This window comes from Hesperophylax consimilis, chromosome 11 (assembly GCF_061612785.1).
Source record: "Hesperophylax consimilis isolate HC1 chromosome 11, BYU_Hcon_1.0, whole genome shotgun sequence".
Lineage (NCBI taxonomy): Eukaryota > Metazoa > Arthropoda > Insecta > Trichoptera > Limnephilidae > Hesperophylax > Hesperophylax consimilis.
In genome coordinates, this window is record NC_142846.1 from 1,966,248 (window position 1) to 2,073,870 (window position 107,623).

The 107,623-nt window shown below is 36.2% G+C and overlaps 3 protein-coding genes across 7 annotated transcripts; 1 reads left to right on the forward strand and 2 right to left on the reverse strand.

The window, feature by feature from the left end:
• Positions 1 to 10,791: 10,791 nt before the first annotated feature.
• Positions 10,792 to 58,641, reverse strand: LOC149419628 (nuclear exosome regulator NRDE2). Of its 2 annotated transcripts, none has more exons than XM_089637196.1 (15): positions 58,526 to 58,641; positions 40,474 to 40,810; positions 36,531 to 36,837; positions 36,152 to 36,368; positions 35,123 to 35,284; positions 32,746 to 32,924; positions 25,504 to 25,697; positions 22,572 to 22,795; positions 21,830 to 21,950; positions 20,444 to 20,659; positions 18,919 to 19,072; positions 16,287 to 16,510; positions 15,173 to 15,474; positions 14,550 to 14,755; positions 10,792 to 12,101 (listed from the first exon to the last, which is right to left on the reverse strand). In XM_089637196.1, exons 1-15 carry the CDS (start codon positions 58,539 to 58,541, stop codon positions 11,985 to 11,987), a joined length of 2,976 nt encoding a protein of 991 aa, XP_089493322.1. In that variant the 5' UTR covers positions 58,542 to 58,641; the 3' UTR covers positions 10,792 to 11,984. The 2 variants fall into 2 exon arrangements, with proteins under 2 accessions (XP_089493322.1, XP_089493321.1); XM_089637195.1 differs by lacking the exon at positions 58,526 to 58,641 and adding an exon at positions 42,230 to 42,410.
• Positions 42,559 to 73,064, forward strand: LOC149419629 (regucalcin-like). Of its 4 annotated transcripts, XM_089637191.1 has the most exons (7): positions 42,559 to 42,696; positions 42,834 to 43,156; positions 44,454 to 44,636; positions 67,008 to 67,164; positions 70,604 to 70,816; positions 71,437 to 71,649; positions 72,632 to 73,064. In XM_089637191.1, exons 1-7 carry the CDS (start codon positions 42,606 to 42,608, stop codon positions 72,964 to 72,966), a joined length of 1,515 nt encoding a protein of 504 aa, XP_089493317.1. In that variant the 5' UTR covers positions 42,559 to 42,605; the 3' UTR covers positions 72,967 to 73,064. The 4 variants fall into 4 exon arrangements, with proteins under 4 accessions (XP_089493317.1, XP_089493316.1, XP_089493318.1 ...); XM_089637190.1 differs by lacking the exons at positions 67,008 to 67,164; positions 70,604 to 70,816; positions 71,437 to 71,649; positions 72,632 to 73,064 and adding exons at positions 51,627 to 54,124; positions 54,786 to 54,919; XM_089637192.1 differs by lacking the exons at positions 42,559 to 42,696; positions 42,834 to 43,156; positions 44,454 to 44,636 and adding an exon at positions 62,350 to 62,518.
• A 4,805-nt stretch (positions 73,065 to 77,869) lies between these two features.
• LOC149419630 (deubiquitinase otu-like) lies at positions 77,870 to 103,247 on the reverse strand. The gene is made up of 12 exons (XM_089637511.1): positions 103,150 to 103,247; positions 102,805 to 103,039; positions 100,834 to 100,931; positions 98,968 to 99,122; positions 97,429 to 97,842; positions 96,837 to 97,112; positions 95,842 to 96,131; positions 92,528 to 92,695; positions 91,376 to 91,445; positions 89,341 to 89,496; positions 81,438 to 81,655; positions 77,870 to 81,298 (listed from the first exon to the last, which is right to left on the reverse strand). The coding sequence occupies exons 1-12, from the start codon at positions 103,182 to 103,184 to the stop codon at positions 80,654 to 80,656; spliced, it is 2,760 nt and encodes a 919-aa protein (XP_089493637.1). The 5' UTR covers positions 103,185 to 103,247; the 3' UTR covers positions 77,870 to 80,653.
• Positions 103,248 to 107,623: the final 4,376 nt, after the last annotated feature.

The following is a 107,623-nucleotide window of genomic DNA, read 5'->3' on the forward strand; positions in this document are numbered from 1 at the left end:
CATGGCTCCATGTTCAGTATTTTTTGTAATGGTATCACTCAATTGCCAGGGCTCCTACCAGGGAGCAACTTGACAAATGTAAATTATCTCTCATAGCGAGGTTGAGGACCGACTGATATTTGGGGCTTATGAAAAAAAGATGAGTGGAGATAGTAGGAAGAATGTTGATAAAAAGCATTTAAAATGAAAAATGCATTGAGAAAAGCATTTAAAATGCAAAATGCAAAATGGTTTTTAGAAAAGCATTTAAAATGCAAAATGGAAAATACCCATTTTGCATTTTGCATTTCCATTTGAAATGGATTTATTTGAAATAAAGCACATCTCTGCACAAGCCAACATCAACTGAACTGAAAGCCAACATGAATGGGTGTTCCGCTCGTGTCCATCGAGTTTCACACACTTGAACCAGGGATCAATACTGTTAACTCCTTAGATCAGGCTCATTAATAATAAATTTATATTGGTAGATTAAATTCATGCGTGTGTAATTTTGTCATGTAACTAGTATTTATTTACTGGCAGGAAACATCTTTACTCTTTACCATTGTCACATTATTGTAACGAATATATTTGCAGCTGCGCATTTCCAGCGTGCTGACGCAGACCTCCAAGGAATGTGATGTCACTGTGAAGTCATACTTTGATTTAAAAGAAAACAATCGCAAAATAATATGCTCAAAATACAGCAGTTCCCCGGGAGTTTGTAAGGTACCTTGAATATTACAAAATATATATTATCAAGAAAAAGCCTCCTAGTTGGTCGCTGACCATCAGTTATGCGATGATGATAGTTGAAAGGTTCCGGTTAAATGCCAATTGGTCTGTTTCCGCTTTTGTACAAATTGTGACCAGCAGAAGAGGTGTTACTATCATGTTGTTAAGCTTGAGAGCATATAACAATTTGATAGGAAGCTGAAAGGCACCTAGAATCGGCATTTAACTGGGACAAATGTCAAAAAAACAAAACGGCGCTCAATGGCCATTTGATGGCAATGTTACATTTGAATAAATGAGCCTTAGGGGGTATTTCACTATCTCTGATTATGTTCTGACTAAGCATTAATCCGCGGATCAGTCATTTTTTCGTTTTCACTATATCTGAATAACGCTAACGCTCGGGTTAAAGTTCGATTTGACTAATCAGTGCTCGAACCTCACGTTAGGCGCTATTCCTCGAATCAAAGATGGCGTCAAAACATTCCGAGTTTGACAGCTGAGAAGTGAGTCGAATTTTGTTGAATGAATTTGAATGCTTGTATGATCCATCCTGAATTATTTGATTGTGTTCAAAATAAGAAACAATGTATTGATTCGACACGAATCTATCTAAAATGACCTGATAATCAACATAACATAACCAAAAAAATGCACACTTCGCGGTGTGCGGACTGTGACGCATGACAGCCGTGGCAGTAGATGGAGTAACTGCAAACATTTTGCGATGTTGCCAGACTATTTCGAGTGTTATCTATCCGGAAGCTCCAAACAATGGTGAAACGGTCGCCGTTGAATAACGAAGTTATTCTGATCTTTAAAGCCAGCCAACGGATAGCTAGTCAGATATTTAGCCCGACATAGTGAAATACCCCCTTAGAGTGTTGGACAGCATTCTTTTTTATTGTTACCTTTATGACAATGTCTCTTCTGCGTAACAGAAAGATTACGGAGCCCCCCTGATAGACGGAAACACCCTGGTGGGCATCATGAGCTATAGCAAGTCGAAGTGTGGGGATCCCGCCATATACCAGGCTGTTCATGAAGACAACGAGTTCCTCAAGTGTGCCCGCACATGCCAAAAGTAAGTCTTATTTTTTCTACTATTTTTATTTTTAATAAAGCCAATACGGTTTAAGGATAGTTCCCACGGCCACTCTGGCCATAGATCCATTGGGCTATCTCCCATTTCACTTCATTCATTTTAACACTAACCCGGTCCCTTTGATAAAGTTCACCAGGTTCAGGTTGTCATTGGATAGTTGGCCGTCTCCTGGCCCCGCAATGTGTCTTCCCAGGTATCTGAGCCTTGTTCCCAACAGAGCGGGACATTGGCACCGTAGGTGAATTGGAGTCTCTTCATCCTCTTCACATTTACTGCATCTATTGGTGTTTTCTAATCTCAACAACTGCATGTGTCTTCTGAGATGACAGTCAGCAAGCAGTGTCTAGTTAGCAGTCCTACCAGTTCCCTCAGTGAGCTTTTATCCATATTGAGTAATTTCCTGTAGAATAAATAATACATAGTAAATATATTTTTACCAGAATCACAATATTCATAATCGAAAAATTGCTTGAAACCAGTTCCCATCTCTACATCAAAAGGTGGTGTGTTTTAACCATGTCCCAACTCTACATCAAAAGGTGGTATTTTTAACCATGTCCCATCTCTACATCAAAAGGTGGTATTTTTAACCATGTCCCATCTCTACATCAAAAGGTGGTGTGTTTTAACCATGTCCCATCTCTACATCAAAAGGTGGTGTGTTTTAGGCTGGCCGCATACATACGTTTTCCGTATTCGATTTACGAATTCGTTTTCCGTATTCGGAATTCCGTGAGACTAGCGCAAACGTTCGTTTTTCTTCATTCGGAATGTATAAACGTCAGAACCAGTGTTGCCAACAAGGGCGATATATCGCCATTTAGGCTACTCAGAGCGAGAATCGGCGCCGAAAAAATCTAAAAGGCGACTGGTCGCCAAGCTACTTCAAAAACATCAATTTTAAACATGTCCCGAAATTCTCTAGCCACCCCCCCCCCCATGAAATTTATTTTTCTGGGGACAAATTTTATATTTTCTTGAAATTCTCTAGCCACCCTCCCCATGAATTTTTTTTATTTTCTTGGGACAAATTTTATTTTTTTGAAATTCTCTAGCCACCCCCCACACGAAATTTTTTTATTTTCACGTAAAAACATCAATTTTAAACATGTCCCACCTAACAGCAAATTCGGCTACTTTACGCTACCTTATGTATGAGAAACGGCGCTATTAGGTCAAGATCCGTTGGCAACACTGAATTACGAATGGAAATTTCCGTACGTTTGCGTCGGCACAAACAAACTGTATGCAATAGCTGCGTTCCACATGACGTCATTAGGTTTTTTCCATTAGTTTTCTCCAAACGCGCCGGCTGGAATTCGGAACGTGCGTAAGGAATTTGTTCCGTTCGGAACTAAAACGAACGTGTGCGGCAGTTAATGTATTTTCTACTGATTCCGTGCATTCGGATGTCCGAATACGGAAAACGAATTCGGAAATCGAATACGAAAAACGTATGTATGCGGCCAGCCTTAACCATGTCCCAACTCTACATCAAAAGGTGGTATTTTTAACCATGTCCCATCTCTACATAAAAGGTGGTGTGTTTTAACCATGTCCCAACTCTACATCAAAAGGTGGTATTTTTAACCATGTCCCATCTCTACATCAAAAGGTGGTGTGTTTTAACCATGTCCCATCTCTACATCAAAAGGTGGTGTGTTTTAACCATGTCCCATCTCTACGTTAAAAGGTGGTATGTTTTAACTATGTCCCATCTTTACATTCAACGTCAAAGTCTTATTTCGTAATTAAAGATTACATTTATGGTGTCTTAACGAGTTAACGTTATGTATTTTTGCAATATACAGTGTGTATTTCCGTAAATTTGAACCAACATTGAAAAAATCACTATATTTCTGATATAGAATCTGTTCTATTCAGAGACTATATTTATTTATTAACCCCTTAGGCCTCTGGAATATTGAAAATTATATTTCTTAAAGGTGCTGTCAGAAAGACGGAAAATTTATGTGTATTTCCGCTTCGCAACAAAATCCAAATAAAGTATCCGAAACAAAAAAAGTTTTTTGTAAGGTGATGAAATAGGCGTTCAAATTTTATTGATAGAAATAAATATAAAAAGTTTAAAAAATGGCAGACCACTTTTTTCGTCTAAACACAGAACTAAAATTATTGATAATGATAAAAAATAAATATTTTTATAAACAAATGTATTAGAAACATTATTGCTACCTCTCTTTTTTAGACAAATGTATTAGAAACATTATTGCTACCTCTCTTTTTTAGGCAAATGTATTACAAACATTATTGCTACCTCTCTTTTTTGTAATTTTTTATTTTTTATTTTTAATGTATTAGAAACATTATTGCTACCTCTCTTTTTTAGGCAAATGTATTACAAACATTATTGCTACCTCTCTTTTTTGTAATTTTTTATTTTTTATTTTTAATGTATTAGAAACATTATTGCTACCTCTCTTTTTTTAGACAAATGTATTAGAAACATTATTGCCACCTCTCTTTTTTAGACAAATGTATTAGAAATATTATTGCTACCTCTCTTTTTTGTAATTTTTTATTTTAATGTATTCGAAACATTATTGCTACCTCTCTTTTTTAGACAAATGTATTAGAAACATTATTGCTACCTCTCTTTTTAGACAAATGTATTAGAAACATTATTGCTACCTCTCTTTTTTAGGCAAATGTATTAGAAACATTATTGCTACCTCTATCTTGTGTTTTATATAAAAATAATTAATAAAATATTCACAAAGCTTCACAATCATGATACTTTAAAAAGGTAGCTGCAAAAAAATATGGGAAAATTAGCTGCAAGATTATTGTTAATTCTGAATTTGAAATATGAAGTTTAATAACTAGGTCCCAATGGTCGAGTGGTTAAGACACTGTACCGGTAAGACGAGAGATTCTGGGTTCGTTTCCTAGTTGTGACCGTTATCTTTTTATTTTGTGCGTCTTGTTCTGTTTCATGTTTTGTACAGATTTGTTAGTATTATGTTCTTCTATAATGATATATTATGTAGGTTGAATCATTATTCTTCTTTTTTCCACACCAGAGAGTTCTGCGAGCACTGTCAAAATGTAATGTCCGTCAGCGACGTGCCGAAGAGTGTGTACGAGCACGTGGCGGAGCGCTCTGCACCGAATAAGATGCGGAGCGGGAACGACGACCTGGAGGACTGCCCCGACCAAGCCAATGACGCTTCTTCCACAACCACATCCAGATCCCTAACGACTTCTTATCGCAACCACGCCACCAATCCACAAGTGCTTTTGATCATGATCACTTGTACAACGATTTTTTTCTTAGTCAACTAATGTTTGGAAAATGAGTACCAAGTATTTAACACACTAGCTACGGAGATGTTTGTTAAAAAACTGCCACTTGCGGCGGGCGAAAATAGATCGCAATCCCACTACAGGATGTATGTCAGGAAACTTCAAACTGTGGAGCTTATATCAATAAAACAAAAATAGTAATAAAAAAATATTTAATATTTAATAATGACTCAGGGGTAATAATAAGTTTACTTATTACAATAATATAATAGGATAAAATATGATAGGAAAAAATAGAACACGTTCTAAAACTAATTAAATTTAAACATATTTTTTCTTGGTGTGGTATGTTTGGAAACATTTACCAACATGAAGCGGAATTTTGCATTGTTTACACATGAACGCACTTGGCTTCCGTATTTTGAGCTTCGCACAAACTCTACAATTGCGTCTTACTAAGTTTTTAGTTTTCTCACTCGTTATTTTTACCAATTCGTGGTTTTTCAAAATGCCAGACAGTCTATCATGTGGATCAAAAAAAGGAGTTCTCGCCGTGACACAAGTAGGTGTACTTATTTGTGTGGCTGCTGCGGAAGAACTATCTTCAAGCCAGGTCTCTGCAACTTGTAACAAAAAGTCGCGGAAGCAAAGTTTATTAGGTACGTTAAGTTTTTTAAAAATTTGGAAATCATTGAAAATTCCACAATGAAGGGTCCACTTTAAAGATTTTCTGTATATTGGATTGTTGGTCTGCAAGATCAACACCAAATTATTGTAATCTACAATGCATTTTGGTTTTTTGATGGGCAACTATATTAGGTACGGTGACAGCAATTGGATTATTGTGGAATCTAACGTAGCACTTATACCTGAATATAATTTAAAATTACAGATATATCCACTCTTTGATTCACAAATCATCCTATTCAGGATTCCATATTTTACAATTTTCATGGGATTGTACACGCGACATTTCAGACGACCTCTCCACGGAATCATCCCTTCGTCTAGAGATAGATTTTGATTTGGCGTATACACTTCCTGGAATTTCTTCGTGAAGTAGTCGATTACAGTTTGAATTTTGATCAGACGGTTTGTGCTAGCGGTCGGGATTTCTTCATTATTAGAAAAATGGTGATTTCGTAAAATTTGTCGAAATCTATCGCGGCTCATTGTCTTTCGGAAATATGGGGTCTCTATCCGAGGATTTGTGGACCAATAATCGCCCATGGTATTTTTTCGGACTAGCGCCATTATAAGAACTAAGCCAAACCATTTTTTTAATTCTTGAATCGTTACATCTTTCCATTTTAGGGCGTGAGCTGATGTCGCATAGTTGTGATGATTTCTTTCATGGTATATGTTTGTTTCATTGGTTATTTTGTCGAACAAATCATCTCCTATAAATAGCGATGTAACATCCCCTAGACTTGATCGATTTTCAGGGAAAACTTTTAGACCCGGTACACCTTCGAAATCAGGCAAATTCTTAGGAGGATCAAATTCTGACCAATCCAGGGTTATATCAGGGATGTCTTCTGAAGATTCTTCAGAGGATGATATGCGCATGACACGCGGTCTTGAACTTCTACGTAAAACTGTAAACTTCGTGAAGGTCATTGATTTCTTCTTCAGCGTCATTGGGTATGTCTGAAAGATAGTCTTCAAAATGTTCTTCGACGAAAGTATCCTCTCTATCGTCCATTTTAGGTTTATAAAAAAAAAATCGTAATCCCAAAAGGCGTAAAATCAAATCACGAAAGTAAAAAAAAAATTTAAATACACATTTAATTATTCCACGATGATGCTCTCGAATGAACTCGAAAAAATACAAATGTAATTGTAAATGTCTTCTTCTTCTTCTTCTTCGATGGCACTACAGCCCATATCGAGCTTTGGCCTCCTGTAACAGTCGCCTCCAACTCCTCCTGTCCTCAGCGGCTGACTTCCAGTTTGTCACCTGGAGAAGCTGTTCTGCATCCCCTCTTACCTCATCTTCCCACCTCAGTCTGGGTCTTCCCACTTTTCTCTTTCCACCTGGGTGACCAGTCGGAATTCTTTTTGGGACGCGTGTATCCGGCATTCTCTGTACATGCCCAGCCCATCTCAGCCTGAGGAGTCTCATGTGTGCAGAGATGCTAGGGGCCTTATATATATCGTACAATTCTATATTGTGCCGGATACGCCACTGTTCGCCCTCTTTCACGGGTCCACATATTCTTCTCAGCACCTTTCTTTCAAAAGTATCCAGCATTTCAGCCATCTTTACCGTCAGTGTCAGCGCCTCACATCCATGTGCCAATACAGTTCTTACAATGGTCTTATATATGGTTATTTTGGTTTTTCTGTGGACACTACGTGACTTAAACACTGGCAGCAAAGAGAAGTATGTTTTGTTGGCTGCTGTGATTCTCCTTCTGATTTCTGCTGGATCCTTATTGTATATTGTAATTGTAAATGTCTAACGTCTCGAAATAAAATCACATAAGTCCACAAATCACAATAATAAAAAAAGTCATATACGCATTTTATAATGTTTAAAATTAATATTCCATAATAACAACACAGTTTAACAAGCACTGAAATCACAACAGCTGCGAATAAAAATTGATATAAGGGCTTCCCTACTTGAGTTTATTTCGTCATAAGTATCAGCTAACGACTAAAGTAAAGGTCAATGATCTACATATTTCATTTCATTTTTTGACGAGGAAGAAAAAATACCACCTATTTATTGTCTTTGTTTAAAATTAATTTCCAATATTTCATTGAAATTAATGATGACTTTTAGCAATGTTTTGAACCAGAAAAGAATCCATAATGCTGTGTTTAAAATAGCGACACCTAACCGATACACAGCAAAGCCAATATAACAGAAGAAATTACAAGTTAAGACGTGTTTTTTGTATGTGAAGTTGAAGGTCGTAGAAATGCACAAAAATGTGCACCCCGCCGCAATGTGAGGTTTCTGAAACGCACAAATATGTGCACACCGTAAGCAACGTGTTAATCTTTACTTCAAAAAACTTCAACAAACTTCACGGATCTCAAATGCAACATCTACGTAGTTAGGTAAACGGGCATGGTTCTTCAATAAGACATTTTTTTATGTTTATAGTTTAATTTATTATAGTGAGAATCTAGCCAGAAAAGTCAATTGATTATTATACATAATTATTTTCATTCCACACGGGATCATCTTTGGGGATGTCTGAAGGCTCCTTTTGAGGAGAGGAAGGAGTGAACATGGATCTTGGAGAAAGCCATGTTGTAGGAGGGAGGAAACACAGAGGCCGGCAAATCGTTCCACAGTCGAGCTGTTGAACTTTAAAACGACACAAATGTCAACTGTGTGAAATATAACAAATTTTAACTGCGAGCAGATGTTGGGAGTGAGTTCCTAGGAGCATCTTCCATTTAAATACCGGCAGATCATTATATTACATTGGTAGCATTCCCATCTGTGGCATAAATATTGCAATAATTATTGATCACTTTAGCACCGGTTCACAGCCAGGAATCTCGCCAAACTCGTACGTGACATTTGAACGTAGCTGACATTGGCCACATGAAGATGTGAAATGAGCTGCCAAGCTTTCGTGTTTCCTCCCTCCTTCCTTTTGTTAAACAAATCCTCTGCAATGCATTCCTATAAATGATATGGGAAACCTTAAGACTTCTGTGTGGAGATAATTTTATAAAATATATATTTCTAAAAAACAAGCTAATAAGTAACAAATTTGTCATTTGGTCTGCCACCTAATAAAAACTGTAAAACATTATTATTCTCCGTAAAAGCAAATACTTTCCATAAAGCTGGGACCCCACCTGATCTATTCTACGATCTATTTCATAGAACAAACCGTTCTATAGTGACGTGGAAAGTAATTGTCGTGCGTTCACACTATGTAGTTGTATGTATTTCTATTCTACAGGGTTTTCTAATAAGAGGTGTTATTTTGAATAGCCCGCTATTTCGGTAGATGTTACTTTTGAAGCTGTCATTTTTTGACATTTGACAAGTAGAAACTACGCCAATAAAAATGGAACGATACACGCTTCAACAACGCATTGAAATTATTAAAATTCACTTGAGTGAATCAAATGCAAATCATCTTGAGTGATGAGGCCCATTTCCACCTCGGTGGCTTCGTCAACAAGCAAAATTGTCGCATCTGGGGCTCGGAAACCCAAGAGTTATTGTTGAAAAGCCTCTCTATTCTCAACGTGTGACTGTTTAATGCGGTTTATGGTCCGGCAGAGTCATTGGACCTTACTTTTTCGAAAATGAGGCTGGAGCAACAGTTACGGTGAATGGATTGCGCTATCGAGAGATGATTAATGATTTTTTATGGCCGGAATTGGATGGTATTGATCTGGACAATGTTTACTTTCAACAAGACGGCGCTACGTGCCACACAAGCAACGAAACCATTGATCTTTTACGATTGAATATAAAAATAACACCTCTTATTGGAAAACTCTGTATTTCAGTGATGTGGAATACTCCTTTTTTATTTGACATAACCATAGATATTACTATACTGTGCGGCGTGTGGTATATGCTGTTTAGACGATTCTATTCTAGGGTCGATTCTATATAGAAAAAAACGAAAGTTGAAAATGATTCAGCATTTATTTATATTTCTATCGGGCGTTCTATGGCACAGAAAGCCTTTTCTTACTAATCTATTTCATAGATCATAGAATAGACGAGGCGGGAATGCGCCACAACATATTGTTACATATATACTTAAAACCAAGCTTTCAGAAGTTGATGAAAAGAAGATTGTTAATATTATGTCATTATTTTAGAACTTGTTAAAACTTTTATAATTGTTTTAATGCACAGATTATTTTTAATTGACCCCTCAGGCTTCTGGCATATTCTGTCAGAAGGTCAAAGTATTTCCTATTTGCAATAAAATCCAAACAAATGGAATATTTCTGAATGTATCAGAAAACTAAAAACTGTTTTTGAAAGGTTATGAAATACACTTTCAAATTTAATTTTTAGAAATAAACAAATAATTATTGAAATAATAAAATTTTGAATGAATACATAATTTTATTTTTTAAATGACTCACTTTACGTTTTATGTAACTAAAATTTCTGATTAACGAAAAAATATTTTAAAAAAAACACATTTTATTTGAAAAATAATATAATACAAATGTCTTCTTACTTTTTTGTAATTTCATAAAAAAAATAATTAGTAAAAAATTTGCAAAGTTTCATAAATTTTGTTCGGAATTGCGATCGAAACCTTTGGTTTCATAAAGGTATTCATTTTAATTCTTCTGTGATTAATTTTTAGATTTGAATATAAAGCGTGGTGTTTTCTCTTTCTAGCACTGTTTAGGTCATATTTCTCACTATGACGGTAAAGGAGATATAATGATTTCTATGAGACCTAATACAAACTGTTCTCAAAAGCGAACAAATTATCTTGAGGGGTTAATGTGTACATATTTTGTTTAGTGACAATAAATTAATGTTCTGTATTGAATACAAAAAAAAATAAAATATAAAACAGCTATTTTCATAATATTACTAAGACTTTATTGGCTATATTATAAAGACATTACATACAGACAATTTAAACATATCTAATAAAGTTATTTATAGTACTCAATAACCAGTCAAACAATGAAACTATGCCTTAAACGATGGCTTCCTAAATTTATATAAACAATTTATTTTTTTTATATAAAACCTACAAATATGGGATAAACAATGAAATCTAGTTGGATTAATTTGGTTTAAACCACAGTAAGCAGTTTATATGTTGAGGTATTATTTTTGAATGAGAGTGGGCGAATCCAAAACGAACACCCAGAAACCTCCATCGCTCAAGGCATTTTTTTTTGTATTGATTTTGGATTGATCTACAATCGACAACAAAAAGCTCAAGGAAGGAATTACATCCAATTTCAAAAGTCAATTTAACATCTTCTAACGTGTTGGACTGGCTATACAAAAACAATTGTTTTTTCCCACACCTCGCACAACATCAGAGTGGTAGATACTCTCAGTATCCCCTTGGTGAAAGACCACCATTCAGAATGGGGAACTTGCTTTAAATTGAAGACCTTGGAGAAAAAAACCTCAAAGAATAATATTTTTCCAAAAAGATTTTATTTCATTTTTCAGTTGTTTGTCTGTGGCTCCATGCAACGTTTGTTTTAAATATTTCTAAAAAAAAATCGTATGTCCTTCAAATTGACTGTGAGAAGTTTTTGTTTGAAAACAGCAACTCGGCGCAATTTTTCATTAGTTCACTTCTTTCACTCACTGTTTGATGTTTGTTAATTATTGTTATTTTTATTCCACCTTTCATACTAAATTCTCCATATTTTGAAGAAAAAAGCAGCAAAATTACAAATCTTTTGTAAAAACAGCACATTAATGTCACATTGACTTTTCATATTAATATTTAATTATACATACATTCTTAATTAATTATATTTTCTAAACCTATTCAGTGCGTAAAGTGTGAATCTATGATTCATTATTTTTAAAATACAAAAAAACGAACAGTAGAACCGTTCCACGGTATTCAATTACAATACTTTCCTGAAAAATAATCCATTTGTAACATTTGAGTTTTTCTCCCCAAGGTCTTCAATTGCTTTAAGCGTGTTTAGTGACGAGATCTGAATATCCTGATACCTCCCAACCAGCTTCTTATCCGTCTCCATTCTGTCCCCACTCCCTTCAGCTACAGAACATACCCCAATTGGGGATGACGTAGTAACACTGACTCTAGACAGTTGGATCTCTTGCGGTATTCACATTAGAGAAAAACAGCATTAACATATGTCGAATATGACAAATGGTGTCCCAACGGATAATGAATGTAAATGTAAATACTTTATGTATAGTAAGATATGTTTAAAGTGGCTGCAGCTCTTCAGGCATGGCGTGAAGCCGGATCTGTTTCTCCACCATAAGGTCCACCAGATCAGCAAACTCGGGGGGGATTTGAATGCAGCCCAGTCTATAGATGCCCTGCAAACATACATTATTTATTGCAAATTAGTATATTTAATATTGTCTATGTTTAAGTTTTGTATGAGCCAATGGTTGAGCCTTTGCCCGGAATAATACAGCGTATGAGCCAATGATTGAGCCTTTGTTCGGAATAATACAGCGTATGAGCCAATGATTGAGCCTTTGTTCGGAATAATACAGCGTATAAACCAATGATTGAGCCTTTGTTCGGAATAATACAGCGTATGAGCCAATGATTGAGCCTTTGTTCGGAATAATACAGCGTATGAGCCAATGATCGAGTCCTTGCCCGGAATAATACAGCGTATGAGCCAATGATTGAGCCCTTGCCCGAAATAATACAGCGTATGAGCGAATGATTGAGCCTTTGTTCGGAATAATACAGCGTATGAGCCAATGATTGAGCCCTTGCCGGGAATATTCCAGCGTATGAGCCAATGATTGATTCCTTGCCTGGAATAATACAGCGTATGAGCCAATGATTGAGCCCTTGCCTGAAATAATAAAGCGTATGAGCCAATGATTGAGTCCTTGCCCGGAAAAATACAGCGTATGAGCCAATGATTGAGCTCTGGGCCGAAATAATATAGCGTATGAGCCAATGATTGAGCCTTTGTTCGGAATAATATAGCGTATGTACTGGACGGGAGTCCGCACAAGACTGTAGATTTAGGCGCCGGGTCCAAACCGTGTCTTCAACCGATGAGAATGCTCCTTTACGGCCGATGATGATGATAGTAGTAATATTTGATGAAATCTGCCTCCCGCACCCAGGCTTGGTGAATGTTGGGCACTGGGTGTGCTGTCGTCTCTGCTCGCTTCTGGCGTTGGCGGTTTTCCAGAGGAGGGCCGGCTTGTCTTGAGGAGGTAACACCAGAAGATCTTGGAGCAGAAGACTTGGCGAGGTGAGGCAGATGTTGGGCAGGAGTCACTTGTAGATAAATAAAACGCTTGGTTTCGGTGGTAAAGATGAACTGATTTATTTTTAATTATGTGGCTGCTTATATTCAATTAGCATGACTCGCGCCCGACTTTGGGCTGGGAGCCCAAAAGTGGTGGGGGATTGTAAAATGTCGCATATTCATTTTGCCGGCAGCACAGTCGAAGGTAGTCGCTTAAATTTGCGAGTTAGAAAACATTTTGAACGCTTACATGAATAACAATTACATAGTTTAAATGCATAGTAGTTATAAGAATGTGTATCTTGACAACTAGATTTTTTGTTTGTCAAGATACGATAAAAAATAAGAAATGTTTGTAAATAAATGTGTAAAAATGATCTTAAAGCGATCAAATTTGTAAAACATTTTTAAGTTGGTATTTTTCCCAGGTCCCCCGTAACATAGCACTCAGAAAGAGATAAGATTCACTATGCTACGAGGTTCCTGGATTTTTGTACACGCAAAAAAGGTAAAAAATATTGTTCAAAAAATGGTTATACATATGTGTGAAAAACAGCTTTTTTAATATCTCCTCAGCGGTAGTATATTGAAAATAGTGTTTATTTGACTACCGCCGAGGGGATGAACAAGTAAAATATAAACATTTGCAATATTTAAAAATTGATTTTTCCTAGTAAATTTTACATAGAAAAAATGTTGGACATCGATCCACGCGGCAGGTGAGCGGGCGGTACGGTATCGATGCCGTTCGGGGTTAAAGTTTTCAAGCCGCCTGGGCCGAAAATTGGACAAAATGACCAGTGGCGGGGAGTGATGATTTCGCCAGTGGCGTGGGGTAGGCACATTTTATAAATGTAAAACAGATTTTATAAAATTAAATAATGTGGTCAACTACGTCCGTTACAGCGTATGAGCCATTGATTGAGCCCTTGCCCGGAATAATACAGCGTATGAGCCAATGATTGAACCTTTGTTCAGAATAATACAGCGTATGAGCCAATGATTGAGCCTTTGCCCGGAATAATACAGCGTATGAGATAATGATTGAGCCCTTGCCCGGAATAATTTTGCAAACAACAAAACTATGAATGTTCAGTTATGGGTATGTTATTATGCATCTTTTTAGGTAGGGACAACGGTAATGAACAAATATTCTGACCTGTGGCAGCATTTTAAAGATATTGGTTTGTGAAAGAATGTTGTACTTGCTACATACATATTCACATCCATTTCATATTCTCCAAAAAGTAATATATCAGGAATACACTAGTGCAGACCCGTTAAAAATCGCACATAGTCTCAATTCTCCATAAATCAGTTCCAATTTTGAAAACGGCAATTAAAATAATTTTCTGTTAAAAATATTATATTGTAGGTAAATTGCTTGTCAAAATTCTTCAAACAAACGGTACCAACTCCGAAAATGAAGACACTTAAATTAAATTCAAAGCAAAAGTTTTTGAGTTCATCGAACCATAGTTACAGACAAACGTAGTTAGAACTGAAATGAGTATTTTTAACAGTAATATGATAGTTCAGTCACCTTATCCCAGGGGCACTCATCCAGTGCCTGGTAGAGCACCTTCTTGGGTGCGTCCAGCGAGGTCTGTGCGTGCACCGCCACAAAGACGAGGAACAGCTTCCAGAGCAGGGCGGTCCGCGTCAAGCCGGGACGGCGGCTGAGCAGCTGCAGCAAGCGCAGCAGGCGGTGCGCGTGGCCCGGCTGCCAGGAATCTTCGTGGCTCGGAACTACACATGATAAATAAGTGATAAAAGTATAGCCAATGCTGACGACAGACTAAAACATCTGTGGACTTAAATAAACTAGATTCGATAAACAGTAAAATATCAAACGATTATTCGTCTAAGAAGGCCCTTCGTACACAGAAATACTTACAAGTTACGCGATTGTGATGCAACCATATATCGCCTATTGACGTGCTAACCTTTAATGCTGGTTTCCGTACCCAGCGCTACCCGAATAATACTAAACTTGATCATTGGGGTTAAAATGATGTCAAGTGACTCTAATGATGAAGACAGTATTCTTCTTTATTATAAGCGTAAAAAACGATCTAACAGAAGATTCACAGAATCACGGTGAAATATGCAGAAAATGCCTTAATAAAAAAAATGTTAAGTTAAAGAATGAAATTAATAAATTACCTTCTTTCTGATAAAGATGCACAAAGTTCCTCAGCAGAAAAGCAATGGCCAGAACTTGCGAGGGTTTGTCCGTGTCGGTGAGCAGTTTGACCAGTCGCATCCGTCCGATGGGGCCACCCTGGCACCAGGTGTCGCTGCACCTCCAGCACACGGAGCCACTGCAGGGGAACTCCTCCACAGCCTGTTCCAGGATCCTCTGCTCTGCCAGCGGGTTCTCCACGTTGCCCTCGGGAGATATCCTGATGTTGGATTGGACCACGGAAACGAACCACTCCAGCATGATTTCTCGTAGCCACAGTTGTCTGAAATAAACAGAATCATCTCACTTAGTATTAATACAAAGCAGAAAACTAGTGTGTCGAAGCAGCATATTAGTAAAAATAATATGTTTATGTATAAATTTCCGACTTTATGTCCGGGTTAAATCTTCCCCATAGGAAAAACTAAACCCTTCCACATACTTTTCCACAAATGATCATCTAGTCAATTCACATTATGCAAGTGCATTATATAAGCAAAATAAATACAGAACAATACAAGAACAACACGTCAACTCACCAGAGATCAAATGAGAAAACCATTCACCGACTCCAGATATTTTCATATCAGAGGGTTCGGCTCGGTAGAACTCCTAACAGGGCCTATAAATCCTACTGGTCCCTCAACATAAATATTTAAAAAATCTTTCGTAATCCTACATGTATTTAAAATGACTGAATTTTACATTTTTATAAATAAATTTTTTGATAGATCTAATACGCCTAAATTTTTAATGAGAGAGCTAGGTATAATGCCAGTAGCCGAAATAAATAAAATAAATACGTTTTTTATTTTTATTATAGTTGTATTTCTACAATTTATAAGAAAAAACTATTGGTAAGCTACAAAAACATTGAAAAAAATTTCCTTCAATTTTTAAATCAGAATATAAATATGTTTAATAGCATATGTCCGTTATTATAATCTGCTTTCAAAAATAATATTTCATTTTGGACTGAGTTCATAAATAGCGAATCTATTTTAAAATTTACGTCAAACGGGAAAAATCTTTTGAAGTAACTTGACGACAAAATATCAAAAGACTCTAGGGGTTAAGTAATAATAGATTATCCACCTTTTAGAGTCCAGGGCCTTATTCTCGACCTTCTCCACATAGGTGGCCACATTGAGTTTCTTGTAGAACTTGTTCAATGCGAGGTTGTCCTGGGTGAGATAGAGCAGCCAGCCGTGGCAGCAGATCCAGTCGGGCGTGGCGTCAGGCACCATGTGCTCCCAGAGCAACATCTCGCGATCAAAGCTGCTCACGGCAAGGAGCAAGGTGTCGGTGTGATCGGTGAACTGAAATTGCAATTCAAATGAAAATGGGTGACTTCTACAACAAGATCTTGTATTGAACTGCTCGGCTGTGGTATGATTTGACGGCATCTGTGTATCTTTCCTCCAAAAACAGGTTCGCCTCTTCCTTTCCTCAAAAATAACCTTCCACATAGCATTCCCAAAGATGAAGTAAGCCCTGAATGATATTGTTAGCTGAATAAACATGGCTAAAGTCTTTTTGCGGCCTAAATTCATTTGCTAATAAATTCGCCAAATGGTGGGCAATACTGAATACACTGCCTGTCTCATGAAGCGATTCCAACATACAAAAGAATTAGACTAACTGATCCCAACACAGTGTTATGAGTTGCCCATATCCTCCATTAATCAAGTATCCCTACGACTAAAAATCATAGAGGATACACCATCACGCCGATCACGCAGCAATATAGTTTAAAACATGCCTTGGTCACGTGCAATCAGAAGGATCACCTTATATGGTGATCGACGGAAGTAAAACAAGTGCTAATGCAAAAATCGTGCCCATAAAAGAAATGATTAACTACAGAAGAGGGGCAGAGACAATACGGAGATGGAGAACTCCTCACTTCAGCAAGGAGAGCCGTGGACTTCAGTTGTGGTACTCGGGAGACGACCCATTAGTTATTACCCACAAGGCCGAATGCAGATTTACTCTGGAGGCTGGAACCAAGCTTGAAAAGAAACTCAAAAGTTCCAAATCGCTGCACAGCAGTAAGCGCTTTTAAATATATGGTACCTCGAACAAAAGTAATGAAATAGATCCAGTAACTTCCAGCGAACAATTGTTCCATACAATGTTTGTTTCAAGTGTTTTCATTTTGATGGTTCCTTGAGAGATGGCTAGAACTCACGATCCCCAAAATATTAATAAATCAGGTTAAAGTATTAAATTTAATATTGTAAATTATAAATTTTTTAACCAATAGGAGACATAGCATGGTAGCATGCTTACCATCGCCGAACTACATCCAAACTGCACAGACTCTGAAAGCGGTGGAGCCAATGAAAGTTATGCATTTGGTGTGTAGGTAGAAACAAAGGCAAAGGGCACCACTTTGCGTAGGTGCGATTTCATCAAACTCAAGAAGTCAATGTCATTAAAATCACTTGGTAGCGACCAGTGGCTGCCTATCACCTGGATGGAGGAATTTCCCAAGATCGCTGACGAAGCAATCGAGTTAAACAGAGGGCGACGGAGTTTAAACTAGATCCTGTGACACAATATTGGAGTTCAACGGATGTCAAAACTCGTCAGCAGTAGTGGGATGAGGAAATGTGTTTGACATAATTTTAGCTCATTCAGTAGGTAACTAATTGATATTATTCAGTCAATAAATACACTCTATGTCATGGATGTACTATTATTTCTCTATGCCTCGGAAAGGCTACTGACGTCAGCATAACTCTTCGGCATGGTCTGACTCCAACACTAATAATGATTCCTGGCACAATTTTTTTTTTTTTTTTTTTTTATATTAACCCCACACAGGAGGCCCTGAAGAAAATAATTTCCCTCAAGGCCTATGTCATCTTTGGGGATGCTGTGTGGAGGGTCTTTTTGTGGAGAGGAAGGAGTGAACATGGGTCTTGAAGAGTCCCATGTTGTAGGAGGGAGGAAACACAGAGGCCGGCAGTTCGTTCCACAGCCGAGCTGTTGAACTTAAGAACGAATCGTAGAAGCGACCCGTTCTCGTGTGACAAATGTCAACCGTGTACAAATGTTGTTTGTTAAGATTGGGGAATCTATCAAACGGACCGCCCGTTTTTGCACAGAGTCAAGGGTTTTTTTCAGGTATTTAGGGGCTCCGGACCAGAGATGACTGCCAAATTCGACAGTAGGCGCACTTGCGATTTGTACAGGGTCAGCAGTTGTGTACTATTAAAGTATCTGCGGGCCCTGTACAGTACGCCCAGCTTCTGAGAGGCCAGCTTTACTCTGGCTTCGATGAAGCCCCCATACCTGAGCTGGTCACTTATAGTTACACCAAGCATATCAATGGAAGGCCTGTTCGGAAGATTGCTTCCGTTGAAGGAGACTAGATTATCATTTAGATCCCTTTTAGACGTAATCAGACAGGATTGGGTCTTGAGATTATTTTACCCCAGGAGGAAATACTCTCGAGATAACCGTCCATTCTCTGCTTCAAAGCCCTCCGAGCCGTTGGAGTTTGTGTGCCCTTTGGGGGCTTGTCAAACAAAAAGCCATCATGAACTGTACTGTCATCCGCGTAACAATGAATCGGTGCATATGTCAAAAGGTCATTGAAGTGCAACAAAAACAAAGTCGGAGACAGAACCGATCCCTGTGGGACGCCAGCATTTATAGAGTGCCTTAAAAATGTAAATTGTAAATTGCCTTGTTTCTATTATTTAAGGATCCAACGTACCATCTGAAGAGCTTCCTCAATGGCTTGATCACTGCAGGCGGTCAACAGGTCTTTGGGCAACGGGCGGCAGGAGGCCAGGGCAATTAGCACATTGATGGACATCATGATGCTCTTGGGGTCATGGGAGCCGGCTAGGAGCATTTCAATGTACGCCCTGCAAACAAAATACATAATGATTACGACGTTTTATACATTTATATCTAGTATGTATTATTGTGACAATCATACTACGGTTTCAGGCTATAAATCTGTTAAATAGATTACACAGCATTGGTAACTTTTGTGCTATGTTAGCTGATGTTTTGAATATGCCTCTGTTGAAGTATAAAGCTGTACTAATTAAACATTTTAGCAGTGCATCTTTTAACGAGGTCTCTGCATAACAGGTTTTTTGTTTCTTCTTCATTTCTTTCATTAACTTTGTACTTATGTATATTCTTTTTTCTTTCGTCTTGTTTATTTATATAATCTAAAAAAATATATTTTCTTTCATCTTTCTCTGACTGTCAATAACTATCATGTATGTAAATAGCATGTGTGCCATCAATTCTGAATAAATAAATAATTTATACAATACACCACTCAAAAAAGCAACAAAACCGCTTTACCTGGGAATATAATTGTTACATTCCTGTAATCCAAAAACCTACATTGTTCCCGTGCCCTTCTCACCACCCGCGCGTGCCTCAGTTTGACAGCCGCTGCGCAGAATTCAAATTACCTCCTTTTGTACCATGAAGCTTTTAAGCCCCCCCCAGTCTGGGGAGTCATTGGGGGAGACTAAAACAATATTAGGCCGCTTCTCTACACCCCCTTCCTTAACCCTCCCCACAATGTAACCCAAACGCGTGGCAATATAATATGTACTTCTTCAGGTTATACACTGAAGGTACAGACAGAGAAAACTGTTTTTATGTGTTTGAATGTGGTACTGCACTGCTTTCATTTGATGTGAGGCATCGTTTGATGAACGTTGGGAGATCGAATAGAGTTCAATCTGACTATTCAAATCTAGACACTAACATAGCTAAAGCCATTCAATTCTGAATGATGGGGTCTCATCTAGACGACAATGAGAGTAGATCGGTAGGTAGCTAAATGGACGAATGCATGCAGACACATGCAGGCGTCATGGGTTCGATACTCTGCTAACTAAGTTCTCCATCATTGCACAAGCAAAATTGTCACACTATAATGATGGGAGTAGGAGGAATTCAAATATTGTAAGGTTATTTGTAACTTGGGAATGTCGGCTTTTTAAAAAATATTCACAATTTTACACTCTGTCCAGGAATGGCGGACATTTGAATCCATCTCTTCCACTGTGTTGCAAGGCGGTGGGTCGAGAAAGTCTGGCTGGAGAGATCAAAGGGTCTCCTTCAACCGGCCTCTCGCTATCTGGCCCACCAAGCGGCCTATGACAGAGGTGTTGGTTATCCGATGGATTGTTCCCGGGACGGTGGTACGCACACCCGCTGCCCAAAATGATTATCGTGATTGAAAGACGATAAAAAAAATAGTATACCTGGATAAATGAACTCGTGAAACACTTCTGTCACACGGCGTAGCTCTCAGAGCTGTTTCCATGACGGCGATTCCTCGGGCTCGCCCAAACACCTGTGCTTCAAAGGCGGCAAACTCTGCGTACAGCAACACGTCATCGCGGTGGGACTTCAGCATGTCCTTCACGGCTTTCCTCACCACCGCGCACGCCGCCTTCTGATCATTTATGTCCTTCCATCTGCAAACATTGTAAAGCATGTGTGATGACAAATATTCCTACATACTCCTGCGTAATGCGTAAAATTATTATTGATAGGTCCATAGGTCCTGAGGGAATTCATCTTTTCCTTTTATAAATACTTTCAGCTTTACAAATCTGGTCTTTGTTAGTAACAAAAAAATTGATGATCAGTGTCTTCTTCGATAATTCACATCTGAACAGTTCTTGTTCAACACCGATTCTCGGCCCATTACAGCTTTTAATCAAATTGTCTCCATCCGTCAAGCATATCGGGCATGTTCAGCTGATCACAATTTGTTCAAAAGCTAAAACATCATTCAAGTTGATCATCAAATGTGATGGAGTAAACACTGCAACCTTTTTTTACAACTCCACTATTTAAATTTTTAAGGAAAAGAAGGAGAGGATGTTCTGATAAGGAAAATGGGTGGGTAACATATGTTCTTACATTCCTCCACCCAATTACCTGTTACCCAACTACCTGTCCCTGTCTGACATTGTGGAGTACCTACATACCTAAACCAGTATGTTAAGAAAACCTGTGCAGTGTACACGTTAAGTGTTCCCTCAGTGTGTTTAATTTGAGTCTATTATGGAAGCTTGTGCAATGATCACTGCAGTGTCCCTCAAGGCCATAATATCAATTTGCAACAAGACGTGTGATGTCGAGCATATTTAAAGAAAGCAGGTAAGGTCAAATACCGATAATTGAGTTACAGCGATTTAAAACAAATTGAAGTAATTAGCACGGGACCTTTATTTTCTCCCCGAGACAGCGTAGCACCAGCGCAAACAATCCCACCAGAAATGTGTTTCCGAACGTTCCAGATTGTTTCCGAACATTCCAGACTATTCTCGAACATTCCAGAATGTTCCGGGATGTTCTGGAATGTTGTGGAATGCTCTCGAATACTCTAAAAAGTTCTAGAAATTCCTGAAGGGCGAAACTTCCAGCCTGCCCAAAAGCACGCCCTAAAAAACGGAAAGCAGGGGAAAGTCAGAGTCTCTTTCCAATTCTAACTGTTAACCGCAGCAACCCCAATAGTTGTGTCAAATATTGATTACAGTCAACAATAAAAACACAAATTGATTTGTGACTCCAGATTACATTACAAAGTATTTCATATATGAAAGTATAAAAATGATAAATATGAAAGAAGAACTAACCTATTAGCAGTTAATATACAGCGCTGTAATCTAATCCACCAAATGAGAATAGCCGTCGCCTCCTGACCGGAGACCATTTTAGCCGAATGCATCATCAAATTGGTGATCAACTTGTAATAAGCTGAAAACAACCACAAATAAAAAATTATAACATAATAATTAATTCAACAATTCACAGTACAAGTACACTTATTACAAAAATCTAAAGCTATGTTCACACAGCGTTTCGTCTTTTAATCACGATTCATCACAAAAGATTATGATGCCCACACGGTATTTCCTTTCAGATCAGATTGTGATTATATGCAATTCATCAAAAACTATTGTGACTTTGTCTTCTATTGAAAAATGATCTTCTATTAAAAAAACGACTTGTCAAAAAAAGGTTGTTGACAAAACCGAATGTTGCGTTGTTGTTGACAGATTCATCATTTTTCACAATTAGTAATGCCGTAGGCGAGCGTAAACTCGCTCGTAAAATTTCTTAAGCCACTTAAAAACAAAAACGATTTGTTATAAATCACAATATTAAAAAAGAGACGAATTGTAGTCATGTGAATTGGCCGTAACCCATATTTGATTCAGAAAATACTTGGTGTACTGCAATGTACGGCAGATCCAAATTTCCAGCTACTCCACATTCACACTTTCTTTGACAGTGTAGACATAATGTCTTTTCACCACTCTTACAAAACATCATCAACATAATTATTACATAAATAAATAATGTTTTGATACTCACATCCCGTAGCTTCGAAGAAGTTAGGTTCCTCGCTAAAATCCTTGATTATAGTGGCGAGGATTTTGATCTGAATGGGGTCGATGGCTCCGACGCCACTGATGATGGAGTAGATGAAGGGCAAGCAGGACTCTATGGAGTCGTGCTCCCAGTCTATGGGGGCCTCATTGGGGGTCAGGGCCGTCAGCATGGTGTGCCTCATGGGGAGAAGGGGCACCTTGTACAATCTGGAAATAAACAATGAGATTGATGAGTTGAATTGTTTAAAATACCACACATCAAGACTTTGAAACTACATACAGTCGCTGGTATGAATGACTCCTTGTTTCACCGAGTCATCGCAGGCTGCAAGTCTACTAAGTAAAGACAGCAAGTCTCCAGTAAGAAAGGGTTCCAGAAAAAGCTAAATTGAGTCGAAAAGAATTCAAAGGCTTGGCCAGATCCTACACCATCGTAACTTGAATTTTTTTTAATACAAAATATTTCGGGGAAATTATTTTTGAAAATGGGGAATATTACAAGAATTTTCTTCTAAATGGTGAATTCCCTGACTAACGTTGTCTCTTACCATGAATTAGAGCACGCTGATAACAGAACATTTTGAATTTATGGAAAATAGCGAAAAGTACCGAAGTTCAAGTTCACTTTCAAAGCTTATAACTTCGATTTTTGGAAAAACTAATTTAAGTATTAAAATTATTAACTATAATATAATACACTCTCATCAAAATAATCAGGAGACAACCTCATTTAGAATAATTTTCTTAATCTACGAGGGTGGGTCAATAAGTCCTTGGAAAAGCCGACAGGTGGCGCGACTAGTACTGTAAGCGGTTTGTTTTCATGCAGCGGCACTACCGATTCAGTATGCTGCGAAGTTTCAAGCAGATTGGTCGGGTTGTTGTGTGTTTCTCGTACATTTAAAAAAAAAAAATTTGCTTGTTTACAAAAATGGAGAAAATTGAGTTTAGAGCTGTTATTAAACATTTTAATATAAAAGGGTTAACAGCAAAGGAAATAAAAAATGAGTTCGATTTAGTTCACGGCACATCTGCTCCTTCACTTGCAACTATTTATAACTGGTTAAATGAATTTAAACGTGGTCGTACATCAACAAAGGATGAACCACGCTCAGGACGTCCTGTAGAGGTGACTACACCAGAAATAATCAATAAAATCCACGATATGGTGTTAAGTGACCGAAGATTAAAGTTGAGTGAAATAATTGAGGTTACAGGGATCTCAAAAGGTAGCGTCATTTCTATTTTACATGACAAATTGGGCATGAAAAAAATTTCTGAAAGATGGGTGCCGCGTTTGCTCACAGTCGACAATAAACGCAATAGGGTGGTGGCCTCTAAAGCCCTGTTGTCGCTCATGCAACGCAATCCGGATGAATTTTTTCGTCGCTTTGTGACTGTAGATGAAACATGGATACACCACTATACTCCCGAGACGAAAGAACAGTCAAAGCAGTGGATTGCGAAAGGCGAACCATGTCCAAAGAAGGCGAAAACCGTAAAATCAGCTGGTAAGGTTATGGCTACTGTATTTTGGGATGCACGTGGAATTATTTTCGTTGACTATTTGGAAAAAGGAAAAACAATAACAGGGGATTATTATGCATCTTTATTGGACCAGCTAAAAAACAAAATTGAAGAAAAACGGCCTCATTTAAACAGGAAAAAAATCCTCTTTCATCAGGACAATGCCCGTGTTCACACATGTTTACGATCAATGGCTAAAATTGAAGAATTGAAGTTCGAATTGGTCGACCACCCACCGTATTCGCCAGATTTAGCCCCCAGTGACTTTTTCCTTTTCCCAAACTTAAAAAAATGGCTAAGTGGACAACGTTTTTTTTCAAATGAAGAAGTCATCGATCGGACAAATGCTTATTTTGAGGACCTTCCGAAAACTTATTTTTCTGACGGTTTAAAAAAAATTGAGAAACGTCTAACCAAGTGTATTAAGCTCCAAGGAGATTATGTTGAGAAATAAAAAAAAAATACAAACTGTTTTAATGCTTTTTTCTAAGGACTTATTGACCCACCCTCGTATCTTCTATCTATACAGGATGTATCGGCAAGTACCCGACAAACTTTAACCACCTATTCCTTAGCACATTTGGAGTAAAAAATGTTATGGGCACTTTGCCGTCCGGTAACATTTTTTTTTCAATTAAAAACAAAAAAAATTTAAAAATTCCACACTACATCACTGTCATTGGCATTGCTTCTCGTGTTCAACAGCTGTTATTAGCAAGTATGTCAAAAAGCGTCTTCGTCTTTCGTACACACTAAATAATAATAGTTAAAAATGAGACGAATGCCGTGCCATTTCGTTGTGATTGAAATACGCGCCAATGTAGGTACATACGTACATTATTCAACAAAACTCAAATAAAATATTCCCAGATGGGTTTTCAAACTTTGACAAAGGATAACACAGTGGTGACATGTGGTGAAAATATGAATAAATTTTTTATTACAAAAAAATGTTACCGAACAGCAAAGTGGCTATAACATTTTTACTCCATATATGTTCAGGAATCGCTGGTTAAAATTTGTCGGGTACGTGCCGATACACCCTGTAAATATAAATATAAATAAAAATATTAATGTTTGTTTGTTCAAAATCTTAAATCTTAACCGATTACTTTGAAATTGTGACACAACGCTGCATTCAAATACAAGTGTGTTTTTATATACCTATATTATATGGATGTCACCTGTGACAGGTAAAAACAGCGCAATCTGTCAGACGTAAAAGCAAAATGTGCTATTGTTTCTCTCTCTGCACAGACAGACTAAGCCGCAGCAACGTGTGGCGGGGTACAGATAGTAATAAATATAAATAAATTATGCATTAATGTTTTCATTTTGAGTTATTTTATTATTATTTTATTATTTTTTGATAATAATAATATTTTAACCTCAAAATATTAACCACCAGCGTGAACTGGTGCGTCTGCTGGGTGACTGGTTTGATGAAGTCGGCCAGGTCTGTGGTGAAGACTATCCTTTGTGGGTCGTCTGCCTCCGACTCCATGGGGAACCAGTGCTCTCGGCTGCGGAGGGTCTCAACTCTCGCCCACACGGAATGGAGGGGAAGACCGCTGGAAATCAACTGGAAATAAAACGTAATAAATATTTGGACGTCTCTCAAGTCATCAAGGTCCACACGCCAACATCATTCCTGGACAGTCTTTGGTCCCAGCAATAGTGTTAGATGCAATTTACTAGTGCGCCAACTACTGCACGCAAAGGTTGTGTCCGCCGCGATGTTGCCAGCATTGCGTGTGTAGGTAGGGAGTTGAGTATGCGGCACCCAAAATAACTTGGACTCTGACTACAAATTATGGTGCTGCCTAAGGGGCCGAAAACCAGCAGGTCTCCCGGCCAAGGGGAAACACTAAATATCGGGGAATAATTAATTCCCACCATACGAAAGAAGAAGAAAAACAATAATTATGGACACATCTTCGATATATTATTTGGAAATGCCTGTAACTAATTAACCGTATGAGTGCCAAAAAAATTCATACAGTTGCTTGTAAAACGCCAATTCTTTGAATTTTCAAGGATTTCTTAGATTTTTTCGGTGTTTTATTAAAGAATATTGGTTTAGAATCACGCGGAGGAGGATCCCGAAGTCCAGGCGTTTCGAAAAAATGAGAATTTTACGTACAGACGTACGCGCGAATCAGAACACGAATGACGCAATCGACGGAAATCGACGATCGGCAATCTTCGTTAAAACACGAATCAACGAAAATCGACGATTGGCACCCAAACGGTTAATACACTTTATATAATAGTATAACATTAAAATTTCCACTCTTAACCTTCCAGCGGGCGCGTTGAGAAATTTCTCTTGAGAGGGCGCTTGTCGTAAATTTTACGTCATCGAGTTTTCTCCATGTAAGTGGTGTTTTCTTTGTACAAATGTTAGGGAATTTCTTTAAGGATATGAAAAATGATAATAGGCAGTACTTAAAAAAAAAATATTTGACTTTATTTAAAAAAAACGAAGCAACACTCTGAACATGTTAATATTTCAAAACAAAATAATTTATCGACCTATTTAGTCAGAATCAATATTCTCATCCTTACAATTGTTACAAACCACCTCAACTGAAGAATGGTTCTTGCATGTAGAGGACTGGCAACGGCAACACTTCATTGATGCGGAGGATCTTTTCTTATCCACTGCACATAACCGACAAACACTGCGTTTTGGAAAGCTTCTGTTTTCTTCTTCTGTCATCGGTTCAACTGCCCTACCGTAATTCACTTTGAGAAAAGCATTTATATCTTGCGATAAACGTTTGACATTTGATTTGAATCTAGCATAGCTCGAAGCTCGATGCTTACGACTAAGTGGTAAGAGTGGGGGAAGCGATAAGGCGCGTCTGTCGTAAAATTTACGACAGCGCGCCCGCTGGAAGGTTAAAAGAACCAAAAATGATAATTCATTAAAAATGCTTATGTCACTGTAATGTTAATTTGTATACATGATATTTTTACTAACTATGTATCACATTAAGGGTACTGTAATCAGGGGCGACTTTGATCATCAAGGATATCTGCATGATTCTCGCTACCACTCAAAAATTATTTGCTCTTTTTTTCGGGCAACGTGGATACAATGATGCTTCAAAAATAAGTGTCAAATTAGTTGATAGACAAATTGAAATGATGATTGAACTTGTTAAGTTGTTTTTTTTAGATATTTTCAGACAGAGAAAAATGTGTCATTTATATTGTAAAGTATGAGGGGGCATAATTAAGTTTGCGGAATGGGTAGGTAGGTGATTAGTGGGGGTGTCGCTGAATTAGGTACTAATTGAGCAACTCATTATTAGTATAAATACCGGGTTCTATCGTAATTAGGTCATTAGTCTTTGAGCTATCGTCGACCAAACAAGTCAATCAAGGGGAGAAATGTGAATATGGAGAAAATCGAGTTCCGCGCTGTTATAAAATTCAAGTTTTCAAGTTCAAATTTGAAAATCAGTTCAGATCATACTGGAAGAGATTTCATCCATTTACGGGAACTCTTGTCCAAGTAAAACTATGGTTTACAAGTGACATACCCTCTATAAGCAAGGCAGGGAGTCGCTTGAAGACGACACACGGCCGGAAGGCCTATCGAGGTGACCACTCCGGAAATTATTCAAAAAGTCGAAATATTAATAATAGAAGATGCCCGACTAAAGAAGAAACAGCTCGCAGAAATGGTTGGAGTATCAGATACAACCATATTTAAAATTCTTCACGACCATCTTGGCAAGATTAAAGTCAGCGCAAGATGGGTGCTGAGAATGCTCAGGCCGCCTCAAAAACAACAGCGCGTGGAGTGTTCTCGTGCATTTTTGGACCTCTGCAGGGAATACGAAGATGGAGTGTTGGCTCAAATTGTTACTGGTAATGAAACTTGGGTTCATCATTATGAACCTCAGACATGTGATTTAGACTCTATGCAGTGGCACAAGGAAGGCACACCACCACCCAACAAGTTTAAGGTGTCACAATCCTTTTTTTTTTTGACTCCCCGAGTACATTTTATATTTCGATAGTTTTAATATCCGCAATAAAATGGCATAAAATTTTCCGACACAAATGATTTTATAAAAAAATATATTTTCTTTCAGAGTTGAAAATTGATAAAGTCATCCCCATTTTACAGCGCTTCAACACAATCAAAAGATTGGCTAGAAAAAAATATGGTATGGTCATGCCGCTGAAATCTTTGTTGTAACCTCTATCTTTCTCCTAAACAGTGCACATAACCAGTTGAACGGTGGCTACCCATATTTAGATCTTATCGCTCTAGGCCAGAGGTCGGCAAAGTGCGGCTCCGGAGCCGCATGCGGCTCTTTAGCCTCTTAAGTGCGGCTCCCGCGCAAAAGTTCAGGGAAAGGCGCGCAAGACGCGCCGATGGTATCGGCGGGTGACGACTGTGGGGTGCGCGGTGCGAGGGAGACTCTTCTCGCGTTTCAATAAGTCTGGTTGGCGTTGGAAAGCAGTCACCTCGCCAGTCGCGTTTGTCGTGCACGTGTTACAAGGGTTTTTTTCCATCCGTCTGCACATTCTACAGGTATTTACATAATTAATTTAATATTTATTTGATATATGTATATGATAATCATTTATATTATAATGTTATTTATTTAGTATTGGTGTCGGAAAAAAAGTATTATAATATGATAGTTATTTAGTATTGGTGACGGAAAAAAATATTTTTGGGATTTTTTTATAGGTCCCCTATTTCACATGGCTACCAAAAAGAAGCAAAGAAAAACGGAAGATGAAAACCGTGAATTTAGAGTTGAGTGGACCGAGACTTTTGCGTTTATTCAAAACTTAGATGGCCTTCCGACATGTCTTATTTGTAAGGAAAAATTGGCGCATAACAAGAAGTGAAATTTATAGAGACATTTAAAAATAAACACACTTCATTTAGCAATAAATATCCTGTCGGTAATGCAAGGAAGAAAGCAGTTGAGGAACTCCAGAAGACTCAAGAGACATTAACTTCTGTATTCAACAACTGAATGCAATCTTTCAGTAATGTTAATATGGCAAGTTTTGTTGTTAGTCGAGAGTTTGCTAAGAGAGGGAAACCGTACACAGACGGCGAACACATTAAAAGTTGTTTTGTAAAAGCATCCGAAGAACTATTTCGGGATTTTAAGAACAAGTCAGAAATTTAAAAAAAAATTAAAGAGTTACCGTTGTCTGCCAAAACAATGAAAGATAGAATACTTAAAATGTCTTCGAATATAACCATCCAGCAAATCGAAGATCTTAAATTGGTTTAGACTTTATCAATAGTAGTTGACGAGTCTTGTGACATAAATGATACAGCGCAAGTTTCGATTTTCGTAAGATTTATTTCTCACACAGGTCCTAAAGAAGAACTTTTAGGATTATTGCCACTCAAAGGTCAGACGCGTGGAGAGGATATCGCAAACGCTGTAATTGGATGTATGGATAAATATCAAATTTCTCTCGAAAAAATTGTGTCGATTTCAACAGACGGGGCCAAAAGTACGACCGGCCACAGAAAGGGGTTTGTTGCTCTTTTGAAAGAAAAAAATAATCACGAGATACTTGCTTACCATTGCATCATTCATCAAGAAGCGCTTTGTGCGCAGACATTTCCAAAAGAAATTTGTAAAGTTATGGAATTGGTGATTACGATTGTTAACCCTTTTCCTGCCCGAAAGTAAAGACAAGGTAGATACTCCCACGCCAAGGATTTTTAGAATATTTTACATCGCCTCATTATTTATTATCCTCAGCACTTAGAGATACTAAATTATTACCAAAACAAAAAAAACTTGTTTACGTTACACTTTATAAAAGTCTAAGCAAGATATCTTTATGAATTGATGCATTATTTGACGAATAAAAACTATCTATGAAACATCAACAAACTTCGACCCGCCGCCATTATCAAATCAGTAATCTCACCAACACATACAGACATACTATAGTAATATCAGTATTCACGTCTCCGAAGCGGGACCTCTGCAACGGCTCACCATTAAATTTCTCACGATACAATTGTGATAATATTTTTGTTTTAAACTTCATTATTTATTAAACTTTTATTTACAGTTTCTTATCGTATTATTTATGTTAATAGTTTTTATTCGAATGGTAGACTTTAAAACAAGAATGAATACACAATGCCACATTACACTGGGAACACATATCGAGCCATTTTTCTGCGGCTTTGTTTAAGTTTTGTATTTGCACAAACATGGCAGGCTCTGTATGGCTTGGATTGTTTTGATGTTTACAACCTCTTTTGAAAGCAGACGTAATGGTGTGTCATGATGAGACGAATGAGGAGTTGAGTAGAGTTGAGTTTTTTGTGGTGTTTTGCGATTACTTGTCTTATCACACATAACTGATAATCGGGGAAGCTCATACCTGAATTTTTTATTGTGTTGTGTACAGTAAAAGAATTTAACAGATATAAAATCGAGACAATATTCTCTTATTTGGTCATCAGACAAGTCGCGTCGAGCCATGATGGAGGGTTACACAAAAAAAAATATTAGGAAAAACGACAAATTAACACAATAATTAGTTTCTAAACACAGATAATTAAAATAAAATGTATATTATTACTTTTTCACTCGAAAGGCGGATATAACAACTTATTTCATTTAAAAAAACAAAACATGTTGATTACCACAAAACTTATTTGCACTAAAAATATGACCACTTAATAAAAACAATTTGTTAAAATAATAACGTTAGAACCACGATTCGTTGCAGATTCTAAGTATTCGCGAACCGTCGAGATAAGAAGGAACCACGTGATACACTAACACAACTACGCGCGCGCGGGGAATTCAAACACTGAGAGGGGAAATATTGTAGTCTCCAGTTTGACGAGGTCTTTCATAATATAAACAAAATCATTTGTCACATCTGTGTAGAGATGTCGCTAGATAAAGGTTCAAATTATTTTTTAAGCCTGAGTTTTGCGCCATCTATACAGAAAGTTCCGAGATATCGCAAGATAAAATTAAAATCACGAATGATTGCGCGCGGCAGCGAGGGCCCGGAATCTTGAATCAAACATAGATGCGCACGGCAGCCTCCGGGTTAACTCCATTTTAGCTAAAGCTCTTAATCATAGCCAATTCAAAGAATTTTTAGTTGAAATGGAGAGTGAGTACGGTGATCTTCTGATTCATAACAAGGTACGTTGGTTATCAAGAGGGAACGTTTTAAAGCGTTTCGAATTGCTGTTTCCAGAAATCAAAGCATTTCTCCTTGAGAAGGGTGTTAACTATCCAGAACTAACAGACGATAAGTGGATTCAAAACTTTTATTTCATGGTAGACGTTACGTGTCATCTAAATAAACTTAATCATAAACTACAAGGGAAAGGAAATACAATTTTTTCGATGTTAGAAGAAGTCGTTTCATTTGAAAACAAATTATCCCTCTTTGCTGAAGATTTTGCAAGGGAAACATTGTTTCACTTTCCGAGTCTGCTGAAGCATCGCCAAGAAAATAATTCTTTCATTGACAAGCACTACTAAATATGGAGCTCTAAATTTGAACGTCTTTGTGTTGATTTATAAATACTGGAGAAGAAAAAATGTGAGCTTAGTTCACAACACAAGTGGTCTACCTTGAAACACCTAGAGAAGGAAGACATGATCATATTCAACGCTTGGAATAGTATTCCCAACTCTTATGACCAGCTGAAAAAACTCGCTTTTTCTGTACTATCCCTTTTCGGTTCTACATATTCATGCGAACAATCTTTTCAAGCATGAAGTTTATCATGAGTAAACTGAGAAGTCGTCTTATTGATGATAACCTGGAATCGTGCCTAAAATTAGAACAACAACCTGCAAACCTGATTACTCAAACTTTCAAAGGAGATGCAAGGGCATGGTTCGCATTAAGTACTTATTATGATTGTCATTGTCATGGTTTAATATATATTATTTTCAATCTGTTTTTTTAATTTTTCTTTGTACAATATTTTACGTTACTTAAATCTTACAAAACTGATCAATCAGTTTGATTGTAAGAAATTTTTCATTTTTCCTGTTTATTTGTTTGAAATAAAATAATTATATCTCAACTTAATATTTGAATAGGTAATACATCATAATTACGTAATAGTGTAATACTTAATATTAAAATACTTAACTGATTATTATAATGCTTTTATAATTGGCTCTTATTTTTTTTTAAATCGTTGTAATGTACATATTTGGCTCTTTGGCAAATAAGTTTGCCGACCTCTGCTCTAGGCCAGCGATGGCTGCCTAAATTTAGTTAGACGATTTTTCGAATTTATTACCTGGACACAGCTCAATTATGGAATCTACAAATAATATGAGATAAACGATGAAATTATAGGTGGATTCATTAGCTTTAAACCACAGTAAGCAGTTTATATGTTTCCATATTAGTAAATATAGGAGGCATGATTTTTTTGAATGAGTGCGGCAGAATCCAAAACCGAATGCCCGGAAATCTCAATTGCTATTAATGTTTTGAAAAATGACACTAATTTTATAAAATCGTAAATGTATATATACACAACCGATGGCTCGAGTGGGTATACAAGCTAGTATGAATGTATTAAGACTGGGTGTGGCAGGGTGATGTTACCATATTACATTTACCTTAGTTTCTTCAGTAATCAAAGTTTCTTCATCAATCTTTGGCAGAATAGCGTCGAAGTTGTGAGATTCCTCAGATCTGGTGGCGGCGAGATTCATCTCCATGTTCATCTTCACCAGCATCCACAGCTGCTCCCACATGCCCGCTTGGCGCAGGAACAAGCCCAGACGATACGTCACATCTGCAATACAACAAAACAGACATTGTTGTAACTTCAAGTTTATCTGGCAACTCTTTAAATAAAAACTCCAGGGTTCACAAAGCACTTATTCAGTGATAGATACGTTGAGCACGTATGGCTTTACTTGCAGACGGTGGGAATGATTCTAGGCCCTCGATCTTGGGGTTGCAATTCTAGTTAACTAGTTCCCGCGCTCGTTCATGCTCGATGGTTTTACGCTCATTCGAACATTGTTAATCTTTTGTTTCTATATGCGATGTTTGAAAGAAATTTATGATTTGACTGAGCATCTTGATGGTACTTCTATGGCATCTTGTGTAAAGCTGCTCGAGTGTGTGGATGCATCGACGAGTATGGTTCCAAGTCACAGACATATGAATATATAGACTAGAAATTAAAGGTGGGGGGTAAAATCAACTGTTGAAGAACGAAGGGGGTAAAGCTGACTGTGATTCGTCAATAAATCAATCTGACAGTATATAGGCATCTCGCATTATAATATCACCATTTAGTTCTTAAAAGTAAAATCTGCTTTTGAATGAATAGACATTTTTACATGGGAGCGCAAATTACTCGCCACGTTATGAACAAATTTGCGAAGTTCAAATTCGGCAAAAAAAAATTTCTTCTATTTTCAGAGTCGAATATTTTGTTTACGTATTTAGTTAAGACACTTTTATAAGTGTTCATAATTTACTTCCCAGTAACAACGATGCGCACACTTGAGAATCGCTTCATTCGACCAGATGTATCTCGATGTGATAGTATATGTTTCTACAACTGATTCATATTATACGATGTGAATAAGCTTAAAATGATGCTTACATATGGAATGTAATACGACAATTGGGTTTATTCTCTTTTTCACATCTATTTTTACAAGTTTTCATAACACAAGCCACTATTTTGCCGTGTTATTTCATAAAATGCCTCGACCATAGCTCGACGCTAGTTCGAACAAGAATGATGACGTCACATTCTCAAGATTCACGGGAAGCCATACGCGAGCCCAGCCGGCTCCAATGGAACCGGTATGGGGAGTGGGAAATAATACGCTTTTAATCACTTAGGGCAGGTCTACTAATATTCATATGTCTATGTTCCAAGTCAACATGTTCGATCTAGTCAAACCGTCGATCATTAAGCATAAGTACATAGCATAAGTCTCAGTCCCTGTATTATCAACAACTATGTTTGTTACCAGAGCCATATACTTCTTAAACTACTATCTAGGATATCACAGATGACCTACAATAATAACCTAACATCGTTGTAGTTCGTGGCATTCGGAAACTCTTAGTTCAAGCATGAATCTGGTGAATCACATAGACAACTCCAAAAAAAACGTTTTTATTAGTTCCTTTATTTTGGCAGCTAAAGGGTTAAAATTACTTTTAAAACACATTAAACAGCTGATATTAACCCCCAGCGACCAACTTTTTTCAAATTTGACCTAAAAAATTGCAACTTTGGACTCGAAAACGAAAGTTCAAATAAATTGTATATTTTTCTGGTTTATGGACTTTACTGGAAACGCTTGGAGCGTATTTTAACTTTTTTTATTTTGAATCACAAAACATGCTTTTTATAATATCAACGTTGACAATAACAATTTATTGATAACGGGCCCGACCCTTGTACAGATAAACACTGTTTACTGTAATAAATTTCTGAAGGAAAGAACACCTTTTCACTGGGAACAGTCCCTTTATAGGTTAAAATACTAAAACATTGACACTATTGACAGATTCGGACATACACAATGAAAAAGAAGCAACTGTTTATCGACATGGTTAGAAGAATGTTAGTGCAGATTCACACCATTTCTAATAATCAATTATTCAAACAATCCATAGATGGCGACTGTATCCAGAATTATTAAGAACTTATCATTTACAAAATTAAACATAAATATATACAGCAAAATCCAAATGTGATGTAGATGCACCGGTTTCCCGCTTGTACTACGAGTTCCGGACACCGTGTATAATAACTTAACCTCATATTTGTGGCCGCAGCATTGCCTTTGAGAAAAATATTAAATTGAATACCAGCGACATGCACAATTGAATGTGCAACTCATAAACATAGCAAAGTTGTTCTGTGCTAAAACAGGCAGTATGAAAATTGTCCTTAGGATAGCAAAATACCTAATGAGAACCAGATGGTCGGCATGTGTGTATATTTGTGTAACTTACCAACATGTGACTTCTGATAGTCGCCCCCCTGCACCTTGACCAGCCCCTTGATGGCGGCTGCGTACATCTCCTTGACGGAGGACACGGAGCACAGGGCCATAGAGCACTGCACCGCGTCCACGTACCAGAACCACACACGCGTCAGTAACGCGGTGCTCAACTCTGAAACAAAACAACAACAAACATTGTATGATTTAAGAATAAGACTCAAAACCTGGACATTAGAAGATCTTCATCAAATGGAAGAAACATTTCCAATCCAATATCTTCATCATGAACATACGGAATAAGATGAAAACTCATGACTGGTTTGAGTGCAGTCCCGCTGAGTACTTTTAGGCTACAGTCTGCAGGGGTTCTAATGATAGTCATCCTGCTATTCTCATTATCATGATGCTGCATCCCAGGGTTGGATTTAGCCTCCTCCATGAAAACATGCCACTAGCTGGGGACCTTTCGCCTCAGTCCTGTGCTATTTTAGTATCTTTTTATTATTTTCTACGTGACATCTCACAAAAGCGCAGCTGACTGTATAGCATAAAGGCAGGGGGACTATGTCGCCACCCGGTTGGGCAGCATTGTGAGGCGGGTTAAGGAAGGGGTTGTAGGAAGTGATTTATTAATGCAGGCCCAGATTATATGAAGAAGGAAAAACAGATGCCGGTAGCTCGTTCCACATACGAGCCGACTTACAAGAACGAGTTGAAGAAACGGCCCATTTTCTTGAAGCCAACATCAACTGTGAATGGGTGTTTCGCTCATGTCCGTCGAGTTTCACGAATGTGCACCGAGAATCAATGCTGCTAGATCCTTGGAGCAGGCTCCATTGAAATGCCTGTAGAACAGACTCAGCATGCCTTCATTGCATTTATCCATTAGAGATTTAAATCAGATGGACTGCCCTACTTTGCACAGAGTCAAGTAGATTTATCAAGTTTGTTTTTATCTTGCTCCAATCCAGATTTTGGTACTCTTCACGATGGTGGCATGCTCAAACCGCTGTACATGTATAATATTTAATGGGTATACCTGGCATCAGCACCAAGCTCTTCAACATTGCCAGGTACTGGTCGTTGGGCATACTCTGCTCCGACAGGGCCACCTTGCGGCTCAGCAGCACCATGCTGTTGTAGTTCTTCTCCAGCGCCTTGTCCAGGATGGACAGCTGCTTCTCGTGGCATTGGCTCTTGGCTACTGTAGCACTGCTCACGCGACCGTTGCAAATGTCAAAAGCCATTCTGTCCTCCTAGAATAATAACCGGAAAAACAAAATTCTTATGTGGGAACTTTATAAGTGGGTTTCACTGTTTTGACGATTATTTACATTAATTTCCCTCAGGGACTATGTTATCTTTGGGGATGCTGTGTGGAGGATCTATTTGAATATTAGTAATAGTGGGCAACATACCTGGAGCTTGACATACTTCAGCCACATCTCCGCATCGTACGGATTGCTGCGCAGGTACTTGTTGAAGTGCGCCGTCTGCTGGACGAGGTCCTCCTCGATGCGGGCGTCGGCCCAGGCGATCCCGCTGTCGGAGATGTCGATGTATTCCTCCTTCTTGGAGCGGCTCTGTTTCTTCTTCTTCCCCTCCCCCGCGCAGGCTGTGTTGCCCTCCAGCGGCATATTATAGTAGCGCTTGGCTTTGTTTAGGGGCTTCTTGAATGGACGTTTTCTGGTGATGTCGCCTAGTACCATGCGGAGATGTTCATATCTGAAATAGGAGGATTATTATAATATAAATTTACAAGCATAGCGCAAATTCACCCCCTGTGTCATTAACAATAACGGTGTTTGTGCAAATCTGTATTGTGATATCTTGAACTCGATCCCAAAACCTGTAATGGGAGATCTCCGTCCGAATATGTTGCTCAGTGTATAGCTTGGAGCCACTTGCATACATATATACCTGTTCATATTCTGGATGTGACCCTGGGCAGTTCAGGCCATGGAGTGGAAATAAAACCGCCGAAAAATTAACATTGCATAACGCTCTATCGCTGCATTGCATCATTAAACTTAACGCACCCCTAATTATTGAAAATATAATCACAAAGAGAGATACGATCCAATTATTGTAACAGTGCTCCTGTCGCAGCTGATCGATCTCGGACGCAAACATACACGACTACGATGAGTGATCCTATTGTTTCATGTTGTATAATAATAATAGTTGGATAATTTTTATAGTGCCGTTTTTTTAGTCCGTACGCTCTATCTAATTTTATTATTTAACAAACAGATACCGAAAACATACTTACCTGGCAGGTCACTCCAGATAAACACATTTTTATTTTTAAAATTATGACTTTGCATTATAGTAAAAACACTGGACATTAGATGAATCCTATAATTTCTATACCCGCTATATCCGATTTTTTTGACAAAATGATCTGAGTATGACATCTTGTTCACATTTTTGGGAGCAACAAGAGGAGCCTAAAATTGAGTTTCAAAACCCTCCTTATCGCGACCAAAAACCATGTTAAAACTGCGAGTGAGAAACCAAATCAGCTATATCATACAGAAAGTTATTATCAAAACGCGCTATATCGGATTCAACCAATCACAGCAGTTATTTTTCCAAAATACAATATGGCCGCCGCTCTGACGCCACGCTCGTGTGTCAAAATGATCTACGCGTGTGTTTCTAAACCCGCCATGTCGGCTCAGTTGACTTTCAAAAGCCTCTTTATCACAAAGTGAGTATCAAAATCCGCTTTATCCATTTTATTTACCGAAATTACTTAATTATTGCTAGACATATATAGAAAAATAAATGCTTTTCGAAATTTTATTACTCCAATTCATTATATAAAAAATTGTAATGCAATTACTTATGTACGCTAGAGATGTGACAGTTTTTTGAGGTTTTCTCCAAATCAATGAAAGTTGAAATAGCGGGTATAGAAATTATACGACTCATATGATTTTACATTTATTTTTCTAGGAAGAAAAAGGTATGATGGGTGGGTAGGAATTTGGGGGTCAGTGGTTCCAGGAGTGGCGAATGTATGAATCTACCCTCCCACCGCGGTGCAAGGCGATGGGTCGAGAGAGTCCTGCTGGAGAGGTCAAATGGTCTTCCTCAGCTAGTCTCTCCCGATCACGCACAAGTGGACTGATGAAACTGCCGTTGAGACCGGGAACTACGTAGGGCGACCTGAGGCAGAGGTGTTAATTATCCAATATATGGTTCCCGGGGCGGCGGTACTCACACCCGCCTCCCAAAGTTTGAGCTTTTGATCAAATTATGGTCAACTGACAAGCATAATAACATGCTTGATTTGATTACATGTAGAAACAGACTGAAAATCAGCATTGAACAGGGACTGTTTCCTTTCAGAGGTAGGCAGAGAGAATCGACTGCCAAACTACTCGGTCTTGGTACACATTCCTCACTTCATCCACATTCATACATTGTCTAACAGATACTCTTCTGTTATTCTGACTCTTATTCTCCATTCTGGCGGGTATTTTTTGCGCTGGTGCTACACTGTCTCCGGCGAAAATAATGGTCCCGCGGGAATTTATTTAATTTGATAAAATCGCTATATCTTCGAAAATAGTAATATTTTTTTAAAAAATTAGTAAATCAGCATACCCAAGCTATAATTTGAAATGCAACTCAATTAACCTTGTAATATGTTTAATACGGTCCGCCTATCGGTATTAGCCCATACGTGCTTTCTTTAAATACTCCCGACATCTCTCGCTCGCTTGCACATAGGAGTTGAGTGGGGCGGAACCGAGATAGAGATTCGAATCGGGTTTCACGGTCATAAAAACCCTCATTCCAGGAAATGGATTATGTTATCTAAATAATATATTATCCTTTTGTTGAAATACCGATGTAAACGAAAGGCACGAAGATAAATATAAAAAGAAGACTTGCATTACGATTCGATAATTATGTACATATAGGTGAGACCTTTACAAACAGATTGGTATATAATATTCATATAAAAACATTGAATAATTTCTGCCATTGAAATGAGGCCGGCGCAAAAGGTAGAACTACCCTTCCTGGCCTTAAGCATCAATCGACCAAACGGGTAGAACTACCTTTCCAGGCCGAAGCGTGTTAACATGGCCCGACTCAAATACCTGGTTCACTTGATTGTGCCATGTCTTCCTCGGGCATCCCCGACATCTTATACCATTCACATTTGCGTCATATTCTCCGTAAACTCTTTTCTTCATTCCCTTGTTCTACATGCCCAAACCATCTAAGCTTCCATTTCTTAATCTTACTCATTACGCTTACATCAGCCTTGCATCCCTTACGAATCTCCACATTTCTCACACAATCGTACATGGTTTTACCACACATACGCCTAAGGGATCTCATTTCTACAGCATTCAGTCTACTTACGTCGTTCCTATGCCTCACTTCTTCGTTCAAAAGTCAAACATTAAAAATCGCACTGATCGCTGCTCAAGTTTGAAACACCCCAGCCTCAATGCATAAGATCAAATTTTACTTACTATACTTTTTAAATGCTTCGATTCAACTTAATTACAACAAGAAACAACTATTTCAGTTATCAGAAATATAAAATAGTGCAATTTAAATAGCTATTTAGTTCAAACAAAATTAATATTTTACGTCTTTAGTTTGGCCATCTTGAATGTTGGTAGAACTGTAACCAACAAATTAATAGTAAAACAGGTCTTTAGTTAGGCGGCCATCTTGAATGTTGGTAGAACTGTAACCAAGAAATTAAGGCGATGCCATACGTAGTAATGCAAAATCATGTGTTTTTGGTTTGAAAATTTGGTCGCCTAGAAATGTTTCAGATGCTTTAATTAAATACTGCGAGTAGAATACATCTTGGCCTTTGAAACAATCGAGTATTTTTTATATAAGTCTTTTTATAAGCCCAGAAAAAAATAATGTATAGGCCTATGAAAACTGCTTTAAAGTTCAAAATCTCATACTTACGCACCCATTTTCGGTTATGATTTTATTGTATAATGTGGCAAATTAAGTTATTTATAAAATGATCGGAAAAAAATTAAATATTTATTCCTGAACATCCACAAAATTAAATAAAAGACACTTTTTGGCCACGTTTTTTTCTTGCATAAATCAAAACAGGCGGATGGTGTTAAGCGGGAATTTAAACCTTATCGCCATCTACGTAAGGGGTGGTATTGATAACGGCTCGATTTAAAATATTACACGACGTAGTGCATCGCCTCAATAGTAAAACAGGTTTTTAGTTAGGCGACCATCTTGAATGTTGGTAGAACTGTAACCAAGAAATTAATAGTAAAATAGGTCTTTAGTTTGACGGTCAACTTGAGAACCTATTTTGTAAATTACAATACTTAAAAAAGAACTCACTGTGGTCTGGCGGGATTATACAGTGTAGACACTCTCAAATTCCCGTAGTCTATTTTGGTATCCTCGTAATAATCAGCATTGTGATCTATCTTGGAGTGATACATGTACTTGTCTTTGTCCTCCAGCTTCAGTCTCTTGTCCTTCCTCTTGCCTTTTCCCCTCTTCCGCTTAAAGGGCGGGGTGGGGGTGTCTCTCTCCGTGTTGCTGGACGAGTCTAGAGTCCCTTGACTCTTTATCTCCACTATCTCTTCATCGGGGTCCAGCAGTTTCTCTTCGCTCGACGGGGAGATGGCGCAGTCCTCAATGTCATGTTCCGAGGTTATCAATTTTTCGTCATCTAAAACAGGGATGATATATACTGGAGACATTCATAACATTAATTACTATTTAAATAAATAATCGAAATTTTCACTTTGTTTCACAACAAACTCAACAAAAACCATCATTTTAACCAATTCAAAGTAAACAACATTAAATTTGAGCTCTACAATCGAAAGATTGATACATATAAAGTAATTTTAAGACAAAAAACACAAACAAAACAGCAAAACAAAAATGTTAAAAGTATGTTTTGGATTGGATTCTAAAAATTAACAAAAATTACTAATTTTTGGCTGTAAATCGAAATTGAATCAAGATTTTAAAAAGACTTGAAAAGCAAAACTCCTACAAACACCAAGATGGAGTAAATATTTACCTAACGGCCGCACCTTTCATAGACGCAGATTATGAAAATTACACTTTTTTTCAACTTAATTACTACAAGAAACAACTATTTACATCGGGAGAGATGATAAAAGATATATTAAATATCCATTTTATTCTAAATTCAAAATTTCTTCTATTAAAGTATCCCTTTGCCGCCATTTTGGATTTTTTTTGTGTAGTATGTATTTTAGTTTGTGAAAGTTTTGTTCAATTTAAATCTCATCCCACGGGTCGGTAAAGAATCGACTAAAACCGAGTGGGGTACACCGAGAGCCCACTGATCCAGACATTTGTATTGGGGCCGAGAGGGAGCGATGCGATGTACTTCCCGTATACAGATAGCGGTACCAGGTTGCAGCGGGCACTCCATATTTATTGCGACTTAATTAACAATCGTTAACGGCCGTCTCTTCAATCTCTTATCAATTTATATAAATATATTAAATTTCCTGTTACAATAGTGCCCGTGAGTCAATTTGACGATGAAAAAAAAATGACATACAGCGTTAAAGGCGATAAATGCGAAAAAGAAAGTCTGCAATACCGACAGTTTTCTTAGCTACAAGCTACAACACTTATCCGCCGGTGCAGAAATCACGCAACATACATCGCGTAACATTTCTCTCATCTTCACAGCACTCGATTTTTGTCGATTCCTTACCGACCTGTACGACGATCTTAATGAACCCAAACTAAGCACATAACCTATTTTGTACATGTAAATAGTTGTTTCTTACAATAACTGTTGAAACGAAGCGTAATCTGTTCCTAAAATTGCGGCGGTGGGGTAAATAATTACCGAAGATGCAATTAAATATATATTTTGTATGTAACCCTTGTTGTAAAGTAGCTTATTTTAAATTGAAAAATATATTATTGTTTTGTTATTATATTTTTTTATTATATTATATGTTATTATACGATGTCCTATAGACCTGTCATTATATAATCAATACATAAAATAGTGTTAGAAGGGTAATTTTTATAATATTCGTTCAAAGATACAAAAAAATGTTTAAATTGAAATGTCATAATAACTACACTGTACCTTCTTGTATTGGATAATCGCTCCCTTTTACAGAAGGGTCTGCGTAAGCAGGAAATAAAGCCATGATTTAACTGACTACACTTTATTAATATTATATTTTAAAACCATACAAGTCATAAAAAGCCGGCAAATTGAGATTATAACCAAAACAACACCGCGGCAAGAATCGCACCAAAATATTTTGAACCACAAACAATAATTTTGACACTTCAGTAAAATAATGTTACCACTAAAAATAAATTTTAAAAAGCCTGAAATGAAAAGACAAAATATAAAATATCTGGGTACAATTTCTTCTCATATGGTAGCATTTGTTTTCATCTGTCAAATTTCGATCTGACGTTTTATAAACACAAGTGACACATGGCTTGTAATCATGAACTTAAATGAGGTTAAATTTACTTCTGATATAATCAAAACCGATGTAACTGCTTTAAAAGTGTTGAAAAATGGCATTTTATTAATAGGTATTTATTGATTAACCAATCTATTGTAGAATTATATTTTTCTTTCAAAGATTTTAACCGTCAGCTTTGTGTGAATTTATTATTGGCTTTTTCTTATTGTTATGTTTTAGTAAATTGACTGATTCTTATTGTTATAGGTATCGGCCATGTAGCATATTTGTACAAACTATCAAACCAAAAATTCGTGCTGAAAATTAGCGTATTTTCGGGGCAAAAAATTCATGGATTCCTTCCGGCTAATTACAGCAATGCGGTGGTTATTTTTGGCGGCAAACAAGCTAAAATATACGATCTTCACATTGAATCGTCACCTGATGACCAGAATAATGTATGCCCTGAAAGCAAAGTGAATTTTACAGCCATTAATAATGACCTGAAGTTTGCAGATTGGATTGTAAATTTAATATGGATTCAGCGTGAAAAGAAAATTGCCGTTTTAACAGCCCATAACGTCATACAGGTTAGTTGTGAATTTTCTACCCAAGTTATTTCATTGTATCAAATCAATTTCAAGGTTAACTTAAAAGAAAAATTCAAAGTCTCTTTAAAAAAGAACCCTTGATTTCAACGTAAGTATCTAATCGAGACAACTATTTATGTCGGGAGTTTAAGGAACAATGCACAAAATAGGTTGTTAGTTTGGGTTAATTTATGTGCATTTCCTAACCTTCAAACTTTACTTTGATTGAGAAAAACTTGAATGCATCTTTTACCATCTCCAACCACATACATAGTTATTTCTTGTAGTAATTAAATTGAAACCAAGTGCTATTTATAATTTTTTGCGTATTAAGCATCCAGCGGAATTCGACAAGTTTATCCAGTAAATATTTATGTTATAACAGTTACCTCACAATATTACCGACTTGAACTTTTATTTTTTAAATTCTTAATGGTATTATAGACAACCCTGATTTACTAAGACTAATTACCTTCCATAAACCAACTAGAAATATTCAATCAAAAATTATTTTTGATTGCAACAGCAATATCAGGACTGAGTAATTTAGGTACTCTCTAATACCTAGATTGCACGCAGTTGGCAATACATTCTCTAAAATAGCAGATGTAAATGAATTGAAATGAATTGAAACGTTGCTCCAAATGGCTTTAGCCGTGTTTAGTGACTAGATCTGAATAGCCAGGTACTTCCCCACCTTCCTCTTTCCCTTCCCCACTTACCTTCAGCCTCACAACATCCCCCAATTGGGGATGCCATAGTCTCACTGGCTCCAGACGGGAGCAGTTGGGACTCTTGTGAGGTATTCACTATAAAAAAAATAAAAAAAAAGATGTGTTCAACTGTATGGAATTTAGTTACAAGAAGGCTATAATAACATACCTTTTAAATAAATATTACTGTTAGCTGTTATTATTCTTTATGTGTTCTCTTTTAGAATTTCTTTGACAAATTCTACTTCTTTGATAATATTTCACTAGATTATTACATATATCACACATTTGTCAAAACCCATATGGGTGTATAACCTAAATAAATAAATATTTCAATTCCTTCTACTGTCATGTTGTTTGAGCAATGATGAAGAATTTTACTAGCAGAGGATTAAACCTGTGATCTCCTATTTTATGATAGTTGCTTACTGCTGAGGAATTGAACGCACTAAGCCTGGGACCGTAGGACAGTCAGTCACCGACCGGTGGAATTGGTGTTGACTGAATTTGGGGTTGAAATTGTCAATCTAACACCATTTTGTATCATCAGCTTTTACCTATCTTCTACAATTTGTTCGGTATAGATATGGGACCTAGTATCCAACTCTCTGTCATCCCGCCACTGCGAGGAGAAGTGTATCCTGTACTCCGGACTCCTCACCGAAATAGAGGACCAGTTGCTGGCCTTCGCAGGCACTGCTTTCTCACAGATTGTCATCTGGAGTACTCACGGGGAGCAAGTGCTACATAGAATATCAGGACATAAGGTATACTAACGCTTTTAACTTTTTCTCTGAATGGTCTCCATAAAAGAAAGTATGTATCAAATTTTTAACCTACTTTGGAGAATTGTGATTATCGCCAATTTTAATGGGTTGTTGGCTAAATGATTCTGTTGTTCTCCAATCCGCAGAAGTGATTACTCTCGGTGTGTAAAAATGAGAATTCGAATATTTTCAAATTAGTTTTCATTACAATAGTTTTATGAACAAAACAGATTGCGTACGTTAGAGGAGATTTAGGGCTAAACCGGCCGCTAGACCACTGGAGAGAGAATGAAATATTTGCCGCGCGAGGTATCGCGCGCAGGTTCACGGTGATACCAGTCTCACATGAATGTAGGTAAAAGTAATGTTGTTATTATTTTCGGGAAATATAAACTCCCTTTAATTTACCCTACACTACTTTTAATATACAGTATTCTCTCTAACCATTATAATTCACCGTTGTTGGCACAAAATCAAGTTCTATAATTCGCCGGTATACATATGACAAATTCAGTAGTCTACTGCATGCCTAGATTCGAGCGCCAAGCTTTGTATACACCATACATATTACTATGCGTTATCTTTTTTTTTTTTTTTTATGTGACACCTCACAAGAGTGTCCCTGCCTGTGCAGTGTACAGATAGGGGAACTATGTCACCACCCGGTTGGGCGGCGTTGTGAGGCGGAATATGGTAGGGGCTGTAGGAAAGGATTTGTTAATGCGGGCCTTGAAGAGGCTCGGATTATAGGAGGGAGGAAAAACAGATGCCGGTAGCTCGTTCCACACACGAGCCGACTTACACAAAAACGAGTCGTAAAAACGGCCCGTTCTCATGAAGCCAACGTCAACCGTGAACGGGTGTTCAGTTCGTGTCCGTCGAGTTTCGCGCATGTGCACCGGTGTATCCGGAATCAATGCTGCTAGCTCCTTGGAGCAGGCTCCATTGAAATACCTGTAGAACAGACACAGCATGCCTACATTGCATCTATGCATTAGAGAAGGCAATCGGTCTGTTAACAACGGATTGTCAATCAGACGGATCGCTCTCCTTTGCACAGATTCAAGCAGGTTTATTAAGTATTTTGGGGCACCAGCCCAAAGGTGGCTCCCAAATTCAATAGTTGGGCGGACTTGAGACTTGTACAGGTTCAGCAGCTGGTCACTGTTGAAGAATCTCCTAGCCCTGTACAAGACGCCCAACTTTTTGGAGGCCTGATTTACTCGGGCTTCTATGGATCCCCGATACTTGAGCTGGTCTGATACAGTAACTCCAAGCATTTCAATCGAGTCTTTATTGGGGAGAGCGCTCCCATCAAATTGCACCAGACAGTCATTGATCTCCCTCTTTACCGAAATCAGACACGCTTGGGTTTTTGAGACGTTGAAACTGACCAAGTTGGCCTTACCCCAGGCACGAACCATCTCGATGTGGTGGTCAATTTTTTGCTTCAAAACTTCCCGAGCTGTTCGGACATCATAGGTGGAAGGCTGTCAAAAAGATAACCCTCGTGAGCGGTGCTGTCATCAGCGTAGCAGTGAATTGGTGCACATTCAACGAGATCGTTGATGATGATCTTACCCTTACACACTCAATTACTATACCGCCATCTAGCTTACTAGAGCTGATCATTTTACCAGTCACCAGGGTTTTTTTTTTTTTTTTTTTTTAATTCCTTTATTTTTCCCAATTTTTACATTAATTACATACAATATTATATAAATCAATAAGAATAATGGGAACCCACTAAGGCGCAGCCTGTGCGTGGCTAATATATTTAAGTTATAATTTTATTGTACCTAGAAATAAACAAATTATGGGCATATAAAATAAAAACAAGATTACATTTTGTATTAGCGTTTTGTATAAAAAGTGTTTATAATAGTGTATAGTGAAGTTATAAGTGTTTAGTGTAATATATGGTGAATATTTTATGAGAAACATAAATTGATACAAATTAAATAAAAAAAAGTTTCAACTGCTGTATCGAAAAGCCATAATTTTAATTCTTTTAAATATTGAGGAAGTTTAGAAATCACTTGAATATTTTTCGGTAAAAGATTGAAAGTACGAGGTCCAATGAAACTGCAGTGTGTTTGCATTTGTTTTGTGTTCGTTTGGGGAGTATAAAATACATTATTATTTCTAATGTTGGTTCTGTTTTCATTTATTTCGAATTTATTTTTGTTTTTAAATATGTATTTCATAGTTTGCAGAATAAATAATTTACGGAGACAGAATAGTTTAGATTCTTTGTATAACTCATCCGTTGAAAATGTTCTTTTCCGACTATACATAACTTTGATGATATAATTTTGAATTTTTTGTAAAGGTTTGATATGTGCATTAAGCGCACCGCCCCATCCTATTATTCCGTATATGAGTGAAGATCGCACCAAAGAAAAATAAATAATTTTCAGTTTTTCAACATTGAGCACTTCTTTTAGTCTGTAAAATGTGTATGTAAGATATCTTAATTTACAGACGGTATTATTAATTTGTGACTGCCAATTTAATTTTGTATCAATAACAATACCTAAATATTTAATCTTTTCAACTTTTCCGAGTTCAAAGCAAGATGAGCATATTTCTTGATTACAGTTAAAGTTATGTATTCGAATTTTAAGGTTATTAGGGGGTATATTTTTACTATTTTTAGAAAAGGTTAGGTAAAATGTTTTATTATAGTTTAAGAAGAGTCTATTACATTTTAGCCATGATGAGACATATGTAATACATTTTGTTGCCTTCAAAAAAGTTTCAGGCCAGGATTTTCCATTCACTATTATTACTGTATCATCTGCGTAAGATACAATTTTACCAGGGATTATAACATCACATAAATCGTTTATGTATATTAGAAAGAGAATTGGGCCAAGCACAGTTCCCTGTGGTACTCCATTTTTTATTCCTGTTTCAGTACTATAAAAATCCCCTATTTTTGTTTTTTGTTTTCTGTCTTTGAGATAGCTAGTAAGAATTTTTAGTGTATCATTTTTTAAACCTATTTGATTCATTTTTTTTATAAGTAGATTGTGATTTACCGTATCAAAAGCTTTTCTTAAGTCTAGGAATATAGCTAAACTCTTTTTATTTTGATCTACAGATGTGTATAATTTTTTAGTCAGATCGAATATTGCATCTTCAGTGCTTAGTTTTGTTCTGAAGCCATATTGATTTTGGGACAGAATTTTGTTTTGTTCTAGGTAATTCATTATTCTATTTTGATACATTTTTCAAATATTTTTGAGAGGTTTGAGACCAAGGAAATAGGTCTGTAATTGTCTAATATGTGCGATTCTCCTGATTTGTGAATTGGTATTATGATAGAGGTTTTTAATTGTTCGGGAAAATGTCCCTCTTTTAAGGATATATTAAAAATATGTAGCAATGGAGTTAAAATGTAATGTTTTATTTTTTTAGTGTGTTACCTGATAAACCATCAATTCCTGTAGAATTTGTTGATTTTAGACCGTCAATGTGTTTATCAATTTCATCTGTTGTGATGGGTGAAAAATATTCTAAGGAGTTAATTAAATCGTTAGTTGAGTCTAAGTGTGAAGATGAGTCTACGGGTATTGTATTATCAATTTTACTAGAAGATTCAAGTACTTGATCTACCACATTTGTAAAAAAGTTGTTAAAGTTTTCTGCAATAGTCGATTTGTCAGTTATAATATTTTCATTTATTATAATCTCATTGACATCGGTTGATACTTTTTTTTTTTGTTCGTGATTTCGTTAATAATATTCCACGTTTTTTTGGTATCATTTTTTGCACTATCAATTTTTTCACAATAATACTTCTTTTTGCAATTTCTTATTAACCTATTTAGTAAATTTCTATACATTAAATATTTCGTTTTCATGAAAGGCATAATTCTTGTGTTATTTTTTTGACAGGCTTTTTGATAATTTAACATCTCTTTGTATAATTTATCTCTTTGTTTAATAGAGACTATTAGTCCTACAGTGATCCAAGGCTTAATTTTTTTATAATTTCTCTTAGCGATGACAATTTTATTTGTACTCTTCGAAATATAAGCTTCTAGAGTTTTATAAAATAATTCTAATGCTGAATTTGGGTTAGCTATTGATAGTATGTTGTCCCATTTTTCTGAATGAAGTAAATTGTTTAATGTGACGTAATTAATTTCATTTATTTCAACAGTGTTAGAGTATTCTTTTGAATTTGTGGTTAAGATGTTGTGTCCGTAGAATGTTGGGTAGTGGTCAGTAATGTTTGTTTTTAGAGTTGAAGATTTAGTTATAACGTGTTTGTGTGTTTTGATAAATATGTGATCTAGAGTCGTGGAATTATTTAGATTTTCTCTTGTTGGTGAGTTTATGTATGAATGATATCCTGCATATGACAAACAATCTAAGTATTCATTTATCCATTTTGTTCTTTTGTTGTTTTCATTAATGTTTATATTAATATCACCAGTTAATATTGCAAAGTTAAAGTTATTTCTGTTAGTCATTTTTATAAGTGAATTAAGTTCATTATTGAATAGAGATTCATTTAAAGAAGGTGATCTATAGATAGCTAATAGCAAATAAGTACAATTACTATGGGTAAATGTTAATTTGATTGCGTTAGCTGTTTTAAAGTCTAGAATTTCGAAGGCAGGTTTTTTAAGACAATTTTTTATAAATAAAGTGATTCCATCGTGACCAGTATGTTTACATTCGGATGAAATAGTTATATATCCTGGCAAGTTATAGGGAATTACTTCTTTCATTTGCGTTTCTGTTAAAATGACAATACTAGGAGAAAAATCAAGACTATCGAGAAGAATACAAAGTTCATCAAAGTGCCTTCTTAAGCTTCTAATATTCATATTAAGAATTGAAAAGTTAACGTCTTTAAAGTGATTATTTAGTTCACTTGTGTTTTGACAAATATAATTTTCATACAAAAAATTTTCATCAGACATTTTGATAGAATATAAGTTATTTTCACGTGCTAGATGTTAGATGGTCCTTTATTCTGAAGGTATGTCATTCGGCTGCCTTATATGGATGATTGGAGCTGTTTCATCTTTTCTCATCATAACGTTACTGTTTTTCGCCCAGATGAATTTGTAGCCGAGTCTTGTGGATTTCGCCAGAAACAGGAGGTGTTTATTTAGTTGTGTTAATTGTTCGTTTATGAAAATTTTGTTATCTTCCGGAAAATTTATATTTTTAGTGTACAAGACACCGTATTTTTTTTTTTGGTCGATGATTTTGTCCTTTGTTTCTTTGTTTTGGAATGATACAACTAAGGCTGGGTATTTGTTTAAAGGGTTTCTGTTTCTGATACGATATATATTTGTTATTTTTGATGATTCCATTTCGCATTTGATGGTTTCCATAATATTATTGACTATTTTTGGTAAGTTTTCATTTTCTTTAAAAGGAATACCTTGTATCTCAATGTTATTTTGTTTGTGTAATTGTTCCAGTTTGTTTATTTGCTGTTTTATTTCGTTGTTTTCTGATTGCAGTTGTTTGATCAGTGTATCTTTCTTTTTATTATTTTCTTCATATTCATCAATTTTATTGCAACAAAATTCTACAGATTTCTTAAGATCTCTTAGTTCATTTTTAATTTGTTCTCTAAAAGATTTCATCAATTGTTCCGATAAATCTTCAAACTTGTTTTCCATGAATTTAAATATTTTATTTGTGTTGTAATCATCATCAGAGTCGCTAGATGGTGTTTTTTTGGTGTTTTTTTTTGCTTGCTCATTTTAATGTATTTGATGAAATTCACTAGATGGCGTTACACTTATATTATTATAGTTTTTGATTATTATTATTTTTTTTAATTTAAAAAAAAGTTGTTTTAAGCAGGGAGCGAACTCAGCTCCTCCGCGACAATAGTGAGCGACGCTAAAGTTGCTATCCTCTACGCCACGGCCTGTTAATCCACAACCGTGATAATATTGGTACTAATATGTGATATTAGCCTGACAGTACAGTATTTGGTTTGCACTAAATAACAATTGCGACAACACTTTCACTGAAGCACTACACAGATTTAAAATCACTTCAGGATACTGATCAGCGGGCGTTGTAATACGAGTAAACAATAAAAAGTTCGCCACTGTTCCACAGTTATATATTCACCAATATTTTTGGATTATTTCGGGTTTATTACTCTTGTTTTAGGATATTACCATTAGTCCTCTGTGTTTCAGCAACTGTCGCATGTCTTTCAGTTCCTTTCATTCTGCCACGTTTTTTATTTGAATAAGTTTACAAAACGGAGTCTTCTTGCAAGCGTAAACATAACACTTTAAACTTCTAACCCCTCAGGCCTCTGGCATATTGACCATTCTATTTCTTAAAGATGCTGTCAGAAAGTCGGAGATTTTATGTGTTTTTTTCGCTTTTCAATAAAAGAGATATTTCTGAACATATACGAAAACTAAAAACTGTTTTTGAAAGGTGATGAAATATGCTTTCAAATTTTGCTATTGGAAATAAACGTATTACTTTTGAAATTAAACATAAGAAAGTTTTAAAATGGCTCTCTTTTCGTTTTTTCATCTAAACGCTAAACTAAAATTACTGATAACGAAAAAAAATAAATTTATTACACAACTATATTATACATTATTGCCATCTCACTTCTCATGTAAAAATAATTCATAAAAAATTCCAAAGTTTCTTAAATTTTTCTCAAATTGCTGTCGGAACCTTTGGTTTTAAACAGGTATACAATTTATTTCTTCTGTGGTTAACTTCTAGATTTTAATATAAAGCGTCTTTTTTTCTCTTTTCATCATATTCCTAACTGTGACAGTAAGGGATACGCAATGATTTCTATTAGATCATATGAGCTGTTCAGAAAAGTGAACAAATTGACTTTATAGGCAATAGCTGGAAGGGTTACACTTTATGAAATGCATTTGCACTTCAACCCATTACTTTCTTCGTAGCAGATTAATGAGAGAGTAATGTAATTAATTTCCTTAATTTTTTCTTGTTTTGTTTCAGGGTGTAATATTTTCTATATCTTACAGCAAAGATAAAAATATAATTATTACTACATCTGACGATAGATCCGTCCGAATTTGGAATATTGTTTCAAAAGAAAGCATTCAACCAGAGACATTGGAATATTGGCAGAGTTCTACTATCGAGTCGCAAGCAATCCTGTTTGGTCACACTGCCAGAGTCATTCGCAGCATTATCCTCGATCAGACTATCATTTCAATAGGCGAAGATGCTCTTATGTGCGCATGGGATTTCAATGGAACTTTGTTAAATAAGAAGAAAGTTATTCAAGGAGGAGGCTTGTGGTGTTTGGATCACAACAATGAGCAAAACGTCATTGTCACTGGCGGAAGTAACTCTGGAGTTATCTTACACGAAGGATTCTGCAATTCTCCCGCACCTAAATCCAGTTCTCTTAACTTTCCCTATAACAGAATATCTGCCAAGAAAGTTGTTCTGACGGCTCGTGGTAACATCGTCTGTATCACAGAACAAGGCTATGTTATGTATTACGATTTTGAAATCGAAGAATGGAGCGTCAAACATGAAATATCTTACGCTAAATCATATTTGTGTATGGCCGTCTCACTCTGTAGACAATTCATTGCGCTTGCTGGAATAGACGGTCAGATTGATATTTTCGCTGAGAATTGTAAATTTGATCCGAATCTTAAACATTTTTTAAGTCAAAAAGTCATAGAAGGTAAAATTTTATCAGTTCACTGGGTGGTTGATAGATGCTTGGTTGTTTGTGATGCTAATGGTGAAGTCACTCTGTGGGGTTCTCAGAATGAGGCGTGCGCTAATATTGCTAGATTTACTTTGCCAATATGTAAAGAAAGATGGCTGACTGCGGCTGCTTTGGAACCAAATCACAAAAAGTATTTATTAGCGGGTGACCGTTGTGGCAATTTTCATTTCTTCCAAAAGGGGAACCTCAATCCCGTTGAAACTCTGTCTAAAATTCACGGGAGAATGGGAATCAACTCCATAGAATTTCTCAATGGTAAGATTATGACAACAGAAAGAGATGGATCAATAAAATGTTTTGCTTTAGTAGAAAGTAATGATTCACCTAAACTACAATATTTGCACCAAATAAAATTACCATTTGTTTGGGTTGAGCACTTTGTTGACAGACAGAAAAACATTATTTGCGGCTTTCAGCAGGCCAATCTCGTTGTTTGGGACATCAAAGAACAAAGTAATGTTCTCAGTGTGAATTGCGGCGGTGGCCATCGCTCGTGGGACCTGACGAGGAGTTGGCAAGACTTTGAAAACAAAACACAGAACATCTTCAGATTTGTCTTCATCAAAAACTCCACAGTTCAAGTTGTTCAAAGCAAATATCAGGAGATGGCTTTTAAAAGCATCGTTCAAGGATTTCACTCTAAAGAAATAAACGATGTTAAAATTTTAATGCCTTCAGACAATACAGGAGATAAGTTTTATATAATATCTGCCGGGGAAGACACATCTGTTCAGATAGCATCTTGCAAAACTGAAAAAGATAACCTTATTTACGAAAATATAATTGACCTGACTAATCATTTATCTAGTATAAGATGTATGTGTTTATCACCGATTAATGCCAAGCTATGTGATTTGGGAAGCCGAGAATATATTCTCTATAGTGCCGGGGGACGTGCCCAGATTTGTGCGTCCAAAATAATTCTACGCAAAGTTGAAAACAATGATCAAATTGAATGTCAAGAACTCGGAAGTTATATGCTAAAAGGAACTGACTTTGAAAGGAAGAAGAAGGAAGGCGGGTGGTCCAAACTTCCTAAAGATGTCGACGCGGAGACGAGATTCATGAGTCTGGATTACATTATTCTGGAGAATAATAAAGTACCGGACGGATTATTTGGCAATATTCTTTTAGCTGGTTGTTCTGATGGCTTGCTAAGAGTTTACAAAACTAATGTCAATCAAAATAAATGTGAATTTATTTTATGGTCCAGTTTAGAACATCACAATAGATGCATTTTAAAGGTGAAATGTTTCAACATCAAGAATCACTGCATAGTTTTAACACTAGCGGTTAATGGAACCGTGGCATTTTGGGATTTCACCAAGTGTGTTAAATGTTGCGAAGAAACATCAAAGATTATCAAACCATTCAAAGAATTAAAGATTCATAAAGCCGGTATAAATAGCGTGGATATCAATTTATTGGATGATGACCAAATAATTCTAGCTACTGGTGGAGATGACAACGCTTTGAACTTAAACATTCTGAAAATAAAGATAGATGAAAATGCACTTGAAGTTGATAAATTATGTGAATGGACGTGCGATAAATATCACTGCAGTCAAATTACAGGGCTGAAACTTTTCAATGACAATATTATTATCAGCGTTTCCATCGACCAGAGAGTCACACTAATAAAATGGTCATGTAACAATACTAAAGATGAGCTAACATGTCAATTCATTGCTCAATACTATACTACAGTTCCTGATCTGCAGGGATTTGAAGCCATCAAAAGTGACAGGTACAAAGATACAATATTTTAGCTTGGCTAAATGTTACGTACATTACAATCTATTTTTTCTTGTTTTATGAAAATACACTTTTTGCAAGTTATGCTAATATTAAGACATTATTAAATATGAATAATTAGTTTTGTCTGTATACAAACTCAATTCTTTCAAGAAAGGCATACAAATACAATATTGTATCTGTGACTCAATCCAGTATTCATTTCTTGAAAGAATTGAGTTTTTATGCAGACAAGACTATTAATTCATATTTATTTTGCGTACGTACGGAGTTAAACGTTAAAAGATTACTTACAAAAAGTGTATTTTTGTAAAATAATTAAATATATGCCATTTATGAATGTGTAGATTACAGTGTACGTTATGTTTACACTTAGTTGAGTTCATTTTCAGTACATTACTGGAATATGTATACATTGATCATAATCTTGATGGCTTCTTTATTTTGATTGATGATTGACAATTATTTGATAACGCCAAAAGCTGTTTAAATTAACATTTTTTTAAATCGTTATATAACTAGGTATGCAATCAAAACAATAACAACTGATAATCTTTGAAATGGTTATCTTTTTTCAGATTCTTATTTAAGTACATAAAAATTTTTTCACAATATTGGGGTTCAGTTTTTAATTGATTTTTTTTTGTTTCCAGAAAAAAAATATCCCTCTGCCTGTTTGGGAAAGGAATCGAAATTTTAACAGTGGACTTATAGCAGTTGTTCGACTGGAGAATTTATTATAGTTTAAAAGTATGAACTTCATTCAACCTTATATTTATAAAATACATTGTCCATTTAACAGTTAAATAATAATGTTTTATTCAATGACGTTACAATACATGGAGATGCTCTGTAATGCTCTCAAAGTGGCAAGTAAAAGAAACGTCAATGGTCGTGCTTTGGATTTCGTAGTTTTAGTACTAATATGTCACCTAAGATTGTGTGCTACCTCGAAGTAAATTGCATAAAAAGTGCCAAAATGGCGTGTGTGATGAAAAAGTTAAAACCAAGGAATAACATTTCATTTTGTAAGTACTTGCAAATTGCTTATTACTATCGATAATTATCAATAATACAATTATTTCAATTGTTTCCTACCCGAAGATTTTATGTGTCATTAGTGAAAATGCAAGGTCGACTAGAGTAACAGACCTGGACGCAGCCAAATTACACGGTCAGTGCTGTCGCTTAGTAAACTTCACTGATCTAATCACTGTGCTTATTTATATGCTTGCGGTAAAGCAACATTCAAATCAGCAGTAACAACGAGTATCAACAACACTCGCAGCCATTCGCATACTGTCGTTGCTCTATTATGGCCTGGCACTGACTTGATCACGTGACACCTCAAAATCTGTCAAGTGCTCAAGCTTGTACTCTAATCGGCCTTGAGAAAATGAGATAGCAAATGTAGCATCACATAAGTATAATAAGGACAACCTGCTTGTGGTAGGTCGTCTCATACAGCATTCCGTGTTCGTCTTATATAAGCGAGCAAACCTATCTTGTCATCTTAGTCACACCCGTGATATAGAATATAGTATTTGATGCAACTTTTAAATGCAAAAGCTGCCCGGTCCTATTTTTTATTTCGTTATATATTCTTTGAATGTCTATCTTTGTCATTCATGAATAAGGTTTGAATTGAGAATTTACTCCAATCATAAAAGTGTTTCTTACTTGTCACATTTCTCTTTAATTTCGTAAGGCAATACCAAGTCTAGATGTATTGTCATTGGTTTTATTTATTAGTTTTTCCCCTTTCGTGACATAAGAAAATTTAATGACTACTCATTGTGTCAATTTTAACCTTCTTATATATAATTGTATATATTTTATCAGGGATGGATTAACCTTTTCTCTGGATAGGGCCTTGCACAAACTAGGGGTCATAAAACAAAATTAAATATAACAGAAAATTATTTCCACGAAAAGATTGTATAATATGACGTAGCAAAGACAATTACTTACACATGCTATGCCAAATTACAAAAGACTGTAATAATAATATTTGGCTGATTTGTATAGCCCCTTTTTTTGTGAAAAATCACCTCAAGGCGCTATGTAAGTACGCATCCATCGAAGCCACTCTACAAATGATCCCAAAAAATTACCTACTGATTTCAAAGAGTCGCAAGATGATATTGTTAATTCTGAATTTGAAATGTGATATCGACAAATATGACGCTTAATAAATACGTCTCAATGGTCGAGTGGTTTAAGACGCCTGTCCCGGTAAGGCAAGAGATCTTAGGTTCAATTCCTAGTTGTGACTGTTATCGTTTTATTTTTCTGTGTCTTGTTCTGTTTCATGTTTCATTTAGATTTATTTGTATTCTTTTTTCACCATAGTCGTTAAGTCAAGAATCATGTAAAAGTATATAATCAAATGATTACGATAAACTTTAAGCAAAACATTATCACATTGCTAACCTCTGTCGACAAACATGCTCATTTCTGAAAACAGCTGATAAAATTACATATCTAGGAATAATCATTGATAAAAACCTAAAATGGAAAGATCACATCTGCCATAAAATAAAGAAAATTAGGAAATTAATTTATATATTTTTACGAATCAGAAATTTCTTATCAATGAAAAATCTATACTCAATATATTATGTATTAGTACAGTCTGTTCTACAATATGCCATTATCAGTTGGGGAGCAGGTTACAAAACTAGCCTGACCCCCATAGAAATTGTTCAAAGAGTCATAATAAAAATAAAACTAAAAAAACCTCCAGACTCCCCCACTGAACGCGTATTCGAAGAATTCAAAGTTCCTACATTTAAGGACGGGTTGTTTCGGAAGATTTGAACAATTCATCAAATTTCAACGTTCATTTCCGGGTTCTGTGAAAATCCTATTCAAGTTCTGTTATTATATCATTATAGGCTAGTTGTTTGACAAAACTGAAATTAAAACAGACCTTTAAAAAACCTCTCACAGAACTTGAAAATGAACATTGAAATTTGATGAATTGTTCAAATTCTCCGAAACAACCCGTCCTTAAACACTTATTTATGAAAAATTCAATTATTCAAATTATTAAAGAAAAAGATAAATACTCATTCATAACTGAAAATCGAACCAGACTTAAATATATATTTGCATGCCCTAAACTACACACTTCTTTTGCCCAGCACTATTATACCCACCAAGGAAAACATTTCTTTAATAAATTACCAGAAGAAATTAAAAGCATTAATGATAAAAAACAAATATTGAACTATATAAAAAAATATTTTAGGAAAATCGTTAAAAAAAAACTGATTCCCCTAGTTTCACTTGAAAATCTCACAAATTATCCTACTATACTCTACTTATCCTCCATAATATATATTTTTTCTTCCTTCCAAATACAATAATTTGTATGGATTTTAATTTTGTAATTTTTTTTACTTTGTAACCTAGTTATATTATTTTTTCGCAAATGTACACTCCTCTTCCATCCACAAGCAAATGCTTTTAATGGAAGTGTAGTATAAATTAAAACAGTATGACTTTTAAACCTTGTATATTTATTGTAAAAAACACAAATATTAAAAAAATAAAATAAAATAAAAATTACATCGGGCAGCGGGCTACGTGACAACTACGGTCTTTCTAGTGCTAAATACGCCTCTGTGTATAATATTATGAAAGACAGAAATGTTTCACAAGTCAATTATTTGTACATTATGAAATATTTTTAACTTAAATAATGGGGTGACAGCTTAAGCATAAACTTTCTAAAATGTGGCTCATACTTCAAGCAATATCCGCTTTGAGTGTTCAGACGGTAAATAAACTATTATGTATTATTCATTATGTTTTGATTTATATGTGCGCTCTCTAGCCATAAACATAAGAGTTTGCAGTGATACAAAACCTCCTGTATTTCTTTCGAGGTAAGGCCAGTTCGTAATTTTTAAAATATTATGTATTCATAATTCAAATAAGATTTTCTGAAAAATCTGTCAGTGTCAATTCTGTTCAATAATAATAATTTTAAAAAACCTTTTTACTAATCACTTATTTTCATGCGCATAAACTCCTTGCTCTTTTAATTTACAAGCATTCAAATTTACACAGTTCTTTTGTTATTAAATTTAATCTGCTGAAATACAATATATTTATTTCACATTATACGTTACATTGTTACGAGTATTATTTATTTATCTACGAATTATGGCTCTGACTTGTTCATTAGTAAAATGCCCTTGTAAATCATGTAGACGTGATGTAAGTATTTTTATATTGGTAAAGTTGTTGAATTCCGCTGCATGCTTGTCCAAAAAAAAACAACACACGATTTCAACTTAAATATCTAATGGACACAAGTATTGCAAAAAATAGGTTTTTGGTTGTTAGTTTGGGTTATTTTAATAATTTATGCGTATTTACTAACCTTCAAACTTAAGCATTTTTATAGTTATGACAGTGGATAATAATCAATAAATGTGTTGTGCCTGTAATAATGAATACCGTATTCTGACAAGTAAACATGGGAAATTTTGAACTTTGATCAATTGGAAATTTGATGCATTTTTTTTCCATTTCCCTCAAAGTAAATAGTTGTCTCTTGTAGTAATTAAGTTGAAACGAAGTGTTATATTTAAATAATTGTAACTGCGTATTAAGAAGAAAGCGGAAAACGGTAATTTTACCACGAATACAACAAAGCCGTTTTCTTTTGTTAATGACTGAGCAGACGGTCTATGACATTTTGTAGTGAAGATACATTTTTTATTTTACCATTTGAGGAACTTTGTGTGGCTAAAAGTGACACTAAATAACTTTTTTATATAATTTGTGACGGAAAATTTTATATCCTTTTTATTGCACATGTTTAAAGTATCGAAATAATGGTTTTTTTTAATGTATGTGTTTTGGGAGTCAAACATTTCAAAACATGGTGATCAAATTCAAAACATGGTAATCAAACTCAAAACATGGTAATCAAACTCAAAACATGGTGATCAAATTCAAATATGGTAATCAAACTCAAAACATGGTGATCAAATTCACAACATGGTGATCAAATTCAAAACATGGTGATCGAATTCAAAACATGGTGATAAAACTCAAAACATGGTAATCAAACTCAAAACATGGTGATCAATTTCAAAACATGGTGATCACATTCAAAACATGGTGATCAAATTCATAACATCGTGATCAAATTCACAACATAGTGATCAAATTCAAAACATGGTGATCGAATTCAAAACATGGTGATAAAACTCAAAACATGGTAATCAAACTCAAAACATGGTGATCAATTTCAAAACATGGTGATCACATTCAAAACATGGTGATCAAATTCAAAACATGGTAATCAAACTCAAAACATGGTGATCAAATTCAAAACATGGTGATCAAACTCAAAACATGGTGATCAAATTCACAACATGGTGATCAAACTCAAAACATGGTAATCAAACTCAAAACATGGTGATCAAATTCATAACACGGTGATCAAATTCACAACATAGTGATCAAATTCAAAACATGGTGATCGAATTCAAAACATGGTAATCAAACTCAAAACATGGTGATCAAATTCAAAACATGGTAATCAAACTCAAAACATGGTGATCAAATTCACAACATGGTGATCAAACTCAAAACATGGTAATCAAACTCAAAACATGGTGATCAAATTCACAAAATGGTGATCAAATTCATAACATGGTGATCAAATTCACAACATAGTGATCAAATTCAAAGCATGGTGATCGAATTCAAAACATGGTGATAAAACTCAAAACATGGTAATCAAACTCAAAACATGGTGATCAATTTCAAAGCATGGTGATCACATTCAAAACATGGTGATCAAATTCATAACATGGTGATAAAATTCACAACATAGTGATCAAATTCAAAACATGGTGATCGAATTCAAAACATGGTGATAAAACTCAAAACATGGTGATCAATTTCAAAACATGGTGATCACATTCAAAACATGGTGATCAAATTCAAAACATGGTGATCGAATTCGAAACATGTTGATCAAATTCATGCCCTTGAAACAGCTGTAACAATAATAAATAAAAAAACTAAAATACTTGCAGAACTTAATAATAACATTAATAAATCTGATTAGCATTAAATTTTTTAAAAAGAGAACACTTTTGTGCTTTTGCTGATTTTACATATTTATTACAATCAATAATACATTATTTTCACAGAATTAGCTTATCAGAATCACAATACAGAATAGTTGTTTAAAAAACATGCTAGTAACTGGATAGGTGCACTTATGGTTTCATTATCAAAAACATGAAAACTATTTCAGCGTAGCAACAAAGCAAAAAATTTTAAATCAGTTTATCTGTTGTTAAGCTGTCAGCTAGGGTTCAATTCTTGGATATCGTCTTTGAAATTTCAGTATCGTATGAGCCAATAATTTCAAAATATGTTATATTGGCGCTTTCGGTTAATCAGTGCAAGCCGCATTGATTGGTGCTTTTAAACTTTGAAATTGACCAATAGACTACTTGTACTCGGTTAAAATCAATACTGCGAATGAACCGTTCCCAATATATAAACAAGCAAGAGAACGATTAGGACTTATGATATTAGACGATATTAGACACCGACGATATATTTTCAAGCACAGGGTGCTTTGGTCAAACACAAAATTAGTCTTAATTAATCACATTATTAAGGTTTTTTTGCCATAAAGAGAGCCAAGATCGTGAAAAAATATATTCTGGGGTTACTGCCAAAAGTTGGTGAATTACAAAAATATATTGTGGGGTTACTGCCAAAACTGGTGACTTACAAAAGTATATCGTGGGGTTACTGCCAAAAGTTGGTATCTTACAAAAACATATCGTGGGGTTACTGCCAAAAGTTGGTAACTTACAAAAATATAATGTTGGGTTACTGCCAAAAGTTGGTAACTTACAAAAACATATTGTGGGATTACTGCCAAAAGTTGGTAACTTAAAAAAAAATATTGTGGGGTTACTGCCAAAAGTTGGTAACTTACAAAAACATATTGTGGGGTTACTGCTAAAAGTTGGTAACTTACAAAAACATATTGTGGGGTTACTGCCAAAAGTTGGTAACTTACAAAACCATATTGTGGGGTTACTTCCAAAAGTTGGTAACTTACAAAACCATATTGTGGGATTACTGCCAAAAGTTGGTAACTTACAAAAACATATTGTGGGGTTACTGCCAAAAGTTGGTGACGTCAACTTAATTACTAAAAGAAACAACGATTTACGTCGGGAAAGATGCATTTTATTTTTATGCAATCAAAGTTCAAAATTTACCTCATAAATTGATCCCTCTGCCGCCATTTCGTACTTTTTTGTATGGAGTGACACTTGCGAAAGTTTTGTTTCAATCAATACATAAATTACCTAACTAACCCAAACTAAGAACCTAAAAGCCTATTCTGTGCATGTAAAGAGATGTTTCTCTAAATAAGTACCTACCATAATAAGTATTTTTTTTTTTTCTTGATCAGCGCCGTTTTTGTGCAAAATCACCTCAAGGGTGCTGTACAAAAATATAATACATTTCTACAATGATCTATGCTATTACTAACTATATATGGAGATTATATACAGTACAATACTTACCTGGTAGGTCACTTGAGATTAACACTTAATTAACATTATCTAATTGTTTATTAGCGAAATTTAGATACATGATTTAGGACATACATAATTGGAAAATTGGAGATAATTGGACTTTCTCTCAGGAATGGTATCTTTAATTTAAGGGTATGACAGCTTAAAAAGGTAAGTTTTTAGTTTAGACCTGAATTCTGTTTGACTTGTTATGGATCTTAGTTCTGGAGGGAGTTTATTCCAAGCCTTCGGCCCAGCTACTCCGAAAGCGCGATCACCAAACTTAGTATTGGGCTAGCTCTTAGGTTCCATCAGTCTGCCTACAGCTGTGTTCTTAATTATTCACAAATCCTAAGATTATAATACCCTGTGATTTTTCAAGAGTTATATAATAAAAAGCAAAACACTCCAGTGACATTTTTAAACAATCATTTATTATCATAATATGTAATTGTAATTATTAATGTTTATCGGTTCAATTTCATAATATGATATGTGTTTCCATTTTCCTGTAGAATATTATCATTTGGTAATGAGAGCACTCTCAGATAAAGCAAAACTCCCTTCCAGCTTATCAACAGATGAAATATAAATAAAAGCACTTTGCTCTGACATGAACATACAATTATTAGTGGCAATTGAGAGGAGTACTTTACTGGCAGTTTAATCCATCACTTAAGCATTGTTTATCTCTTTTATAGCTGAGTGTTCATACACTATATCTCTGAGATACTCAGTTTGGACTTATAAGAGTCAGGTTTTTAAGTTATCTATCATTGTCTGTATCGAGATCTCCAATTACAAACGTGAGTAAATTGTTATTGTTTGGTGTTCAACAGAATTCAATTAATTTTCAATTTCAAATAAATATGTATTCGCTTGCTGTTCAAATGCAAAAAATAATACTTAAATTACTTTATCGTAAATCATAACACATTTATTATGTATGTACAGGTAAATCATTTTAAAGATTCCCTTGCTTGTGCAGTTAAGTGGTGTATCAAAAAAAAAATTGAATTGTCATATTTACATTTTTAACGCTTGATGTTTGGATGCAAATACAATTTTTTTATTTTTTATTTTACATATAAAATATAAAGTACAGGGATATTGCTTAAATGTACACCAGTGGCGGTCGGTGACCTTTTGTAGAAGGGATGCTGGACATCAAATGTTTATACTCGTACTTACTACGTACTTGATATCAAATATGCACATCTAGACGCTAGTCCACGAACAAGATGCAATTAGGTACCGTCTAAAATTATCTCCATAAATTTATTAAGCTCCATAACTCAATATTTCCAGTATACACAATAAGTTTTTTTTCCGCAAATGGCCGAGACACAAAACTTTTCCGCATTAATGATTCAATTATACAACCACACAATTCAATATTATCATGTACAGCGTAAAAACACGTTAGCGAAGTATCCATCTTATTTTGCGTATTCATTGTTATTTATTTAAATCGCAGGTTAATAATATTCAATAAGAATTCAACTTCAGTATTCAAGCTCAAAGCAAACTGTCAAAGCAGCGGGTGCATACAACCCAATGGATTATTAAGAGGAAGCTACAAGCCAAAAATGTGTATATTCTTGGTGTACCTTATATCGTAGGTAATAGGCATTAAAATTGCTTGACAAAAGGAGTCTAGAAACGTTTGATTTCCAGCAAAAAACTGGTTTTTATTTATTTTGTAAATAATTTTTAAGAAAGCAAAAAAGTTAATCAAGTGAAACTGTCAAGAAACAAATAATCTTAGCTATAACACTGTATTTTTTTAAAGTTGTTTCCTTTATGCATTCATACATTTCTAGTGAAAAAATATTGTTTTTAGTAGTTTGCATTTATATTTTTGATTGAGTAATTTATTTTTTTATTTGTACTCTAGTCAAGCGAAGCGATAGGAAAACTTTTAATTTATCTAAAGCATATTTTTTGGTATTCATAATGTACACCAATTCGTTATAAAGATTAATCAAAATAGTGATTTGGCATTAAGCTTCGCCTTAATAGAGTATACGATTCTGTGCATTATACATATTGCAGCGCATATCGTCACAACACCATCACTTGACCCATAATAAAAACCGAAAACCATATTTTTAGGTGTGAGGTCTGTATAGTATTGATAGGTCTGTATGTATGGCGGGCAATATGGAGTTATAAAAAACACTTATAGCGCAATCTGTCGTCCCCTTAATGTGGAGATCATAAAATGTAAATATATTTAACTCAATTCCTCTGGTATATTCTGTCAGACGGTCAGAGTATTTCCGGTCTGCAATAAAATCTAAATAACTGGAATATTTTTAAATGCATCGGAAAACTAAAAACTGTTTTTGAAAGGTGATAAAATACGCTTTCTAATTTAATTATTAACACATTATTTTTTAAATATTAAAATTTTGAATGCAAACATAAAAAATTTTTAAAAATGGCTTACCTTACGTTTTTTCTAACTAAAATTACTGATAACGAAAAAAGAAAAAAACACACACACAGTTTATTAGACGAATGTATTAAAAATTTTATTGTCACCTCACTATTTTGTATTTCTTATAAAAATAATTAGTAAAAATTCATTATTTCTATTTTTACATTCACCTACTTTTTTTTATATGAATACCGCATAAGAGTCCTAACTACTGTTCCCAACCATCTGGAGCCAGTTAGACTATGGCATCCACAATTGGGGTATGTTGTGAGGCTGAAAGTTGTGGGGAGGGGAAGAGGAAGGTGTGGGAGTACCTGCCTATTCAGCTCGGGTCACCAAACACGACTAAAGCCATTTCAAGCAATTTTTCAATTCTAAATGGTGGTCTTACACCAGGGCGATACTGAGAGAATCTTCCACTCTGGAACATGCCGCAAGTATACTATATATTATTATAAATTAGTAAATTGTAAAATAACACAAAATAATCAAATAAAATTTACCTGCGCTCGCCAAGATTTGAACCTGCGACCATCGGCTTTCTAATCGAGAGCTTTAACTCTCAACCACGAAGGTCGTAAAAAACTGATGCTTTGTGAAAATATTTCTTTATAAATGTAATAATTGATAAACATCGTTACGCACCCAGTATCCTTTGGGCATTTGCAATGTAAAAGGGACTTCAATCAGTGTGCTCAAATATATTCGAATGTGACCCCTTTAAAATGATTAGCTGTATTTATTTACTTTGTTTCATTAGAATCTTGTGAATAATGCTGCTAATTTTTATGTTTGATGGAACAAATAAAAATAACTTTACAGTCATCATAAAAAAATTTGATCAAAATTTATGAACTAGCAATTTCCTAACACCTAAGAAAGTGATAAAGTTTTATTTACTGTGTATGTACATAATGTATTGTATTCTATTTACCTTATGCATGTTTGATTGTGGATAAAACCACAGGCATTCCTTCGGGTTTTTACTTATCAAAGGTTTTTTCAGGTATTTACTTATCACCTTTTTTCAATTTCAGTTACACATAATGTAGATTTGTGTTAATCTTTCATATCAAAGTGAAATTTCGACAAACTTCCTGTTAAATGTTTTTTATCAATAGATGGATATCAGTGGTTTTACCCATTGATATCTTATTGGCTATTATAGCAAAACTAGCGCAGACCTGTGACAAATCACGAGGTATGACGGTACAGTTCCAAAGGGCGAAATTAGTTCTTACTAAAGTCCCAATATTGATTTAGGGCGTAACAACAAAGGGACTTAAACTAAAGAAACCCTGATTTTATATTTGCCTTGAACTGAGTGACCTGAACCTAATTTAAACCCATGTGTTAATAAATGTTTGTGGAAGTTATTGCCTAGTGTAGAAAGGTGAGAACCTGAATCTAATAAAAGCATTGAAATTCGTATTTAATATCTGGAATGTGACAAAGCTTTGACTATCCCTGTTAGTCTGCCCTTTACCGTTCGAGGTCCGCAAGTCTGAGTTTAAACGGCTTACCACGACAAGCCATTCCTGCCATTCCGGGTCAATTGCAGCAAGCCGAAAAGAGGTCACTCCTTTTATCGCCACCACTGTCCGGAATTCGCATTTTTTGCACGATTACATGATTTTAAATTCAAAGCAAATTTGAGATCATTGAACCAGATTTCACGCAGAGCTAACTAACACCCAGGATAGACAGAATAAATTTGTGTTTGATATATCCATTTTTCTCATAACGTTAAGTACACTATAAAATATCTAAATCAGATGTAATATTGTTTCAATTTTACCATAATATACAAGTTTTTAATTATTATTTGTGTTGCTTGCATCTCTGATCTTTAACAGCCATATCATTGTTGGCTGCTGTGCCAATACTTTTCTGTTATCTTTTACAAGGTTATAGGTTATCCTTGATTCTTCATTATGTTGCCCTCTCCAGTTGGAGGTTGTCTGTCATCAGGGCAATCTTTATTCTTTAGATGCTTTCAGGGCTCGGAATAACTCAATCGGAACTTATGTAGGTACATGGCTAAAAATGACACCGTCTTTAGCTACACAAGGTGTCCGGGGGCTAACGAGATGGTCTAAGGAGCTAAGGAGATGATTCTACATGATAGTACACACATGGGCGCCCGCAGGGGCGGGCAAGGGGGGCATTTTGTCCCCCTGGATTGATTGAATATGAATATATTTTGTCGTATACATATATTGTGTGAATAAAAAATTTGTTGCTACATTATTCACTTCATTACTACAGTGTCCTGTCCGTTCGTTCACCATACAAATACGCTACAGTAAATTAAAACATTTCTACATATATTTTGCCCCCCCCTAGAAAATTTTCTGCAGGCGCCCATGAGTACACATAAAAAAGGCAAAAAAAAAATTGAAAATTCCAACGTTTTATGGTAATTTTCAGGTAAAAATGTTGAATTGTTCGTGTAGAAAAAAAAATCTTTTATTGAAATAAATAACGGAATTTTGATAAATTTTTATTTATCTTTTTTACTTCTATTGTCATGTAGAATCACCTTCCGAAGTTAGCGTACTTGCCGCACTTTACCCCCGGACAGTGCGTTTTTGACATTTTATTTATGCACATACACACAATGCAAAAAACACATTGAGATGATGGAATCATTTGTAGGCGTCTACACTATATACCTGATGACTGTTATTATACAAGCTATTTATCTTCATTTTCCTAGATCAGTGACAAAGGTTTCAATCGCTTACAATCTAAGCTGTCTCTTGCATCGTATCTAGAGAGCACATTTTTTACAATAATATTTTTATAACAATAATATAATTATTACACTGTTGTTGGATTATTCTCCTCAGATGGGCATCAAGGTAGAACAAGTCACCAAACCAGTCCTGCTGGGAGAAGGTCCGCACTGGGACGCCGATCAGCAGTGCTTATTCTACTGCAGTATCTTCGGTCACTCCATCCATAAATACGTCCCATCCACGGGCGTAGAAACCAAAGCTAAACTATGTAAGTAAATTATTTATTGGCTGAGCGTAGCGAAGCCCTGTTTTAACTCGACTGTTTCGTATTTCATCTGTACGCAAATATGTTTGTACGTTCCGTTTCCAGTTCAAGGTGGTAGCCGTTTTAACGGTTCAGTAAAGATATATTTTTTTAAATTTGAAATTATTAATATATGTTTATTTGGATTTTCTTAATCACATTTTTCAATATTATGGTACCTACCTGCCTGAAAATGTTTGAAGAAAGGATTATTGTCAATGAAAAGTTGTAATTAAAAGTCCCATCAAAATTTATACTTTTGAAAATATTACTTCATGTTGGAATTCCATTGTTATCTTAAAATACAAAGGATGAAATATGAACAGTAAAAACTCTTCAACAGTAAGTTCCGACTGCATTAAATTCGCCCAAGTTTTCTGACTGGAAATTGAATTTCTGGAGAGTCAGAAGGATAATATTTCTCTGCATGTCATGCACATTGCACATTGAATGATAAAATCTTCCATTTGGTGATTGTTTGTTGAAAGTAGCTTGATCAGTACCTTTATTTATATTTTTAGTAATGTATTGGATTGATTTTACTGAACTGCACAACTCAATGTTGATGTGAGCATCGAACAGTGAATTAGTGAGTTAGAGGGAACGACCCACCGGTTGTCAATTTTATGGTTTTGCACAGTGACAGATTGTACACCTTCGTAGAGGCACCTGCATTTGACCATTTTGTTAAGAGTGATTTTTTCAAATTGAGATATCTTCTAAGATATTATTCAAACAATTTTTATCTACATTTAAGGCGATGCACTACGTCGTGTAATATTTTAAATTGAGCCGCTATCAATAACAACCCTTACGTAAATGGCGATAAGGTTTAAATTCCCGCTTAACACCATTCGCCTGTTTTGATTTATGCAAGAAAAAAACATGGCCAAAAAGTGCCTTTTATTTTATTTTGTGGATGTTCAGGCATAAATATTTAATTTTTTTTCGATCATTTTATAAATAACTTATTTTGCCACATTATACAATAAAATCATAACCGAAAATGTGTTCGTAAGTAGGAGATTTTGAACTTTAAAGCAGTTTTCATAGGCCTTTAAACTATTTTTTTCTGGGCTTATAAAAAGACTTATCTAAAAAATACTTGATTATTTCAAAGGCCAAGATGTATTCTACTCGCAGTATTTAATTAAAGCATCTGAAACATTTCTAGGTGACCAAATTTTCAAACCAAAAACACATGATTTTACATTACTACGTATGGCATCGCCTTAAAGCGAAATGTAACTAAAATGAGTAATTGGATAAGGATTGAAATAAATCATTCAAAGAATCTTGTTGCGCGTAATTTTAAATCTATGATATCTTCTAAGATATTCATTTAAATGACTTGCTGTGAACAGCAATTTTGATCTACGTTGAATGCCTAAGTAACTAAGATATTTAATTGGATAAGAATCAATATTATATTGGTCGAAATAGTTTAGCGAAAAACCCATTATTACTAAAATGATTACTGTGGGTTTTCCTTAGGAGATAGACATATACCATCACGGACTTTTCTGTAGGCCTTTTTAAGATATACAATTCTGTAGTAGATTATTTTGATGTATCTCATAAGGTTTAGGTGGCGTTAGCAATGCAAGCCTGGGAAAAAATATTTTTACGACTTGATTACAAAACATCGACTTTGGTATAGTTTCTTTAAATATAAGATGCATGTATTATATATATAAACCTAACTAACTAACCATCACGCCGTTCCCCCTTAGTCGTGTTATTTCTTCCTGTCTTCCTCGGGCGTCCCAGACTTCTGCTACCATTCACATTTGCATCGTATATTTTCCTTACACTCCTTTCTTCGCTCATTCGTTCTACATGCCCAAACCATCTAAGCGTTCCTTTCTTGATCTTACTCATTACGCTTACATCAGCCTTACACTCTTTGCGGATCTCCACATTCCTCATACGATCATACATTGTTTTACCACACATACGCCTCAGGGACCTCATTTCAACAGCATTCAATCTACTTTCATCCTTTCTTTGCCAGTTTCATGCCTCACTTCCATACATCAGGGTAGGTACCAGCACTCCATTGTGGACTGCTAACTTCGCTTCTTTGGACATTTTTTTGTTAGCGCCAACTGCATTCAGTCCTCTATTAATGGAGTTACCTGCATTTACTCTTCTTTCAATATCTCTGTCAGCCTTCCCATCTCTCGTAAACATGCTTCCTAAAGACACAAACTATATAAACCTTCCGGAACAAATTTTCTAAATGATAGTGAAAACCCTCACAAAATCTGTTGCGTAGTTTAGAAGAACTAAGCACAAACAGACAGACAGACGCGAAAAGTGACTTTATTTTATACTATTAGAGATAGAGAAGAGAAAATTAGAAACATTGTTTTCGCATGCGAGGTCTACTGTTTACAGAACTACTAGTCTTATATCTGACAGGGTTTTTTTGTAGAGATGGAAAAGCCTTATTATATTTGTTTGCTTACACTATTTGAAATGATATCACATACCTAGTATTGTTTATTATATTTCTATTTTTGAAAAATAGCAGAATGGTTGGTTTATTGTCTTTGATACATGTTTTTTTTAATGAAATAGCTGTTAAAGTGCATTATTTTCGATTTCGTCTACTGAAATACTTGTTTCTCATGTGTACATATTAACCGTGTCCCACTTTTCTGTATATTTACCCATTTCTGTAAGGAAGTGAGTCACAACTTTTTTTTTCTTTTTGATCAAAATCACTAGAATTTACCGATAAAGACAACGATCTACTTAGATTTGATCAATTGTTTTGATGATAATATTGTCAATAAGCTAAACAATTTTCACTTTCATATCATGATCTCAGGATTGTGTGTTATTATTGTAGACATATTAAGTTGCTATGTTATTGTATTATCAGCTATCTCTCGCCGCATGTCTGTTCTATAAGACATTGACATTTATTGCTCTTATCAGCTTAGTAATGCACAGAGAATTTTATTATGTGAATACTTCTCATCTCATAGTGTTTTTTCTGCACGCAAGCTATGTTCACAAACAAAAATAGGAAAGCATTTATAATTCTTCCTTTTTTCAATTTGTTGTTAAACATTGAAAACTTTGCTGGTTGATACAACTGTTTATTTATTATTCTTATAACTGCAAGTTTCAAAAATAAAGTTGAACGATAAAATAAATTAGTTGAAATAATTGATTGGTAGAATAAATTACTATTTGGTCGATCTTGAATTTGCTATTTTTTTTATTTTTATTTTATTTAGGAAACAAACAGCCATTTATATATTTGGCATAAATACCTAATAAATCTCTTATTTTTAAGTCCCCCATAAAAGGGGGACTTGTTTTTTTACTTATTTTTGCTTGTTTTTTTAATTTGCATTATATTATTTGATCGTTTGCAATTTGTTAACAGCAGGAAATGTAGGTTTCGTAGTACCAGTGAAGGGTACGAAGGACCAGTTTGTGGTGGGAATAGACAGGAAGGTGGTGACCGTGAGTTGGGACGGAACCGACAACGCCACAGCCGAGGTATTGAACGAAATTGCAGAGGTCGACGTTGCTTCTGGATTCAACACCAACAGGATCAACGATGGGAAAGCCGATCCTGAAGGAAGATTATATGCTGGTGAGTTTATTTGCCCCATAAACCTTGGAGAATCCTGGTCTTCTGCTATCTCTCTCCAGTTTCGTATTCCTAAACATGCAAAGTTGTTTCTACACTGTTGTTCCCACCTACGTTGAGTTTACCTGCGTTCCAACGATCTTTCCTTCTGCAAAATTATTGATGCAAAGATATGCATCTCCCTCTAACATATGTTCCTTCATTTCCGTTTTGATAGGTCCCCGTTAAACACTGATTCTAGGTTCTTTTCAGCTATAGAACAAATTGTGATCAACAGAAAAGCTAGGTTCTTTTCAGCTATCGAACAAATTGTGATCAACAGAAAAGCTAGGTTCTTTTCAGCTATCGAACAAATTGTGATCAACAGAAAAGCTAGGTCCTTTTCAGCTATCGAACAAATTGTGATCAACAAAAAAGCACAACTGTCATGTTGTTATGCTTGTCAGCTGATTACAACTTGATACATAGAAAGCTGAAACGCACCTACAATCAGTGTTTAACGGGAGCCTTTCAAATGTCATAGAAACAAAATTACGATTGGCCAACAACTGAATTTATCAGGAGCCGTCTACAAAAATCTAAAATCTTTTGATCAAAAATAAATCAACAATTGTATTCTCCAGGTACAATGGGCAAAGAGGATCCTCCTGGTAGTTTCCAGATGAACAAAGGCTCGCTGTTTGTGTTCAGCAAGACGGGGGCCAAGGCCAAGGCGGACCAGATCAGCATCTCCAACGGACTGTGCTGGGACGTCACACGCAACATCATGTACTATATCGACTCGCTCGAATACGCCGTGCGCGCTTACGACTATGACTTCAAGACCGGGGCCATGGGTGGGTACACTTTAATTTAGTTCCATTACAAAACAGATCGGGAGAGGCCGGTCGAGGGAGACCCTTTGACCTCTCCAGCCTGACTCTCTCGACCCAATGCCTTGCACCAGTGGGATGGATTCATACGTGCCTGGACATGCTGGCCCTCAGTTTCCTACACACCCCTCTTACCTTTTTTCCTTCTTGAACAAATGCATAATCAATTACATGGGCCTGCCTGGGGCCTAGGAATCAAAATATCTTTCTAAGATTCTCATATTTGCAATAAACATATTGTTCTATCAGAATATGTGATACCTCTGGAATCTGTTATAACAGTCTGGTTTCAAAAACAATATAAAGAAGTTTTCAAATGTTGAGTTAACCTCACTTTTCAACATTTTAGCTCTGAGAAAAATCGTCATTTCTGTCATATGCCACCAATCTGAAAACTTATTTCTCATCTCAAGCCTGTGTCAGACTACGCTATAAGCATCGGCGTGGCCTACACAGTTTATATGGTGTAGTGTCACACAAAGCTGTCCCTACGGCAGGAAAGGAAATCAGATCAATTGGGGAGCTGCCGCAGAATATCATTTTTTGTACGGGATCTGTCATCTTGACAGCTGACCACGGCAGCTCTCTAATTGATCTGACTGATTAAGTTGCATCATTTTCAAATATCTCCTGGCTAGAAGATCATATCATCATCGCCATGTCAACACCTTAACACATCATCTGACAGGTCTATATGGGATTTTCTCAGTCAAACACAAAAAAAAAAATTGAAATTGACTAATAGCCAAACTAAATTTTTTTTAAAGCCTTTAAATCCTAAAATTATATTTTAAACCGTGTCACACATCTGTCATATCATGCAAATGATATCCAACCACACGAGCGCCATATGCTTCGAACTTTCCAGATTACCTGCCATTGCGACTTTTCTATAGAGAGTATTTGTATAGCGTAATTAATCAATTGCTTCATTTCTTTCCTTCAGCCAACATGAGGTTGGTATTCGACTACAAGAAGAACAACATTGTGGGCCTTCCCGACGGCATGACAATCGACACTGACGGCAATCTGTGGGTGGCGTGCTTCGACGGCTCGCAGATCATCAAGGTAGACCCCACCTCGGGAGCCCTGCTTCAGCAGGTGCCCATCCCCGCCCTTCAGGTCACCTCCGTAGCATTCGGGGGCAAGAACCTCGATGAACTGTACGTCACCTCCGCTAGCATGAATATCAAAGGGGAGCAGAAACCTCCGTGCGGGGCTACCTTCAAAGTTACCGGCTTAAACGTGAAAGGGTACGCAGGGGACGCATGCGTTTTGTAAGGGATACTTTTTTTAAGTAATACATTTTACAATTTTGAAAGATGAATGAAATGTATTTTAATTTGTTTTAAAATAAAAATATTATTATAATTATGAAAGGATGTGTACTTATTTAAATATTACAAAATTATTCAACTTTAGGTTGAGTGTTTCAAGCTCTGTTACACTTCTGTTGGCTGCTACAGACTAAAGACCACAAACTGCTCTACAGACCATAGCAATAACCAATATGTATTCCTTCAGCAAAAATATCACAGAATAGATAGCGAAGATCACAAGGAAAATTGAAACCTTATGAAACAGAACTTGTTATTCTTTAAGCATTGCTAATATGTAGTACCATCCTGCATTTTTCTTGATTTTATTTCTTTACTAGCTGATGTGTACCCTGCTGGTTATCCTTAAGAGATAGATCATTGCGAACTTTTTTGTAGGCCTTATTAAGATATACAATTCTGTAGTACATTATTTTGATATCTCATAAGGTTTAGTAAGCGCACGACTAACTAACTAACCATCACGCCGGTCCGCAGGGGTAGGCGGAGAGGATGGACCGCCAAACAACTCGGTCTTGGCACACACTCCTTGCCTCATTCACATTCATACATCGTCTCATGCATACTCTTCTATTATTCTGACTCTTGACATGGCCCGACTCAAGTATCTGATTCACTTGATCGTGCCATGCCTTCCTCGGGCGTCCCCGACTTCTGCTACCATTTACATTTGCATTGTATATTCTCCTTACACTCCTTTCTTTGCTCATTCTCTCAACATGCCCAAACCATCTAAGCGTCCCTTTCTTAATATTACTCATTACGCTTACATCAGCCTTGCACTCTTTGCGGATCTCCACATTCCTCGCACAATCATACATGTCTCAGGGATCTCATTTCTACAGCATTCAGTCTACTTTCATCCTTTCTCTGCCAGTTCCATTCGTCACTTCCGTACATCAGGATAGGTCCCAGCACTCCATTGTGGACTGCTAGCTTCGCTTCTTTGGACGATTTTTTGTTAGCGCCAACTGCGTTCAGTCCTCCATTAATGGAGTTACCTGCATTTACCCTTCTTTCTACATCTCTGTCAGTCTTCCCATCTCTCGTAAACATACTCCCTAAATACACAAACTCATCCACCTGCTCCAAGTATTCCTCATCCACAACTATATTGCAGATTGTTTTCATACTCTCTCTTTCAAACACCATTACTTTAGACTTACTCACATTCATCATTAACTCATTCTTCATGCATACTTCGTTTATCCTAGACACGGGAGACTGTAGATCTTCCATACTGTTAGCAATCAGCACAGCATCATCAGCATACAACAGGCAACATACATTCAGAATACTCAAATTCGCGCCCAATCCCACCTCTTTTAATTCTTGCGTACAATTATCCATATATGGATTGAATAACCATGGTGACATTACGCAGCCTTGTTTAACACCTTTTATGATATCAAACCACCCCGTAAAACCACCGTTCACCCAAATACGTGCAACACTTCCCTCACACAGAGACGCAATTGCCTGAGTCAGATTCGTATTCACTCCATACTTGGACAACACCTTCCATAGATTTTTCCTGTTGTCTCGGTCATATGCTTTTTGTAGATCTACAAAGGCACAGAAAAGTTTCTGGTTTTTTGCCAGAAACTTCTCAGTGAGCATACGCAATGAGAAGATCTGGTCCATGCACCCCCTTCCACTCATAAAAGCACCTTGCACAAGAAATATTTTTTTACAAAACTTGATTACAAAATATTGACTTTTCTCTACTTTCTATAAATATAATATGCAAGTATTATATATATAAACCTTTCGGAAGATATTCTCTAAATGATAGTAAAAACTCTATCAAAATCAGCTGTGTGGTTTAGAAGAACTAAGCGCACAAACAGACAGACGCCGATAGCGACTTTGTTTTATACTAATTGTACCGGACGTACCTCCACCGACTTAGATTAATTTGCATAAATCTGAATTTACGCAGAGGCAGTTCCTTTACAAACTCACCTCTGCGCATATTCGAATTTATGCAACAAAATCATCTCAAAAAACTTGTATAAAATCTGTAATCTTATCTGCATCTGTTTAAAAAATCTGTAATCTTATCTACAAAATTGACTAATAAATAAAATCACGGGGTCAAGCAGTCATCATTATAGACAAAAAACAAAGGCTTGACCCCCCAACACCCTCTTATAAATTAAAATACCTATCATAATAAATTTGTACAAAACATGGAAGATTTGCATGAAATTTTAAATTGTGCAGACGCAGTTTCCTTTACAAAACTTGCCGTTTGCACAAAATTGAATATTGTGCAAATCTTCCCTTTTAGATACCAACTCCCTTTAATATTTAAATTTGCATGAAATTTGAAATTGTGCAGACGCAGTTTCCTTTACAAAACTTGCCGTTTGCACAAAATTGAATATTGTGCAAAGCTATTTTCTCTCTTTAATATGTAAATTTGCACAATTTGAATGTTGTGCAAATTTTCTCTCTTTAATATGTGCAAACTCACAAAATGTATTTAAATAAAAATGACCCGGGCAAAGTGGATTGAAGAAACAGTCAGGGACCTAGTCAAAATCGTCCCCAACCGAGTTGCGTAACAGCGGCGCTCTTCCCTATGAAAATTCCGGGAACCCAAAATAAATTCTCGGAATTTCTCGCTAACAAAGGGAGAGCTAAGCCCGTTTGTCCTTTAAAAGGCAGGAAACTTGCGCAATTCGGGAGAGAGCCAGCAACCATCGAACGATCAACATCTCTCCTGGACTGCCCTGACTGCCTTCTTCAAGCCTCTTCTGCCCTGGACCTTCAGTTCAACCTGGCCTTCTTCTTTCTCCCGGCTCCCTGGTGTTCACCAAGAAGAAACTGTCACAATAGTCGAAGCGTCCCTAGTCAGGGCGCAGGTTCCCCCCTACCTTCCTCCCCCTGCCTTATACCTTTCTCCCACATTTTTCCCCATTTTTCCCTTTCCTAATTTTTCCCCATTTTTACCACATTTTTCCCAATTTTTACCACATTTTTCCCCATTTTTCCTTTTCCCCATATTTTTCCCCATTTTTTCCATTTTTTCAACATTCTCCCTACTTTTTCCCGACCTTCCCTTCCAAGGCGTCGAAGCGGCCAGCCGGCCACTCCCGCTATATCGTCTGTGCGGCCGGCGACTACAGTGCCGTCCCGTACACTATGTATTTAGAGAAGATATCTAATCTGTCTTTTTAACCAAATTCATGACTGAAAATTGTTTTTTTTTCTTCTTTTATCCATTACTTGTCTCATTAATTCTTTTTCACATATTTAAATTAAACACTACTGTAACACTTAATATCTTATTATGCAGGACAATGTCAAATAATAGTCTGTAAATTCACATATTACTGTTTATTGATGATTCAATCATAAGTTGACGTAAATCAGGGGGTTATAACTCTGATCGAAAATTGGAACTGAAATATTGTGATGTCATATGACGCCTAACTATATCCACCAATAAAAAACTCTGAAAGTCTATGGAATAAACTTTCAGAGTTTTTCATTGGTGTATAATATAATAAGTAGGCTCCAAATAAGAATTTTATTGACTATATATTGGCTTATCTATGGTTTTTAAGGACCAATTTGTTTCATACAAAAAGTCCAAAGATATGGATCTAGTGAATGGTTTATTTATGGTATATGTTGTCTTTTTAGATCGCTCGGCGTAAGTATTGTTGCCATTGCAACTGGAAACCCTTCCTCGTCTTATATTTCTGCTAGGCTCCGAATTGCGCCCCATTGCTGGCCACGTATAAATAAATAAAATTGTTACACTACCTAAACTGTCAATATTGCACCATAAATAAAACCATTGCCCTGACATATGTTTACTATACATTTCTGTCACCCATCAGAACAGGAAATACCTAGTGAGGTAGGTAATGTAAAGCATAAGATTAAATTATGTAGGAAATTAGTTACAGTACCTACTTATATTATTGTTTTATTATTTTTAAATAGAATGCCGATTTATCAGCACTAAAACTGATGACCATCAAAGTTAGGCATCTTTTTGAATTTCTAACATTCGAAACGCCGATTCATGACCCGTTATAGCTTTTATCAAATTGTGATGGCAAGCATAGCAATCATTATAATAGTCATTAATATATTTGCATTTGAAACACCTCAACCATAGATTTCTTTACTCAAGAACAATATAGGATCGGTTAGTTGATCAAGCGATCCAAACCTAGGTGTCGGGGGGGTTCAATCCTCTGCTAGTTAAGTTGTCCATCATTGCACTAGCAAAATTTTCCACTTTTTTGAGGTAGGAAGAATTCAAATATTGTCAGGTTTACGAATAACCTAACCTTACTTTACCTTAACCTTATGAATAATCGTAACCTGGAAATAATTACCAAAACATAACCTCAATTTAAATGTGAGTATACTATGATTTGTTCCAAAATCAGTGTTGCTGCAATAAAGCCTTAGACACGTTACGCTATATGCATAATTCAGGTGTATTAAAGGTTGAGGTATCATACTATGCTATACTTCCTCCAGAGGGGGTCAGATCAACTGGGGAACTGCTGTGCAATATCATTTCTTTGTATGGGATCTGTCTGTCACCTTGACAGATGACAGCTGCGTGATCTCATGGCTCCATAAATTAATCTGACCCCCTCTCCTCCTAAGGCAGGAAGGGGTCGCATCATTTTCAAATAGAGCCTGGCTAGTAGATCGCGGCGCATCATGGTCGCCACACCCACACTTATAACACATCATCTGTCAGGTGTGACAGGTATGTATGGGATTGTATGGAGAGCGATATGGTATAGTAAGAATGGGAGATTTTATAATACATATAACAAATAAAAAAAACATTATTTTACGTAATTGGACATTTATTTAGAATATTAAATTTAAAGTGTAATATTATGGTATACGTAATAATGGAAAAAAATCTAGAGATAGTATAAATATAGGAACCAATTACCAAAAAGTGATATTCCTTCAAATTCAAAATAAACTAACCTATATAATGAAACAACGCTATCAAGAATACGAAGGCATACAAAATGTTTTCTTATGTGATCAAAAATATTAAAACTTACTGAAGTTTATATGGTGCGAATGGTGGCTGACATGGTATATTACAAACACAACTGTGATTTTTAGTTGTAGCCGATTCAGGATATTACAAATAACACTATTACCTGTAATCAAAACATGTTCATGATTTTACAGTTGTTGTAGACGATACAGGATATTATAATCTTTACCGGTAATCAAAAACAGGTCCAGTTGTAGCTGATATAGGATATTATATTCATTACCGGTAATCAAAACATGTGCATGATGTTACAGTTGTTGTAGACGATACAGGATATTATACTCTTTACCGGTAATCAAAAACAGGTCCAGTTGTAGCTGATATAGGATATTATATTCATTACCGGTAATCAAAACATGTGCATGATGTTACAGTTGTAGCCGATACGGGATATTACACCCATTACCTGTAATCGAAACACGTCTATGATGTTACATTTGTAACCGATATTTACAAATAATAACCATTATCAGTAATCAAAACATGTCAACGATGTCAGATGTAGCTGATACAGGATATTATAGTCATTACCGGTAATCAAAACATGTCCATGGTGTTACAGTTATAGCCGATACGGGATATTACACCCATTACCTGTAATCGAAACACGTCTATGATGTTACATTTATAACCGATATTTACAAATAATAACCATTATCAGTAATCAAAACATGTCAACTATGTCAGATGTGGCTGATACATGATATTATAGTCATTACCGGTAATCAAAACATGTCCATGATGTTACAGTTTTAGCCGATTCAGGATATTACAAATAAAACCGTTACTGGTAATCAAAACATGTCCATGAAGTTAGTTGTAGCCGATACAGGACAATGCAAATAATACCATTACTGATAATCAAAACATGTCCACAAAGTTACAGTTATAGCCTATCCAGGACATTGCAAATATTTATTGCCTGGTTATCAATAATATATTAGGTAAAAATTATTTTCCATTACCAGAAAACCGTGGTAAAGTAAATTTAATTTCTATCTCACCATTTACAATAATTTTGATTAGGCACAAATATCGTTGTAGATTACGGTAGAGTATCAATAAATGTTACTTCTTTTCTTTTTGTCAGTAAATAATATTGCAGTCATTTTGTAAATAGTAAAAGATGAATGCAACACACATCAAGATATATACATAATACATACCACTAAAGTTGATAGTAGGGTGAAGGTTTCATGTAAACGCAATGGTTCATGCTAACAGTGGTGGTATCAGCTATGTATTCGTGTAGTCATACAAACATGTATTTATCACACTATTACATATTTAACTATCATCATTATTTCTTCAACTGGAAGCAATTTTACATTTGAATCCTTTTTGGTTAAAAGCTATCGTATTGTAAACATTTCTGTTTATATAAGCAGGTTGAGTCCAGTTGTTAAAAAACTAACACCTATTTGTTAGATATTATGGTTCATAGGACAACTACATAATATTATTCTTATATCCAAAGACAATAAACTTAATATTCAACAGGGTGGGCACAGAAAATATATTGCAGGCCATTCTGTTACCTTTTCTTTTATATTGAAAATATAAATCAATGTACGAATTTGCGACTTTCCACGTTTGTGAGGCCACCCTGTAGAAAAACAATAAGATAATCTTTAGTCTATGGTTTTTTTTACCCTGTTGTTAGTCACTAACCTTGTTTGCATCTTTTTCGTATGCCTATAAGAATATGGTTTATATTTAAATCTAATTACTAAGCGGTAGAAAGGTTCTTACTAAATTATTGGAGAAAATACTTTTGTCGGTGTATTAAAATTATACTTTTTTTATAAAAGTGGTTTAATTTCGATAGCAGAAAGTAGAAGAGAAACTTAGGAATCCATCTTGTAATAAAATTGCTTAAATCGTTGTTAAGTTTCAAGCTGGCAATTATTTTTTCAGATTTCTAAAGCAAGACAGAAAATTATGAGAAAAATTCTCATACTTTCTCCACACAGATCAAAGAAATACCTGTGAAAGTAAATCTTTTGATTTTGAAATAATTGTCCATTTTTATAAAATGGGTTTGAAAGTGGAGGTAAAGCCGTTATTAAATATTTGTAATATTTATAAAGTCGACTTTAAATAGATAAAGTATGGAAATGAGTTGCAAAGGGGAAAGAATCGTTACAATGAATTAAATGTGCACTTGTAAAAGAAGCAGACAAATATTTCATTATGAAAATGTTAAATGACAGCTTGGGTTGTTTTCGAATGTTGAGTAGATGATGGACACTTCAAGGCTGTTTGAGACGTTGGCCCATGACAGAGGTGGAAGAACAACACAGCTCCACAAACCAAACACCGCAGAACTACAGAATGTGGGAAAACTTAAGCTGGCTGTACGTAAAAGAGATGACAATCTTCAATCCAGAATACGCAAGTAGTTAGCAGCACAAAGTGGTAAAAGTAGTTAACCACTGAAGCCTTTTGCACGTTGATTGGTAAGCTAAATTTCTACCAAAAGTAACAACGTAAATGAATTTAATTGTAATGTACTACTCTATTGCATTTGTGTGTGTTTGAGGGTATACCGGTGGGAGTGGGGCGGTGGGTCCTACTTGGGGTGGTTCTCCGGGGTGGCCGGGGTGTAGTGAGCATATCCCGAGTAGCCCGAGGTGGGGGGGTAGTAGAGGGGCGGTGTGGGGGGCAGGTAGGCCACGTACTGCGCGGGGTAGCCCTCGGCCCCCGGAGCGCTCTCCTCGCCCCCGGGGGGGTAGGACATGTACTGCTGGGTGTAGCCCACCCCCATGACATTACCCTCCCCTTCTGCCACTGGGTAGCAGGGGATGCGGTACAACGGCGGTGGAGGGTACGAAACGTACGCCATACTGTTGCCTTGAAAAGAATTATCGGCAGCGAGAGAGTTAGACACGTTATCTTGAACAGGCTGCTCTTCCACTTTGGGTTGATTCAACTGCGAGCTGTTCTCTTGATTACCATTCTTGGGTTTGCCGCTATTGAAGTTGGCACGGTTGTTGTAGTTGTTGTTTTGAGAGCGGTTGCAGCCATTGTTGCGGTTGTTATTATTGGGGTCGTTGCGGCGGTAGCGCAGATTAAAGCCGCCGCGCCCGCCGCCGCGTGGGGTGTACTCCGAGTTCTTGGAGCGCTGGTTGTTGTTTGGCTTGTTATTGTTCTTGTTTTGCTCTTGAGAGACGCTGGAGTTGGGCGAGTCCTCTAGGGTGAGGTTCTGCTGCATATCCTACAAAAATGGTGATGAAATTCAAAGAAATTATTTTTAAAAAAAAACCCAAACTAAGTTTAGACTTCAATATACTTAAATACGGAGCTATCGGCAATATGATAGCGTTATAAAAGTATATAGATTTTTGATCACTCACGATGGCCAGCTGATTGGGCGAGACCCTGCTGTGGTGCAGCGAGGGGTGCGGGGGGTACGCATGGTGTGGGGGGCTGGGCGTGGGGGTGGGGGGGGCGGTGCCCAGGGATCCTGCACCCATGGAGTGCAGCGGTGGCGGAGGCAGCATATGAGACAGAGCCCCCGTGCTGTACAGCCACTCCAGGCCCTGGTTGAAGAAGTAGCGCAGAGTCTGGACATCTGAAAATAAAATAAACAGAAAGATAGTATGGTGAAGGTAAGAGCGGGATGCTGGGGTTATTAGGCAGTTACTTCATTCGGTGAAACTTGTGTAGAGAACATTCTTCTATGTATTGTTATGCACTCTGTACTTATTCACATTTACACAGTGAGGTTGTTTCCCACAGCTAAATTTCATGTTTTTGAGAAAACTTTTTGATATTTTGGAAAATATGTAACAGTACCGAAGACACAAGGCGTCAAAATTTTGATATTTGCGGTTGGCCGAAAAGCATCATACAGAGTACATGTGTGGCAGTACTGCAGCACTGCCATTAGAATTGTGAATTTTACTGAATTGTGTCTCATGTGACACCACGAGACGTCATTGCATACGTTTTACCCGGTTCCATGATAACTCCTCAAAATGACAATTCAACACACCTATAAAAAGTGCTATAAAGTTATGAAAAAAGTGATGAAACAATAATGGTAATAACTATAAATAGGTTACATATCTATTTAACCTAGTTTTTGTTTCCTCACTTTTTATAACTTTATAGCACTTTTTATAGGTGTGTTGAATTGTCATTTTGAGGAATTAGCTTTAAAAAACCAGAAACTTTTCTGTGCCTTTGTAGATCTACAAAAAGCATACGACCGAGTCGACAGGAAAAAGCTATGGAAGGTGTTGTCCAAGTATGGAGTGAATAAAAATCTGACTCAAGCAATTGCGTCTCTGTGTGAGAGAAGCGTTGCATGTGTTAGGGTGAACGGTGATTTTACGGGGTGGTTTGATATCACAAAAGGTGTTAAACAAGGCTGCGTAATGTCACCATGGTTATTCAATCAATACATGGATAATTGTATGCAAGAATTGAAAGAGGTGGGATTGGGAGCGAATTTGAGTAATTTGAAAGTATGTTGCCTCTTGTATGCTGATGATGCGGTGCTGATTGCTAATAGTATGGATGATCTGCAGTCTCTCGTGTCTAGGATGAACGAAGTATGCATGAAGAATGAGTTAATGATGAATGTAAGTAAGTCTAAAGTCATGGTGTTTGAAAGAGAGAGTACGAAAACAGTGTGCAATATAGCTGTTGTTCAATTTTGCAGGCTACCGACATCTGTAGTCTAGAAATTTGAAGTTACTACGTTTAACCAAAATGGTGTGAGTCCTTGCTTAGAAAATAGTGTCAATTTGGTCGGTATAGCAGGTTTCATTTTTACTCCTAGACATCACAATGACAAGTGTTTTATTTACATGTAGTGGGTTTTGAAGTCTTTAAAAAGGCTCGCATTATGTGTTTTTTCGTTCTTTTCTCAACAATAACTCGATAATAAACAAGCTCATAAGTCAGAGCGATCGTAGCAGTGTTATTCGCACAGTTTCTTTATAAATATTGTACCTGTTTTCAATAGTTTGAAATAAATGTAAAGTGGTATCAAGAAAACCAGTTTTTATTCAAAAGGGATCATCCCCAATTTTTAACATTTGATCCTTCAACCGGATTACGATCAGGAGATTGTATGTAAAAAAAAACAAAGAACCAGCAGCCAAAAGGATACAAAATTGATTGAAACTGGAAATCATTAAGGAAAGTGGACCACATCGCAAATCTGAGATAAGTATTCAGTGCTTTCCTTCCTATCATCCATTTTATGTTTATTCAGGTCTCATGTAATTTAAACGAGATTAATCTTAAATAGAGTCAATATTATAAATAAAATCACTACCCACTTGAAAATAAGAATATAATATTATTGAATAGTGTTCTCAAATAGTATTGTCAAGATTGTCGTGGTATTCTTTCAAACGGGTGTTTGCTAAAATAAAATAATTGTCAACCGATATTAACAAAATATAATTAAAAATGGAAAATATGAAGTCATTAATAAACAAACGCGGCGTAATCAAAGGAAAACTAACCCGATTCGCGGATTCCTTAAATGCATTGTCGGTAAATGAAATTAAATTAAGATATGAGCGGGTGAAATCATTGTTAGATGAATTCGAAGCAGTTCAACAGAAAATTGAAATGCTACCGGATTCAGACGAAATTGAAAATTATAGTCAACGAGAAGCTTTCGAAAACCAATATTTCTCAGTTTTGGCAACGGCCAAAGGCACGATCGAATCCGTCGATCAAAGTAAGGTGGAAATTAAACTACCCAACCTCCAATTACGGGAATTTCATGGCGATCAGAAAAATTGGGTTAATTTCGTCGAAACCTTCAAGACTTTAGTCCATAGCAATAGTAATTTAAGCAACGTACAAAAATTCTTTTATTTGCAATCAACTTTAAAGGGAAACGCATTAAAGATAATTGCTAATCTAGAAATTTCTGAATTAAATTACATTTCCGCTTGGGAATTATTAAATGAACGTTATGCAAATTTAAGAACTACCGTTCATAAACACATCCAAGCTCTATTTTCATTAAAAGACATGAAACAAGAAGAGCCTGTAGCATTGAGGTATCTAATTGATGAAACAAACGTTAGTTTAAAGGCATTACAAAATATCGGGGTCAAGGTAGATCAATGGGATCCATTGGTTATTTATATAATATCAAATAAATTAGACGCAGCTACCCGAAAAAATTGGGAACAATATATATTACAAGACGAATTACCGACGTTAAAGGAATTCTTAAAATGTTTATCTGCTAGAGCCCAAGTATTGGAACTGATGAACGCTTCTGAGAAAATTTTTTCTAGCTTACATAAAACACAACTAGGCAACAATAATTGCAAAAAAGATTCATCAGTATTTTTAGCGGTAAAGGCTAACAACTGCATTTATTGTAACGAGAAAGGTCACCATATTTATTATTGTAAAAAATTTCTGAAATTAAAATTACATGAGAGGATTGATGCTACGAAATCAATCCAAGCTTGTTTTAAATGTTTAAAGGTGGGTCACCAGGCACAGAGTTGCAAGGCAACCTTTTCTTGCAGGCGTTGTGGCAAAGATAATCACAACACCTTACTACACAATGAGGTACCTCTGCGGGAGGCCTCCAATATGGATGCTGATAACGAGGTTTCAGTATCGAATTTTTCTGCATCGGATAAAGCAGAAAAAATAATATTATTGTCAACTGCCAACATAGGAGTTGTGGGTAGTAACAATAAAATTTTTAAAGCCCGCATTCTGATTGATTCAGGGGCCCAGTCAAATTTTATGAGAGCAGAATTTGCTAATAAATTAAATTTACCATGTGAATTGATAAACAAACCCGTTTCTGGGATCCATAATAACATCACTCACATAAAAAAGAGAATTTCAGTGGAGATGAATTCGCTTCATACTGATTATAAAAGTGAAATATCATGTCTGATTTTACAGGAGATTACAACAAATTTACCACAAGTGACAATGGCGAAAAAAGACTTCAAGTTACCACGAGGATTGGAGCTAGCTGACCCGAACTTCAATATAGCTGCACCCATCGACATCCTGTTGGGCGCGGAGAGCTTTTGGGAAATCCTAACCAACGATAGATTGAAACTCGAATCGGGACCAACACTTCAACGTACGCAACTGGGATGGATCATATCAGGACCAATCCACATGTACCCAAAGCAAAGGCCTGTATCAGATTGTTGTAATTTATCTATAAATAAAATAAGTCACCAAATAGAAAAATTTTGGAAATTGGAGGAGATTAATCCCACTAAGATTCTAAATCATGAAGAAAAGGCTTGTGAAGCCAGTTTTGCTAGTACTCATACTAGACAAGACGACGGTAGATACGTAGTAAGTTTACCGCGTCGAGCATGCATTGATCAGCTGGGAAGTTCATTGCTCACTGCTGAAAAAAGATTTAAAAATATAGAAAGAAAATTTGTGTCAAATCCCGAATTGAAGACACAATATATACAATTCATGCGTGAATATGAGGAATTAGGTCATATGGAGGTGTGTGACCAGTCAAAGGGAGATCGTGAATCCTATTTTTTACCTCATCACGCTGTAATAAAAGGAACCACTACAGATAAATTGATAAATTCTGCAATATGGTGGAATGGACCAAGTTGGTTGACCGAGGGAGTCAACGCTTGGCCTATATCAAATATTTCGTGTTCAAACCCTCCTGAACTCAAAGGCAAAAATATTCTATTATCCACAGATATTCAAGAATGGGAGATATTTGAAAAATTCTCATCATTTATTAAATTGAAAAGAGTTACTGCGTATGTATTGCGATTTGTCAATAACTACAGAAGTGTTAAGGGTAAAATTTCAGACAATTTAAGTGTGGCGGAATTGGAATCAAGCTTGAAATGTCTATTGAGATCAGCTCAAATACACGCCTTTCAAAAGGAATTGAAAGAATTAAAAAACCATGGCATCGTCAACAAGAAAAGTAATTTAAAATCTCTTAATCCCTTCTTACATGATGGTCTAATATATGTAGGCGGTAGGTTGAATTTGGCTACACATTTATCTTACCAACAAAAACACCCAGTTATCTTGCCGGCTAAACATAAGCTAACTGAATTGATAATACGTCACTACCATTATGTAAACCTACACGCAGGACCTCAAGCTTTGTTAGCTGAAATACGATTAAAATTTTGGCCCATCTTTGGTAAAAATACTATTAAAAGGATATTACATAAATGTGTTGTATGTTTTAGATGTCGTCCCCGAACCGGTCATCAAATCATGGGAAATTTGCCACCCGAAAGAATTACGCCGAGTCGTCCTTTCGCTATCACCGGAATAGATTACGCCGGACCAATTCTGATTAAAAGTGGGACGCTGAGGAAGGCTTCCCTCGCAAAATCGTATTTATGTATCTTTATTTGCTTCTCAACCAAGGCCGTTCACTTGGAATTAGTTTCGGATTTATCTAGCAATGCTTTTTTGAACAGTTTAAAAAGGTTTACATCCCGTAGGGGACAACCTGAAAAGATCTTTTCCGACAATGCTAGTAATTTTAAAGGAGCTAGCAGCAGACTCAAAGAGCTGTACACCAGCTTGAGGGAAAACAACGACAATATTCAAAATTATTTAGTGAACAGAGGTATTGAGTGGAAGTTCATAACCCCTCGAGCCCCTAATCAGGGAGGTTTGTGGGAAGCAGCAGTAAAATCAGCAAAATTCCATTTATATAGAATCACTAACAATTCTTCATTAACATTTGAACTCTTATATACCTTAATTTGTCAGATTGAGGCCTGTTTGAACTCCCATCCATTAACTTCCTTATCCGACGACATCCATGATTACCAACCTCTTACCCCAAACCATTTCCTTATAGGCACTGAATCCTGTATCATTCCTGAGAGAGACGTCCGGGCGATACCGGACAACAGACTAACTCAATATCAGAGGATCAGTTCGCTAATTCAATCTTTTTGGTCTAGATGGAAGCAAGATTACCTGATGGAACTACAAAAGAGAACTAAATGGCAGACCAGCACTCAACGGGCACTGCAAAAAGACGATCTGGTGATTTTAAAGGAAGATCATTTACCTCCACCTTTATGGAAAATGGCCCGAATTCTGCATACACACCCTGGAGCGGATGGAGTAGTACGAGTTGTTACACTAAAAACACCTCAAGGAGTCTTTGTGAGGCCCATCACAAAGATATGTCTGATGCCCCTGGATTCAGACACTAAACCTGTAATTGACGTCCCGGACCTTACCAAGGATTGATTATGTACATTACACTATGATGCTTATCTTCTCGACTCCACCTTGGATGGATCAAGCAGAAGACCTGAGAAGAAAGAAGAAAAAAAAGGAACAATAATTGTGTTGTGTTCAGTGTAAACTATATTATTTGTGTTATTGAACTATTTAAATATGTAAAAATTAGTATGCAGACGTGTGTAATTTAGTCATTTTTGAATTTTTTTTGGTTATTTAATAGGATTAATAATTTTCTAGTTATTTTTAGTTTATTAATAGAGTAATTCAACAGCATTTATACAGTTAAATTTATAAGTTTACCAGTAGGGCATAAAAAAAGGGGGTTTTATTTCGTTAATTTCTGCTATTTTGAATTATTTTGTTAGTATTTTTGTGGTATATTTAGATTAAGAATTTTTAGTTTATTCTGTTTGGTTTATAGTTTATTTTTAAATAGATTATCATTCAAAAATTTAGTGCAATTTTTGAATCCCGCCCCCTGGCAATATGTTCAATTTTGCAGGCTACCGACATCTGTAGTCTAGAAATTTGAAGTTACTACGTTTAACCAAAATGGTGTGAGTCCTTGCTTAGAAAATAGTGTCAATTTGGTCGGTATAGCAGGTTTCATTTTTACTCCTAGACATCACAATGACAAGTGTTTTATTTACATGTAGTGGGTTTTGAAGTCTTTAAAAAGGCTCGCATTATGTGTTTTTTCGTTCTTTTCTCAACAATAACTCGATAATAAACAAGCTCATAAGTCAGAGCGATCGTAGCAGTGTTATTCGCACAGTTTCTTTATAAATATTGTACCTGTTTTCAATAGTTTGAAATAAATGTAAAGTGGTATCAAGAAAACCAGTTTTTATTCAAAAGGGATCATCCCCAATTTTTAACAGCTGTGAATGAGGAATACTTGGAGCAGGTGGATGAGTTTGTGTATTTAGGAAGAATGTTCTAGAGAGATGGGAAGGCTGACAGAGATATTGAAAGAGTAAATGCAGGTAACTCCATTAATGGAGGACTGAACGCAGTTGGCGCTAACAAAAAATTGTCCAAGGAAGCGAAGTTAGCAGTCCACAATGGAGTGCTGGTACCTACCTTGATGTATGGAAGTGAGGCATGGAACTGGCAAAGAAAGGATGAAAGTAGATTGAATGCTGTTGAAATGAGGTCCCTGAGGCGTATGTGTGGTAAAACCATGTATGATCGTGTAGAGGAATGTGGAGATCCGCAAAGAGTGCAAGGCTGATGTAAGCGTAATGAGTAAGATTAAGAAAGGGACGGTTATATGGTTTGGGCATTTAGGGCGAATGGGCGAAGATAGGAGTGTAAGGAGGATATATTATGCAAATGCGAATGGTAGCAGAAGTCGGGGACGCCCGAGGAAGAGATGGCACGATCAAGTGAATCAGATACTCGAGTCGGGCCATGTCAAGAGTCAGAATAATAGAAGAGTATGTATGAGACGATGTATGAATGTGAATGAGGCAAGAAGTGTACGCCAAGACCGAGTTGTTTGGCGGTCCGTCCTCTCTGCCTACCCCTAAGGGGAAACGGCGTGATGGTTAGTTAGTTAGTTAGTTAGCTTTAAGTTAGCAGTAAAGCTCATTTTTTGTCAAACTTTGTCATTTTTGGAAAAACTAATTTTACTGTCGATATTATCTCTGTAAATATAATACATTTTCATAATAAAAAATTAGGAGACAATCTCGTTCAGAGTTCTTTAGGTCCCATTTGTGCATTATATACGCACAGCGAAGTCAGCGAATGTGACTACCTTATGCAGTTTAGTGAGGCCCACGTCTTCCGAGGGAAAGAAGAGCCTTGGCAGTATAATAGTAATTTAAGTCAGTGTCATTGAGTTCCCACGACCCTTCAGAAGAGTGTCGTGTCCGACAGACTTTCGTCTCCAGCCAAAAAGGAAATAATAAGAGTTCATTTATAGTTCACATCAAGTGTACCTAAACCATTAAAGAAATATTATAAGTGAGGAGCATACAGTAATAATGATAAGTGGGAAAGGTTTGGTTTGAATGAGAATGCAGTTACCATGATAGGGCAAGTCCGAGCCGTTGGGGTTCATGGACCTCTGCACGGCGAGGTTGACTCCGGGTGGCGGGGGCAGCGGCAGGGGCAGGCGCTGCAAGGGCGGCTGGAAGGGGGGCATTAGCATGCCGTAGCCCGGCCACATCATGCCCCCCGGTCCTGCAACCAACCAATCGTCACTCAACTCACCGCTAAAATATTCTACATTGAAGTTACCCTCATTTATTTATTTATTTATTACACGCCTTAGTGGGCTAAGTTATTTGTATCAATGTAAATATTTTAAAATTTAAACAATAAAGAAAAGTCAAAAAAACAAGTTGCAGCAAAAACATAAAACAAAATAGATAGGTACATAATAATTTTAACCGAAAATAAGAATAGGTAATTGAATTTAAAAGATTCAAAACAAAAATATAAAAGCATAAAAGATAATTACCTACATAGGTCTATTTGTGTCTAGACAAATAAATATATCTCCCAGATCAGAATATATTAAGTTAATTACACTTTAAATTATTTAATTGCTATCTATGCCTGAGGCCTAGGAATCAAAAGGTCTTTTGTAAATTGGTTACACCGAGGGGCCACTACCTCGACCAGCACCTGCGTGAGCGTGGCCACATCCAAGGAGGTTTTGCCCATATGTCGGTAACTTGTCATCGTTCCCAACGGGCAAACATTTCACGTCGACTACAGCCCTTCTTCCACAGGAATACGCCTATAGGAATACGGAATTTGTCTATTCATATCGCAATAGAAGTGTCGTTCCGGCCAGAACGAATCTAATGACTATGATTCCAAAGGGGTTTAAATCGGACCGGGTTCAAGAAATATAATCCGGCCAAATTTACTCTCACTTGTTCCCAACTTCGTGACGTTCCACCGGGTGAAGGGAATCAAAGGAACGAGTCCATTCGGCTGAGCTCAGAATCGGATTTGAATCCGTAAGTGAGTGGAATGACACACTTCTATATTGCAAACAAATTCACAGTTGTACCCCACAGTAAGCCGAAAATGTTGCTTGTGTTGTGATGGAGGATTTAGCCAGCCGAGGAATTGAACACACTATGGCTGGGTGGGACCCAAACACGATGTCAACTCAGCCACCGACCGGCTCCACCATGATTCAAGTCTTAACAATGTGAGTAGTAAAGACTTTGAATGGCCGGTCGCGGTAGACCGGCATCACCGACGAGTTTATAAAATGTCGGCAGCGTCTGCCTGTGCAACGATTGAATGGCAGTAATCGCAAAGATACTTAAATGGTATACACAAGTATTCCTGTGCAAGAAGAGCCAATATGCTTAAATTAGTCGACATGAACTGTTGTTTGTTAGCAATTTGCAGCCGACTAAACCTGTAATCCATGTGGTTGTGCTAGGCCCCCAGATTATATGTTCAGTGATGTTGCCGCTACTTGAAACTGGTTGACTGAAAGACATAAAATATGCAAGTCCAATATGCTAATTGGATAATAAAATTTTCAAAGGTAAAAAGCAAACTGATAAGTCTGGGAACTTCATTAAATAAGGGGTTAAGTAACAAATATCACTCACCGGGGAGATCATGGGGCTGTGAGTATGCAGACTGTACATGGGGGACAGGTGTTCGCTGATGTTGAATAAGGGGTTAAGTAACAAATATCACTCACCGGGGGAGATCATGGGGCTGTGAGTATGCAGACTGTACATGGGGGACAAGTGTTCGCTGATGTTGAATAAGGGGTTAAGTAACAAATATCACTCACCGGGGGAGATCATGGGGCTGTGAGTATGCAGACTGTACATGGGGGACAGGTGTTCGCCGATGTTTAATAAGGGGTTAAGTAACAAATATCACTCACCGGGGGAGATCATGGGGCTGTGAGTATGCAGACTGTACATGGGGGACAGGTGTTCGCCGATGTTTAATAAGGGGTTAAGTAACAAATATCACTCACCGGGGGAGATCATGGGGCTGTGAGTATGCAGACTGTACATGGGGGACAGGTGTTCGCTGATGTTGAATAAGGGGTTAAGTAACAAGTATCACTCACCGGGGGAGATCATGGGGCTGTGAGTATGCAGACTGTACATTGGGGACAGGTGTTCGCCGATGTTGGAATTCTTCATACAACAAAATTGATTGCATTATTTTTTACATACTACTTTAATAATTATAAATATCATGTAATTAGTTTGCAATAATATTTTATACCCGCTTCGTCAAAATAAAAATTAACAGTACATAAACATAATAAAGAATTAATTATCAATTTTAGTAAAAATTAGTCTCAATTTTTTTTATTTATTTTATCAACATCCATCCACATTCAAATTAAAATACTGGTAATTTTTTTTAATTCGTTTTCATGAATAAATTAATTCTCCAGGTTTGAATATTTTTTGGCCCGCTTAAACGATTTGCGCAATCTGAGCGGTAAGAAGCACGAAGGTACATGATGTCATCTGTGCGCTGAACGTCCTGTGGTTAGTGCATTTTGTATGGAGATTTATTTATTCTTTAGTAAGGAATTCCACTACATTTTTTATCAATGTATACCATCTAATTTAAGGGTTTTTTTATTATAATCAATATCAAAATTTCATAGTGTAATTAATTGTTAGTGGTAGAATTTGTGATTCTCGTCAAAACATCGCCAGACACAACCCATACACTGAAGTCTACATGGTATCATCGATGTGGTGACCGGATAACTCAATGACAATTCAACACACCTATAAAAAGGGCTAATAGGTTACATATGTAGTAACTATTTAACCTAGTTTTCGTTTCATAACTTTATAGCCGGAAAATCTCGATTTTAGAGGAAATATATTGTATTTTTACTAAATTTACTTTGAATATCTGAGTTAAAAGATCTGACTCGACGGAAATTGGCTAAAAAATCTCGATTTACGTCGAAATATATCAATTTAAAGGGTAGGCCGCGATAGATCAATTTTACAAATTTATTTTGAATATCTAAATTTAAAGGGCCGGCTGTGAAAATAAAGGAATAATTCGTAATACGAATTTACACCTAAGATATTACCCGGATTAGGAGGGCGGCCGAAAAACTCGATTTTAAGCGTTTTTTTTTTTCATAAAATTTCGAATTACGTGGGAATTAATGAGGTTCTACTGTAACAACAACCAGTTATGGAATCTTTATAAGTAAGATTGTTAGTGATCTAATCTGGCAGACCTGTACAGTGTAATGCACCGAGTTGGAGATGGTCTCCGAAGAGGGCACATAGGCCCCCGACATTGGGGGCCCCCGGCTGGAGTCCCGGCTGCCGTTCTCCACCATGTGCCCCAGGTTCCCGCTGCCCGCGCTCTGCTCCACTATCAGCGGCATCGCCACCATCTCCACCTGCAAATAATAACACAAGGTTAGGTGCAAACACTGCAGACTCAAGCGTAATGAACTGGCAGGTTTTGGGGTGACCAATTCTCTCCAAGGTTTGTAGTGCAGCTAGTGATGAGATTACAATAAAGAAAAATATTATGGCTTTAAAAAACCATAATAATGACAAATATGCCAAGCGCCGATCGCACAAACCGGTAGGTTCGATTAAGTAATGTCTGACTTGCATTGAGAGCGTACTACCGGTTATCACATAGGCCTTACCTTGTACTGTCATCTGTGGTTGAGATTTTAAAACGATTTTTGCTGTTCATATAGTTGAACATAATGTGCCTAATTTTTATCTGCACAAAAACATATTTCGATAAGGCTGTTTTTCTGCATAAGGTCTCAATAAGGAAGTTGAATGAAAAATATTTTGACTTATAAAAAATATGTTCATGTAGATCAAAAAATATCGATTCTAAATATATAAATATATTTCTATATTATTATTCTTAGAATTAATTAAACGTTCTTGAAATAGCAATAAACTGAATACGCTCCACGATTGGTCGAAAGAATTCTGACGTCACATGTGTCGTGTCTTGTATATCACCGCAATGTCTATGGTGCATCTCTTTCTATTACATGAGAGATGGTCGGTTCAGATGAGAGAGGTGTATAGGCCAAACGTTTATTTGGGCCAAATCACAGCCGGTCGTGGAGTTAAAGCTTCCAAGTAAGTATATCAAATTATTAATTGTGTTCATTTGTACGTTACGATAAATATAATACATTTTTACAGTATAATAATCATTGCGTATTCTACCCATCTGACATTTCGCCATAACCACTAGTTTTGTGCAGGTATATTTATTGATTTCGCATGACATGATAATTATTCTCTACTCATTATAATATATATTATAATGTGGTGATGGCTTTTAAATATTTCATCTTTTGTTTACCATATAATAAGGCACTGCTGAAAACCAGCTGCATTCCCGGAGAAACTCCTTTGTCAATAGGACTAGGTGAAAAAAATAGCTCCCATCTATTGTCAAATATTTATGTAGGTATTTGTTGTTATTATTATATAAAATGGATTTCTAAAGATACATATTCGTATAGTGCTTTATAATAATATGTTGTTTTTCGCATCGCTTAGAAGTTTTTATCATTATACATGTCACATTACATGTGATTACACTTCAGGCCTCCGCGCAGAAAAGTCTCACAGTGAACTGGGCTGTAAACCGTTATTTTACTTTTGGTCTTACTTTTCTGCGCGGCAGTCAACAAATAGCGTCTTCAATACCGTGCAGGCGAGAGAAGCAAATATTCTAACTTAAAATATTAATTTGTTTAAGCGACGTGGTTCTCACAGTTTGAATGACGTCACACCCACACCCCGCCTCTTACCGCTCGGATTCCGCTCATTTTGGCGGGCTTAATAAAATTTAAACTTTGAGAATTAATTTAATTATGCAAACAGACTTAAAAAAAAAATTAAAAAAATACCAGTATTTAAGTTTGAATGCGAACATTGATAAAAAAAAAAATTAAAAAATGGACTCAACTTCCTTATTGAACTGAGAAAAGTTAACCTTTTCACTGCATTCCTGGTGCATGTAGGATAACAGGTATGCAGGCCACTTTTTATGACATTCATACCATTGGCTATGAAAATGAAAACATAAGATTTTGAACTTGGGAGGCTGGTATGGGTACCGCCGTCCCGGGAATCATTTATTGGATAATCAACACCCCTGCCATAGGTTCATGAGGTGAGGTTTGTCTAAGTCTTGGCAAACAATGCGTTTCCAAAGATGACATAGGCCCTGAGGGAATTTATTTATTTACTGGGAGGATAATGTTAAAAAATATATATGCAAAGCGCTGTACATACAGGCTGTAAGTCAGGCAATTCACCCTAAAAACAGTGCTTTGTTACGTATAGGTTAATAAATCATCAACCATCCTATTTACACTACCTATTTCTTTTACTAAATTCTCACATTACGATAATAACCTAAAAAGCTAAATAAACATTAGGCATGTGAGAAATGAGTTTTCAAGGACATTTCCAGCCATTTGGCTATCACTGTTTAGGAAAGTTTTGCTTCATCCTATGTATACATCATTCGAAAGCTTAAGTGAACAGATAAACCCAAATTAACTACCGTCCAACTGTATGGATTCTGCCGTAGATATTATAAATGCTGGGGATGAGAAGTGGGCTTGTTTTAAACATCCAAAAGCAATCCTACAAACCACATGGTAAAAAATTTTCTTGTTATTGATCTAAAATTTCAATATTTTAATCTACATACCTCAAACATACTGTAGTAGTAGTCAAAGGGGTCAAACATTACGGAAAAGATAAAAAAAAGAACAAATAAAAATAACTAACTGTTATGATGCTAAGAACAATGGCGTGGAACGAATGAAGGCGTTGTTCTAAACAAAGATGAAACTTAATACAAGTAGTCCAACATAATAACCTAATGAAATATGCTTTGTCTCCAGAGTTGGCAACACTTTAATACTGCACGGGCCCGGCCACATTTACAAATACGCCATTTTAAACAATCAACTAACAGATGTTGAGAATATCAAACTATAAATATAAACAACCATTGTTTTATTTATCTCAGAGTAAAATAAATGTGAGAATTATTCCACAATATCATTGCACGGCAAGCTAAAACCTAAGCGGCAACGGAACCAGAGACAGATAAACTTTAGTGTAAACTGTGAAACTTTTTATTCAATTCAATTATTTCAGCCATTATATAATCTGGTTTATCCCCTAGAACCATTTTGGTAGATATTTCTACATTCTGAGACGTCAAACAGGCATACAACCTTTTGGGAGATATCTCTCAGCCTGATACGGACTAATAAAATTCATGCCATCTCATTTTAAATTACAGTGAGATATATCATTTAAACAGTGTTAGAAATAGAAAACACCATGCTTTCAGTTTACAAACTATAGTATAGCAAGATGCTCCCGAAAGCCTTTTATCTACTTTCAAAAGCAGTATTTTACTTTGAAATTTGTTCAAAAACAGTGAGTTTAGCTGGAATCGAAAGTAATCAGCATTTTGACAGCAAGAGAAATACATTGCAAAATAGCATGGGTAGTTTGAGGTGAAAATACTTACACTGTATGGTTCAATGTTTTCCAGGTGAGTGTATTTGTCCAAGTATTGGAGGCTGGGGTACTTTTCTTCATGGTATGAAGAAACTGGAGTGGTAGGATCGCTGCTTTCTTCACCGGTCCAGATCACCTCGTTGTTATTATCGTCTTCCATCTTGTAGTCCAACTCCTTGGAGAAATAGTCGTCTGAAGAGTAGTTCCTGCTCTTCCTCTCGTATCCCTGGATATGGCTCACGCTGGACTTCTTCACCTTGTAGCGGAGATGGTGTAGATTCTTTCCCGTCCCCATGTACCCTGAAGATAACGGAAGTTGTGCACAAGTGTGATTTGACAATGACAATTGAACTAGAATGGGCGTTTTGTCTGTGTGGCAATATGATATTATGTATGTATATTGTTATAGGACACTTCCGAGTAATGTTATTTGATGAAATGCATTATTGGTGTAAAGAAGTAGGTCATTAGTCATTTTGAATATAATAGAATTCTACATGGCGACATCAGATTATCTTGCAAATTAATTTGTAAATTAATTTGCAAGATAAAAAGTCAGTGTTTATTTAGCACAGTTATTTGTGGGGTTTATGTATCAAGCACCGAAGATAGAAGTTTATGAAGCATGGCTAAATAGGTAGCTGATTCTATAAAAATATTGAGTTCAATTCAACCGGCTAGAACTTTTGTTGTTTGAATCATGTGACATAAGTCTCGTGGTACGAGCATATTCCACCGAGAAATGTCACCTGGCAACATCAATTATCAATACGAGCATGGGTGTTGACCATTGAACTTACCTCAGAAGTCTTCGGCGAGGCGAAAATACCCCAAGACACTGCATTTATTTCAAAATTGCTGGTATTCTGTATTCCCTAAGTAGGGATAAAGATCCGTACGCCAGGTACTAATAAATAAACTGACAATTGACAATGTATTTAGCGCACCACCCATTTTTCAGCCACTATAGTAAAGAACTTGTGTGTGTGTGTGTGTATATGTTACCTAGCTGCTTGAGGATGTGTGCGATGGTGGAGAAGCGGTTGCGGTCCTTGCGGTAGGGCGTGTACCAGGGGCGCGCCTCGTGCGCGGGTAGCGGGCGCAGCTGGTCCAGGGGCACGGAGCGCATCTCGCCCAGCTCCTCCACAAACACCAGACAGGGTGAATCCTCCGCCATGGCCTGGATGTGGCAGTGGTAGCTGGCGCCCCCCACCCGGCACAGGCACTTGACGCCCACCTGCAGGGACAGCCCGTCGCAGTACAGCCCCGATGTCTGCTCTTCTGGAAACCAAGTAACATTATCTTCCTTTTCCCTCCATGCTCATCTGATTTTCTGCAATAGTAGACAATGTTATAGTAATATAAATAATAATAGTATGAGTTATATTAATTAAGTAAACAATGTTATCGACTTAGTGTGTTCATATACTATAATAAATAGCCACCGCCCATCAGATCTCTGAGCAACTGGCCAATTAGCCAGTAACTGCCGCTAATACACTGGAACAATGAGTGTATTACAACCCACACTAAGCATTTGGCTTTCTTTCATCCTTATGTGGAAACCGTCGTTATCAGTTGATGTTGTAATTCTTACCTCTCTTGATCTCAAACCAGGTGTCCAACTCAATGTTCCTGTAGACATTGGGATCCAGCGCCTTGGCCACCTTGTACGGGAAGGGCAGGATCTTGTTCTCCAACAGCTCCCGGGCACTGTTGGTGTCGAGGCTGATGACAATACCGTTCTGCGAGTTGATGGGATACAACGTGAAGGTCAGGTTGCTCCTCTTGCCGTCCTCCAGCTTCTGCTTGGTGAGGGAGTCCCCGCTCCCATCGTGCGGCTCCGGCTTGAAGACCTCCAGGGCCATGGTGTCGTCGCTCGCCTCCAAGTTCTCCGCCATCAAGTGCTCCTGGTGGGGACACGTGGACTCGTTGTAGAGCATCTTGCGCACGGCAAAATCTACGTCGTTCATTTCGTATACACCTTTGTATAAAATATTGTAGGTCAAGGCTGAAAGGTGAGATCGAATTAACTCTGCATAGTGAAAATATTATAAATTTATTATAACTAAACATCCCGTTGGCACATTATCAGCTCTATTCAATTAGTTACATTTATAGGGTCATTTACTTAAAAGTATCATCATGGCTACCTTGTTTTTTATGCTCAAAATATACTTGATTCTATATGGAATCCAATTAGAAAATTAATATTTTCACACCCAAATTAATTCTTATGGATTTACAGTATTTTGATATAGTGTACAAACTTGACTTATTTCAAAAAGTAGTTTTTAACACATTAATTACAGAACCAAAGAATAACCATTTAACGGTAAATGTTTTACAAATATAAAGAATTATTTTTAATAAAACAACTATCTGCTATAATATTATAGAAATCAAAGTTTTAGTCAAATCTAGTAAGAAAGAAAAGGCGTCTTTTTTTATAGGACATTAATAGCAGAGGCGTGCATTTCATATAGGCACATAAGCACTGCCTTCCCTACCTAACTCGCATACAAATATCAATATCAAAATTTATAAACTTATTGCAAGAAATCAATCAATACTTCCATACCTAACGCACACTATAACGTGTCAAAAGCTGAAACTAGGTATGCTAAATGCCGCTCACATCAAAGAATTCAATGTTTACTTTATACTACACAAAACATGTGCACGTGTGCTGTGTGAGCATTCAAGAGATGGCGTGTTTATGTTAGTGTCTAAATAGGCAAAGCTTTTCGGAACAAATTGCAATGGCCAGCAATCATTGCTGTCTGTACATCTGTTTAATTAGTACAACTTTACTAACGAAATAATGAAAATATTATGTATGTCGATTTTCTTTCCAAATATTGTCTGTGCTAGTTTAGCGGAAAAATTTGGAAATTTTATATTTTCCAGTGATAGGCTTGTAACATGCATAGATGAATGATTTGGCTTATGTAACCCCAAGAAAATTTGCTAGAGCCAGTGGCTTAGCCATTCTTAGCAAAAACTTGCACAAAGGGAGTACCTACGTAGTTGTCTGCGTAGTTTTCAATTAATTCGCTGATTTCCATTCGGCCTACCCTAATCCAAAACTCTGCGCACGCCGCTGGTTAATAGTAAGTTATATGAGGAACCTCACATTGGCAGAAGGACACCGTCTCCATGTGTTCCTTGGGGAAGAGGGCATCGTAGTGGTTCTTCTCCTTGATTAAATACAGGCTAATGTCTTTTCCAAATCCATTGGAAATAAAGGATTTGGGTCCTTTGTTATTGTCAAATACAGTAAAATCACGTCTGTTGGAAAAAATATTTTTAATTAGTGCAATTCCAGTGACTTCATTCTTATCATGCTATGATAATTTTTTTAAATGTGATTACAAAGTAGTTTCAATTTAATTGCCCGGAACTATGGCAACCCCATTTGGGGAACGTTGTAAGGCTGAAGAAAGTGGGAGAATTATCTGTCCCAATTTTCAAACATTTTTTGTATATTGACCCCAAATTTCAAACATTTGTATATTGACCCCCAATTTCAAACATTCCACAGACATAGGAATTAATAGACGAGAAGATAATGGCGAGGGGTAAAATCAACTGTTGAAGAACGAAGGGGGTGAAGCTGACTATGATTCGTCAATAAATCAATCTGACAGTAAATAGGCATCTCGCATTATAATATCACCATTTACTTCTTAAAAGTAAAATCTGCTTTTGAATGAATAGACATTTTTACATGGGAGCGCAAATTACTCGCCACGTTATGAACAAATTTGCGAAGTCCAAATTCGGCAAAAAAATTCGGTTCTATTTTCAGAGTCGAATATTTCGTTTAAGTATTTAGTTAAGACACTTTTATAAATGTTCATAATAACCAACCAGCTTTGTGTTTCGCGTCCAGACGTTTCTCGATGTGATAGTATATTATGTTTCTACAACTGATCCATATTATACGATGTGAATATGCTTAAAATAAAGTAAAATAATGCTTATATATGGAATGTAATACGACAATTGGGTTTATTCTCTTTTTCACATCTATTTTTACAAGTTTTCATAGCACAAGTCAACATTTTGCCGTGTTATTTCGTAAAATGAACCGATGATGCCTCGACCATAGTTCGCACAAGAATGATGACGTCACGTTTTCAAATTTCACTTGAGGCCATACGCGAGCACAGCCGGCTCCAATGGAACCGGTATGGGGAGTGGGGATAATACGCTTTTAATCACTTAGGGCAGGTCTACTAATATTCATATGTCTATGAAACATTCGTATATTCACCCCAAGTATGGTCTAAAAGCTGCTTACCATACTTTCCGTACAGACTGCCATTCTATAGTTTCTTACTTCCATATATATAATCTATCTTGTAGTTTCCCCAGAATAACTTGATCCATATGGACTGGAAAAGTTAATAATGTCTATTCCCCTCCCACCTCCCCCCTGCGATCACCATTCCTTTTGATTTAATTCCTAACCCGCAGTGTATTAAATTGCATTTTACTGGAATGTATGTCAGTAATGCACAATTTTATACAAACTTTTTTCACATTTTGCATTACTTAGAGACGGGTTGTTACACAGAATTTGAACAATTCATCAAATTTCAAAGTAGATTTTCAAGTTCTATCAAGGTTCTATTCAAGTACTTTCATCTTTTCAGTTTTGTGAAACAATTTGCCAATAACGATATAATAACAGAACTTGAATATAACTTTCACAGAACTTGAATTGTTGTTGTTCAAATTCTGCGAAACAACCCAATGATTGACTGCTGGGCAAAGGTGGGCAACGTCCGGTTAAAACGGTAGGTAGAAGCTAATATCTGAGTTTTACTGGAAAGGTGAAAAGGAGTATTTAGAGAAACAATCGCTCCTCGACATATATGGGGGACCCTAGTGACCCCCCTTCGGATGATATGTGATTTTTACCATCGGTACATAAAGGTTAAACATGATTTATTAAAATTATATTAAGAGTTATCAGACAAATAAGGAAACTCACCTGTAAAGATGGCTCATCACCGTTAGTTCAATAGTCCCTCCGAAAGTGGCTGCGTTGGACATTTCCCTCACGTAATTTTCAAAAGATCCTTGGACCAACTGAGAAATTCACAAACATATTTTTATTTTTTTTTTTTTTTTTTTATATTAACTCCACACAGGAGGCCCTGAAGAAAATAATTTCCCTCAGGGCCTATGTCATCTTTGGGGATGCTGTGTGGAGGGTCTTTTTGTGGAGAGGAAGGAGTGAACTTGGGTATTGAAGAGTCCCATGTTGTAGGAGGGAGGAAACACAGAGGCCGGCAGTTCGTTCCACAGCCGAGCTGTTGAACTTAAGAACGAATCGTAGAAGCGACCCGTTCTCATGTGACAAATATCAACCGTGTACAAATGTTGGGCGCGCGTTTGGCGTGTATCCCGACTACGCACCGGTGCCGAAGGGATCAATGACGCTAGTTCCTCAGAGCATCTTCCATTGTAATACCGATAGAACAAGGACAGCATACCTACCTGACGCCTGTGCTCTAAAGATTGCAGTCCGTTTGTTAAGATTGGGGAATCTATCAAACGGACCGCCCGTTTCTGCACAGAGTTAAGGGTTTTTTCAGGTATTTTGGGGCTCCGGACCAGAGATGGCTGCCAAATTCGACAGTAGGGCGCAACTTGCGATTTGTACAGGGTCAGCAGTTGTGTACTATTAAAGTATCTGCGGGCCCTGTACAGTACGCCCAGCTTCTGAGAGGCCAACTTTACTCTGGCTTCGATGGAGCCCCCGTACCTGAGCTGGTCACTTATAGTTACACCAAGCATATCAATGGAAGGCCTGTTCGGAAGATTGCTTCCGTTGAAGGAGACTAGATTATCATTTGGATCCCTTTTAGACGTAATCAGACAGGATTGGGTCTAAAATGAACACCCTATTGGGCTTTTACGTAAGGATTGTGAATTAAATCACGATCGAGTGAATCAGATACTCGAGTCGGGCCATGTCAAAAGTCAAAATAATAGAAGAGTATGTATGAGACAATGTATGAATGTGAATGAGGCAAGAAGTGTGTGCCAAGACCCGAGTTGTTTGGCAGTCCATACTCTCTGCCTACCCCTGCAGGAAACAGCGTGATGGTTAGTTAGTTAGTTATTATGAATTAAATAGAAAACAACAGTATTAAATGAATAAAAAGTGTAAAGTACGATATACTGGTTAAGTTAAAATATGATATGCATAAATTATGTTTACTCGTTATTTACATTAACTAAAAAGTGCTGAACTAATTTGGCTTTGAATGTGTCAAAATTTTAATTGTAAATATCAGCGACATCTTTAAGTTCATTGTTTAGTCTGTGTATTCTCTCCATAACAGAATTGAATACAATGTTATTGTCGTGAAATAATACATTTCAATCTAGTGTGTTTAGTTTATTGGATCATAACACACTTCTGTTTAGTGTTAAGACTAACTTAATTTATTTATAATACACTGATGGTCCGTCAATTATATCCAGAGGATGAAAACTGAATGCTGTTGAAATAAGATCCCTGAAGTTATTGTGTGGTAAAGGCAAGATGAGAAAGTTAGTTGAATAGTTTCAGGTTTCCATTAATAATTCAATGTGAAAAACCCTTGAATATTTCTCACAAAAACAGTGTGTAAGTGAGAGACATTATAAATCTTATTAGATTATATTATTTTCTCTCACTCTAAGATAATTTCTAACAGAGTTCATGTCACCTACAGTCTGTTTTATTCATTTTGCAAAATGTATGAATTCCACTTAAAAATTGTATTCGCTTATTTGTTCAAAAAGTGAAACAAGTGAACATTGCTGTCATTGGTAAAATAGTAATCCTTTCGATATTTACAGTATATTATGATTACATATTTATAATGAAGTATATAAATTCTACAGATATTATATGTATCGTATTGATAAAATAACAACTTCTTAAAACTTAAATATTTGGGTACATTACCGAACTAAATTTGGTTTCATTAGCAGTCATGTATTCAACACACTCTTTTCTAACTTTATGGAATGCGGCTTGGTTATTGTAGACATTTTCCGAAACGGCCCGGAAAAGGCAGCTGGAGTCCGATATGATGTGCTTCCTGAAAAGACCGATCTCGTCTAACCAGCGGTCTTGTTCGGAGATACGTCGATGGATTCGCAATCGTCGACTTTGCGATTGTTGGGATGGCATGTTGATCCTAAAACACGACGTAACTAAATTAACCATGAATATAATGATTTTAAGTTTACTAATTACTTTTAAACTAATCAAGAATTATGTATGACAATCTATATAACGAATTATTACGCATTGATCAACCGAACATTGAAACAAGCAAACATGCCGGAAGAAATGGAAGGCAGTTTACAATTTTTCAAAATCAACTTGTTCTAACTGATTGTTTTCAATGGTGGCGTCATGGTGTGATTGAATCAAATATTAACAAATAAAATAACTCACAGATACGGCGGCAAAATAACGTGATAATCCGAAAAATGAAATCTAACGCAGCCAAAGAAATTCGGGGATAAATTGAAAAGAAAGCCGATGAAAAGTAAAACCAATAATGCCAACCAATAAAACAAACAAAAAATAATAGCAAATAATGGTTTTTATGTGACAATAATAGAATTCAAATATTATCGGTTCCTACCCAAGCTAATTTTTCGCAAAATTAGAAAAACGGGTCATCGGATATAACAATGCTTTGCGATAATGAGTTCTAAGTGTAGAAATTTTAGAGATCATTATCTCATTACTTTGTTGTGTCACATGTAATCTTGCTATTCTATGGGTCGATGTGATGATTGTTCCAATATCCAAATGAGTGGGTGGATCAAAATATAAATGTATTTTGTTTACAAAATAATGCAATTATTTTCACTAATTAATTATTATTATAACATATCTGCGTTGTCAAAGGCGTCAACCTTCACTAGTTTTATTAGGAACGATACTCTTTTGAATATGAGTTTTTTATCAAAGAAATCGTTATTGTGGGTTTAGTTTCTGATATAATATTATTGTATTCGCGCGATCCGTTGTAGGTTATAACTCATCTTCTCTCGTGAACGACACGTGTAACGGATATGGTAACGGTGGAGCCAGTGAATGGTTTATTTATGAGCACTCTTGGTGATAATCCGAATTATTGTGAAATTAATTTCGCACTTCACCGAAAAAACAACAACGAAAATATGTTATAGGTTATTTTACCTTACGAGCTTAACCATCGGATAATTTAATAAATAATAGATAATAAACTCTTATATTTTTAGGCTTGTAATCACAAAAAACGTTGGAGTTTGACATATTTATTGCATTTTGTTGAGTCAATAAACTAAATATTATGTTCCATAGTGCATGTGGTTGTAGAAAGGAAATTATATTATTATTATTTTGCTTGGTTCTTGTTTGTGCGCTTTGCAAGAACAAAATAAGGGGATCCCACCTTACAGACATACCAAGTGCCAAACCATGCATCTAGTGCGTGAGAGTAGTGATGTAATCTACTTATCTACTCGTACATTACTGACATTTTTTATTTAATATTTTTACAGTTAATATAATATTACATTTTTAGATGTGTGGAAAAAATAATTGCTGTACCTCACCATAAAGAGACAAGGCTCTTGTGTTTGTTGAGGGAATTCAAGCTCATTTAATAAATTCATAAATGTAGTTCATAAAATTTTGTAAATTAATGCCATTACCATTTATATTACATATCAAAGATATAGTGCAGTGCTCAAAATACTGTTTAATCAAACTGTTTGCAGATGATACTCTTTTATATTTAACAGGAAATAATTTTGAAAAAGTTATGCTCAAAATACCGTAGGACCTGGATCAAATATCTATGTGATAAAAGTGGTTACACAAATATCTATGTCGTTAAAGATAAACCAATTAAAATTAAATGTTACAAAAAGTAAATACATGGTAATAGGGAAAAAAATTCAATGGACTCAAGTCAAATTATCACAGACAACGAAGAACTAGAGGAAGTAGAAGAAATCAAGTACTTTGGTTTTATTATAGACAATCGATTTAAACTTAACTCTAATTTAGAATTATGAGCTAATAGTAGAGTGCAATTAGCGATTCGCGATCGTAATTATTCCGGTAGTCCCAATTTTTTTTATATGTTTTATAAACTGGTCCCCTGATGTAAAATCTGAGTTTCCGACCTTAGCACACCTGTGCTCGCACCGCCATTTTGAAAAAACCGGCCGAAATCGCGCCAAAATCTAGTTTTTCCCAGATCATTTCCAATGCAAATTTCGGCTAAAGTATATTAACGAGTATAATAGAACATAAAATTACCTACAACTTTTTTTAAAATCAATTTTCTTCTATCTCTAATAAGTACTGAGATAGAAAGTCGTAAAGGTGCGTATATTTTTGAAAAAAACTATTTTTTTGCGCGATTAGGTTTGGTTTTTTGTACCTTTTTCTACCGATTTCTTATACCTTTCAAACCACTGCATAAACACTCCTGACACTAATAAAAACACACTTTGAAAATTTTTAGCGAAATGGTTCCAGTAGTATTTGACTATGTGGGCACACACATACGGACATTGCCTTTTATTTATATGGATATTATTAAATATTTTATTTGATTAATTCGGTTATGCAGTGGAAGTTTTGGCATTCTTTCTTTTCTCAAAGACTCGCTCTTAGAGGTTGAGGACATACCAAAATAGTACCCACACTAAACTTGAAATACAATACATTATGAAGACGATTTAAAGATAATTTGAAACTATATACAAAACTACAGGTCACCCCAGAACAGGAAATCCTATATTATACTTTGTACATGATGCAGGTATATTATACTTTATACCTGCATCATGTACAAACGTTGCCATTGAAACTAATTTCCTTTTAAATTAAAAACAAATTTGAATCTAATTAAAGTCAGGGCCTTGAATTTTTTGGTGTAAGTTTTAATGATTTTTGTCAGCCATTAGTGTCATTACACATACAGGGTGTTCGGGGGGTAAAGTGCAATAACTTCGGGAGGTGATTCTACATGATGGTAGAAGTAAAAAAGATAAATAACTTTTTTCGAAATTCCAACTGTTTTTCCAATACTAAAATATTTTTCCATAGAAGAATATTTATTTTCCCATACAAACAATTGAACTTTTTTACCTAAAAACTACCTGAAAATGTTGGAATTATGAAAAAAGTTATTAATCTTTTCTACTTCTAAAATATTGTAGAATAACCCCCTGAAGTTAGTGCACTTTACCCCAGGACACCCTGTCCATTAAAACCTGGTTCCTGTCTTGACTTAACATTTTTTGTGCCCTATTAACAGCTGTGATATTTGAGTTATTTTTTACCCAAAATTGCATAATTTCTCTTTGTATTAACTTAGTGTGATATGTAAAGTGTTGTAATTGGACATAGTCCGTTAATAAACAACTCTACTAAAATCAAAATAAGTAATAATATTGAACTATATACCATGGTAATGGTAACTATTTGTCTTAAACATCAATAATTATTTTTGTCTTCATTGTATGATAAATAATCAGCCCTGTGGTGGCGCATTTGGAACAGTTCGCTCCGGGCGCCGACTTGCCAAGGAGCCAAGGCGCTGATAAAACCTTATACAGCGCCCTTGAGGTTCTTACTAGTGCCAGGCGCCGTTTGGCTCGAGGCAGCTCTGCAAATAATTCACAGTAATATATTCAATAAACTTTTCATATTCACCTGTTCCATTATTCTGACTCGAGTCATGTATTCTGACTCTGACTCATATATTTGATCTTGATGTCCCATGACTTTCTGGGATGTCCCCGACTTCTAATAAGCATTCACCTTCATGTCATATTTTCTCACGCCATTTCTTTCGCTATTCATATTTCATTGATTTTTATTTAAAGGTTTAATAAATTGTATAACTTATTTAAAGGTTTAATAACTAATCAACTTAATAATTGTATAACTTATTTGTTACAATGTGTAGTTAACCTATGTATGCCATGTACTGTTAATTCCCTTCTTAATCAGGTATACCCTTGATGATCGGGAGTTTTCAATGATTACTTCGGTCCGTCTGAGATTGCGAGTTTATTTATTATCGTGGGATAATCACAATTAATATCTAGCAGAACTGAAGTCCGTTCTGTAGGGAGCTCTAAGTTATTCTGTAACAGGAATGTGCTCGTACTGAGCTGCTCGCTTGAGATCGGCTGGCATCGGCAGTACTCGTAACCATTGCCGACATGTTGTCTCTGTCATGAGGCGTCACTACTGCCACCTATGAAGAATATCTCAAAACTACAATGTCATCTGTATTGAAACTACAACTATTTATTGATGGTTTCATCCTCTGCGTCAGAATTTGATTTTTCAATGTATATTATAATAGGAATTAATAAATAAATAATTCCTGTATTTTATTATTAATTAAATATAAGTTAGTGTATAACTTATGTTAAACACTTAGAAGAATCCTTTGGTAATGGTGGTGTTAAGATCTGGTTGACATCGTATTTAGGCAACCGTTTACAAGCCGTGAAGGTTGGCCAAAAACAATCAAACAATGCAACTCTTTCATCTGGAGTACCCCAGGGGTCCGTTCTGGGCCTACTACTCTTCATCCTCTTCACAAATGATGCCGCTAAAATAATTTAATCATTTGGTCTTCTATCCCACTGCTGCGTAGTAAGTCAGCGTTGATGACCAGCAAGTTTAATTTACTGCTTACCAGGAGAAACAGACAGTCTGGAAACTCACATAACTGTGTATCTATAAGCAA

Bases quoted from the DNA above. Each gene is read 5' to 3' on its own strand.
- LOC149419630 (XM_089637511.1), bottom strand. From the start codon at position 103,184: ATGTTTGCTTGTTTCAATGTTCGGTTGATCAATGC. The intron at 100,932-102,804 runs GTAATGTACCCA...TGAATTTCTCAG, and splicing joins ATGAAACCAAATTTAGTTCG to TTGGTCCAAGGATCTTTTGA. The intron at 96,132-96,836 runs GTAACATATACA...CGTTATCTTCAG, and splicing joins ACACATCCTCAAGCAGCTAG to GGTACATGGGGACGGGAAAG.
- LOC149419629 (XM_089637190.1), top strand. From the start codon at position 42,606: ATGAACTTAAATGAGGTTAAATTTACTTCTGATATAATCAAAACCGAT. The intron at 43,157-44,453 runs GTTAGTTGTGAA...TGTTCGGTATAG, and splicing joins CAGCCCATAACGTCATACAG to ATATGGGACCTAGTATCCAA. The intron at 44,637-51,626 runs GTATACTAACGC...GTTTTGTTTCAG, and splicing joins ATAGAATATCAGGACATAAG to GGTGTAATATTTTCTATATC.
- LOC149419628 (XM_089637195.1), bottom strand. From the start codon at position 42,293: ATGGCTTTATTTCCTGCTTACGCAGACCCTTCTGTAAAAGGGAGCGAT. The intron at 36,369-36,530 runs GTATGTTGCCCA...TTATTATTCTAG, and splicing joins TGAAGTATGTCAAGCTCCAG to GAGGACAGAATGGCTTTTGA. The intron at 32,925-35,122 runs GTAAGTTACACA...GTTGTATTGCAG, and splicing joins CTATCAGAAGTCACATGTTG to ATGTGACGTATCGTCTGGGC.